At 46.0% G+C, this 121,896-nt stretch overlaps 1 protein-coding gene across 1 annotated transcript; it reads right to left on the bottom strand.

Moving 5' to 3' along the window:
• Positions 1-1,045: 1,045 nt before the first annotated feature.
• Positions 1,046-94,231, bottom strand: gda (guanine deaminase). Its single transcript, XM_070877054.1, has 14 exons — positions 94,100-94,231; positions 79,965-80,053; positions 78,426-78,600; positions 71,377-71,464; positions 67,999-68,104; positions 59,938-59,965; positions 50,186-50,293; positions 21,353-21,460; positions 19,340-19,437; positions 16,928-16,995; positions 4,211-4,357; positions 3,298-3,416; positions 3,166-3,193; positions 1,046-1,131 (listed from the first exon to the last, which is right to left on the bottom strand). The coding sequence occupies exons 1-14, from the start codon at positions 94,229-94,231 to the stop codon at positions 1,046-1,048; spliced, it is 1,380 nt and encodes a 459-aa protein (XP_070733155.1).
• Between the last annotated feature and the right edge of the window lie 27,665 nt (positions 94,232-121,896).

The raw sequence follows: 121,896 nt of genomic DNA, 5'->3' as shown, positions 1-121,896 counted from the left end.
TAAAAAAAAGACAGTCAGGTTGTGCATTCGAACGAGTACAAAGACCCTGCTAACAGCACACAGTCTGACAGACAGCGTTACTGATAACATCAGAATCGGTCAACCAGCAAAAGGAGTATGTTATCTCTGGCCAAACAGAAATTGGACACCAGGCTATCACGAGGAAGAAGCATGTTATGAGGTAAAAGAAGCAAGGACAAAGGAGTGCTCTTTCTCTGGAGCTGAAGAAGGAATCGAAGGAAGATGTTTTTGAGCCGGCCAGGCAAACATTCGGAGCCTACAATTAAGTCGAACTGATCACTCGAGGAAGATTGTTTTATGTACAATTAACTCAAGCGCTTATTTATTGCGAGGCTGGAGCATATTTATTGCGAGGAAAGGATTTTTTTAACTGAATGTATATCAGTTAGTTCACAGCATACTTATTGCAGGGGAAGGCCATTGTATTAGGAAAATTTAGTCTATTGTATTGGAAAAATCAAGTCCATTGTATTGGGGAAAAGTAAAATCTTTGTTGCATCTCAGTGTATTTATAAATCTTGGTGTCTGAAACCTGTAGGAAAAAGTCCTACACACCCCAAAGACCTAAAGATACGTTCTCCTCTTCTGCTCAGGGTAGGGGTTGGCAACTTTGGTTGGACCTGGAGGTTCCATCACATGACCTCCCATCTCCCATTGCTGTGGTCCTGCCATTGGTCCCCTGCAGATAAGGCATGGTCGGGGAAAGCCAACTGGAGTAGAAAAAGAGAAATAACTTGGGAGAAATATGAGGATAAACTTTACGAGTTAACGGACAGCAACACTTTCATGCTTGCTGTCCACCAAATCCAAACTGGGGATATGTACTATTGTTGCATTGAACTCCACACTGAAAGCATTAAGTTATAGGATTTACCATTTATAACCTTAGCCTTACTTCAAAAATAAATCAGTTGAAGAAGGAACAGGACCCGCGATAACAGAGAGCAGAAATGAGGCACCTTTTATAACAGATGTTTCCCATGATTGACAATATTATGCATTAACAGTGCCTTTATGCACAATATTAGGTGCAATTGTTATACTCGGATTTAGGGAAAGGAACCACTTGCTTCCCAGCCACATATACCTCCACCATGTTCCGGTCATCTCCTGAAACAACATCAGTGTAAAATGAATGAAATAAATTTGCATTTTGAAAAACTAAAAATAAATGCTCTTACTGTTTCACCCTGTTTGCAATCTACTGGCACCTCTCCAGTTTCCAATGGCCCCTCATATTGAGTGTCAAGTGCTTCAGAAATCTCTCATCTAGTTTCTTGAAGCACCGAAGATAAATACCAACTACCCCGAGGATTTATTTAGACTGCATTTCCACTTGAGCTCATCCAAACCTTTGCTGCCCGTATCCTAACTCACACCAAATCCCATTCACCCATCACCCCTGTGCTCGCTGACCAACATCAGCTCTTGGTCCGGCAACGCCTCAATTTTAACATTCCCATCCTTGTTTTCAAATCCCTCCATGGCCTCGTCCCTCCCTAGCTCTGTAATTGGATAAATGACTGTGACTAGCACCCCTGCAGCACTCAGCTGAGGCCATTAGAACCTCATTTACCACCGCCGCCCCCCTTCACTCCTGGGGTGAAAACGTCCAATTTCACGTAATTTGGCAAGGCATCTCGCTGAGTGCTAAATTTTCTAAAAGAGAAAAGTTACCGCCCCAAATGGGGCGCTATCGAATTTTGCCCCAATATGTTTTCGTGGTATTGAGGGATATTGACCCTGAACACCGGAGAGAACTCCCCTGCTCTTCTTCGTAATATTGCCATAGGATCTTTTACATCCACCTGAGAGAGCTGATGGGGCCTCAGTTTAATATCTTTTTAAAATACCAGAAAATTAGAGCTGCCTCCTAGTAACTGATCAAGTTGGTGTTGGAAGCTTCTAGCATTCTGCATTTACTGCTGTGCTAAACCCAAGTCCAAAATTGTGGGCTAACTTTAATGGGCTCAAATTTCCCCAACCCCTTTTTCTGGCGCCCTCACCCGAGGTGCGCTGCTTTTGTCTGCCTCCAAGCGCCGAAAATATTCCTCATGATTCTGGCCGCTTCCCTGCCTCTCCTTAGCGGTGGCGTAGTGTGCCCCAGTGGATCTAGGGCGGAGCCAGGTCCCAGCGCTGAAAACAGTGCTGGGACCTCTGCACATGCGCACTAGAGTCTGCGTGCATGTGCAGTAGCTTCTGGCAGGCCGAATCTGTGAGTATGGGCTACAGGCTGTGTGGGAGGGGCCCAAAGCATAATGTTCCTAGCACTGGCCGAATGGGCTCCCTCATCGGCTGCCCACTACGTTCCCTAAGGTAGGACTTCTATTTTTTATTTGTTATTTACTGATTGATTGATTGCTTATTACTTTGGTCTTAGTGCTTTAGGTGCAGGGTTCCTTCTATTTTTTATTTGTTAATTAATTGCTTATTACTTTTTGTGCTTGGTGCAAATGTACTGCTTTGTTTAGTGCTTGGTGCTTTAAATGTATTTATGCTTCTTTAATGTTGTTGTGAAGGTGTTTAGTGCTTTGCAAGGTCACCTTCCCCTCCCACACCCCCTCGATCTCTGGCTGCCTGCGCTGATTTCTTAAGTCACCGCAAGGTTTTTCTGAACGTACAAGAGTGCCCACTTACTCTGGCCTAAGTTAGTTTGGAGTAACTTTTAGCTGGCTAAACTTGCTTAAATGGCCAAAACTGGCATAAGTGGCTGGTAATGCCCCCTTTTGAAAAAAAAACGAAACTAAAAAAAAAACCTAACTCACTTGCACTGGCGCAAATTAAATGGGCAGAATTGCAGCTAAAAAGATACTCCAGAAAAATCAAGTTGCTCCAAAAAAAACGGAACAACTCCTGGGGTAATTTGGGCCCTAAAGTTATCCTTAGCAGTTGAAATCTTCTACTCATTAATAATTGGAAACTAAAATGACCAACAGGTCACATCTACAATCTCTGGAGGCATGCAATATCTGACAATTTCTATCTTAGAAGGTCATCTCTGACCAAACAACCAAGATTATGAACTCTCCATATAGGGATTGCTACAGAGTATTGCATATTAGAACACCAACATGTGGCCAATGTTGGAAATATTATGAGGTTGCTAAGGATTTTGCGAGAGTTGCAATAAAGTTTAGAACTCACCTAAGAACAGGAACTTCTGGAAAATATCCTGGAAAATTAGAAGAGAGAATTTCAGTGACTTTTAGAAACAATGATGATACTGAAAGCATACTTTCCGATCTTTGATTTGAAGTCGATGCACAGTATAATTACCAGCTGAGTGTCCTCAGGAAACACTTCAAAAGGATTACTTGGAACGCTGGTGTTGACCAAGACAGCATCAAAGTCCTTTCCCACCTCAAAGTTCCCAATCAGATTATCAAGGCCCAAAGCTGCAGAAGGCAAAATAATTCTTTATAAAGTATTCATATAATTCATATAAGGGATTACAGTTATGTGGATAGATTGGAGAAGTAAGCGTTGTTCTCATTAGAGCAGAGAAGACTAAGAGGGGATTTGATGGAGGGGCTGGATTTTGCCGGGTCCCATCTGAACGGTGCGGGGGTTCCTGGGAGAAAGCTTGCTGCCCTCACCCTGCACCACTGGAGATAATTCAATCCTGGAGATCAAAGGTCAAGGAATGAGCACATTGGTAGTAAAATCCACACAGTGACTAACCCCGATATCAAACTCTGCACTCAATCTTTTCATCATTCATTAGCTCTCGTGTGTAAACCAAAAAACATAAATGTTTCCTCTTTTCTCTAGAAAAAGGCAGAGAGGTGGCCTGATGGAGGTCTTTAAAATTAAGAAAGAGTTTGATAGGCAGACGTAGAGAAGCTGTTTCCACTTGTGCGGGAGACCAAAACTAGGAGTCATCAATTTAAATATAAATATAAATATAAGATAGTCACTAAAATATCCAATAGGGAATTCAGGAGGAACCCTTTATCCTGTGAGTGGTTAGAATAAGGAACTCGCTACCACAGGGAATGGTTTGGGCAAATAGCACAGATGTATTTAAGGGGAAGCTAGATAAACAGATGAGGGAGAAAGGAAAATGTTGATGGGGTGAGATGAAGTGGGAGGTTTGTGTGGAGTAGTAGGCCTGTGTCATTCTATTATAATTTTCATATTCTGTTAAATTACAGAACGAGCTTTATAAAATGTATTAACAGTTTCCTACCTTGACTGCCACCAAGGGTTGCAAGTCTAAATGCCTCCTTGTATGAAAGCTTTTCATAATCTGAAGATTTTAAGCTCAGAATTTTGGTTGTGTCCATTGCTCCTCGCACAGCATTAAGCATGGAAGGGGAGTAGCCACCAGAAACATCTAAAGTAGATTTTAACAGTTGGTTATCAAAAATAGCTGAAAACTGATGAACTATTTTGACTAAAAACAATACAGATTGAACTGGCACGACCCGGGTGGGTGAGGGAGCGAAACTGTGATCAGGAGTTGTTCAACCAGTTCCCTCCATCACCATCTCCATCCCCGTACGCCCCCGCGCCCCCCACCACCACCACCACCAGGTTACCAACTCTGATTGGTCATATTCCTGGAGGTGTCATCACATGACCTCCTACCTCCAACTGCCCCACCCCTGCACTCTCGTCATTGGTCACTGGACATTCCCATCAGTGCGGTACACTGCCGTGCTAGCCAATGGGAAAGCGAATAGACTTCATTGGTGCAGAAATTGCGGTCGGAGGCTTCCTGTGGGCAGATGCCTCCGACCTGAAAAAAATCTACGAACTTGCCTTGTTCCGGGAGGTTCGGCGACTTACATTCCTGGGCTTCCATGCGAAGGCCTGCGTAGAGGCCCACGTATCCCAGGGAAGTAGGCGTTTTGCACGCGCCCCTGGGATCGTGTGAGCCAGCCCAACCAATCCAAGTAGGGGAATCGCCATTCATACTTATGGTGAGTTCCATATATTCGGAATCACCATAAGTAGGAATGCGAAAACCCTCAAAAATAGACAAACATTTAAAATATTTAACGGTGTGTGGAGTTCTCAGAAACAAGAAAGAAGCAACATTTCCTGTCACTAGCTATATTCCAACCGTCACTACACTTCAAAAGTACTTCATTGGCTTTGGGATGTCCTGAAAGGTGCTATAAAAATGCAAGTCCTTCCTTCCTACCCCTTCTCTTTCTTTGCCCCCCTTTCTTTCCTCTCTTCTTCCACATTCCTCTGAGGCCACAAAGTGCATATGAAGTGAGGCTCAAAATGTTTTTTCCAACTTCAGGGCTTTTGATAAGATCCCAAATGGCAGACTCGTCACGACAGCAAACGCCCATGGGATCCAAGGCAAAGCGGCAAGTTGGATCCAAAATTGGCTCAGAGGCAGGAAGCGGTGGGTAATGATTGATGGATGTTTTTGTGAATGGAAGGCGGTTTCCAATGGGGTTCCGTAGAGCTCAGTACTAGGTACCTCTAGGTGCCTTGCTTTTTGTGGTATATATATCAATGATTTTGCTTGAATGTAAGGGGTATGATTAAAAAGTTTGCAGATGATACTAAATTGATAATGAAGAAAGCTGTAGACTGCAGGAAGATATCAAAGAACTGGTCAGGTGGGCAGAACAGTGGCAAATGGAATTCAATCCAGATAACTGATGTAATGCATTTGGGGAGGCCAAACAAGGCAAGGGAATACACATTAAATGGTACGACACTAAAAAATGTGAAGGAACAAAGGGACCTTGGAGTGCAGGTCCACAGATCCCTGAAGGTAGCAGGCCAGTAGATAAGGTGGTGAAGAAGGCATATGGAATACTTGCCTTTATTAGCCAAAGCATAGAATACAAGAGCAAGGAGGTTATGCTTGAACTGTATAGTTCGGCCACAGCTAAAATACTGCTTGCAGTTCTGGTCACCACATTACAGGAAAGATGTGATTTCACTAGAGAGGGTACAAAGGAGATTTCTGAGGATGTTGCCTGGACTGGAGATTTTTAGCCATGAGGAAAGACTGGATGGCTGGGTTTGTTTTCTTTGAGACAGAGGAGGCTGAAGGGAGACCTAATTGTATAAAATTATGAGGGGCCTAGATGAGTGGATAGGACAGACTTACTTCCCTTAGCAGAGGGGTCAAGAACCAGGGGGCATAGATTTAAAGTAATTGGTAGGAGGTTGAGAGAGGATTTGAGGGGAAATATCTTATAGGGGTCTGGAACGCAGTGCCTGAAAAGGTGGTAGAGGCGGAAACCCTCACCACATTTAAAAATTACCTGGACGTGCATTTGAAGTGCCGTAAACTACAAGGCTACAGAGCAAGAGCTGGAAAGTGAGATTAGGCTGGATAGCTCTTTGTTGGCTGGCATGGACACGATGGGCCGAAATGGCCTCCTTCCATGCTGTAAATTTCTACGATACTATGATTCAGGGGGACCAGCCTGGACTTCACCGGGTGGGGTCCACTTATGCTCTTTGCTAGCCCAGTACGCTTGGACTCAACAGTTGTGCCAATACCGATGAAACACTATGTGAAACTGCTGGGTCATGGCTTTAGGAGTCTCTGCCTCAGCCCGAGCTCCTCCCGGCCTTCCAAGAGATGGGCGGTGGGTTCTCCTCTCGCAGGGCCTCAGATATCTGCACTTTAGAGGCCCAAGTTTCGGGCCGCGCCTGGCCCGACCTGGACGCCCGTTTTTCGCGCCACTAAGTGCGCCTAAAAAAAACTTCCAGATTCTCCGGCTCCCTGCTGGTCCTCTTGAGCCTGGCGCAGCGCAGCACGAGCTGTAGGGGGCGGAGCTAGGTCCCTGCGCTGAAAACATTGCCGGGACCTCTGCACATGCGCGCTACAGTGGGCGCGCATGTGCAGTAGCTCCAGGCGCCCAAAACTGTGTGGGAGGGGCCCGAAGCACGCAGCCCCTAGCCCTGGCCGAATGGCCTCACTGGGGCTGCGTGGATAAGGCTCTTCCCACGCCCAGCTCCTGCTTCCTCCCGACCCGACCTCGACTCCCGCTTCCCCCGCCCCCGGACCGGACACGAACCGTGCTCCCCCCCCCCACCCTCCACCCAACCTGACCTCCCTCTCCCTCCCCCCGACCCGAACCGAACCGACCTCCCTCCCACCACGCCCCCGACCCAAACCGCGTTCCCGACCCGACCCAACCTGACCTCCCTCCCCCGACACGAACCGACCCGCGCCCCCGACCCGTGCTCCCGACTGCCACCCCCCACCCCAGACCCGACCGGCGCTCCCAACCCCGACCCGCGCTCCCAACCCAACGCCACCTACCTGTAAATCTGGTGCTGGGGACGGGCCCTGCCCGAAGTCTTGGGCCGGGCCCGTTCGGCACCCCCCCCTTCTCCTTCTCCTTTCCCCCCCTTTCCCTTCCCCCTTCTCCTCCACTCCCTTCCCCTTCCCCCTTCTCCTTCCCCTCTCCCTTCCCCCTTCCCCTCTCCCCCCCTCCCTTCCCCCTTCCCCTCTCCCCCCCTCCTTCTCCTCTCCCCCTTCCCCTTCCCCATTCTCCTTCTCCCCCTCCCCCCTCCTTCCTCCCCCCTCTCCCCCCTCTCCTTCCCCCCTCCCCCTCTCACTTCCCCCTTCTCCTCTCCCCCCCTCCTTCTCCTTCCCCTCTCCTCTCCCCCCTTCCCCTTCCCTTCACCATTCTCCTTCTCCCTCTCCCCTCCTTCCCCCTCTCCCCCCCTTCTCCTTCCTCCTCTCCCCCCCTTCTCCTTCCTCCTCTCCCCCACTTCTCCTTCCCCCACTCCCCGTCTCCTTCCCCCTCTCCCCCCTTCTCCTTCCCCCTCTCCCCTCCTTCCCCTCTCCCCCCTTCTCCTTCCCCCTCTTCCCCCCTTCTCCTTCCCCCTCTCCTCCTTCCCCCTCTCCCCCCCTCCCCCCTTCTCCTTCCCCCTCTCCCCCCTTCTCCTTCCCCCTCTCCCCCCTTCTCCTTCTCCTTCCCCCTCTCCCACCTCCCCCCTTCTCCTTCCCCTTCCCCCTCTCTCCCCCTTCTCCTTCCCCTTCCCCCTCTCCCCCCCTTCTCCTTCCCCCTCTCCCCCCTCCTCCTTCCCCCTCTCCCCCCTCCCCTCCTCCTTCCCCTCTCCTCTCCCCTTCTCCTTCCCCTCTCCTTCCCCTCTCCTCTCCCCTTCTCCTTCCCCCTCTCCCTTCTTTCACCCTCTCCCCTTCTTCTCCCTCTCCCCTCCTTCCCCCTCTCCCCCCTTCTCCTTCCCCCTCTCCCCCCCTCCCCCTTCCCCCTCTCCCCCCTCCCCCTTTCCCTTCTCCCCCTTCTCCTTCCCCCTCTCCCCCCCTTCTCCTTCCCCCTCTCCCCCCCTCTCCCCCCTTCTCCTTCCCCCTCTCCCCCCCTTCTCCTTTCCCCCTTCTCCTTCTCCTTCTCCTTTCCCCCACTTCTCCTCTCCCCCCTTCTCCTTCTCCTTTCCACCCTTCCCTTCCCTTCCCCCTTCTCCTTCTTCTCTCCCCCCCTTTCCCCTTCTCCTTCTCCTCCTTCCCCTCTCCCCCACCCCTTCTCCTCCCCCTTCCCCCCTCTCCTCCCCCCTTCTCCTTCCCCCTCTCCTCCCCCCCTGTTCCAAAGTGAAACTGTTCTAACTGACTAGAACTGGAGCAAACTAAATGCCGAGAATTTGAATTTCTAAGATACTCCGTTCTACACCAGTTGCTCCAAAAAATCAGGAGCAACTGAGGCCGAAACTTGGGCCCTAGGGTCCTGGTCTAATTTAAGGCCTTGCAGGTATTCTCCCGCTGGAGTCACACAAGGAATGGTTTGTAAGGGTTGAGGATTTTTGGTCCCATACTCTACGACATGATATCATCCTCTCCCCTTTGGAACTACGGTCCTGGGATGGACCCTGATGTGATTTATGGTTTTGAACAGTCCGTTACCTTGGTGAGAAAGTATTGAAACTGATGAGGAATATTTTTCAGTACAATTGCTGCCTTTCCAAATTCAATAAAACAGAAAATAAGCCAATGGGGGAATATTGTTGTCTATAATTTAAGAAAATAAACAAGAATTTTACACATCAAGAAATCCATAACTAAAAAGAGCTGATGGGAAAGATTCTCCTTTAAAGTTTATTACAAGGGAAAAACATTCAACACAACGTCTTAAAAGTCAGTCCTGTTTTATACATAATTCTTCGGGAAGCTGGTTATATACTATCGAGTCCTGTTTAATACAGCAAACTCTCCATTCTGTAACAATTGTAATACATATTGGCCCTGAAATTCCGATGTCCCAGGTCCGTACGAAGTTTCTACGGACCCAGGAAGGCATCGGAAAAGCCGGATTTCAGTGCGCACGTGCTGAAAACCAGCTTTTTCAATCCGTCAAGTTTCTGGCTTGACAGATCATCTGCAGATCTGGAGCGAGGACTCTTGCAGGGCAAGATTTCCGATATTTGCAAATATTTTGCCCTGCAAATGTCCTTTAAAATCTCTCGCATCTGAAAAAGCAGGCGTATAGCCTACTTTTACAGGCGCAAGTGTTTAAAAATACACAAACATTTAAAAATAAAGTTATAAAAACATATATTATTTTTAAAATCCCTCCCCACTACGGTAAGTTTATTTTAAGGCTTAATTAAAAAAACTTTAAAAAAATATTTTCCTGACTTTTTTTTAAAAAAAGAACTTTAATTTAAATTAATGTTAAATATGTAGTTTATTTTCTATTTTTTATTGTGTTTTGGGTGTTTGGGGGATGGGGGGGTGGAGTTTCTCATTCATAGTAATAGGAGTTCCAGACTTATGGAACTCCTATTACTATGAATGAGAATCTATACTTCACCTGATTGGTTGCTGTCTCCAGATCCCGGCCTGCACCCGTCCCCACGTGCACGCGCTGCGACGCACAGTCATGGGAGGCCTCTGGCTCGGAAGTTCCAACAGGCGTAGCAGTAACAGGTAAGTGCGCATCTTTTTTCTCTTTTTCTGTCGTTTGCCCGCAGGAAGAGCTCGAATGAAATTTCAGGGCCATAATGTAACTTCAACAATAGGCTATTAAAGGCACAGGCACCTCTGCATTATTTTGCAGAGTAAATTTGACAAGTTTCTTTTCTTGTCGGTAGCTGGATATTAAAAGATAATGATAACTGGGTCAAAAATCCACAGGAGTATTTATGCTGAATGACATCAGTGCTTCCACCAATGACCCCCGCTGGAGTTCATGGAGTGATCTCATTACCATGCTGATTAGTAGGCCCAGAGCGCAGCTTTTAAAATGGCAGCGTATTCCTGGAGGAGCAGCAGACTTGTAGTGTGTTTTCTTTTGACAGGAACGTCAAACTTTCTTGCCAATGGACTCTTCTCCAGCCCTACAACCCTCAGAGATCTCTGCACTCCTTCAATTCTGGCGTCTTGCGCATTCCCAACTTTTGGCGGCTGTGCCTTCAGCTGCCAAGGCCCTAAGCTCTGCAATTCCCTCATTAAACCTCTCTGCCTCCCTCTTCTCTTTAAGATGCTCCTGAAAACCTACCTCTTTGACCAACCTGTCCTAATATTGTAATAGAGCTCCATCTAGTGGACCCTCATTAAACCTCTCTGCCTCCCTCTCCTCTTTAAGATCTAGTGGACTACTGTGGTAATGCAACTGCTGATGTAAATACAATAAAAAGGTCATGTGTGACAAGTTCCTGTTGAGTCATCTTGTGTATGTGTGCTTAGTGATGTCATAAAAATATATCATATTGGCGATGAAGATAACATAATTGGATTCCCTAGCTCAAATTTTTGTTGGTGGATATTACCGCCAACCAACAGAGCGACTTTGAGAAGTTCTTGGATTTTTAGCTGCAAAACAAAGGTAAATTTCAAGCACACTGTTGACATTGCCAGAATCCAGATGGCCGCGCCCATGGGAATAATAGGGTGAGTTCCATCGCAACAGAGAGACTTTCGGAGTGAATGTGGAGCGGCTAGAAATGTTCTTTGCCGCAAATAGTATCGTCGAAGTCCCTGATGATGAAAACCAGAACTAAGTGATTTTAGAAAGAAAACAGCCTATTATCTTGACTGAAGCAGGCCCCGAGCTGTATGAAACCCTGAAGTATTTGCTTGATCCCGTCAAGCCGAAGAACATGCCACTGATGGAAATTCAGCACTACAGTCCTGAGCCCCTGGAAATTGCTGAAAGTTATCGTTTTGGAACACAAAATCAATTAACTGACGAGAGTATCAATGAATACATTGTAGCTTTAAAGAAGCTATCCATTCACTGTCATTTCGGAAACTTTCAGGGCAGAGCATTGCGTGACCGCTTTGTTTGTGGGATGAAAAATGAAGCAATCAGAAGGAAGTTGTTGACAACCCCAAACTTGACTTTTGATTTAGCTTGTCAGACAGCTATGTCGATGGAAATGGCCGATCAATACTCCCGAGAATTTTGTGCCATTTCCAGTCATCAGATAACTGAGGTGAATCGCCTGCAGGTTAAAAGTAAAAAGCAGTTTGACCCCAAGGTCTGAGCAACTGGTCAAGGTAACAGCGCATTGAAGTTGTGCTATCGGTGCTTGGGATAACACAATGCTCGAAGCTGCCCATATGTAAAGGCAGTGTTTCTACTGCAGGAAAACTGGGCATCTTGCACAGGCATGCCAACTGAAGAGTAAACCGATGTTCAATGCTACAAGTAGAAATCGCCAGGCACTACATACCGTTGAAGAAAAGCAACAGGATGAGGAGGTTCTGGAGCACAAGAGTACCCAACAACAATTCACGATGTATCGTCATCCAAGTAGACATTGCAGGAACAAGGATACCCATGGAAATCGACACTGGTGCATCTGTGAGCCTAGTACCGGAATCGCTATATCTCAACAAGTTGAGTGATTTTCCGATGGACCATTTTCAGCATCAGTACCATTATAGCCATGGAAATGGCCTCCCAGCGTGTGGCAAAGGTTACATGTAAATTTTGCTGAGCTAGAAGGACAACACTTGTTCATTGTGACCCATTTGAAGTGGGTAGAGCTGTTTCCGATGCGGAAAACAACAACAGGTAAAACACTAGATAACTTGCGAAGATTGTTTTCTTCATATGGCCTCCCAGAAGAAAGTGTGTCTGATAATGGGCCGCAATTTTGTTCAGAAGAATTTGCACAGTTCATGAGCAGAAATGGTGTGAAACATACCAAAGTTCCACCATACTACCCTGCTTCAAATGGTGCAGCAGAGCGCACAGTACAAATTGTAAAACGTGCCCTCATCAAGCAAATGTTGGATCCAAATTCAAAGAAATGGCAGTTGTCGTTGGACCACAAATTGGCAAATTTTCCAATTACTTATCGTAATACTCCTCAGAAAACTACTGGTAGAACACCAGCAGAGTTGTTTCTCAAATGACAGCCATGAACCAGGTTCTCTTTGTTAAAACCAAACTTGGCACAGCCAGTAGAAGAGAAACAATTAAGACAGAAAGAGAGTCACGATAGAGATAGAGTAAGAGAGAGAGAGGGAAGTGTGAAATTGAATCAGAAGGTTAGAGTGAAGAACCATCACCATAAATAGTTAAGGAGTGGTTATCAGGAAGAGTAATGAAGTTATGTGGCCTTGCACATATTTGGTCAAGATGTTTGATCATGGAAAGGTTAAGTTTGTTCACATTGATCATATTTTACCTACAGATGTGGAAGGAGTTGAAAGTTAGAATGATTTGATTATTTTTGATGAGTCAGATAGTCTTGTTACAAGTAGATTACAAGTAGCAAATCCTACATCAGATGTACGAGAAACAAGTCTAAGAGAAAGTCAGAATTTAAGTCTGAGTCCGAGTCAGGCAGACAAACAGTCTGAATTTGTAGAGAGTCCAAATGGAGATCAAGGGTTGCCCTTGGAGAAAAACTTTCCTCAGGCTCAGCCTAGAATGAGTCTAGGTTCGACACCAAGTTTGGAAAGTTCTGTTCAAGGTATCCTCTTCGAAACAGAAAACCAGTGGTTAAGTTTGATTTGTAAATATGGGAAAATAAGTCCGTATCTTTTGTGTGTACCATGCACGTTATTTATGATTATTTTGTTATGATTACTTCATTAATGACGGAAAGGTGTAATAGAGCTCCACCTAATGGACTACTGCTCCACCTAGTGGACTACTGTGGTAATGCAACTGCTGATGTAAATAAAATAAAAGGGTCACGCATGATAACAATGTAGAACTATCTTCTGTATGTGTGCTTAGAGATGTCAAAAAGAATATATCACAAATATCTCATGTGGCCCGGTTTCAAATTTTGTTTCATAATCACTCCTCTGGAGCACCTTGGGCCATTTTACTATGTTAAAGGTGCTATAAAAATGCAATTTGTTGTTGTTACATCAGCTGTTAGCTCACACCTGGGAGATATCCTTCAGATGCTTGTCTCCACCACTCTGCCCATGAACATTTGTGCTCCAGCCAGGAGGGCGCTAAGCACCTCGAGTCTCATCGCCAAGAGCATGCAGAAAACAAGGGCAGGCAGCGGAAGGAGCATGCGGCAAACCAGACTCCCCAACTACCCTTTCCTTCAACGACTGTCTGTCCCACCTGCGACGGAGACTGTAATTCCCATATTGGACTGTTCAATCACCTGAGAACTCACTTTTGGAGTGGAAGCAAGTTTTCCTCAATTTCAAGGAACTGTCTATGATGATGATGACCACCAGCGGCCCTTCCCCCTAGCTCTCAATGTCATCCCTTACCACCCGCCTCCTCCATCCCGTGCACCAGCCCAGAGACTGTCTTCCACGGGATCAGGATTGTGGTGCTGTGGCACAATGTCCCAATTCAAATCGGGTCCTCTTTCTCATCAAAAACATGGACTACTGCGCAGGAGATCCTGGGGTACGGACTTGAGCACGCTCTGCGTTCTAGCTTTCAGACCCTTGGGGCTCCTTTGCAAGGAGAGTAGGGGGCACTTACAATTACAATAGAGTGAGGAGCTCCAAGGAAATTCTGGACCCATGTGTGGTAAATGCATGGAACCCTAACATAGAAACATAGAAAATAGGTGCAGGAGTAGGCCATTCGGCTCTTCTAGCCTGCACCGCCATTCAATGAGTTCATGGCTGAACATGCAACTTCAGTACCCGATTCCTGCTTTCTCGCCATACCCCTTGATCCCCCTAGTAATAAGGACTTCATCTAACTCCTTTTTGAATATATTTAGTGAATTGGCCACAGGTTCACCACTCTCTGGGTGAAGAAGTTTCTCCTCATCTCGGTCCTAAATGGCTTACCCCTTATCCTTAGACTGTGACCCCTGGTTCTGGACTTCCCCAACATTGGGAATATTCTTCCTGCATCTAACCTGTCTAAACCCGTCAGAATTTTAAACGTTTCTATGAGGTCCCCTCTCATTCTTCTGAACTCCAGTGAATACAAGCCAGTTGATCCAGTCTTTCTTGAAAGGTCAGTCCCGCCATTCCGGGAATCAGTCTGGTGAACCTTCGCTGCATTCCCTCAATAGCAAGAATGTCCTTCCTCAAGTTAGGAGACCAAAACTGTACACAATACTCCAGGTGTGGCCTCACCAAGGCCCTGTACAACTGTAGTAACACCTCCCTGCCCCTGTACTCAAATCCCCTCGCTATGAAGGCCAACATGCCATTTGCTTTCTTAACCGCCTGCTGTACCTGCATGCCAACCTTCAATGACTGATGTACCATGACACCCAGGTCTCGTTGCACCTCCCCTTTTCCTAATCTGTCACCATTCAGATAATAGTCTGTCTCCCTGTTTTTACCACCAAAATGGATAACCTCACATTTATCCACATTATACTTCATCTGCCATGCATTTGCCCACTCACCTAACCTATCCAAGTCATTCTGCAGCCTCATAGCATCTCCTCACAGCTCACACTGCCACCCAACTTAGTGTCATCCGCAAATTTGGAGATACTACATTTAATCCCCTCGTCTAAATCATTAATGTACAATGTAAACAGCTGGGGCCCAGCACAGAACCTTGCGGTACCCCACTATTCACTGCCTGCCATTCTGAAAAGTACCCATTTACTCCTACTCTTTGCTTCCTGTCTGACAACCAGTTCTCAATCCATGTCAGCACATTACCTCCAATCCCATGTGCTTTAACTTTGCACATTAATCTCTTGTGTGGGACTTTGTCGAAAGCCTTCTGAAAGTCCAAATATACCACATCACCTGGTTTTCCCTTGTCCACTCTACTGGAAACATCCTCAAAAAATTCCAGAAGATTTGTCAAGCATGGTTTCCCTTTCACAAATCCATGCTGACTTGGACCTATCATGTCACCTCTTTCCAAATGCGCTGCTATGACATCCTTAATAATTGATTCCATCATTTTACCCACTACTGAGGTCAGGCTGACCGGTCTATAATTCCCTGTTTTCTCTCTCCCTCCTTTTTTAAAAAGTGGGGTTACATTGGCTACCCTCCACTCCATAGGAACTGATCCAGAGTCAATGGAATGCTGGAAAATGTTCCCCGTTATGACTTCCCCTGATTCTGACTGCAGGGGACCTACGTTTGTCTTTACTAACCTCTTTCTCTTTACATATCTATAGAAACTTTTGCAATTCGTCTTAATGTTCCCTGCAAGCTTCTTCTCGTACTCCATTTTCCCTGCCCTAATCAAACCCTTTGTCCTCCTTTGCTGAGTTCTAAATTTCTCCCAGTCCCCGGGTTCGCTGCTATTTCTGGCCAATTTTTATGCCACTTCCTTGGCTTTAATACTATCCCTGATTTCCCTTGATAGCCACGGTTGAGCCACCTTCCCTTTTTTATTTTTACACCAGACAGGAATGTACAATTGTTGTAGTTCATCCATGCAGTCTCTAAATGTCTGCCATTGCCCATCCACAGTCAAACCCTTAAGTATCATTCGCCAATCTATCCTAGCCAATTCATGCCTCATACCTTCAAAGTTACCCTTCTTTAAGTTCTGGACTATGGTCTCTGAATTAACTGTTTCATTCTCCATCCTAATGCAGAATTCCACCATATTATGGTCACTCTTCCCCAAGGGACCTCGCACAATAAGATTGCTAATTAATCCTCTCTCATTACACAACACCCAGTCTAAGATGGCCTCCCCCCTAGTTGGTTCCTCGACATATTGGTCCAGAAAACCATCCCTTATGCACTCCAGGAAATCCTCCTCCACCGTATTGCTTCCAGTTTGGTTAGCCCAATCTATGTGCATATTAAAGTCACCCATTATAACTGCTGCACCTTTATTGCATGCACCCCTAATTTCCTGTTTGATGCCCTCCCCAACATCACTACTACTGTTTGGAGGTCTGTACACAACTCCCACTAACGTTTTTTGCCCTTTGGTGTTCTGCAGCTCTACCCATATAGATTCCACATCATCCAAGCTAATGTCCTTCTTAACTATTGCATCAATCTCCTCCTTAACCAGCAATGCTACCCCACCTCCTTTTCCTTTTATTCTATCCTTCCTGAATGTTGAATACCTCTGGATGTTGAGTTCCCAGCCCTGATCATCCTGGAGCCACATCTCTGTAATCCCAATCACATCATATTTGTTAACATCTATTTGCACAGTTAATTTATCCATCTTATTACGGATACTCCTTGCATTAAGACACAAAGCCTTCAGGCTTGTTTTTTTAACACCCTTTGTCCTTTTAGAATTTTGCTGTACAGTGGCCCTTTTTGTTCTTTGCCTTGGGTTTCTCTGCCCTCCACTTTTCCTCATCTCCTTTTTGTCTTTTGCTTTTGTCTCCTTTTTGTTTCCCTCTGTCTCCCTGCATTGGTTCCCATCCCCCTGCCATATTAGTTTAACTCCTCCCCAACAGCACGAGCAAACACTCCCCCTCGGACATTGGTTCCGGTCCTGCCCAAGGCTGATATGGGCAGGAGCGGGCAAGAAAAATAGAATGTGGATAATAAAATAACTCAGTATCTCAGCCCACTTTATTAAGAAGCAACATTCTCACAAAAACATGAGTTTTTACTTACCAGTTCCCAGTCCTACGTTTACTTTATGATTCAGAGCATTGCGAACATCAAATAAGCCACTGCATAATCTAAAAAGATTTAAAAAAAAGAGATTATATATCAATGTTCCTGATGGACCAATATTAGCCGAGGCATAGAATATAAAAGCAGGAAAGTTATGCTAGAATGGTATACAACACTTGTTAGACCACAGCTAGAATACTGTGTGCAGTTCTGGTCATCAAATTACAGGAAAGATGTGATTGCATTAGAGAGGGTGCAGGGGAGATTTACAAGGATGTTGCCAGGACTGGAAAATGTTAGCTATGAGGAAAGATTGGATAGGCTGGAGTTGTTTTCTTTGGAACAGAGGAGGCTGAGGGGAGATTTAATTGAGGTGTATAAAATTATGAGGGGCCTAGATCATCATCATCATCATCAGAGACAGTCCCTCGAACGAGGATGACTTGCTTCCACATGGGTTCACAGATGTTTCAATGAAGGACCCGATATTCCAATTGAGGGGATGGAAGATGCCTGTGTGTGGATTTTTTTATTAACGTGTGGTGACTGTTGCAAGGATTAACCAGGACGACTGGAGACCTGCTCTGCTGCACGTATCTAGATGAGGGGCTTAGATAGAGTGGATAGGAAATACCTGTTTCTCTTAGCAGAGGGGTCAATAACCAGGGGGCATGGATTTAAAATAGTTGGTAGAAGGGGAGATGAGGAAAAAAAAAAAAAAATTCATCCAGAGAGTGGTGGGGATCTGGATCTCACTGCCTGCAAGGATGGTAGAGGCAGATACCCTCATCTCATTTGACGAATACTTGGGTGTGCACTTAAAGAGCTATGATCTACAGGGCTACGGACCCAGTGCTGGAAGGTAGGATTAGGCTGGGTAACTTTTTCAACTGACATGGAAATGATGGGCTGAATGGCCTTCTTCTGGGTTGTAATTTTCTATGATTCTAAGTTCGACTTGCACACAAATTTGACTGCAAGCTTCCAATGGGCTTCTGCTAGTCAGCACTAAAGTTGGAGCCATAATTTTACGGTGCATGCATTTTCATATGCCCTTTACACCTGCACTTCTCACCAATCCCCCATTATCCCAGGTCTTTACTACATCTTCTTTTGACACTCAGTTTGGGCAAATGCCCCTATTCAGCAGCTGTACCAAATGCCTCATTCTTACCCTGGATCAAGGATTCAACCTGTGAAAACGGGCAACGGTATGATATGTCAGAAGGTTAAAGGAAGTATAATTGTAATATAAGAAAGTCACCAATAAATGCAATAGGGAATTCGAGAAATTTCTTTATCCAGAGAATGGTGAGAATGTGGAACTCACTACCACAGGGAGAGTTCAGGCAAATAGCATAGATGCATTTAAGGGGAAGCTAGATAATCACATGAGGGAGAAGGGAATAGAAGAAGGATATGCTGATAGGGTGAGATGAAGTAGAGTGGGAGGAGGCTCGTGTGGAGCATATACACCGGCACGGAACGGTTGGGCCAAATGGCCTGTTTCTGTGCTGTGAATTTCTGTCATTCTATATAAAAAGATGCAGTAAGTATCCTTTATAAGGGAGCCAAAAATGTTCCTAATAGTTTTAAAATCTTTGCGGATGCAGGCCTGGGTCCCTAGTTGGGTTGCCTAGCCATCGAGGGTCCGGGGGTGTGTGGGGGGGTTGGGGAGGGAGGCTGGTATATCTACTGGTGGTGGGGTCCCAAAGAGGGAACGATGGGAATTCCTGGTCTGAGAATCCCCTGCACCAGCAAAGCACCCCTGACACTAGGAACCATGTAGAGGCTCCACCTAAAAGGCCCCACGGAAACGTGCCGGGAAAGCTGGAACCTGACCTATCCGAGTCTAATTTTCAGCATGTCTGCCACTGAAAAAAGGAAAAATCTTGCATTTCTATAGCATGTTTCACAACCTCAGGATGTTCCAAAGCAATTTGCAGCCAATTAAGTACTTTTGAAGTGTTATCACTATTGTAATGTATGCAAACATGGCAGCTAATTCGCTAATTTGCGCACACAAGGCCCCACAAACAGCAATGTGATCATCTGTTTTTTTTTTAAAGTGATGTTGGTTGAGAGATAAATATTGGCCAGAACACCGGGGATAACTCCTCTGCTCTTCTTTGAATAGTGCCGTGGGATCTTTTACATCCACCTGAGAGGGCAGTCGGGCCTCAGTTTAATGTCTCACCCGAAAGACAGCACATCCGACAGTGCAGCGCTCGCTCAGCACTGCACTGGGAGTGTAGGCCTGGAGTTTGTGCTCAAGTCTCTGGAATGGGACTTGAACTCACAACTTTCTGAGTCAGAGGAGAGAATGCTACCCATTAAGCCAAAACTTACAGTGAGGTGCAGTGCAGGTTTATGACCGTGGTGTATTTATTTCAGTCATTGCATACTTACGAGATGTTTGAATTGGGACAGTGTGAGATGGCTGCTCCTTTTTTGTGGAAGAGTTTCAGCTCTTCGTCAGAGAGGTACACTCCATGTGCCATGATTGTCTGTGTAAAAACATTGTTCACGGGAACCAGTTAATGTCGAAATGCTCATTTAAAATACGTACAGATATGGCAGGAGATATCCAGACAAAAGGGTAAGTAAAGGATCAGAGAGACTCGGAGTGGTAAAAAGGATTTGCAGATAATTGGAGAGAAGGAGCGTGCAAGAAGGATAGGGAGAGAGGGAAGCGAGCTTAAAGTGGCATCTATCTTTCTACAATGTTGTAACATAAATTACAGGGCCATGGGGAAAGAGCAGGGGAGTGGGACTAATTGGATAGCTTTTTCAAAGAGCTGGCATCGGCACAATGGGCCAAATGGCCTCCTTCTGAGCTGTATCATTCTATGATTCCATGATACTAACAATGGCAGACAGGAAAATACCTTCTTCTCCATCCAGTCTGTCCCACACAATCGTGATGCTTTGTCTATCACAATATATACACTCCTCATCCCATCCAAAAACCATGTGATCTCCCGGGAGAGGCAAAATAAGCTAAAAACTCAGGCTAATTTGAGGAAATTTCCTCTCTGATCCGCCTAGATGATCAAAACTAGTCCAGAAGATCACTTTGGCCGTGAATTCATTGAAGTATCTAACCTTTTGTACGAGGTCATCTCTGCCCCAGCAAGAAATAGGTGCAGCTCTTGATTCAATAGTAAACATAGTAAAACAAGACAAACAGAAGAATGGAGAGAAAGACAGAGAATCATGAAGAGCACAAAAAGCAGAGACTGGAAAGACGGAGGCGCAACTTAAAATCAAATTGCCCATGAGCAATGCCACAGGAAATCAACTAGTGTCATTGGAAATATTGTTCATCTCGTTGGTTATGAATAGTGTAAACAACGTGAAACCCAACACAGGTCCTTATTAGAACTTGATTACTTACAGATGCGCTGTTTTACCGAATGGAAATTGGCTCCAAATTTTCTCTCTTGTTCCAACACTCTATTCCGGAGTGAACAAGGCATAATCTGGGGCCTAGGCCTCACGACCTTTTGCTCCTCATCAACATTTGCACCAGATTGGGGTGGGGGTGGGGGCGCGGGGCAGCTGCATAATACACCCGCCCACACAGGAGCTTATTTACTCTACGGCAGTGCCCCACAGCGAGTTTCTTCTTCCCCACTCGAGGCCGGTGCCCCAGTGAAAGACAAAATTAAAAAAGACTTGCATTTATAGAACGCCTTTCACAACCCCAGGATGTCCCAAAATGTTTTACAGTCAATTAAGCACTTTTAAAATGTAGTCACTGCTGTAAATGTAAGAAACACAGCAGCCAATTTTGCGTACAGTGAGATTCCACAAATAGCAATGCGATAATGACCAGATAATCTGTGTTTTTAGTGATGTTGATTGAGGACACTGGGGTGAACGCCCCTTCCCTTCTTCAAAATGTTGTGATGGGATCTTTTACGTTCACCCGAGAGGGTTGACGGGACCTAGCTTTAATGTCTCATCCAAAAGACGGCACCTCCAACAGTGCAGGATGCCCTCAGTGTCACTGGGAGTGTCAGCCGAGATTTTGTGCTCAAGTCTCTGGAGTCGGGCTTGAATCCACAACCTTCTGAGTCAGAGGCACGAGTGATACCCACCAATGTTCACTGTAAATTTTTGGGGGCCACACTGCCCCTTTAACGGGCTGCACAGCCCATTCAAAATAGCGCACATGCGTGGTTTTTCTATTTAAAGGACTCTGGAGCGTTGCACGTCCGCACAGCTTAAAAGGGAACATTGCTGGTCACGGAGCCACGGCTGACATCTAACTAGCAGCAATGGCTGGGAATGGCCACGTCTGGCTTCTGGCTGAATTGGCATTCAGGCTGAGAGCGCACACGCAGGAAGGATCACGGATTCTCGGGGGGTCGCTTTTTTAAAATAATATTTCAAAAAAATTGTGCATTGAGTACTGACCTTATCAGTCAGAAGACCATGGGTGTCGTAAACTTCAGAATAATCCTTGCATTTCGGAAACATTTTTTTCACAGCGTCCACCTCGGGACGTGACTCACTTATGTGACTCTGTTAATGAAAGAACAACAAGCCTATTTGTGTCTTGACAATATCTATTTGCCCTGCAATGCAAGTTTTCAGCCTCTGAAGTGGTACAGGTGTCTGTTGCAAAGTTGGTGCGTGTTTTAAAACCTCACTTTAAAAAGTGATACAATATTTGCAAAACTTTTTTGGGGTGTTTGATTATAATTGACGCAGTGACGTGAATCGTGCTGGAACTGATCATTGTATCACCTGCCAGAAGACACAAACTCGTAACAGGCAAATGTAGGATCAATATCAGGAAGTTAGTCACACAATGAATATCAATGTGTGGAATAGACTCCTGGGTTGAGGAGCTATTTAAACAAATCAATTGAATTTTGCAACATGGGGATCTTTAAGGATCTTTCTGAATGGGTGAACTAAGAAAGACTAGCATTTATATAACGCCTTTCACGACCTCAGGACATCCCAAAGTGCTTCACAGCCAATGATGTCCTTTGTGGAGTGTAGTCACTGTTGTAATGTAGGAAACACGGCAGCTAATTTGTGCACAGCAAGCCCCCACAAACAGCAATGTGATAATGACCAGATAATCTGTTTTTAATGATGTTGGTTATAGAATCATAGAAATTTACAGCACGGAAGGGGCCCCTTTTGGCCCAGCGTGTCCACATCGGCTAACAAAGTGCTATCCAGCCTAATCCCACTTTCCAGCTCTTGGTCCGTAGCCCTGTAGGTTACTTCAAGTGCACATCCAAGTACTTTTTAAATATGGTGAAGGTTTCTGCCTCTACCATCCTTTCAGGTAGTGAGTTCCAGACCCCTATAACCCTCTGGGTGAAGGAATTTCCCTTCAAAACTTCTTACCAATTACTTTAAATCTATGTCCCTTGGTTCTTGACCACTCTGCTAAAGGAAATAGGAAATATGCATGCAGTACTCTAGCTGTGGCCTAACTAGTGTTTTATACAGTTCAAACATAACCTCGTTGCTCTTGTATTCTATGCCTTGGCTAATAAAGGCAAGTATTCCGTGTGCCTTTTTAACCACCTTATTTACCTGGCCTGCTACCTTCAGGGATCTGTGGATATGTACTCCAAGGTCCCTTTGTTCCTCTACATTTCTCAGTGTCCTATCATTTAATGTGTATTCCCTTGTGTTGAGTTCCTAACACTGATGAGCCTGCACACAGGGAGGTTAAAGTAACAGTGACCTCAGTCTTTATTAAGACACTCCAGAGTGAGGAACAGGCCTTAAGGGCTGGCTTATATACAGTGCTCCCAAGGGATGCTGGGATCCCTTGGGACTTCAGGGGATGCATTCCCTGGTGGCGGAACATGGGAGTGCATGCTTTACAGATACACAACATCACTCCCCCCCCAAAGTCACAGTGAAAACTATTTACAAGGTGAGGCGGTCGGGAGCCTTTCTTTCCCTGATGGACCGCCTCGGTACAAATATCTGTTCTGATGTGTTGGCTGTGCCCTTGCTGGACTGGCGTATTGTTGACCCTGCAGGGCTGCTGGGTGAGCCTGACCTTGCTGTGCTGTTGGGCGTGATGGGTTCAATTTCCTGGTCGTTGATTCTTTGGGTGTGTGTTGTGGGCTCGAAAAAGGTGGTGTCTGCTGTGGGTTGTTCAGGGCAGTCTCTGAACCGCAGCCTCGTTTGGTCCAGGTGCTTTCTGCAAATTTGTCTATTGTCTAATTTGACTACAAACACCCTACTCCTTTCTTTAGCTATCAACGTGCCCGCGATCCACTTGGGACCATGTCCATTGTTTAGCACATACACAGGGTCATTCAGATCAATTTCCCGTGACACAGTGGCACGACCATTGTTTACATTTTGTTGCTGCCGCTTGCTCTCTACCTGATCATGCAGGTTGCGGTGAACCTGCGAGAGTTTGGTTTTAAGTGTCCTTGTCTTGAGTAGCTCAGCCGGGGGCATCCCTGTGAGCGAGTGGGGTCTCATGCGGTAGCTGAGCAGTACTCGGGACAGGCTGGTTTGGAGCGAGCCTTCTGTGACTCATTTAAGGCTCTGTTTGATTGTTTGTACTGCCCGCTCTGCCTGCCCATTGGAGGCTGGTTTAAACGGGGCCAAGGTGACAAGTTTGATTCCATTGCGGGCCATGAATTCTTTAAATTCGGCACTGGTGAAACATGGCCCGTTGTCACTGACCAGTATGTCAGGCAGGCCGTGGATGGCAAACATGGCCCTCAGGCTTTTAATGGCGGCGGTGGCGGTGCTTCCCGACATTATTTCACATTCAATCCATTTTGAAAAAGCATCCACCACCATCAGGAACATTTTACCGAGAAAAGGGCCTGCATAGTCGACATGGATCCTCGACCATGGTCTGGAGGGCTAGGACCACAAACTTAGTGGTGCCTATCTGGGCACGTTGCTCAACTGAGCACACATGCTGCATTGCCGTACACAGGACTCTAAGTCAGAGTTGATACCAGGCCACCACACGTGGGATCTGGCTATCGCTTTCATCATTACTATGCCCGGGTGTGTGCTGTGGAGATCCGAGATGAAAGTCTCCCTGCCCTTTTTGGGTAGCACTATGCGGTTACCCCACAACAGGCCGTCTACCTGAATGGACAGCTCGTCCTTTCGCCGCTGAAATGGCTTGATTAGCTCTTTGCATTTCAAAGGGGATGCTGGCCTAGCTCCCATGCAGTGCACAGTTTTTTTTACTCGGGACAGCAGAGGATCTTGGCTGGTCCAAGTCCTAATCTGGCGGGCCGTGACAGGTGATTTATCATTTTCAAATGCTTCCATGACCATCAAGAAGTCTGCAGGCTGCACCATTTCCACCCCCGTGGTGGGCAATGGTAGCCGACAGAGCATCCGCACAATTCTTGGTGCCTAGCCTGTGGCGGATGGTATAGTTATACGCTGATAGCACGACTGCCCACCTTTGTATGCGGGCTGAAGCATTAGTATTTATCCCCTTGTTTTCAGCGAACAGGGATATGAGGGGCTTGTGATTGGTTTCCAGCTCAAATTTGAGGCCAAACAGGTACTGATGCATTTTCTTTCCCCGAACACACACGCTAATGCCTCTTTCTCAATCATGCTGTAGGCCTTCTCGGCCTTAGACAAGCTCCTGGAGGCATAGGCGACAGGTTGCAACTTCCCCGCAATGTTAGCTTGTTGGAATACACACCCGACTCCGTATGACGACACATCACATGCTAGCACAAGTCTTTTACATGGGTTATACAATACAAGCAGCTTGTTGGAGCATAAAATGTTTCTGGCTTTCTCAAAAGCAATTATTTGTTTTTTTCCCCATACCCAGTTCTCATCTTTACGCAATAACATATATAAGGGCTCTAAGAGGGTGCTTAACCACGGTAGGAAGTTACCAAAATAGTTGAGGAGTCCCAGGAACGACCGCAGCTCCGTGACATTCTGTGGCCTGGGCGCATTCCTGATAGCCTCTATCTTGGCGTCTGTGGGCCGAATGCCGTCCGCCGCGATCTTTCTCCACAAAAAACTCCACTTCTGTTACCATGAATATGCATTTCGACTTCTTTAGCCACAGCCCTATGTGATCCAGTTGCTGGAGGACCTCCTCCAGGTTTTGTAGGTGCTCGACGGTGTCCCGACCCGTGACCAATATGTCGTCCTGAAAAACCACCGTGCATGGTATCGACTTGAGTAGGCTCTCCATGTTTCTCTGAAAGATCGCTGCAGCCGACCGAATTCCAAACGGGCATCTGTTGTAGATGAACAGTCCCTTGAGAGTGTTGATGCAGGTGAGGCCCTTCGAAGACTCCTCCAGCTTCTGCGTCATGTAGGCCGAAGTCAGGACTAGCTTGGTGAACGACTTCCCTCCTCCAACGTCGCAAATAGGTCATCTGCCTGATGTAGCACGTATTGGTCGTGTAGCGAGAAACAATTAATAGTTACTTTATAATCGCCGCAAATCCTGACCGTGCCATCACTTTTGAGTACTGGAACAATCGGGCTGGCCCACTCGCTGAATTCCACTGGGGAGATGATGCCCTCGCATTGCAGCCTGTCCAGCTTGATTTCCACTCTCTCCTCATCATGTGAGGTACCGCTCGTTCCTTGTGGTGAATGGGTCGTGCCTCTGGGACCAAGTGGATCCGTACTTTCGCCCCGGAAAAGTTTCCAATGCCTGGCTCAAAAAGGGAAGGAAATTTGTTCAAAACCTGGGTACATGAGGCCTCATCGACATGTGATAGCGCTCGATGTCATCCCAGTTCCAGCGGATTTTGTCCAGCCAGCTCCTTCCAAGCAGTGTGGGGCCATCGCCCGGGACAATCCAGAGTGGCACTTTGTGCATCGTGCCCTCATAGGTTACCTTGACCATGGTGCTGCCCAGGACAGTGATAAGCTCTTTGGTATAAGTTCTCAGTTTCGTGTGGATAGGGCTCAGGGCTGGTCTGAGTGCCTTGTTGCACCACAGTCTCTCAAACATCTTTTTACTCATGATGGATTGGCTAGCGCCAGTGTCCAGTTCCATGGCTACGGGTAGGCCATTCAATTTTACATTTAGCATTATAGGTGGACATTTCGTTGAAAATGTGTGCACCCCGTATACTTCAGCATCTGCCTCCTCTCTGAGGCTCGAAATTGTTTGATCCACCATGGACCGATCTTCCTCTGTCATGTGGTGGTTAGCAGGTTTTGCAGAGCTTGCAGCTCGTCTGCAAGCTCGTAGGAGGTGCCCCATTGTTCCACAGCTCTTGCAAACACACCCTTTGAAGCGGCATGAATAGGCTGAATGGAAGCCTCCACAACGCCAACAAGGTGTTAATTGCCTTGCATTCATCCTTTGTTGTGGACTCAGTCATCTGGGTCACCTGAGGCCTGCTGGCAGTTGCAGACTTGTGGTTTCTGCCCTGTACATTTCTGCTCGCAAACACAATTCCAGTTAATTTATGAACATTGCTAGCACTTGTGTGCTGAGAGATTTGTTTGGTGTTATCACTGGTGGACATAACCGCCAGTGCTATCGCAATGGCCTTATTGAGGGTCAGTGTCTCTACAGTCAAAAGTTTTCGTCGGATGGTCTCGTGGCCAATGCCCAGTAAAAAAAGTCTCTGAACATCTGCTCCAGGTAGCCATCAAACTCACATTGTCCTGCAAGTCGCCTTAGCTCGGCGATGTAGCTTGCTATTTCCTGACCTTCCGATCGCTGGCACGTGTAGAACCGATACCTCACCATCAGCACACTCTCCCTCGGGTTAAGATGCTCCCGAACCAGTGTACACAGCTCCTCATACGACTTATCTGTGGGATTCACCAGAGCCAGAAGATTCTTCATGAGGCTGTAGGTCGGTGCCCCACAGACCGTGAGGAGGACCGCTCTTCTTTTTGCAGCGCTTTCTTCTCCATCCAACTCATTGGCTAAAATACTGGTCTAGCCGTTCGACATAGGCTTCCCAGTCCTCACCCTCCGAGAACTTCTCCAGGATGCCCACAGTTTGCTGCATCTTTGCGTTGGATTCGTATATTCGTCATCAGTTGTTGTGTTCCTAACACCGATGAGCCTGCACACAGGGAGGTTAAAGTAACAGTGACCTCAGTTTTTAATAAGACACTTCAGAGTGAGGAACAGGCCTTAGGGGCCAGTTTATATACAGTGCTCCCAAGGGATGCTGGGATCCCTTGGGACTTCAGGGGATGCGCTCCCTGGTGGCGGAACATGGGAGTGCATTTTTTACAGATACACAACACCTTGCCTTGTTAGCCCTCCCCAAATGCATTACCTTACACTTCTCCGGATTGAATTCCATTTGCCACTGTTCTGCCCACCAGACCAGTTCATTGATATCCTCTTGCAATCCTGCATTATCAACCACACAGCCTATTTTTAGTATCATCTGCAAACTTCTTAATCATATCCTCTACATTTAAGTCCAAATTATTGATATATACCACAAAAAGCAAGGGACCTAGTACCGAGCCCTGCGGAACCCCACTGGAAATAGCCTTCCAGTCACAAAAACACCCATCAACCATTACCCTCTGCTTCCTGCTGCTGAGCCAATTTTGGATCCAGCTTGCCACTTTGCCCTGAATCCCATAGGCTTTTACTTTCGTGACCAGTCTGATCTGTGGGACCTTATCAAAAGCCTTGCTAAAATCCATAAACACTACATCATACGTGCTATCCTCATCGACCTTCCTTGTTACCTCCTCAAAAAATGCAATCAAGTTAGTCAGACACGACCTTCCCTTAACAAATCCATGCTGACTGACCTTGATTAATCAGTGTCTTTCTAAATGAAGATTTATCCTGTCCCTCAGAATTTTGGCCAATAATTTTCCCACCGAGGTTAGGCTGACTCTCCTATAATTACTCGGTCTATCCCTTTCTCCCTTTTTAAACAAAGGTACCATGTTAGCAGTCCTCCAGTCCTCCGGCACCACACCTTTAGCCAGGTTGAGGGATAAATATTGGCCAGGACACACCAGAGAGAGCAGACAGGACCTCGGTTTAAACCTACCTCATCCATAATTATCTTGTGATCCTGATAAAAGGATACCTTGCTCTGCCAAACATTTTTGATGCCAAGTTAGTTACAGCTTTAATTTGTCAGGTTTTGTCAGCACAATACCATTTATCGCGGGCATGTTCGTACCAGCGCAATTTGTCAGTTATACGCAATGGCCGGTACATCGTATATGATATATGGGCACCAGCGGAGTGGCCCCCGGTCTGTGAGCACCATCGGAGTAGGCCAGGGAGCGGAAGGAGCAGCATGGTGGCATAACACTCCAGGGAGCAGCACGTGCTGGAGCAGGAGAGCAACGGCAGTGAAGAGGGACGTGACCAAGATCCAGGTCGGTGATTGGAGAGTGACCAGGTACTGCAGGAGCGGCAAGGCTGGGGCAAAGGAGCAGTGAGAGATTGTACAGGGAGGTGATCGGGACCCAGGAAACATAGAAAAATAGAAAATACCTGCAGGAGTAGGCCATTTGAGCCTGCACCACCATTCAATAAGATCATGGCTGATCATCACCTCAGTACCCCTTCGCTGCTTTCTCTCCATACCCCTTGATTCCTTTAGCTGTAAGAGTCATATCTAACTCCCACTTGAATATATACAATGAACTGGCATCAACAACTCTCTGCGGCAGAGAATTTCACAGGTTAACAACTCTGAGTGAAGAAGTTTCTCCTCATCTCAGTCCTAAATGGCTTACCCCTTATCCTTAGACTGTGTCCCCTGGTTGTGGACTTCCCCAACATCGAGAACATTCTTCCTGCATCTAACCTGTCCAGTCCAGTCAGTATTTTATATGTTTCTATGAGATCCCCTCTCATTCTTCTAAACTCCAGTGAATTCAGGCCCAGTTGATCCAGCCTCTTCTCATATGTCTGTCCTGCCATCCCTAGAATCAGTCTGGTGAACCTTCGCTGCACTCCCTCAATAGCAAGAACATCATTCCTCAGATTGGGAGACCAAAACTGAACACAATATTCCAGGTGAGGACTCACCAAGGCCCTGTACAACTGCAGTAAGACCTCCCTCTTATACTCAAATCCCCTAGCTATGAAGGCCAACATGCCATTTGCCTTCTTCACTGCCTGCTGTACCTGCATGCCCACTTTCAATGACTGATGTGCCATGACACCCCGGTCTCATTGAACCTCCACTTTTCCTAATCTGCCGCCATTCAGATAATGTTCTGCCTTCGTGTTTTTGCCACCAAAGTGGATAACCTCACATTTATCCACATTATACTGCATCTGCCATGCATTTGCCCACTCACCTAACCTGTCCTAGTTACCGTGCAGCCTCTTAGCATCCTCCTCACAGCTCACACCGGCACCCAGCTTAGTGTCATTGGCAAACTTGGAGATATTACACTTAATTCCTTCATCTAAATCATTGATGCATATTGTAAATAGCTGGGATCCCAGCACTGAGCCCTGAAGCACCCCACTAGTCACTGCCTGCCATTCTGAAAAGGACCCGTTTATCCTGACTCTCTGCTTCCTGTCTGCCAACCAGTTCTCTATCCACGTCAATACCTTACTCCCAATACCACGTGCTTTAATTTTGCACACCAATCTCTTGTGTGGGAGCTTGTCAAAGTCTTTTGAAAGTCCAAATACACCATATCCACTGGTTCTCCCCTGTCCACTCCACTAGTTACATCCTCAAAAAATTCAAGAAGATTTTTCAAGCATGATTTCCCTTTCATAAATCCATGCTGACTTGGACCGATCCTGTCACTGCTTTCCAAATGCGTTGTTGTTTCATCTTTAATAATTGATTCCAACATTTTCCCAGTACTGATGTCAGGCTAACCAGTCTATAATTCTCCATTTTCTCTCTCCCTCCTTTCTTAAAAAGTGGTGTTACATTAGTTACCCTCCAGTCCATAGGAACTGATCCAGAGTCGATAGACTGCTGGAAAATAATCACCAATGCATCCACTATTTCTAGGGCCACTTCCTTAAGTACTCTGGGATGCAGACCATCAGGCCCTGGGGATTTATCGGCCTTCAATCCCATCAATTGCCCTAACACAATTTCCTGACTATTAAGGATTTCCTTCAGTTCCTCCTTCTCCCTAGACCCTCTGTCCCCTAATATTTCCGGATTATTTGTGTCTTCCTTCATGAAGACAGAACCAAAGTGTTTATTCAATTGGTCTGCTATTTCTTTGTTCCTCATGATAAATTCACCTGATTCTGACTGCAAGGGATCTACGTTTGTCTTCACTAATCTTTTTCTCTTCACATATCTATAGAAGCTTTTACAGTTTTTATGTTCCCAGCAAGCTTCCTCTCATACTCTATTTTCCCCCTTCTAATTAAACCTTTTGTCCACCTCTGCTGGATTCTAAATTTCTCTCAGTCCTCAGGTTTGCTGCTTTTTCTGGCCAATTTATATGCCTCTTCCTTGGATTTAACACTATCCTTAATTTCCCTTGTTAGCCATGGTTGAGCCACCTTCCCAGTTTTACTTTTACTCCAGACCGGGATGTACAATTGTTGAAGTTCATCCATGTGATCCTTAAATGTTTGCCATTGCCTATCCACCGTCAACCCTTTAAGTATCATTCGGCAAACCATTCTAGCCAATTCACATCTCATACCATCGAGGTTACCTTTCCCTATGTTCAGGACCCTAGTCTCTGAATTAAATGTGTAACTCTCCATCTGAATAAAGAATGGAGAGGCGTGAGTTCGGGGACCAGAAGAGGAGAGGGCCCAGGGCAGCACGGGCCATCCCACACTGCGATGTGTGCGCGCACTAGGTCCGTGCAGCAGAGCTAGTCTCCAGCTGTCTTGATTAATCCTTGCCACTGGACCAAGACCTAGCTCTGTCAAGCCCACCTGGTGGCTGGTATGCAACAGCCACCACACGTTAAAAAAATCCACACACAGGCATCTTCCACCCTTCAAGATTTAGTTTGGGACCTGGAATATTAGGTCCTTCATTGAAACACCTGTGAACTTTTTGACGTGGAAGCAAGTCATCCTCAATTCAAGGGATTGCCTTTGATGATGGGCACCAGCAAAAGTTAGGATTTGCTGTTCTCTGGTCAACTGAGTAAGAGGTGCTCTTAACCAGGAGATCTTAATGTTCATCGTCATGTCTAGCATCAGATGCAGGCTCTGCTAGTTTTTCTCAAATGTTTTCAGTAAATTATCTAGCTGTCTTCTGGAAGTACAACAACAACAGCTTGCATTTATATAGCACCTTTAATGTCGTAAAATATCCCAAGGTGCTTCATAGGAGCAATTATCAAACAAACCTTGACATCAAACCACATAACAAGATACTAGGAAAGGTGACAAAAGTTTGTTCAAAGAGGTAGGTTTTAAGAAGCATCTTAGAAGAGAGAGAGAGAGATGGAAAGATGGAGAGGTTTAGGGAGGGAATTCCAGAGCTTAGAGCCTAGGCAGCTGAAGGCACAGCCACCAATGGTGGGGCAAAGGAAATCCGGAATGCGCAAGAGGCCAGAATTGGAGGAGCGCAGAGATCTTGGGCGGGGGAGGCGTGGGGGGCTGGTCATGTATTTGCTTCATGGGTTCTTTGCTTAAGAATTCATAGCAACACATTGCTCTTAAGAACTGGTTGGTTTATTAGCAAAAGGTTTAACAATTACACTACACATTACCAGTTCATCCACTAGGCTCACAATTATTATGTATGCATGCTTGTATTGTTATATGATGTCTGCAACACTGCTTACACCTGTACACACCTTACCTGTACACCAGAGGGTGCTGCTGCTGGAGCTCTAAGGGTTACCTGCATACTGCAGGTAACCCAGTATAAAAGGAAGCTCACAGCTTGGTGTGCTCACCCGAGGAGCTGCAAATAAAGGACTACATTCTACACAGTTTAAGTACCATACCCTGCCTCGTGGAGTCATTACCAAAGGTGCCTGCATACACAATAACTGGTGACGAGGTCACAAACTACACGCTCAGCATGTCGAATCTCAGCAACTTTCAGCAATTCACCAGTGGGGAAGATTGGGATGCTTTTGTAGAAAGATTGGAACATTTCTTCATAGCCAACGACCTGGATGGGAACATACCGGCTACACGACCGAAAAAGCGCAAGACCATCCTGCTTAGCAGTTGTGGGCCTACCATCCATGGTCTCGTCAGTGACTTGCTAGCCCTGGAGAAGACAACCACCAAGAGCTATGAGGAACTTGTAACATTAATACAGGAACAACTAAAACCAAAAGAAAGCATCCTCACAGCCAGGCGCCAGTTCTACATGTAATGGCGACCCGAAGGCCAAGAAATTACTAAGTATGCTGCACATTTAAGAAGACTAGCTGCACTGTGTGATTTTGGCGACCACCTTAATGAAGTACTAAGGGACATATTTGTCATTGGAATCGGCCACGAAGACCTCCTACACAAATTGCTCTCTGCGGACATCACAGTCACCCTGCAGAAAGCAATTCAAGTGAGCCAGGGCCTACATGGTTTCGGCCGGCGACTCCAGGCGAATATTGACCCAGGACTCTAACTAATGAATGCATGGTTACTTCTAAAGGCAGAAATGCTGCCCCAAGTCCCGCAACCCTGAGTCCGCCACATGGGGAAAACCGGATGGCTCCGTGCTGGCGCTGTGGAGGAAACCACAGGGCCCACCAGTGCTGCTACAAAGACTATACATGCAAAGGCTGCAAAGAAAAAGGGCACCTTCAGAGAATGTGCAGAAAAAGCTTTACTCACCGCATCAACGAAGAGTTGACTGATCACCGGGGCTCCAACACCTGGAAGAGTATGGAATTTATACCTGCTCCACCGAAAGTTCTTCATGGACGATGGAAGTAGACATCGATGGGATCCCAGTTTCCATGGAGATCGACACAGGGACGAGCCAGTCTGTGATGAGCCAAACGATCTTTGAAAAAATTTGGATAAATCCCGCCACTCGACCAAAACTGTCTCCTGTCCAAGCGAAGCTGCTCACCTACACCAAAGGTAAAATCCAAATTGTTGGCAGCGTGGACGTCCAGGTCTCCCAGGGCGGCGTGTTGAACAGACTCCCCCTGTGGATTGCTGCCGACGATGGTCCCACGCTGCTGGGAAGGAATTGGATGAACCGGTCCAAGTCGGTCTAGTGGTGATGGCCTCCGGGCTCCAGCAATTGACATCGAACATGGATACACCGCTGCATCTAGAGATCCCACTGTCCAGCTCGACTGCGCGGCGACGACTCCACAACACCGCAGTCAAATCTCCAGGACCGAAAACTCAAACTTTCCCTTCCGGGCCAGGGCAGGACTCCAAGAGACGAAAATGAGAGAGAAGTAGATTATCGACATCCAGGGCCAAACCAGAGGAAGAAGACTACCACAGCCTACCTGGAGGAGAGCCAGAAGATGGCTGCCACACCGTGAGGAGAAGAACCTACAATCAAAATGGCCGCGACCAGACCACGAGGGACAGCGTTGGAGGAGCAACACGTGGCATTGAGCGGCCAATTGAATTGGAAGGCTCCTTTAAAAGGAGACCGGTAACCAAAAATATTTAAAGGGACAGTTTCAACTTAAAGATGACAGGGACTTTAAAGCTAAAAATGCAGTAAAAGAGTGCATGTTAATGTAACCATGAATTGTGATGCTGGTGTGACTAATGTGAAAAATTAAATGAAATGAATGCTTGTGTAAGTAAGGTTAAGAGCAAGCTTGTTATGTGTGATGATTATGACAGAGTTTGAAATGCCTAATGTAACCATGTCTGGTGAGACCATGATACAAAAAAGTGATGCAAATGCTGTTATTAACAATGTAAAGGCAGTCAATAATGTAGACTCGACTATGTATGATCAGAGCCATGGTGTCATGTATACAGGTAGGACACTGTTAAAGGGTTCTACAAGGACCATGCAAATGCTAGAGGAATTCCCCCATGGGAGACCCCCAGGTCCAGCTGGCTACCAGACCATGTAGCCTGGACCTTTGGAACTAGTGTGATGCCCCAGGAAGGGCACACACAGCCAGTGGGAGCAGACCCACTACAGGGACAATAGTCAATGGGCAGCACAGCCACCACCACTGGCAACCTGCCTCAGACTGGCCCTACAACCCCTGGCCACCAGGGCCAACACCAGGAGCGAGAGGCCAATACCCTCCAGCTTTCCTGGCAAACCCTGGGATGACCAGACTCTCATCCCAATTGGAGGACAAGGAGCCCACACAGTCCTGTGGCCCTGCCCACCACCAGACAATTACCCACATCATAGAGTATGCACCCTAACCACTGCTGCAATGGCTACCCCATTGAGGGATCCCACAACAGTGGCACCCACATGGTCTGTGTGCGAGGGGTGGTGGGTAAATGTATGAAGCCAGCCTCAAGTACAGGGATCACACCTGGCACCCACACAACCCTCACCACAACCTCCCATAGCTCATTACTGATCACCTCCCCAGATCATGGCAATAAGGACTTGAAAAATGCTTAGGGGGACGGGGGGGGGGAGTATTGTTATGTATGCATGCTTGTATTGTTATATGATGTCTGTAACATTGAATGTACCTTACACTGTACACATCTTACCTGTACACCAGAGGGTGCTGCTGCTGGAGACCTAAGGGTTACCTGCACACTGCAGGTAATCCAGTATAAAGGGGAGCTCACAGCTTGGTGTCCTCACTCGAGGAACTGCAAATAAAGGACTACATTCTACAAAGTTTAAGTACCATACCCTGCCTCGTGGAGTCATTATCAAAGGTGCCTACATACAAAATAACAACCACTACCTCATCGTGGATTTATCTGAACCCAACTGGCTGGGGTTTTATTAATTTTTGCGAACATCACGTGACTGACTAAGCCACTCACAATTCAACAGTTCTTCAACTGCAGCCCCCCCCCCCCCCCCCACACGATATAAAGTCTCTGCAAGATTGTCCCATACCCACAGAGAAACCTTCAGTCGGCTGCATCTGAGTTGGTGGGGATATGGATGTTGTGACCATTGAAGTACTTGGACCTGCCAATTCATGCTGATCATCGTCCAAGTCAGGCTCTTAATTATCTACTCATGGTACTGAAGGTGCACCACTCGCTAGCAACATTTGATCCACATGAACCTTCCTGATATATTCACCAATTTTGACCAAGTACTGCTTGATGCCACATACCCAAATAATTGTACCAATGTCCCATTTGCTTGGACTTGCCCTTTTTGACGGACTGAGAACTTTGACCTGCTCATCCTCCTGAAAGTACCACTCTTTAGTACCGGAAAGATTATGATGTTTCTGCACCAATTGTGCCTTCTCTGCCATATCAGCCCAGTTCGGTTGCAATAAACCGAGACACGTCCTCAGTCTACACTTAATAATTCAGCAGGTGTGTACCCTGTTGTAGAATGGGGCGTAGTTCTGTATTTGAAAAGAAAATTTGCTAACCTGTGCTTCATGCTCATTGATGATCCAGTCTGTAGAACTTGTTTCTGCAAAGCCCCCTTGACAATCCTGACCGACCTTTCATCTGCACCAGGTGCTATCCTTACTTGGCACCAGTAGCATCTTGGCTACTTGAAAAGACACTGTTGTGCGGTATGGTTGCCATTACACCTATGACATCTATTCTTCTTGGTTTCATAACTCTCCCTATGACTAGAGCTCACCCTCTTCTGTGTTTCTACAGCCCAGTGACTGTGAACTGCTACTACTGCCGGTAATGAGTGAAATTCCTTCATACTTTTCTCTGCCATCTCCATGGAGGTGACTATCTTGCAAGCTCTCTCAAAAGAGAGATCATCCATAACTAACAATTTTGATTGGACGCATTCATCCATTAATCCACATATAAATTTATCTCGAAGAGCCCTATCTAGGAATCCTCCAAAATTGCAGTGTAGTGATAATTTCCTTATGGCAACAATGTATTCACTGATGGTTTCATTAAGTCTTTGAATTCTCATTGTGAACTCATATCTCTCTGCTATTTCTCAAAGCTGTGGATCAAAATTCTTATGTACTTAACCCCTTACAACCTGTATTACACTACCACCAGAGGGCCTACCTGTTGGAGTCCCAAGGGATCCCAGCAGGCAGTATATAAGCAGGCCACCCACGAGGTACCGAACTCTGGAATCTTATTAAAGGAGTCAAGGTCACACTTGCTCATTGTACACAGTACTCAGTTTCATCCTTTATTGTGAACGCATCAATTGGTGACGAGGTAACGAACAACCATGGGTGGCTCTGTTGCACAGGAGGGCAGGAAAAAGAGTGGGAGAGCTATAGTGGTAGGGGATTCAATTGTAAGGGGAATAGATAGACGTTTCTGCGGCCGCAATTGAGACTCTAGGATGGTATGTTGCCTCCCTGGTGCAAGGGTCAAGGATGTCTCGGAGCAGCTGCAGGACATTTTGAAGGGGGAGGGTGAACAGCCAGTTGTCGTGGTGCATATAGGTACCAATGATATAGGTAAAAAAACGGGATGCGGTCCTACGAGACGAATTTAGGGAGCTAGGAACTAAATTAAAAAGTAGGACCTCAAAAGTAGTAATCTCAGGATTACTACCAGTGCTACGTACTAGTCAGAGTAGGAATCGCAGGATAGCTCAGATGAATACGTGGCTTGAGCAGTGGTGCAGAAGGGAGGGATTCAAATTCCTGGGACATTGGAACTGGTTCTGGGAAAGGTGGGACCAGTACAAATCGAACGGTTTGCAGCTGGGCAAGACCGGAACCAATGTCCTAGGGGGAAGTGTTTGCTAGTGCTGTTGGGGAGGGGGTAAACTAATATGGCGGGGGGATAGGAACCTATGCAGGGAGACAGAGGGAAGTAGAAGGGGGGCAGAAGCAAAAGATAGAAAGAAGAGTAAAGGTGGAGGGCACAGAAACCCAAGGCAAAAAGCAAAAAGGGCCACATTACAGCAAAATTCTAAAGGGGTGAAGTGTGTTAAAAAGACAAGCCTGAAGGCTCTGTGCCTCAATGCGAGGAGTATTCGTAATAAGGTGGACAAATTAACTGCGCAGATAGCTGTTAACAGAGATGATGTAATTGGCATCACGGAGACATGGCTCCAGGGTGACCCTGGCTTGGAACTCAACATCTAGGGGTATTCAACATTCAGGAAGGATAGACAGAAAGGAAAAGGAGGTCGGGTGGCGTTGCTGGTTGAAGAGGAAATTAACGCAATAGTAAGGAAAGACATTAGCTTGGATGATATGGAAGTGGTATGGGTGGAGCTACGGAATACCAAAGGGCAGAAAACGCTAGAGGGAGTTGTGTACAGACCACCAAACAACAGTAGTGAGGTTGAGGACAGCATCAAACAAGAAATTAGGGGTGCGTGCAATAAAGGTACAGCAGTTATCATGGACGACTTTAATCTACATATTGATTGAGCTAACCAAACTGGTAGCAATGCGGTGGAGGAGGATTTCCTGGAGTGTATTAGGGATGGTTTTCTAGACCAATATGTCGAGGAACCAACTAGAGGGCTGGCCATCCTAGACTGAGTGATGTGTAATGAGAAAGAACTAATTAGCAATCTTGTGCAAAACCCATTGGGGAAGAGTGCCAAAATATGGTAGAATTCTTTATTAAGATGGAGAGGGACAGTTAATTCAGAGACTAGGGTTCTGAACTTAAGGAAAGGTAACTTCGATGGTATGAGACTTGAATCGGCTAGAATAGACTGGCAAATGATACTTAAAGGATTGATGGTGTTTAGGCAATGGCAAACATTTAAAGATCACATGGATGAACTTCAACAATTGTACATCCCTGTCTGGAGTAAAAATAAAAACGGGGAAGGTGGCCCAACCATGGCTAACAAGGGAAATTAAGGATAGTGAAAATCCAAGGAAGAGGCATATAAATTGGCCAGAAAAAGCAGCAAACCTGAAGACTGGGAGAAATTTAGAATGCAGCAGAAGAGGACAAAGGGTTTAATTAGGAGGAGGAAAATAGAGTATGAAAGGAAGCTTGCTGGGAACATAAAAACTGACTGCAAAAGCTTCTATAGATATGTGAAGAGAAAAAGATTAGTGAAGACAAACATAGGTCTCTTGCAGTCAGATTCAGGTGAATTTATAATGGGGAACAAAGAAATAGCGGACCAGTTAAACAAACACTTTGGTTCTGTCTTCACGAAGGAAGACACAAATAACCTTCCAGAAATACTAGGGGACCAAGGGTCTAGTGAGAAGGAGGAACTGAAGGAAATCCTTATTAGGCGGGAAATTGTATTAGGGAAATTGATGGGATTAAAGGCTGATAAATCCCCAGGGCCTGATAGTCTGCATCCCAGAGTACTTAAGGAAGTGGCCCTAGAAATAGTGGATACATTGGTGATCATTTTCCAACAGTCTATCGACTCTGGATCAGTTCCTATGGACTGGAGGGTAGCTACTGTAACACCACTTTTTAAGAAAGGAGGGAGAGAGAAAACGGGGAATTATAGATCGGTTAGCCTGACATCAATACTGGGGAAAATGTTGGAATCAATTATTAAAGATGAAATAGCAGCGCATTTGGAAAGCAGTGACAGGATCGGTCCAAGCCAGCATAGATCTATGAAAGGGAAATCATGCTTGACAAATCTTCGAATTTTTTGAGGATGTAACTGGTAGAGTGGACAAGGGAGAACCAATGGATATGGTGTATTTGGACTTTCAAAAGGTTTTTGACAAGTTCCCACACAAGAGATTAAAGCACATGGTATTGGGGGTAATGTACTGACGTGGATAGAGAACTGGTTGGCAGACAGGAAGCAGAGTCGGGATAAACGGGTTCTTTTCAGAATGGCAGACAGTGACTAGTGGGGTGTCGGAGGGCTCAGTGCTGGGACTCCAGCTATTTATAATATACATTAATGATTTAGATGAAGGAATTGAGTGTAATATCTACAAGTTTGCAGATGACACTAAGCTGGGTGGCAGTGTGAGCTGTGAGGAGGATGCTAAGAGGCTGCAGGTTGACTTGGACAGGTTAGGTGAGTAGGCAAACGCATAGCAGATGCAGTATAATGTGGATAAATGAGAGGTTATCCACTTTGGTGGCAAAAACACGAAGGCAGAATATTATCTGAATGGCGACAGATTAGGAAAACGGGAGGTGCAACGAGACCTGGGTGTCCTGGTACATCAGTCATTGAAAGCTGGCATGCAGGTACAGCAGGCGATGAAGAAGGCAAATGATATGTTGGCCTTCATTGCTAAGGGATTTAAGTATAGGAGCCGGGAGATCTTACAGCAGTTGTACAGGGCCTTAGTGAGGCCTCACCTGGAATATTGTGTTCAGTTTTGGTCTCCTAATCTGAGGAAGGATATTCTTGCTATTGAGGGAGTGCAGCGAAGGTTCATCAGACTATTCCTGGGATGGCAGGACTGACATATAAAGGAGAGACTAGATCGACTGGGCTTGTATTCACTGGAGTTTAGAAGGATGAGAGGGGATCTCATAGAAACATAAAATTCTGATGGGACTGGACAGGTTTGATGCAGGAAGAATGTTCCTGATGTTGAGTAAGTCCAGAACCAGGGGGCATAGTCTAAGAATAAGGGTTAAGCCATTTAGGACTGAGAAGAAGAGAGAGACTTCTTCACTCAGAGTTGTTGACCTGTGGAATTCCTTATCGCAGAGGGTTGTTGATGTCAGTTCATTGGATATATTCAAGAGGGAGTTAGATATGGCACTTACGGCTCAAGGGATCAAGGGGTATGGAGCAAAAGCAGGAAAGGGGTACTGAGGTGAATGATCAGCCATGATCTTATCAAATGGTGGTGCAGGCTCGAAGGGCCGAATGGTCTACTCCTGCACCTATTTTCTATGTTTCTATGTAACCGCGCGATAATGCAAAGAACAGTTGGTATCCTGGAGTGCTCTCAGAAGGGGACTATTGGGAGGCCTTCGTGGAGAAACTCGACCGATACTTTGTGGCCAACGAGCTGGAAGGGGACGAGAACACTGCCAAAATGAAGGGCGATCCTCCTAACTGTCTGTGGGGCAACAACCTATGGCCTCATGAAGAATCTCCTAACTCTGGCAAAACCAACAGCTAAGTCCTGTGAAGAATTGTGTACACTGGTCCGGGAGCACCTAAATCCTAAGGAAAGCGTCTTGATGGCCGAGATATCGGTTCTACACGTGTCAAAGGCCAGAGGGCCAGGAAGTGGCGAGTTATGTTGCCGAACTAAGGCGCATCGCAGGACATTGCGAATTTGAGGGATTCCTCGAACAAATGCTTAGAGACTTTTTTGTACTGGGCATTGCCCATGAGGTAATCCTTCGCAAACTGTTGACTGTTGAAACTCCGAATCCAAGTAAAGCCATAACGATAGCTCAGGCATTTATGTCCGCCAGCGACAACACCAAACAGATTTCGCAAAGTAATGCAGTTTCGGCCAGTACTGTGCACAAAGTAACGTCGTTTTCGAGCAGGAATATACTTGGCAGAACGTACACACCGGCTGCTGCACGACCTCAGATGACCCAGAGTCCGCCATCAATCGTTAATGTGAGGCAGTTAACACCTTGTTGGCGTTGTGGAGGTGATCATCGGCCTCATCAATGCCGCTTCAAGCACTATGCGTGCAACAGTTGCAGAACAATGGGACACCTCCAGCGAATGTGCAGGCGAGCTGCAAACCCTGCAAACCACCACATTGCAGAGGAAGATTGATCCACTGTGGATCAGGCTGAATTGGAGTCTTGTACCAAGGAGGCAGAAGTATACAGGGTACACACATTCACCACGAAATGTCCACCAATAATGCTGAAAGTGGAACTGAACGGAATTCCAGTATCTATGGAACTGGACACTTGTGCGAGTCAGTCCATAATGAGTAAAAAGGCCTTCGACAGGCTGTGGGGCAACAAGGCACACAGGCCCAAGCTCAGCCCCATTCACACCAAACTAAGGACTTACACCAAGGAACTGATCTCTGTAATTGGCAGTGCAGAAGTCAAAGTCTCCTATACTGAAGCAGTACACAAACTCCCGCTGTGGATTGTGCCAGGGGATGGCCCTACATTGTTAGGCAGAAGCTGGCTGGGAAAAATCCGCTGGAACTGGGATGACATCCGAATGCTTTTGTCTGTCGACGACACCTCGTGCCCAGGTTCTGAGCAGGTTTCCATCGTTGTTCGAGCCAGGCATTGGAAGCTTCTCGGGGGCAAAAGTGCAGATCCATTTGGTTCCTAGTACGCGACCCATCCACCACAAGGCACGGGCGGTATTGTATATGATGCGTGAGAAAGTGGAAATTGAGCTGGACAGACTGCAGCGAGTACGCATCATCGCACTGGTGGAATTCAATGAGTGGACCAGTCCAATTGTCCCGGTACCTAAAGAGGACGACACGGTCAGAATTTGTGGGGATAAAGTAAAGATTAATCGTTTTTCGCTACAGGACCAGTACCCGCTACCCAAGGCAGATGACCTATTTGCGATCCTGGCTGGAGGAAAGACGTTCACCAAGCTGGACCTGACCTTGGCCTACATGACGCAAGAGCTGGAGTCGTCTTCGAAAGGCCTCACCTGCATCAGCATGCACAAAGGTCTGTTCATCTATAACAGATGCCCATTCGGGATTCGGTTGGCCGCGGCAATCTTCCAACGGAACATGGAGAGCCTGCTAAAGTCGGTTCCTCCCACCGTGGTTTTCCAGGACGACATACTGGTTTACAGGTCGAGACACCATTGAGCACTTGAAGAATCTGGAAGAGGTTCTTAGTCGGTTGGATCGCGTGGGACTCAGGTTGAAATGCTCAAAGTGTGTTTTCCTGGCGCAGGAGGTCGAATTCTTGGGAAGAAGAATCGCGGCAGACGGCGCCAGACCCACTGACACCAAGACGGAGGCCATCAAGAACGCGTTAAGACCACAGAACGTGACGGAGCTGCGGTCATTCCTGGGACGCCTTAACTATTTCGGTAATTTCCCACCTGGGTTAAGCACCCTGCTAGAACTCCTACATGCACTACTGTGCAAGGGAGACGACTGGGTATGGGGGAATTCACAAGAGGCTGCCTTTAAGAAAGCCAGGAATCTGTTGTTTTCAAACAAACTGCTTGTCTTGTATAACCCTTGTAAATGACTAGTGTTAGCTTGCGATGTGTCCTCATACGGGGTCGGGTGTGTGTTACAACAGGCTAATGAATCGGGGATTTTGCAACCGGTCGCTTATGCATCCAGGAGTTTGTCGAAGACTGAAAGGGCTTACAGCATGATTGAAAAAGAGGCTCTGGTGTGCGTTTATGGGGTAAAGAAAATGCATCAGTGCTTATTTGGCCTCAAGTTTGAGCTTGAAACTGCCCACAAGCCACTCATATCGCTGTTTTCTGAAAGCAAAGGGATTAACACCAATACCTTTACCCGCATCCAAACTTGGGTGCTCACGGTATCAGCATACAACTATGTAATCCGCCACAGAAAACTGCACTGTTGCTCTCAGTCGGCTGCCACTGTCCACCACTGGAGTGGAAATGGCACAGCCTGCAGACTTACTCATGGTAATGGATGCATTCAAAAACGAAAAGTCCCCCGTTACGGCCCGCCAGATCAGGACCTGGACCAGCCAGGATCCTTTACTGTCCTTGGTTAAAAAACTGTGTCCTCCATGGGAGCTGGTCTGTTGTGGGGCAATCGCGTGGTCTTGCCCAAGAAAAGCAGAGATACGTTCATTTGTGAACTGCACAGCACCCACCCAGGCATTGTAATGATGAAAGCCATAGTTAGATCCCATGTGTGGTGGCCCGGCATCGACTCAGATTTAGAGTCATGCGTGCGCCAGTGCAACACTTGCTCTCAGCTGAGCAATGCACCCAGAGAGGCACCGCTAAGTTTGTGGTTGTGGCCCTCCAAACCGTGTCAAGGATCCACGTGGACTATGCGGGCCCATTTCTAGGCAAAATGTTCTTTTGGATTGAATGTGCAATAATGTCTGTAGCACTCCACGGCCACTATTGAAAGCCTATGAGCCATGTTTGCCACGCACGGCCTGCCTGATGTCCTAGTCAGCGACAATGAGCCATGTTTCACCAGTGCTGAATTCAAGGAATTTAGGACCCGCAATGGGATCAAGCACGTCACATCTGCCCCGTTCAAACCCGCATCCAACGGAAGGCTCCCTGCAGACCCGACTGTCCCAAGTGCTGCTCAGCTACCGCACCAGACTCCACTCACTCACCGGGGTTCGCCCAGCCGAGCTGCTCATGAAAAGGGTGCTCAAAACTAGGCTCCCTTTTATCCACCATGATCTCCATGATTACGTGAAGGGCAGGCGGCATCAACAAAGTATGTACCATGACCGTGCAAATTTGTCACGTGATATTGAGGTCAAGGACCCTGTGTTTGTACTCAATTATGGACATGGTCCCAAATGGTTCGCTTGCACAATCATAGCCAAAGAGGGGAGTAGGATGTTTCAGGTCAAATTGGCCAAGGACTAACGTGCAGAAAACATTTGGACCAAATCAAATTGCGGTTCACCAACAACTCTGAACAACCCGAAGAAGACACCACCAACATTGACCCTCCAACACACACATACGTAGCAACTGACCACGAAGCCGAACTCACCATCCCCAGCAGCCCAGCAAGGCCGGCTGCCCAGCAGCCCAGTGAAGAACCAACCAACTCACCCACAACATTTGAATTACCCACATTTATACCGAGACGATCGACAAGGGAGCGAAAAACCCCCCGATTATCTCACTTTGTAAATAAGTGTACTATTGACTTTATGGGGGAGTGATGTTATGTATTTAACCCCTTGCAATCTGTATTACACCACCACCAGAGGGCCTACCTGTTGGTATCCGAAGGGATCTCAGCATCCCTTGGGAGAGCGGTATATAAGCAGGCCACCCACGAGGTACCTGTACTCTGGAATCTTATTAAAGGAGCTAAGGTCACACTTGCTCATTGTACACAGTACTCAGTTTCATCCTTTAATGTGAACGCATCAAAAATGATTCTCCAATATCTGTAGTATGTCTGAGAATGAAGCATCTATAACCTCTCTCAGGGTTAAAAAATTTACTGAGATACCATAATTCTCTGCACCAATCATGGCAGAATAGCTTTCATCTTCTCATGCACTGCTTGATTGCTTAATTGCAAATCTGCCATACCTGCTGAGAATTCACTGATGTCATTAGCTCGAAAAAAAACATTTGCAATCTTTGACTGTAGGATCTAAATGATTACTTATTACTGTCAAAGGCTCCCAAATTACTGACATAACTCGTTGTTAAATCCATATTGCCTTCTTAGCCTAATAGCCATTAATCACTCAATAATCTTGAATTGCTTTTCAATGACTCTAAATAGCTTTCCACAGATTCTATTTGTCAGTTCAACACTGTTCAGTACTCACAAAAATAAATAGTACTACCAGATTCTCATTCTGGAATCATGTTGCCGGTATATCACCTTACTGTGCTCCACTTGCATTTGCCTTCTCATGAATGGAAATTCCACCAAAAATTTCTTCATGAAGAAATCCCATCTTCGTTGCCATTTTGTAATGTATTTGCTTCATGGGTTCTTTGCTTAAGAATTCATAGCAACACATTGCTATTAAGAACTAGTTGGTTTATTAGCAAAAGGTTTTAACAATCACACATTACCAGTTCATCCACTAGGCTCACAACCACCTGCCTCATTGTGGATCCTCCGAACCCAACTGGCTGGGGTTTTATTGAGTCTTGTGAACATCAGGCTAAGCCACTCCCAACTCAACAATTCTACAACTATTTTAAATTAAACGATAAAGCCGAATGCCTCCATATTAAAAGGAACACTAGAACCCACAAATTAAGAAATGAACTGTAAACTTTGCCAAATCAAATTAAAATTCTGTTCCCGGGGTCCGGTGCCCACCTCTCGCGGAAGACCTCAAGCGTACCAGTGGATACCCTGTGCTCCATCTCTAGGGACACCCTGGCATGAACGTAGCCGTGGAAGAGAGCAGGCAGTTAGGCTGAATGACCTCCTCGACCATCCGCTTCCTGGACCGTGGCGAGGCCCAGGTGCAGTTCTACGAGGAGGCCCTCCGACCAGCCCGCTACCCTCCGCACCGGGTGTCCAAAGATCAGGAATATGGGACTGAAGTGCAGCCAGAAATTGAGGAGCAGCCCCTTCAAGTAATGGAATAGTGGCTGCAACCTCACACATAGCACATAAACATGGAACATGGACTCTTCCAGACCGCAGAAAATGCAGGCGACCTGGGAGTCCGTGAACCAACTTAAAAACTTATTGCATGGGACTGCCCCACGCAAAACCCTCCAGGCCAAGTCCCCAATAGATAAAGGGACACTAGAACCCACAAATTAAGAAATGACTCCCGCTTGGAGAGCCCTCCATTGTGTCGCCCGCCTCCACCGGACGGCAAGATTCAACAGCTCTACAACTATTTTTGTAGAAACAATAATTAAAGAAACTATTATAGCGGTGAGGCGGGATGATATGTTAGAGGGATCATTAACTGAGGTCATCGGGGTCGAATTGAAAAATAAAAAAAAGGGGCAATCACACTGCTGGAAGTGTATTATAAACTCCGAAACAGTGGGAGGGAGATACAGGAGCAAATATGTAGGCAAATTGCTGAGAAGTCTAAAAACTATAGGGTAGTAATAGTAGGGGATTTTAACTATCCAAATATTGATTGGGACAAATTTAGTGTGAAGGGTATAGAGGGTACGGAATTCTTGAATGCATTTCAAGAGAACTTTTTTAGTCAGTATGTAGCAAGCCCATCACGAGAGGAGGCGGTCTTGGATTTAGTTTTGGGGAATGAAGCTGGGCAGGTTGAAGGGGTATTAGTGGGGGAGCATTTAGGTGTCAGTGATCACAATTCAGTCAGATTCAAGTTTGTTATGGATAAGGACAAGAATAGGCCTGGAATAAAAGTTCCAAATTGGGGAAAAGCTAATTTTGCTAAGTTAAGGAGTGATTTGGCCTTGGTGGACTGGAAACAGCTACTTGTGGGTAAATCAGTGTCGGAACAGTGGGAGGCATTCAAGGAGGAGATCCGAAAGGTTCAGGCCCTTAAAGAAAAAAGCTGGCAAAAATAATTCTAGAGTCCCCTGGATGTTGAATTACAGGGGAGGATTAAGAAAAAAAGGGATGCTTATGTCACATAACGGCTAAATACTTTAGAATCTTTAGAGGAATATAGAAAGATAAGAGGTAAAATTAAAAAGGATATTAGGAATGCTAAGAGAGAGCACGAGAAATTCTTGGCCAGTAAAATTAAGGAAAACCCAAAGATGTTCTATAAATATATTAAGAGTAAGAGGGTAACTAAGGAAAGAGCGACCATCAGGGTAATCTTTGTGAGGAGGTGGAAGATGTTGGTCGGGTTCTTAACAAATACTTTGCATCTGCTTTCACAAAGGAAAAAAGTAATGCAGATACTGCTATTGAGGAGGAGTGTGATATTCTGGATGAAATAAATATAGTGAGAGAGGAAGTATTAAGGGTTTAGCAGCTTTGAAAGTAGATAAGTCCCCAGGCCCAGATGAAATGCATCCCAAGTTGTTGAGCGAAGTAAAAAAGAGGAAATAGCAGGGGCCTTGACCATTATTTTTCAGTCCTCTTTGGATATGGGCATGGTGCCGGAGGATTGGAGGACTGCTAATGTAGTACCCTTGTTTAAGAAGGGAAAAAGGGATAGGCTGAGTAATTACAGGCCTGTCAGCCTAACATCAGTGGTGGGAAAATTATTGGAAAAAATCCTGAAAGACAGAACAAATCTGCATTTGGATAGGCAAGGATTAATTAGGGACAATCAGCATGGATTTGTTAAGGGAAGATCATGTTTGACTAACCTGATTTAATTTTTTGAGGAGGTAACCAAGAGAGTCGATGAGGGTAGTGCATATGATGTATTAGATATGGACTTTAGCAAGGCTTTTGATAAGGTCCCACATGGTAGACTGGTCAAGAAGGTTAAAGCCCATGGGATCCAGGGCAAAGTAGCTAGTTGGATCTAAAATTATCTTGGAGGTAGGAAGTAAATGGTAATGATTGATGGATGTTGTTGTGACTGGAAGGATGTTTCCTGTGGGGTTCTGCAGGGCTCAGTACTGGGTCCCTTGCTTTTTGTGCTATATATCATGATTTAAATTTGAATATAGGGAGTATGATTAAGAAGTTTGCAGATGATACTAAAATTGGCTGTGTGGTTGATAATGAAGAGGAAAATGCAGGAGGATATCAATCTACTGGTCAGGTGGGCAGAGCAGAGGCAAATGGAATTTAATTCAGAGAAGTGTGAGGTGATGCACTTTGGGAAGGTTAAGGAAAGGGTATACACATTAAGCGGTAGGCCATTTAATAGTATAGATGAACAAAGGGACCTTGGAGTGCTTGTCCACAGATCCCTGAAAGTTGCAGGCCAGGTGGATAAGGTGGTTAAGAAGGCATATGGAATGCTTGCCTTTATTGGCCAAGGCATAGAATATAAGATCAGGGAGGTTATGCTTAAATTGTATAATACTTTGGTTAGGCCACAGCTGGAGTACTGCATGCAGTTCTGGTCTTCGTATTATAGGAAGGACGTGATTGCACTAGAGAGGGTGCAGAGGAGATTTACTAGGATGCTGCCTGGAATGGAGAACCTTAGTTTTGAGGATAGGCTGGATTTGTTCTCATTGGAACAGGAGGTTGAGAGGAGACCTCATTGGAGGTGTACAAAATATTGAGGGGCCTGGACATAGTGGATAGTAAGGGTCTATTTCCAAGGGGCTATTACGAGGGAGCATAGTGTTAAGGTGGTAGGTGGAAGGTTTAGAGAGGATTTGAGGGAGGGCTTCTTTACACAGAGGGTTGTGAGGATCTGGAACTCGCTGCCTGGAAGAGTGGTGGATGCAGAAACCCTCATCACTTTTAAGAGATGGGCACTTGAAGTGCCGTAACCTGCAGGGTTACGGATCTAGAGCTGGTAATTTGGATTAGACTAGATGATCTTTTGTTGGTCGGCGCAGATATAATGGCAAGTACTACAGGGAATAGAATACGGCCAGGGTGATCTCCTGGACTAGTTTTGATCACCTGGATGGATTGGAATTTTCCCAGATTTTTTCTCCCTAAATTGGCTTGGGTTTTTATTTGGTTTTTGCCTCTCCCAGGAGATCACATGGCTCCAGTTGGGGTGGAGTGTAGATGTTTTTAGTATAAGGGGTGTTGCAGTGGTGTGAGGCCGACTGGTTGGGCTGGGTGCTCTTTGCCTTTCCGTTATTGTTCATGAGTTTGTATGTAACCTTTAGGGCTGCTGACCAAGGGCCGTGCGGCCCTGTAAATTTCTATGTTTCTAAGTGCCCCCTGGTTAAAGGGGGGGGGGGGGGGTCAAACTCCAGAAACTTTCAATCAAGTGCCACCTTGTTTTTTTTTTGAGGGCACCAAGAACACAATTCATAAAAGTGCCCCCTAATTAAAGGGGGTCATTAAAACCGACACAATAAACAAATTAACTTTTGGCAGTATACTTAATTCAAATCAAAATGTTGTTGCCGAGGGTGATGATGCACTCCAGTCCCTCCGGTGCCCACCTCTCGTGGAAGGCCGTGAGCGTACCGGTGGACACTGCGTGCTCCATCTCCAGGGACACCCTGGCTCGGATGTAACCGCGGGAGAGAGGCAGGCAGTCGGGCTGAACGACCCCCTCGACCGCCCGCTGCATAGACCGGCTGATGGCCTCCTTGGCCATGCCCAGGAGCAGTCCTACGAGGAGGCCTTCCGACCTGCCCGCTCCCCTCCGCACAGGGTGCCCAAAGATCAGGAGTGTGGGACTGAAGTGCAACCAGAAATTGAGGAGTAGCCCCTTTAAATAGTGGAACAGGGGCTGCAACCTCGCACATTAAGTAAAAACATGGAACACTGACTCCTCCAGACCACAGAAATTGCAGGCGGCCTGGGAACCCATGAACTGACATAAAAACTTATTGCATGGGACTGCTCCATGCAACACCCTCCAGGCCAAGTCCCCAATAAATAGAGCGAGGACTCCCAAATAGAATGCACTCCAGTGGCAACCCCCCACCTCCTTCGGACGGCAATATGCAACAGCTCTACAAATGTTTTAAGTTGTAATCAGTAATCAAGTGCCCCCTGATTAAAGCGGGGGGGCGGGGGAACACACCAAAAACTTTCAAACAAGTGCCCCCTTGTCTTTTTTTTTTTGGAGAGGTTTTTTTTTTGAGGGCACTGAAACACAAATTATACAAGTGCCCCTTGGCTAAAAGGGGGGGGGGCGGCACTAAAACCGACAAATTAAACAAATTAAACTTTAAACATGAAATCAAATTAAAATTTGGTTGCCGGGGGTGATGATGCACTCCAGTCCCTCCGGCGCCCACCTCTCGCGGAAGGCCGCGAGCGTACCGGTGGACACCGCGTGCTCCATCTCCAAGGACACCCTGGCTCGGATGTAACCGCGAAAGAGAGGCAGGCAGTCGAGCTGAACGACTCCCTCGACCACCCGCTGCCTGGACCGGCTGATGGCCCCCTTGGCCATTCCCAGGAGCAGTCCTACGAGGAGGCCTTCCGACCTGCCCGCTCCCCTCCGCACAGGGTGCCCAAAGATCAGGAGTGTGGGACTGAAGTGCAACCAGAATTTGAGGAGCAGCCCCTTTAAATAGTGGAACAGGGACTGCAACCTCGTACATTCAATAAAAACATGGAACACGGACTCCTCCAGACCACAGAAATTGCAGGCGGCCTGGGAGCCCGTGAACCGACTTAAAAGTTTATTGCACGGGACTGCTCCATGCACCACCCTCCAGGCCAAGTCCCCGATAAATAGTGCACTCCATCGGGGACCCCCGCCTCCTCCGGACGGCAAGATGGTACGCCTCTACAAACCTGTGAGCAAACTCACAGGTGCATACAATACAGGGCTGGAGTAGGTTACACAGATAGGGAGGGGCGAGGCCATGGAGGGATTTAAAAACAAGGATGAGAATTTTTAGAAGAGGCATTGCGAAACCGGGAGCGATGGGTGAACGTTACTTGGAGAGAGTTAGGATACGGACAACAGGAGTTTTGGATAAGCTCAAGTTTACAGAGGGTGGAAATTGGGAGGCCGGCCAGGAGTGCGTTGGAATAGTCAGGTCTGGAGGAGGGTTTCATCCTTCATGAAAATCAGGATCATTTATTTTAATCCCGCAGATAGTGCAGCGAGACTGGCATTGATTGCAAAAAGCATGAATAATTTTGACAAAGTAGAACATTAAACCAACAACATTTCAGAGGACTTCAATTTCTCCCTGAAATTAGCGCCTGCAGTACCTGAATGTGCAAGTTGTTAAGGTTTGCAAATGATCCCAGGTGCTGCAATAATTCAGAGGTGCAGGAAGGCACAAAACGAGGAGTCACTATGGGTTTTACCAGAGGGTACTGAAAACAAAAAACAAAATGAACACAACAAATCAGCAAATGTAACCAGTTATCATCATCATAGGCAGCCCCTCGGAATCGAGGAAGACTTGCTTCCACTCCTGAAGTGAGTTCTTAGGTGGTTGAACAGTCCAATACGAGAGCCACAGACTCTGTCACAGGTGGGACAGATAGTCATTGAGGGAAAGGGAGGGTGGAACAGGTTTGCCACATGCTCTTTCCGCTACCTGTGCTTGATTTCTGCATGCTCTCAGCAATGAGACTCGAGGTGCTCAGCGCCCTCTCGGATGCACTTCCTCCACTTAGGGCGGTCTTTAGCCAGGGATTCCCAGGTGTCAGTGGGGATGTCGCACTTTATCAGGGAGGCTTAGAGGGTGTTCTTGTAACATTTCCGCTGCCCACTTTTGGCTCGTTTGCCGTGAAGGAGCTCTGCATAGAGCACTTGCTTTGGGAGTCTCGTGCCTGGCATGCGGACGATGTGGCCTGCCCAGTGGAGCTGATAGAGTGTGGTCAGTGCTTCAATGCTGGGGACGTTAGCCTGGACGAGGACACTGATGTTGGTGCGCCTGTTCTCCCAGGGGATTTGTAGAATCTTGCGGAGACATCATTAGTGATATATCTCCTACGACTTGAGGTGCCTTCTGTACATTGTCCATGCCTCTGAGCCACACAGGAGGGCAGGTATTACTACAGCCCTGTAGACCACGAGTTTGGTGGTAGATTTGAGGGCCTGATCTTCAAACACTCTTTTCCTCAGGCGGCCAAAGGCTGCACTGGCGCACTGGAGGCAATGTTGAAGCTCCTCATCAATGTCTGCTTTTGTTGACAAGAGGCTCCCGAGGTATGGGAAGTGGTCCACGTGGTCGATGGCCGCGCCGTGGATCTTGATGACTGGGGGGGCAGTGCTGTGCAGTGAGGACAGGCTGGTGGAGAACCTTTGTCGTACGGATGTCTAGCGTAAGGCTCATGCTTTCGTATGCCTCAGTAAGTTCAGTCTCAGAATGTGCGCAGACGCAGGCGTCGTCCGTGTACTGTAGCTCAACGACAGAGGTTGGGGTGACCTTCGACCTGGCCTGGAGGCAGTGTCTGTTAACCAGCTTCCCACTGGTTCAGTAGTTTAGTTCCACTCCAGCGGGGAGCTTGTTGACTGAGGTGGAGCATGGCAGCGAGGAAGATTAAGAGGGTTGGAGCGATGACGCAGCCCTGTTTGACCCCGGTCCGGACGTGGATTGGGTCTGTAATGGATCCATTAGTAAGGATCACGGCCTGCATGTCGTCGTGGAGCTGGCAAAGGATGTTGACAAACTTTTGGGGGCATCTGAAATGGAGGAGGACGCTCCATAGATCCTCGCGGTTGACAGTGTCAAAGGCCTTTGTAAGGTCGCAAAAGGCCATATATAAAGAGATGGCGGTGCTCCCTGCATTTTTCCTGCAGCTGTTGTGCTGCAAAGATCATGTCCGTTGTGCCCCGTAGGGGACGAAATCCGCACTGTGACTCCAGGAGGAGCTCCTCGGCCACAGGGAGAAGACGGTTTAGGAGAACTCTTGCGACACCTTTCCCAGTGGCTGATAGCAGGGAGATTCCCCTGTAATTGCCGCAGTTGGACTTGTCCCCTTTTTTAAAGATGGTCACGATCACTGCATCTCTCCTCCCTCCAGATGAGAGAGTTGAGGTCATGTATCCGCGCCAACAGTGCCTCTCCGCCATACTTTAGCGCCTCAGCAGGGATTCCATCCGCTCCCGTAGCCTTGTTATTCTTGAGCTGTTTTATGGCTTTTCCTACCTTGTGCAGTGTTGGGGTTTCACTGAGGTGGTGGAAGGTAGCATGCTGCGGGATGGAGTTGAGAACACTCAAGTCAAAGGCAGAGTCTCGATTGAAGAGATATTCGAAGTGCTCCTTCCAACGGGTCCTGACAGCCTCGGTGTCCTTGATGAGTGTTTCCCTGTTCTTGGCCAGCAGTGGGGTGGGGCCTTGGGAGTTTGAACCATAGGTGGCCTTAACTGCGATGAAGAATCCTCGCATATCGTGGCCGTCGGCCAGTTGTTGTATCTCCTGTGCTATCTCCATCCACCGCCTGTTCTTTAGGTCCCGGGTTTTTTGTTGGACTTCAGCTTGAGCCATCTGTAATATTGCTTTGCTGTTCCCGAGTTGGGTTGTTGCTTGAGGCTCAGAAATGCTCTGCGCTTGCGATCTATTAGTTCTTGGATCTCCTGATTATTCTCATCAAACCAGTCCTGGTGTTTTCTGGTTGAGTGACCAAGTGAATCTTCACAGGCACTGGTTATGGAGGCCTGGAGGGTAGACCAAGCGCTGTGGACATTCAGCATCTCCTGGTCATCAAGGCACACCAGGTTAGCTGTGAGGCGCTGGCTGTATAGGGTTCTCTTAGCTGGGTCTTCAAGTGCCCCAGCATTGACTTTTTTGTGACACTGCTTCTGCTGTCCCCTCTGCTTTGGGGCTATGTTAATGTCGATGATGGATCGGATTAGGCGGTGTTCGTCAGCTCTTGTCATGGCGCGGATGATGTGCACATCCTTGCGATCCCTGGCTCAGACGATGATATAATCGAGTAGGTGCCAGTGTTTGGAGCGTGAGTGTTGCCACGATGCCTTGTATTTGTCCCGCTGGTGGAACAGGGTGTTGGTGATGAGAAGTTCATGTTCTAGACATTTTGTCAGGAGTAGGGTACCACTGGAGTTCGCTTTCCGGGCCCCCTCTCTGCCAATCACGCTTCCCCAGAGGGTTGTGTCTTTGCTGACCCTGGCGTTGAAGTCACCTAGGAGGATCAATTTGTCGGATGCGGGACAGGGATGTTGCGAGGTTGGAATAAAAACCCTCTTTGGTCTCATCCGTTGCATTGAGTGTTGGGGCGTGCGCACTGATGATTGTAGCACATTGGCTCCGGAATAGGGTGAGTTGAAGAGTCATGAGGCGTTCGTTAACCCCACAGGGACTCCGGGACTGGCCCAGGACAACACAGGAAACTACCCAAAACTATTGCTCAACACACCCAGCTTGCACTTGGGCCCCTGGCGGCATCCAGGCCTCTCCCCGGCGGCATTCAGTCCGTGCTGATCTCAGCCAACGCAGCACTTGGAGAGCTAGAATCTGACTCAGTACCTGTACTCACCAGTACTGTACCCCAGTTATACATTACTACCAACATTGAAATGGTGAGGAAATTCATCCCCTATACATTTAAAATACACTTTTCAATTATAATTAAAAAAACAGAAAATACTGGAAGCGCTCAGCAGGTCAGGCAGCATCTGTGGAGAGAGAAACAGAGAGTTAATGTTTTAGGTCAATGACCCTTTGTCAGAAATGGAAGAAGTTAGAAATATAACAGATTTTAAGCAAGTACAGAGGCAGGGAAAGGTGGAGGGGAGGGAAGAACAAAAGGGGTAGGTCTGTGATTGGGTGGAAGGCATAAAAAAGTAAATGGCAAAAGGGGGTGGTAATGGGACAAGTAAAGAAACAAAAAAGATGGGAACAGAGGAGCTGTAAATGGCGACAGTAGAACCATTACTATTATGCTCATAACAAAGGATGCCCTCGACGTGATCATGGAGATCAGGGTGGACAAGAGAGAGCCTAGTTTTGAGTGCCCTTTTCATGAGCAGCTCAGCTGGGGGAACCCTGGTGAGCAAGTGGGGTCTGGTGCGGTAACTGAGCAGTACTCGGGACAGTTGGGTCTGCAGAGAGCCTTCCGACATGCATTTCAAGCTTTGCATGGTTTGAACTGCCCGTTCTGCCTGGCCGTTGGATGCAGGCTTGAACGGGGCAGATGTGACGTGCTTGATCCCAGTGCGGGTCATGAATTCCTTGAATTCAGCACTGGTGAAACATGGCCCATTGTCGCTGACAAGGACATCAGGCAGACCAAGTGTGGCAAACATGGCTCATAGGCTTTCGATGGTGGTAGTGGACGTGCTTACAGACATTACACATTATTACACATTCAAGCAATTTTGAATAAGCATTCATAACAACCAAGAACATTTTGCCTGGAAATGGGCCCACAAAGTCAAAATGGATCTTAGATCACGGTTTGGAGGGCCACGACCACAAACTTAGCAGTGCCTCTCTGGGTGCATTGCTCAGTTGAGAACAAGTGTTGCACTGGCGCATGCATGACTCTAAATCTGAGTCGATGCCGGTCCACCACACATGGGATCTGGCTATGGATTTCATCATTATCATTACTATGCCTGGGTAGGTGCTGCGTAGGTCGCGTATGAACGTTTCTCTGCCTTTCTTGGGCAAGACCACGTGATTACCCCACAAAAGACAGTCCGCATGTAAGGACATTTCGTCTTTGCGCCTGTGGAACGGCTTAATCTCTTCCTGCATTTCCGCTGGGACGCTGGACCAGCTCCCATGGAGGACACAGATTTTTTCAAGGGACAGTAAAGGATCCTGGCTGGTCCAGGTCCTGATCTGGCAGGCCGTAACGGCTGACTTTTCATTTTCGAATGCATCCAGCACCATGAGCAAGTCTGCAGGCTGTGCCATTTCTACCCCGGTGGTGGGCAATGGTAGCCGACTGAGAGCATCAGTGCAGTTGTGTGTGCCCGGTCAGTGGCGGATTACATAGTTGTATGCCGATAGCGTGAGCGCCCATCTTTGGATCCGGGCAGAGGCATTGGTGTTAATCCCTTTGTTCTGAGAATAGCGATATGAGCGGCTTATGGTCAGTTTCTAGCTCAAACTTGTGACCAAACAAATACTGGTGCATTTTTTTCACCCCGTAAACGCACACCAGAGCTTCTTTTTCAATCATGCTGTAGGCCCTTTCAGCCTTGGACAGACTCCTGGATGCATAGGCGACTGGTTGCAAAATCCCCGATTTGTTAGTCTGTTGTAACACACACCCAACCCCGTATGACGTTGCATCGCAAGCTAGCACTAATCGTTTACATGGGTTATGCAGAACAAGCAGTTTGTTTGAATGTAACAGATTTTTGGCTTTCTCAAAGGCAGCCTCTTGTGAATTCCTCCATACCCAGTTGTCTCCCTTGCGTAGTAGCACATGTAAGGGGTCTAGCAAGGTGCTTAACCCGGGTAGGAAATTACCGAAAAAATTGAGGAGTCCCAGGAACGACCGCAGCTCCATCACATTCTGTGGTCTCGGCGCGTTCTTGATGGCCTCCGTCTTGGCGTCGGTGGGTCTGATGCCGTCTGCTGCGATTCTTCTTCCTAAGAACTTGACCTCTAGCGCCAGGAAAACACACTTCGAGCGTTTCAACCCGAGTCCCACGCAATCTAGCCAACTTAGAACCTCTTCCAGATTCTTCAAGTGTTCGATGATGTCCCGACCTGTGACCAGTATGACGTCCTGGAAAATCACGGTGCATGGAGCTGACTTTAGCAGGCTCTCCATGTTCCGTTGGAAAATTGCCCCGGCTGAACAAATCCCAAATGGACATCTGTTATAGATGAACAGACCTTTGTGCCTGTTGATGCAGGTGAAGCCTTTCGAAGATTCCTCCAGCTCCTGTGTCATGTCGGCCGAGGTCCGGTCCAACTTGGTGAACGTCTTTCTTCCAGTCAGGGTCGCAAATAGGTCGTCTGCCTTGGGTAGTGGGTACTGGTCCTGTAGCGAAAAACAGTTAATCGTTACTTTATAGTCCCCACAAATTCTGACCGTGCCATCACCTTTAAGTACCGGGACAATCAGATTAGCCCACTCATTGAATTCCACTGGCGCGATGATGCCTTCTTGCTGCAGCCTGTCCAGCTTAATTTCCACTTTCTCTCGCATCATGTACCTTACCGCCCGTGCCTTGTGGTGGATGGGTCATGTACCGGGAACCAAGTGGATCTGCACGTTCGCCCCAGAGAAACTCCCAATGCCTGGCTCGAACAACGATGGGAATCTGCTCAGAACCTGGGCACATGAGGCGTCGTCAACGGACAAAGAGCTCGGATGTCGTCCCAGTTCCAGCGGATTTTTCCCAGCCAGCTTATGCCGAACAGTGTGGGGCCATCCCCTGCCGCGATCTATAGTGGGAGTTCGTGCACTGCTTCAGCATAGGAGACTTTTACTTCTGCGCTGCCAATTACAGGGATCAGCTCTTTGGTGTAAGTTCTTAGCTTGGTGTGATTGGGGCTGAGCTTGGGCCTGTGTGCCTTGTTGCACCACAGCCTGTTGAAGGCCTTTTTGCTCATTATAAACTGACTCGCACAAGTGTCCAGTTCCATGGATATTGGAATTCCGTTCAGTTCAACTTTTAACATAAATCGGTGGACATTTCGTGGTGAAGGTGTGTGCCCCATACATGTTTGCTGCCTTGGTTTGAGTCTCTAGTTCAGCCTGATCCACCATGGATCAATCTTCCTCTGCAACATGGTGGTTTGCAGGGTTTGCAGCTCACCTGCACATTCGCTGGAGGTGTCCCATTGTTCTGCAGCCATTGCACGTATAGTGTTCAAAGCGGCATTGATGGGGCCCGATGATCACCTCCACAACGCCAACAAGGCAAGAAATGCTTGAAGCTATCATTAAGGAAGAAATAGCAGGACATCTAGATAGGAATAGTGCAATCAAGCAGACGCAACATGGATTCATGAAGGGGAAATCATGTTTAACTAATTTACTGGAATTCTTTGAGGATATAACGAGCATGGTGGATAGAAGTGTACCGATGGATGTGGTGTATTTAGATTTCCAAAAGACATTCGATAAGGTGCCACACAAAAGGTTACTGCAGAAGATAAAGGTACGCGGAGTCAGAGGAAGTGTATTAGCATAGATAGAGAATTGGCTGGCTAACAGAAAGCAGAGAGTCGGGATAAATGGGTCCTTTTCGGGTTGGAAATCGGTGGTTAGTGGTGTGCCACAGGGATCGCAACTGTTTACAATATACATAGATGACCTGGAAGAGGGGACAGAGTGTGGTGTGACAACATTTGCAGATGACACAAAGATTAGTGGGAAAGCGGGTTGTGTAGAGGACACAGAGAGGCTGCAAAGAGATTTAGATAGGTTCAGCGAATGGGCTAAGGTTTGGCAGATGGAATACAATGTCGGAAAATGTGAGGTCATCCACCTTGGGGAAAAAAAAAACAGTAAAAGGGAATATTATTTGAATGGGGAGAAATTACAACATGCTGCGGTGCAGAGGGACCTGGGGGTCCTTGTGCATGAATCCCAAAAAGTTAGTTTGCAGATGCAGCAGGTAATCAGGAAGGCAAATGGAATGTTGGCCTTCATTGCGAGAGGGATGGAGTACAAAAGCAGGGAGGTCCTGCTGCAACTGTATAGGGTATTGGTGAGGCCGCACCTGGAGTACTGCGTGCAGTTTTGGTCACCTTATTCAAGAAGGATATACTGGCTTTGGAGGGGGTACAGAGACGATTCACTAGGCTGATTCCGGAGATGAGGGGGTTACCTTATGATGATAGATTGAGTAGACTGGGTCTTTACTCGTTGGAGTTCAGAAGGATGAGGGGTGATCTTATAGAAACATTTAAAATAATGAAAGGGATAGACAAGATAGAGGCAGAAAGGTTGTTTCCACTGGTTGAGGAGGCTAGAACTAGGGGGCACAGCCTCAAAATACGGGGGAGCCAATTTAAAACAGAGTTGAGAAGGAATTTCTTCTCCCAGAGTGTTGTGAATCTGTGGAATTCTCTGCCCAAGGAAACAGTTGAGGCTAGCTCATTGAATGTATTCAAAATCACAGATAGATAGATTTTTAACCAATAAGGGAATTAAGGGTTATGGAGAGCGGGCGGGTAAGTGGAGCTGAGTCCACGGCCAGATCAGCCATGATCTTGTTGAGTGGCGGAGCAGGCTCGAGGTGCTAGATGGCCTACTCCTGTTCCTAATTCTTATGTTCTTATTAACTGCCTCACATTAACGATTGATGGCGGACTCTGGGTCATCTGAGGTCGTGCAGCAGCCGGCGTGTATGTTCTGCCATGTATATTCCTGCTTGAAAACGAAGTTACTTTGTGTACAGTACTAGCCGAAATCTCTTTATGCTGCAAAATTTGTTGGGTGTTATCACTGGTGGACTTAAATGCCTGGGCTATCGTTATGGCTTTGCTCAGATTCGGTGTTTCAACAGTCAATAGTTTGTGAAGGATAACCTCATGGCCAATGCCAAGCACAAAAAAGTCTCTTAGCATATGTTCAAGGAATCCATCGAATTCGCAATGTCCTACAAGGCGCCTTAGTTCGGCGATGAAACTCGCCACTTCCTGGTCCTCTGACACTTGTAGAACCGATACCTCGCCATCAAAATGCTTTCCTTCGGATCTAGGTACTCCCGGACCAGCGTACACAATTCTTCATAGGATTTGGTTGTTGGTTTCACCAGAGCTAGAAGAATCTTCATCAGGCCATTGGTTGTTGCCCCACAGATGGTAAGGAGAATCGCCTTTCATTTGGCAGCGTTCTCGTCCTCTTCCAGCTCATTGGCCACGAAGTATTGGTCGAGTCTCTCCACGAAGGCCTCCCAATCTTCCCCTTCTGAGAATTTCTCCAGGATACCAGCAGTTCTTTGCATTTTGGTGCTGTTGTTCGTTACCTCGTCACCAATTATTTTGCTCATAATAAAAGGATGGAACTGAGTACTGTATGCAATGAGTAAGTGTGACCTTAGCTCCTTTAATTGAACTCCAGAGTGCTGGTACAGCATAGGAGGCCTGCTTATATACAGTGCTCCCAAGGGATGCTGGGATCCCTTGGGACTCCAACAGGTAGGCCCTTTGGTGGTGGTGTGATACAGGTTTCCAGGGGTTACATATGTAACAATTACCAACACCTGCTGACCAAAAAAAATGGGAGCAGTGGTTATGATCTGAAATTGTTGAACTCAATGTTGAGTCCGGAAGGCTGTAAAGTGCCTAATTGAAAGAGGAGGTGTTGTTCCTTGAGCTTCCATTGAGCTTCACTGGAACAGTGTAGGAGGATGAGGATAGAGAGGTCAGAGTGGGAGTGGGATGGAGAATTAAAATGGCAAGCGACCGGAAGCTCAGTGTCATGCTTGCGGACTGAACGGAGGTGTTCAACAAAGCAATCACCCAATCTGCGTTTGGTTTCCCCAAGTAGAGGTGATCGCATCGTGAGCAGCAAATACAGTATACTAAATTTCTATTTGTACTTTGTATTTGCATTAGTGTTTATTAATGAACACCTAAGAGGACCACAACAGGGAGATTAAGTTCAACAATTTGAGATTATAACCATGGCTTCCATTTTCTCAGACATGATTCCGCTATTGGCATTTTTACCTCCTCTGTTCCCACCTTTTGTTTCTTTACTTGTCCCATTACCAGCTCTTTTTGCCTTGCACCATCATCCTTTTTGTTATTTAATCTCTCCTGCCTTCCAGCCTATCACAGATCTTCCCTTTTGTTCTTTCCTACCTCCCTTTTTCTCTGCCTCAGTACTTGCTTAAATTCTTCCATGTTCTGATGAAAAGTTGTCCTGAAACGTTAACATTGTTTCTCTCTCCACAGATGCTGCCTGACCTGCTGAATATTTCCAGCATTTTCTGTTTTTACTTCAAGATTTCCATCATCTGCAATATTTTGCTTTTACTCTTAGGTATAGATTACATTAAAATGTTCACCAACAGTTCTTATGACCCAGATATTTTAAACAGCTTAGTCTAAGTGTGTCTGTCTCACCTTTCGCTTGGTCAGTTCAGCAACAAATCTGTGTAGAACAATAAATATTCAATATCAGCATATGTGTATTATCATATACGTTCAACATCCTGCACCAATTACATGTGAAACAATTCTTAAGACACAAGAGGATGTGCGATTGGTGAGCCATTAAATATTTAATTTATCACACAAGTAATGGTCAGCAATGGTCAGACCCCTCCCCCATTCAAGTAAGCATGTTGTGAATGGGATATTTACTAGCTTACCCATGAGCATAGTGCTTATGCTACCAGTGAATGTGTCACCAATACACCATTGTGAATGGTTGATCTATGATCTGCCAAGGCCATAAACTTCGGAATTCCCTCCCTACCTCTCTACTCCTTTAAAACCCTCCTTAAAACCTACCTCTTTGACCAAGCTTTTGGTAACCTGTCCTAATATTCCCTTACGTGGCTTGGTGTCAAAATTGTTTGACAACGCTCCTGTGAAACACCTTTGGACATTTTACTATGTTAAAGGCGCTATATAAATGCAATTTATTGTCAGATTGGGAGTTTTTTTTATATTAACAATTGCCAACTCCACCGTGTTGCTCGGTAATCTGGAACAATGATCTGGATGTTTTGGATTCACGTAGGTTTGTCCTCTGATATCCAGTGTATTACAGAAGATAAAAATGAATAATGTAATGGTAATTCTTGTGGGAACAAGGGTTCATACTACCTGGGTACCTCACTATTTTTCTGGGCTGTCTGTGAAATCAGCATACGATGAGTTAAAAGTTAAAAGAGCTTTCTGCTGAGCATAGGTTCTACATTGTTTAAGGGGATTTTAAAGCAAGGGTATCTTCACAGGTAAGTAAAATAGTAGAATGTGTAAGGGTCAGTCAGCCTTATCTATAATGGTCTGGAATGTGTCAGCTTGGTTACTTGTGTTTAGGGGAATGGCAAGTTTATGACATCAGTTCACTTGTGTTTATGGACATTTATGGAATTCTAATAATCCTGAATTGGCTTAGATGATTGTGGTTTGCAGACAACATAACTTTAAACAGCGCCTCTACAAATCTCGTTGTTAGATTGAAGGGTCCTATTATCCAATTGTCAGATCAATTTCTTTGTCTGTCTCCCAATGGTTTCTTCTTCACAGCCCAACAATTGAAAGGGGACAATGATTGCATAAGCCCTGCTATAGATGATAACTTCCAAGAATCCAACCACTAATAAAATGACAATGCATAATGGAGAAAAAGTGTTTGCTGTCATATTTTATCAGAAATCTGGATCTGTTAATGCTTGACATTGTTAATATAGTTTAAATATAATCTGCATTGGCTGACCTTAGTCTTGAAGCTGCGAGACTAATTGGATAGCTCTTTCAAAAAGCCAGCACAGGCTGCAGTTAGCTCATCTTAGCTGAGGTGGCATTGGTAGGCCTGCTACAATGGGCCTCAGAGTCTTTGGGCTCAAAATTCCATGTGGACTTTTTTTTGGCACAGTTGTAGTGGTACATCCGATTTTTAGTGGCCAAAAAAAAGTTCAGTTTCGCCGACATACCCTTTCATTTAGGAGTGGCGCAGATATCCTTAAGCTCTGTGGGTGGAGCTTAAGATCTGCACCGAAAAACTGACATTGCCAGGGTAACAAGGGACACTCTGAAGGGTTGAGGTACAAATAAAGCATTTCCCCTCTGTAAAATTGATCTCTAAGTGAGATTTGGGACAATAGACTGAAATCTTAATATATGAAACAATGTGAAATTCCTTTTTAGTATGTATGGATTATTTTCACTTCTACAGTGCCAGTGCCGCTACAATCCGGGCCGAAAGCACCACCCCCACCCCGGGCCGAAGGGACTCCGCACCTATCCCGGGCCGAAAGCACCAACCCCTCCCTCCCCACCCCGGGCCGAAGGGACCCCGCACCGATCCCGGGCCGAAAGCACCAACCCTGCCGCCCGCCGGGCCAAAAGGACTCCGCACCGGCCCACTGCCATCCTGGGCCGAAAAGCCCCACCACCGTGCTGTATCTTCAGCTCCACTGAAACAATGGCGGCTTCTCTCCGCCGATTTTCTCTTCTCTGTGCCGATTTCCTTATGTGTAGGTAAGGTTTTTCAGAAGGGTACAGTGTGTCGTTTTAGAAAAAAAAAATTGTACTTGGCCAAACTTGCTTAAATGGCCAGAAATGGCGCACCCAGCAGGTTCCGCCCCCAGTGATATAAAAATATCGGGAGCTAAAAACAAAATCGGACGTATCTAGTTTAGAATGGTGCAGCAACTTTGGCGAAACTTGCAGATTTTAGTCTGCTCCAAAAAAGACAGCATAGGCCAAAAAATGGTGCAGAGTGGTGGCGAGGCCCTGATATGGAGAGATGAAAAGGTGAGTGCGGTAGCGATGGGAAAAACCCGGTCTACAATGGTTACATTTAAATTAGGCACCCCAATTGCACTGTGGGAGCCTGACTTATTTTTAAACCCCCATCTCCCTGCCGTCATTATTTTTCAATAATTCCTGGGATGTGGGCATCGCTGGCAAGGCCAGCTTCATTGCCCATCATTAATTGCCGAGAAGATGGTGGTGAGCCACCTTCTTGAGCCGTTGCAGTCCATGTGGTGAAGGTACTCCCAGAGTGCTGTTAGGGAGGGAGTGCCAGGATTTTCACCCAGTGACGATATATTTGCAAGTCAGAATGGTGTGCGACTTGAAAGGGAGCTTACAGGTGGTGATGTTTCCACGCGCCTGCTGCCTTTGTCCTTCTTGGTGGTAAAGCTGGCAGGTTTGGGAGGTGATATCGAAGAAGCCATGGTGAGTTCCTGCAGTGCATCTTGTAGATGGTACACACTGCAGCCACAATGCGCTGGTGGTGGAGGGAGTGAATGTTTAAGGTGGTGGATGGGGTGCCAATCAAATGGGCTGCTTTGTCGTGGTGGGGGTAGGGGGAGGGGTTAATATTGACCCCTTTGATTAGGCAGTGAATGCCGGCTATGGTTCCCACATTTGATCGCTCTGTTAGAAATGCCGGTGATGGGGCTCTGGTTGAAGACAAGATCTGTTGTGATGCCTCTCCCTCCCTGTGGCCGAGAAGCTCGCCAAAACTTACAAGGAAAATGTAGAGTTGGGTGAAGCTTTGAGGCACAATCCCTTCAATTCCAAGAATGAGTCAGTGCTGTCAAGGCAGGTGGGGAAAGGGAGAAAATTGGCAAAATAAAGAAAAATCCATGTTACAACCATGCCACCATTCCAGTTTATCTTCATTGATAAGGCCAATAAGGCAGCCCAAGAATGGAGGTGATACAACAAGAAGTTACATTTATATAGAGGATGCGATTGGGTATCGTTCCATTTGGTGCATTAACTTTTAAAAATTTGAAAAATTAGTGCCAGGAACATAAAAACCGACTGCAAAAGTTTCTACAAGTATATAAAAAGAAAAACATTAGTGAAGACAAATGTAGGTCCTTTACAGACAAACAGGAGAATTTGTAACGGGGAACAAGGAAATGACAGAAAAATTAAATAAATACTTCGGTTCTGTCTTCACGGAAGAGGACACAAATAACGTCCCAGATGCTAGGGAACCAAGATCTAGTGAGCTAGAGGAATTAAAGGAAATGATTATTAGTAAGAAAATAGTGCTGGAGAAACTAATGGGACTGAAGGCCGATAAATGCCCAGGGCCTGATGATCTGCATTCCAGAGTACTAAAAAGGAGGTAGCCATGGAAATAGTAGATGCATTGGTTGTCATCTTTCAAAATTCTATAGATTATGGAACAGTTCCTGCAGATTGGAGGATGGCAAATGTAACCTCACTATTTAAAAAAGGGAGGGAGAGAGAAACTGGGGAACTACAGACCGGTTAGCCTGACATCAGTAGTAGGGAAAATGCTGGAGTCAATTATAAAGGATGTGATAACGGCACACTTAGATAATATCAACAGGATTAAACAAAATCAACATGGATTTATGAAAGGAAAATCATGTTTTACAAACCTACTGGAGTTTTTTTGAGGATGTAACTGAAATAGATAAGGGAGAACCAGTGAATGTAGTGTATTTGGATTTTCAGAAGGCCTTTGATAAAGTCCCACATAAGGGGTTAGTGTGTAAAATTAAAGCACATAGGATTAGGGGTAATGTATTGGCATGGATTGAAAATTGGTTAACTGACAGGAAACAGTGAGTCAGAATAAACGGGTCTTTTTCAGGCTGGCAGGCAGAGATCAGTGCTTGGGCCCCAGCTAGTCATATATATATACACATATATATTATATATATTTTGAGATGAGGGAACCAAATGTAATATTTGCAGGTTTGCTGACAACACAAAATTAGGTGGAATTGTGAGTTATGAGGAGGATGCAAAGACGCTGCAAGGCGATTTAGATAGGTTGAGTGAGTGGGCAAACACATGGCAGATGCAGTATAATGTGGATAAATGTGAAGCTATCAACTTTGATAGGAAAAATATAAGGACAAAGTATTATTTAAATGTTGATGGCTTAGGAAGTGTCGATGTACAGAGGGACCTGGGTGTCCTTGTACACCAGTCATTGAAAGCAAACATGCAGGTGCAGCAAGCAGTTAAGGCGGCAAATGGAATGTTGGCCTTCATTGCAAGAGGATTTGAGTACAGGAGCAAGGATGTCTTACTACAGTTATACAGGGCCTTGGTGAGACCGCACCTGGAGTATTGTATGCAAGTTTGGTCTCCTTAACCAAGAAAGGATATACGTGCCATGGAGGGAGTGCAGCGAAGGTTCACCAGACTGATTCCTGGGATGGCAGGACTGTCGTATGAGGAGAGATTGGGTCGACTAGGCCTGTATTCACTAGAGTTAAGAATGAGAGGGGATCTCATTGAAATGTATAAAATTCTGACTGGGTTGGATAGATTGGATGCAGGGAGGATGTTTCCCCTGGCTGGGAAGTCTAGAACAAGGGGTCAAAGTCTCAGGATACAGGGTAGGAAATGTAGAACCAAAATGAGGAGAAATGTTTTCACTCAGAGGGGGTGAACCTGTGGAATTCTCTACCACAGAAGGCTGTGGAGGCCAAGTCACCGAATATATTTAAGAGGGAGGTAGATAGATTTCGAGAAACAAAAAGGCATCAAGGGGTATGGGGAAAAGGCGGGAATATGGTGTTGAGATAGAGGATCAGCCATGATCATATTGAATGGTGGTGCAGACTCGAAGCGCCGAATGGCCTACTACTGCTCCTATTTTCTATGTTTCTATGTTTCAAAAAATTTGGCACTTGCACTCCAAGAAGGAAGTGGAGCGCTAAATCAAGTGCTCCACATCCTTCCTGGAGCATAATCGGCAGCAGGCGGGACGGTGGGTGGAGGAGCGCTGCATGTGGAGGCAGAACATGTGCAGCGCTGCCAAGTTGAAAGGCTCCTTCCCTCCCTTAAAGGGAAGGGTCATCGCTGCAAGCTCTTCGAAGAAAAGAAAATTTACCTTCACGACGGCAGATGCGATCCTGCGTGATAAGCCCCAAGCAGAGTGCCGGACTGATCAATCGCGGGCAGCAACTCACAGAAAAAAGCTGCGAGAGAGAAGGGACCATGTTTTTTTTTTACTTACCTTGTCCTCCTCGCTTTGAAGCGGCTGGCTGCCCAATGCATGCCTCCTGCAGTCGTTGGTGTTTTCGCCAGAGATGGGGGAACAGCATACTGCCACCGCAAAGCTCCCGCCGAATATGACGGGACTCGCTGATCTCGCCACGCCCAGTCACCAAACCATTTGCTCCCCGTTATCGTCCCCTGGAGGCACTAACTGGAGGCGCAAAGGAACCCAATTTCGCTCCCAGAGTGCCTTTAATAACAACAACAACTTGTATTTATATAGCACCATTAATGTAGTAAAACATCCCAAGGTGCTTCACAGGCATGTTATCAGACAAAATTTGAAACCGAGCCACATAGAGATATTAGGAGAGGTGACCAAAAGCTTGTTCAAAGAGATAGGTTTTTAAAGAACTCCTTAAAAGGAGAAAAAATGAGTAGCGAGGTGGCGAGGTTTAGGGAGGGAATTCCTGAGCTTAGTGATCAGGCAGCTGAAGGCACAGCCGCCAATGGTGGAGCGATTAAAATTGCGGATACGCAAGAGGCCAGAGTTGGAGGAATATATATGCCCAAATAGAATTAGGTTGACTTCATTGGATAATGCAAGGTTAGTCCACTTACATAATTGGTTGTTGCCCTGGCACATCTCTCAGGACATGGTGGGAAGATCAGAGCCGCAGTATTGGCCAACAGCAGCATCTTATTTAAGTTTATCTCAGGAGCCTAATGAGCCTATCGTACGGATTGCCAGTCATTTTGTGCTTGGATCACATTACCATGAACCAAATGCCTCAGGTACATTATTGGCCTCGGCTTCTGATTTTCCAGGAAGCTGGCACTCGATACCTGGAGTGCATTTGGTTGGTGGTTCCAATCCCGGAGAAAAAAAAAGAATGAACTTGCATTTCTATAGCGTCATTCACGACCTTTGGACGTCCCAAAGCAATTTACAGCCAATGAAGTACTTTTTGAAGAGTAGTCACTGTTGCAATGTAAGAACACACCAGCCAATTTGTGCATAGCAAGATCCAACAAACTGCAATGAAATAAATGACTAGATCATCTGTTTCAAGTGTTGGTTGTTGGGATACTTAAAAAAAAGTGCCGCTAATCTTTGCAGAATGCCTTGCCTCGCCACCTTGACCCCTGCACAATTTCTGATCCCAAGGTGTCCCAGGTAGAAGACCCACTGACAGCTTCTTCAGACACTCATGCAAATGGGTGCCTTTTGGACAAAGTTGCAGGAGAGTGAGGTGGGAGGGCTGGGAACACCTTCTTCCCACTTCCTTTCCATGGCAACCAGCCACCATCTGGGCTGAATGGCCTACTCCTGTTCCTAAGTTACTATGTTCCCATTGCAGGTACAGACTTAGTTCTGATCCTGTGGGGAAGCACCGGAAATGCAGCGGCAACATAATGGGAGTGGAGACCTGGCATCGGGCATCTCTGCCCCTTCTTTTGTTGACATTTTCTGTGGAAATGGTTCATTCATTCGGTCTTGACTCAAGAAAAATTGACCCCTTGCATCCTTATCAGTTAGTAACAATTGAAAAGTTAATGAATTGCTGACAGTCACAACTGAGGTAAAATCTTTAAGACCTAACTGAGCTTCTATTTTATATTTCATTGAGTAATGACTACAACACTAAGCTGGATCGTGCTGGAACAATAATGGTGTGTTAACAACATACGCCATTATTAATGTGCAAATCAGCTCGCGAGTTCAGGGGATGAAAAGTTGCGAATCTCCAGAACTAGCTGGTCAATTTATGCTGCTCTACTGATTGCTTCACACAAATAACATCTTGCCCTGAACCTCCATTATTTGTACATGAATGATCCATTAAATTTGCCACAGAAAGCTAGGGCTGGTAATTAATAGCAGAAGTACCTTTTTTAACAACGTGATAATTGTTAATGCAATGCCAATCAACCTTTCTGGCCCAGAATGGGAACAATTTAAACTGTGCAGTCTCATTCCTGCATGTAGTAAATTGTTAGAGATTTAAAAAATATCAGATTTGAAATGTTTAAAATTATTTTTTTAATTTTCTTTTCTGTCTCTTATTTTCTCCCTCTCTCTTAATCCACTCTTTCCCCCTCCTTATTTCTCTTTGTGCCTGATTTGACTCTAACCCACTGATTTCCTTCTCCGTCGTTCCTCTGTTTCTTTCTCATTCCTTAAATCTCATTGGTTAAGGAGATAGACTGTTGGTCCCATCGTTCACGGAGGTCCCAGATGTCCCGTTATCAGCTCACACTTTCAGCAAGTTATAGCACAAACAATTTGAGCTGAAGTGTGCGGGAAGAAGTCTAACTAACAGGGCTCGTTGCGAAATGCCCCACTCCAGCAAGATTTGGCCCATTACGATGAAGCCAAGCAAATCCAGTTGGGAACAGTCTCCAGAGTGGTTACCATGGTAATGCAATTTAGTCAAAGGAAGCAAAATCAAATGACTACCTGTTTAAAACTCAACAACACAGTATGATTCGTAGGAAGAGCATTACCTTTCTGTTTCACTCACAGCTTCCCTTGATGTCTCTTTATATGTAAGAAACAGGTCATTAATGTCCATACAAACTTTACCCACAAAAGCACGTTGGCCAAATTTATCTGTACAAAAGAGAAATAAAAAGCACTATTCATTCACAGCTTTGTATCCAACAGAAATGTCTCTCATTCTGCAATGTAATGCTATAATATCTGTTATACCCTGGTTATCAGTAAAAGCATTCTACTGAATAGACCACTGTGGGCTTTTGTGCATGAAGGCAGTTCATTTTTCAACTGGTAAATATATATCAATTAATTTATCAGCAAAACTTCATTATATATATATATATATTATACATCTGATTACTGTCAGCTACCAATCTCGCCAATGAGTCAGAAATTGTGGGTTCAAGTCCCATTCCAGACACTTGAGCACAAAACTCTAGGCTGACACTCCCAGTGCAGTATTGAGGGAGTGCTGCACTGTCGGAGGTGCCGTCTTTCGACAGAGATGTTAGAGCAGATGGGGCTGCGGTTTCTCAGGTGGACATAAAAGATCCCAAGTTGCTATTTCGAAGAAAAATAGGGGAGTTCTCCCCAGTGTTCTGGTCAATGTTTATCCCTCAACCAGCATCACCAAAAACAGATTATCTGGTTATCATCGCTTTGTGGGACCTTGCTATGTGCAAATTGGCTGCCGCATTTCCTACATTACTACGCTTCATTGACTGCAAAGCGCTTTGGGATGTTGTGAAAGGTGCTATATAAATGCAAGTCTTTCTTTCTTATTACTTCTGATATTGGCAACACTAAATCTATATATATTTGTAGAGATTATTGATAAAGGCATATCTCCAATAGTAGAGCAGGAATTCAACCACCAAAGGGGGATGGAATTGCAGTGGAGTGGTAGTTCAGGGTTTGCAATTTGTTGCATTTGTGCTATGATGAAAATCCTGATCCACGAGGGGGATGAGACAACTTCTTCCACATTTCCATTTTCCACCTGGTAACCCCGGGAAATCTGCCTCGCTCACCCCCGTTAGCCCGACTTAATCTCACGCTTCTTGAAGTGGGGGGAGGGGATGAGAGAAGAAGCACTTCATCACTCCCTCCTACAAACTGGCTTCTTGTTAGTTGATGGGATGTCTTTGACTTAACAATAATAACAACTTACATTCATATAGCGCATTTAAGACCATTAGAAATAGGAACAGGAGTAGGTCATACGGCCCCTCGAGCCTGCTCTGCTGTTCAATAAGATCATGGCTGATCTGATCATGGACTCAGCTCCATTTCCCCGCCCGCTCCCCGTAACCCTTGTTTGCTGTTTGCTGAGTAAATTGACTCTGTTTGCTGTATTCCTGCCCCACTTCCAACTCATTGGCTGACAGTGGTGTCAATAGTTGCTTCAATTAAATCAACAATAAGAAGCTCAGGTCTACCTCCAGATCTCTAGGAAGTGAAAGAAAAGAATGCAGAGAATAAATGAAAATACGTTGAGAGAGAATTATCCGATACAGAGTGGGAGACATATAGAAGGGGGGGGAGCACCCAGTGACCCACATAGAAAGAGAAACTGTGAGGAATATATAGAGGCCAAAGGAGAATGAGAAAAAAAGACTTGGATTTATAAAGCGCCTTTCATGACCACCGGACAGCTCAAAGCGCTTTACAGCCAATGATGTACTTTTGGAATGTAGTCACTGTTATAATGTAGGAAACGCAGCAGCCAATTTGTGCACAAGCAAGCTCCCACAGTAGCAATGTGATAATGACCAGATAATCTGTTTTTCTGCTTTGTTGATTGAAGGATAAATATTGGCCAGGAGACCGGGGATAACTCCCTTGCTCTTTCCTCGAAATAGTGTTATGGGATTTTTTAAGTCCACCTGAGAGCAGACGGGGCCTCGGTTTAATGTCTCATCTGAAAGACGGCACCTCCGACAGTGCAGTGCTCCCTCAGAATGCACTGGGAGTGTCGGCCTGGATTTTTTGTGTTCAAGTCCCTGGAGTGGGATTGGAACCCACAACCTTCTGACTCAGAGGTGAGAATGCTTCCGACTGAGTACAGCTGAGGGAAGGAGGGATAGGGAATTAGAGAGACAGAGTTGCAAGCACAACAACAAACTGTTTAGGAGCCAGAGAGAAAGAGATGAAAGAATAGAATAGGAGAGAGAGAAAATGGGGCAGTATGAGACATGTAGTTAGTTACATACGGGAAAAGTGAAGTACAATTTTAATTTTAATTCTTGTTCATGAATAATACCATGGAGAGATCAATTAGTCTTCATAAACCTGTTTATGGGATTTTTAAAAACAGAGGCCTGGAGTTTCCACTAGGGGCGCAATCAGTAAAATGTGCCCAAAGAGTGCTGGACACTGCGTTGGCTCTGCCGAGGAGGAGTTACAACCAAGGTGCAAGTTTGCGCCTGATGCATTAATCAGGATGGGTGGTAAATCGCTGTGGTTGTGCTTCCCGCCGGACCACCACAACGAGAGGTCCCGAAAACATCTTTAAGGTTGTGTCTTGTTAGCGTGTAGTCAGCAAACTGCGAGCTCAGAGGCAGCTTGCTGGACAGGTAAGGTGGAAAATCAGTCGGTTTCTATGCCAACCAACAGTCGGGGGGAGGGTCAGTGGGCCCACGTATCTTTGTGCAGACGGGAGGATCACTCCTGTTCCTTCTGTTCCAAAAAATCTAATGAAAACATTTCTGGCCCACTTTTGGGGAAGCCTGCTGTGATCCCTCGGCCATTGGTCCACGAAAATCATTTTGGGACCTATAATGAGTGTAGGGCCTCAATTTAAATACGGTTCCTGCCTCTTTCAGCTGGGAGTACTGGCCACCCATCTTGAGACCCATTCAAAAATCAGAGTGAGTATTGACACCACTGTGCCAGCCAATGACTTGGAAGTGGGGTAAGACTTATGGCGGGACTCACAGCAAACAGAGTCTATTTAAACAGCAAACAGAGTCTGTTTTAAAGAGTCTCTTCGCACTACGGCAAACAGAGTCTTCTGATAAAAGCAGGATTATTTCTCCAGCAAGAGGCAGAGTGGAGGAGAGTTACATAATACTAATTACTTGCAGAGAATCAATCCCAGTCACTTACAGCAGTGTGGTCTCCAGGCGTGATTGGATGGGGGAATTACCAATCATCTCCATTCTGGCCGACACTGTACACAGCCTTTGAACATTGAGTGGAACAGATGTCGGGCAGCCAATGGGCAGGACTTTCCATTTGGTTTGCCTACCAGTATAAACGGGGTGCTGGGCAAATGGTGATCACTCCCCACTTCCCTCCCTACCGTTCACTTGCACAGAGACCCACTGTGTTGGGATGGTTTCTTCCTCTGACATTATCAAATAAGTTTGGGCTAAACCTCTTACCTATGATGTCGCAAAGCTTTAAAGATGATTCTGTGTGAATGGTTGCAAAATAACACGCAGTGGTGGTGCCATTTCTCAGTGTTCGTTTCTGTCAAATAATGAAGCTGCCATTAGGGAGAAGCTCACGTTCAGTTCTTTTTTTTTAAAAAAAAGCATTTATTCCTTTTTCCCTTTCGAAGATTACCCTGCTCCGTATAACAAAGGGCCAGTGAAAGGCAGAGAACTTGTTTTTGTATAGAATTTACAGCACAAACAGGTTATTCGGCCCAACTGCACTATGCCAGTGTTTATGTTCCACACAAGCCTCCTCCCACCCTATCGACATATCCTTCTATTCCTTAATACAAAAGCAAAATGCTGTGAATGCTGGAAATCTGAAATAAAAGGGTCATCGACCTGAAACGTTAACTCCGTTTCTCTCTCCACAGATACTGCCTGACCTGCTGAGTATTTCCAGCATTTTCTGTTTTTATTACTTCTATTTCTTTTCCCTCACATGCTTATCTAGCTTTTCCCTTAAATCCAGCCATGCTATTCACCTCAACCACCCCCTGTGATAGCAAGTTCCACATTCTCTGAGTAAAGAAGTTTCTCTTGAATTTCCTGTTGGAATTATTAGCATCATAGGCCCCAATTTTCCCCTTTTTTTGGCGCACTTACCCTAAATGCGGCAACTTTGCGCTCTAGAAACAGCGCCGAAAAAAAATGGCCCCATCCTGCCCGCTCTGCCGAGTCTCCAGTGTCCTAGTGTGGTGTACATAGTGCAGTGGGGGGTGCGGAGTAACAGCCCAGCGCAGAAAACATTGCCAGCAGCTGCGCACATGCGCAGTGGAGTCATAGAAACATAGAAACTAGGTGCAGGAGTAGGCCATTCGGCCCTTCGAGCCTGCACCACCATTCAATAATATCATGACTGATCATTCACCTCAGTTCCCCTATCCTGCTTCCTCTCCATACCCCTTGATCCCTTTAGCCATCAGGGCCATATCCAACTCCCTCCTGAATATATCCAACGAGCTGGTCTGCGTGCATGCCCCTCACCCTTCCAGCATGTCCTGCAGGCTGTGAGCAGGACCCGATGCTCGCAGCCCCTATCCCCAGCCGAGTGGCCTCCTGCACTGGCCGGCTGGTCTGCTGACTTCCCGGGCCGAGGTAGGACTTGAGTTTTATTTTTTATTTATTGATGGTTGTGCTTTGTTTAGTGAGGAGAGTTTTGATTTGGGGGGGGGGGGTGGGGGGAGTGGAGAAGGAGGACATTTTTTGATTTGGGGGGGGGGGGGAGTGGAGAAGGAGGAGAGTTTTGATTGGGAGGGGGAGTGGAGAAGGAGGAGAGTTTTGATTGTGGGGGGGAGTGGAGAAGGAGGAGAGTTTTGATTGTGGGGGGGAGTGGAGAAGGAGGAGAGTTTTGATTTGGGGGGGGAGTGGAGAAGGAGGAGAGTTTTGATTGGGAGGGGGAGTGGAGAAGGAGGAGAGTTTTGATTGTGGGGGGGAGTGGAGAAGGAGGAGAGTTTTGATTGTGGGGGGGAGTGGAGAAGGAGGAGAGTTTTGATTTGGGGGGGGAGTGGAGAAGGAGGAGAGTTTTGATTGGGGGGGGGAGTGGAGAAGGAGGAGAGTTTTGATTGGGGGGGGCGGGGAGTGGAGAAGGAGGAGAGTTTTGATTGGGGGGGGCGGGGTCGAGGGAGGACTTAAAAAAACTTGTTTCTGGCATAAATGTAGGAGTTCTATTTTTTATTTATTTGTTATTGATTGATTGCTTATTACTTTTTGGCCTTTTAGTGCTTTGTAACTCTTGGTGCAGGTTCTTTCAGCTTCTTTGTATTTTTTATTTGTTCTTGAATGCTTATTTTTGGCTTTGTAAGTCTTGGTGTTTTAAATGTATTAACCTGCGCCGAATTCTTAACTGCCCGCAATGTTTTTCAGAGCTGACCCAAGTCGATTTGGAGTAAGTTTTAGCTGGCCAAAATGGCATAAATGGCCAAAACTGGCATAAGTGGCTGGGAATGCCCTCTTTTGGAAAAAAAAACTCAACTAAAAAAAATCGTACCTAACTGAGCTACTCTGGAGCAAGTTTATTGGGGAAAATGGCGTTTAACTTATGCCAGAAAAACCAACTTACTCCAAAAAAATTGGAGCAAGTCATGGCCAAAATGGGGCCTTTAGAAAGTTACAGCAAAGAAGGAGGCCATTCGGCCCGTCGTGCCTGTGTTGGATCTTTGAAAGAACAGTCATGCTCAGTCTCACATCCCCGCTCTTGTCCGTAACCCTGTACGTTCCTCAAGTACCTGTCCAACTCGCTTTTAAAATTATTTCTGGAATCAGCTTCCACCACCTTTTCAGGTAGAGTGTTCCAGATCCCGACAACACTCTGAATGAAAACAATTCTGCTCATCTCTCCTCTAGATATTTTTCTAACGATTTTGAATCTATAACCTCTGGTTATTGACCCACTTGCCAGAGGGAATACTTTTTCCCTATTTACTCCATCAAAACTTATCTTGACAACCTCTATTAGGTTACCTCTTAATCTTCTCTGTTCTAAGGAGAACAGTCCTAACATTTACAACCGTCCCTCATCCCTGGTAACATCCTGGTAAACCTCCTCTGTAACCTTTCTAATGCCTTTATATCTTTCCTGAAGTGTGGTGCCTAACCAGTGATTTATAAAGTTCTAGCACGATTGCTTTGCTTTGATATTCCATTCCACTATTTATAAACTCAAGTAACCCATATGTGTTTTTAAACCATCTTATCAACTTGCCCTGCCACCTTTAAGGGTTTGTGTATATGGACACCAAGGTCTCTCTGCTCATCTACACTTTTCATAATCGTGCCATTTATAGCATACTGTCTTTCCATATTAGTCCTCCCAAAGTCCATCGATTCATGTTTCTCTGCCTTGCCTTCTCTGCCTTCACTCCATCTGCCATGCTTCTGCCATTTTTGCCATCCTGAAGCCTATAACTATCCTAATCATGATCTACTACTTTGCCAAGTTTTGTATCATCTTCAAACTGTATAATGCTGCTCCCTACACCTGAGTCTAGGTCATTTATAAAAATTGCGATGAGTAATGGACCCAAAACTCACCCATGGGGCACAACACTGCAAACCACCTCCTAGTCTGCAAAACTCCCATCCACCACCACCATTTGTTTCCTGTCACTAAACCAATTTAGTATCTACTTTCCCCTTAATTCCATGGGCTTCCATCTTCCTAATAAGTCTTCTGTGTGGCACTTTGTTGAATGCCCTCCAAAAGTCCATATATACACACACCACATCTACTGCACTATCTTGATCAACCTTCTGTTACCTCGTCAAACAATTTAATTAAGTTAATCAGACACATTTTACTGTTAACAAATCCATGCTGGTTTTCCTTAATTAACCTATGCCTTTCCAAATCAGTATTTCCTTTTTCCCTGATAATGATTTCCAATAACTTCCCCACCACCAATATTAGGCTGACTGGCCTGTAATTTCCTGGTTTATCTCCCTCTCCTTTTGAATACAGATGTAATATTAGTCACTACTCCTGTATCCAATGAGGATTGAAAGATTGTGACTAATGCCTCTGCTGTTTCTACCTTTGCTTCTTTCAGCAACCTAGGATGCATTCCATCTGGACCAGGTGAGTTACTGCCTTTCAGTAATAGAAACTGAGAAAATAGGTGCAGGAGTAGGCCATTCGGCCCTTCGAGCCTGCACCGTCATTCAATAAGATCATGGCTGATCATTCCCTCAGTACCCCTTTCCCACTTTCTCTCCATATCCTTTGATCCCCTTAGCCGTAAGGGCCATATCTAATATATCCAATGAACTGGCATCAACAACTCTCTGCAGCAGGGAATTCCACAGGCCAACAACTCTGAGCGAATAAGTTTCTCCCCATCTCAGTCTCAAATGGTCCACCCTCCATCCCAAGACTATGCCCCTGGTTCCAGACCTGCCCAACATTGGGAACATTCCTCTTCTAATGCAACATTCACCTCATCTGCTTCTTTTGTGAAGACAGATGTAAAGTACTCGTTAAAAACTTTTGCCATCCTCTGCCTCTATATGAAGATTTCCCTTTGGGTCATTAATAGGCCCAACTTTTTCCCCAGCAAACTGCTTACACTATATGTTTATAAAATGTTTTAGGGTTCAATTTAATGTTACCTGCTAATCTTTTCTCATAATCTCTCTTTACTCCTGTATTAACCTTTTCAATTCCCTCCTGTACTTTCCATAATCTTCCTGGTTATTAAGTGACTTTCTCCTGACATTTGTCACAAGTCTCCTTTTTCTGTTTTATTTTAGGACGTGTTTATTTGTACTGTAAAAATGGCCACCCCTTGTCTGATTGGTCCCCTTGGAGGATAAGTCAAACCCTGAAGTTTCTCTGGAATGTGTAACTGGAACCACCCATTCAAAGTTCTCACTGATATTGCAAATTGTAACTTAATCCACTTTAACTTCCAGAAGCCACAGAGGATAGATCTCCCCAGAAGCCACCAAGTGCCAGCCAAAGTCCCGCCCCCCCAGCCGAAGTCCCTTGCCCCCTAGCACAAGTGCGATCTCCCCAGCTGAAGTCCCTTACACCAGCGCAATTGCATGACCCCCCCTCCCGCCACCATAAATGTGGTGTTGTGTTTGGATTGTTAACAGGTTTACTAGGTATGAAGTGAATAGATCTCGATCTCTCCCTCCTGATCACTTGCTGTACCTGCATACTATCCTTTTGTGTTTCATGCACAAGTACCCCCAGGTCCTGCTGTACTGCAGCACTTTGCAATCTTTCTCCATTTAAACAATAATTTGCTCTTTGATTTTTTTTTCTGCCAAAGTGCATGACCTCACACTTTGCAACATTATACTCCAGCAGCCAAATTTTTGCCCACTCACTTAGCCTGTCTATGTCCTTTTGTGTGTCCTCCTCACACATTGATTTTCCTCCCATCTTTGTATCGTCGGCAAACTTGGCTACATTACACTCAGTCCCTTCTTTCAAGTCATTAATATAGATTGTAAATAATTGGGGTCCCAGCATTGATCTCTGCAGCACCCCACTAGTTACTGGTTGCCAACCAGAGAATGATCCATTTATCCCAGCTCTCTGTTAGTTAGCCAATTCTCTATCCATGCTAATATATTACCACCAACCCAGTGAACTTTTATCTTGTGCAGTAACCTTTTATGTGGCACCTTGTCAAATGCCTTCTGGAAGTCCAAATACACCATATCCACTGGTTCCCCTTTATCCATCCTGTTTGTTACATCCTCAAAGAACTCCAGCAAATTTGTCAAACATGACTTCCCCTTCATAAATTCATGCTGACTCTGCCTGACTGAATTTTGCTTTTCCAAATGTCCTGCTACTGTTTCTTTAATAATGGACTCCAACATTTTCCCAACCACAGATGTTAGACTAATTGGTCTTTAGTTTCCTGCTTTTTGTCTGCTTCCTTTTTTTAAAAACGGGCATTACATTTGCAGTTTTCCAATCTGTGGGACCTCCCCAGAATCCAGAGAATTTTGGTAAATTACAACCAATGCATCCACTATCCCTGCCGCTACTTCTCTTAAGACCCTAGGATGCAAGCCATCAGGTCCAGGGGATTTATCTGCCTTTTTTTTTTATTCGTAGCCAATCTTTCCAATTCTTTGTCAAATCACAAACGCCAGAGATCACTTTGCACACATCAAGGATCACTCTGCGCCAATGCTCTTAGCCAAAAGGCCGAGAGCCACTGCACCGTTCCTGGAAGTACTGCAATACCAGATTCGTGCCATGGAGGTGGATGGGTCAGCAACCCCACACATCTCCGTGCCTTTAGTCCCATTATCTTACTGAGTACCACCTCATTAGTGATTGTGATTGGGTTAAGTTCCTCCCCTCATAGCCTCTTGACTATCCACTGTTGGAATATTGTTAATATCCTCTACTGCAAGGACTGATACAAAATATTTGTCAGAGTTTCTGCCATCTCCATGTTTTTCATTACTAATTCCCCGGTCTCATCCCCCAAGGGACCAACATTTACATTATCTCTCTCTCTCTCATGCACTAAAGGCTCAAACGGAGTACTATATTCACACACACACACACTCAACCAATCGGTGGCTGTGCCTTCAGCTGTTTGGGCCCTAAGCTCTGGAACTCCCTCCCTAAACCTCTCCGCCCTCCTTTAAGACGCTCCTTAAAACCTACCTCTAACAAGCTTTGGTCATCTGCCTTAATTTCTTCTTTTGTGGCTCAGTATCAAATGTATCTGTTTGTCTGTAACACTGTTGTGAAGCGCCTTGGGATGTTTTACTACGTTAAAGGTGCTACATAAATAAAAGTTATTATTCGATATTTTCTGTTCTCTTTTCATAATGACTTTAAACCGAATTATAGCGGGTCAGGCAGTATCAGTGGAGAGTTAACATTTCGGGTCGATGACCCTTCGTCAGATGCTGCCTGACCCCGTTGAAATTTCCAGCATTTTCTCCTTTTATTCCAGATTCCAGCATCTGCAGTATTTTCTTTTTTATGTTTAACCGAATTGTGTTGTGCTCACTGTTGCCAGATGATCTCCGACTGTAACACACTCCACTTGCCCCACTTTATTTCCCAGACCAGATCCAACACTGCTTCCTTCCTTGTTGCACTGGAGACATATCAATCGAGAAAGTTCTCATGTGCACATATCAGAAATTCTTCTCCTTCAATATCCTTAGCACTGTTTTTCCCAATCTATATTAGGGTAATTAAAGTCTCCTAATATTATTACTCTCTAATATAGCTTATATTTATGGCATCTAGGTTTTAGACTCTCCCACAAATGGAAACATCTTCTCTACGTCTATGCCATCAAACCATTTCATTATTTTAAAGACCTCGATCATTTCACCTCAGCCTTCACTTTTCTAGAGAAAAAAGCCCTAGCTTGTTCAGTCTTTCTTGATAGTTATAACCTCTAAGATCTGGTGTCATCCTTGCAAATCTCCTACCATATCTGTGGAAGAAATAGGGTAATGCTGTAATTGGGGTACTTTATCAGGTGTTTCACTGTTGTGCATACCACTACTTTGGTGTAGATATCCTCTGCAAACTTCAGGTCTTTGAATTTGGCTTCAACAGGGAATGTATATTTGATTAACCATTGAAGAAGTGGTAGATCCAGGGAAGACCCCATGTTGGTATATTGGGATGCATGGATATGCGTGTCAACCAATCCCGGAATAAAGAATTCCTCCCTGAACAGAAGAGAATGCAGTTAATGCTGTGATGCTATCCTTTATCATAAAATTCAATTCAATGCGATCCCTCAGGAATATATGTTTCACATACTCAGGAAGCCTTCTTCTACATTCCCCTTGGAAAGCATTATGTTTCAACATAATAACCACAAAATCATATAAAGTGGCTCTTTCCATGGACACTTGGACATCTCTCATATTCCTCCTTCCAACATTGCCTTTTCTATCTACTCAGTCATGTGTGAGGGAAGCATTATACTGAATTGAAAAGCAAAACAGGACATTTCTGCAGAGTAGATGGGCACAGGTTCAGCAATGAATAAGAAAATTGGCACGATAATAGGAAGCTGAGCTACAAATCAGAAACCCTATTGAACAACAAGCGGAACCCTTAGGGACCAATGTAACCAATGCAAAACTACACCACCGGGTGCATTTAATGGCAAATCTCAAGTGTGCTGCCTTGCTCCTCATGACTTCATAAGAACAGGAGTAGGCCATACGGCCCCTCGAGCCTGATCTGCCATTCAATAAGATCATGGCTGATCTGATCATGGACTCAGCTCCACTTCCCTGCCCGCTCCCCATATTGTTTAAGGAACTGTCTATTTCTGTCTTAAATTTATTCAATGTTCCAGCTGCCACAGATTTACATCCTCAGAGAAAAAATTTCTCCTCATCTGTTTTAAATGGAGGGACCCTTATTCGAAGATCATGCCCTGTAGTTCTAGTCTCCCCCATCAGTGGAAACATCCTCTCTGCATCCACCTTGTCAAGCCCCCTCAATCTTTTACGTTTCGATAAGATCACCTCTCATTCTTCTGAATTTCAATGAGTAGAGGCCCAACCTTCTCAACCTATCCTCATAAGTCAACCCCCTCATCTCCGGAAACAACCTAATGAACCTTCTCTGAACTGCTTCCAAAGCAAGTATATCCTTTCGTAAATAGGGAAGCCAAAACTGCACGCAGTATTCCAGGTGTGGCCTCACCAATACCCTGTATAACTGCAGCAAGACTGCCCTGCTTTTATACTCCATCCCCTTTGCAATAAAGGCCAAGATTCCATTGGCCTTCCTGATCACTTGCTGTACCTGCATACTAACCTTTTGTATTTCATGCACCAGGACTCCGAGGTCCCGCTGTACTGCAGCACTTTGCAATCTCTGTTTAAATAATAAATTGTTCATTGATTTTTTTCTGCCAAAGTGCATGACCTCACACTTTCCAACATTATACTCCATCTGCCAAATTTTTGCCCACTCAATTAGCCTGTCTATGTCCTTTTGCAGAGTTTTTGTGTCCTGCTATGTGTGGCCAACGGGTGAGGATATTGTCCGATAATATACAGTGCTCGCTAACCTTGGTCGAAGGACTCTGATGTTCTCTTTCTTGAAATGCCATGTTTGGGACAACTCCTCTTTTTTATCAACAGTCTCAATGAAAACAATCTACAAGAAAATAAGATATGTGGTTTAATTCAGTTGGATTAAAAATATATGTTTTTCCCCCTTGGAATACTGAGTTTCCACCAGCTTGAGAGGCAAGAAGTGCACCATGAGATAAATGCCTATATTTTCTGAGTACATTTATGTATGATCAGAAGCTGGGGAGTGCAGGAAGATCCATCCACTCAACCTAGTGCCCTGACCCTGCATGCATTTCAATGGTCTACCTCATTATCATCATGTGGACCAGCTCCCAGTGTGAAAAACATCGGTCATTGGCAGCAAAACAAGTGCAGTCCGAAGAAGCTTCTTTAGAAAATCAGTAGAAAGAATTTGCATTTATATAGCACCTTTCAGGAGCTTAGGTCGTCCCAAAGTGCTTTACAGGCAGTTAAGTACTTTTGAAGTGCAGTCACTGGTGTAATGTAGGGAAAGAAGAATGCTGAAACAAGAATGCTAAAGCAATTTAGTTTCATGTTGTCCCTTACCTCTAGTCATCCATGGTTTTTGTTGGCAAGTAGAACTCTTGCCCCTGAAAGGTATAATCCGGTTCTTTATCGCATTAAATTGTGTGTGTGATACTCCCTCCACCCCTGACGCCAAACCTGTACCGCAGCTGTTGGGTTGAATTCAAACTGTTGTGTATGGAGAAAGAGTTGTGTATGAACACTGAGCTCAAAGTAAAGTGTGACCTTAGTCTTTTATTGTAGGTCTCCAGAGTGCCACTCCAACCTGTAAAGTCTCCTTAAATACCTGTGCTCCCAAGGGATTATGGGATCCCTTGGGACTCCAGGGGATAAGCCCTCTGGTGGCTGTACAGAGTAAATACAAGTCCACATGTATAACAACACCCCCCCCGCCGGTCCAAAGTCGATAGTGTAACTATTTATAATGAGTCGATCTGCGGCACTTGCTGGTTGATTGTCTCGGTGTGAAAGCTGGTGTTGTTGAATCATTTGTTGGGCCCTCGCTGGGCTGCTGTGCAGCTGGCCTTGCTGGGCTGCCTGGTGTGTTAGGCCCTGCTGGGCTGCTGTGGATGATGGGTTCTGCTTCGTGGTCAACCATGGTGCTGGTTGCCACTGGTGTGTATGTTGGGGGATCAAAAAAGGTAGGGTCCAAGGTGGGTTGCTCAGGGTAGACCGTGAATCTGAGTTTGATTTGGCCCAACTGTTTCCAGTGAATGAATCCATTTGAAAGTTTGACCTAAACACCCTGCACCCCTCTTTCGCCACGACAGTGCCGGGAAGCCACTTGGGACCTTGTCCATAATTTCATACAAATACAGGATCATTGATTCAATTTCACGTGACAAGTTTGTGCTATCATGGTATGCAATTTGTTGAAGCCGCCTGCTCTCTACCTGTTCATGTAAATCAGGGTGAACTAATGAGAGCCTTGTCTTAAGTGCTCTTTTCATGAGCAGTTCAGCAGGTGGGATCCCAGTGAGTGAGTGGGGTCTCGTGCGGTAGCGAAGCATTTTCACTGGGACACTGACCAGCTCCCGTGAAGCACACAGCTTTTGACAAGAGATAATAAGGGGTCCTGACTTGTCCAGGTTTTGATCTGCCGGGCAGTGACGGGTGATTGCTCACTCAAATGCTTCCACAACCATGGCTAGATCTGGGGGCTGTGCCATTTTCACCCCCGTGGTGAGCAATGGCAGCCAACTGAGAGCTTCGGCGCAGTTTTCTGTGCCTGGCCTGTGGTGGATGGCATAGTTGTATGCGGACAACGTGAGCGCCCATCTCTGGATGCGGGCCGATGCGTTGGTATTTATCCCTTTACTCTCGGAAAACAGGGATATAAGTGGCTTATGGTCAGTTTCCAATTCGTATTTTAGCCCCAACAGGTATTGATGCATTTTCTTTACCCCATAGACACAGGCTAACGCTTCTTTCTCAATCATGCTGTAGGCTCTCAGCCTTAGACAGATTCCTGGATGCTTAAGCAACTGGTTGCAGTTTCCCAAAAATCATTAGCTTGTTGCAATACACACCTGACGCCATAGGACGATGCATAGTACCAAATGCCTACATGGATCATACAACACAAGCAATTTTTATGAGCATAACAATTTTCTCGCTTTTACAAAGGCATTTTCTTGGCTTTTGCCCCAAACCCATTCGCCCCCTTTTCGTAGTAAGACATGCAGTGGTTCTAGCAGTGTGCTGAGACCCGGTAAGAAGTTACCAAAGTAATTCAAAAGTCCCAGAAACGACCGCAGCTCCGTCATGTTCTGTGGCCTCGGTGTGTTCTCGATTACCTCCTTCTTCGCGTTGGTGGGCCTGATGCCGTCCACCGCAATCCTCCTTCCCAGGAACTCCACTTCAAACGCCAGGAAAACGCACTCCTCCAGGTTCTACAGCTGTTTGACTGTGTTCCGACCTGTGACCAAGACATCGTGCCACGTGCTAGTCAGAGTAGGAATCTCAGGATAGCGCAGATGAATACGTGGCTTGAGCAGTGGTGTAGCAGGGAGGGATTCAAATTCCTGGGGCATTGGAACCGGTTCTGGGGGAGGTGGGACCAGTACAAACTGGACAGTCTGCACCTGGACAGGACTGGAGCCAATGTCCTGGGGGAGTGTTTGCTACTGCTGTTGGGGAGGAGTTAAACTAATATGGCAGGGGGATGGGAACCAATGCAGGGAGACAGAGGGAAACAAAATGGAGACAAAAGCAAAAGACAGAAAGGAGATGAGTAAAAGTGGAGGCCAGAGAAACCCAAGGCAAAAAACAAAAAGGGCCACTGTACAGCAAAATTCTAAAGGGTCAAAGTGTAATAAAAAGGCAAGCTTGAAAGCTCGGTGCCTCAATGCAAGGAGTATTCGGAACCCAGGAGAAGGCTCTGAGCTAGTTAGAGTGGGTGAGAGCTCAGATGAATAGGATCCCAAGAAAGAATGCAAAAGGCAGGAGGCAACAGAGCAGAGTAGCACTGGGGTAAGTGTAAACCGCAATGTGATAGGAAGGGACAATATGTATGAATATAAAGGAGCTGCAGGAGGGGTCAAAACTAAAAATCATGTTTTAAAAACTAGTATTAAAACACTCTACCTAAACGCACACAGCATTCAAAATAAAGTAAATGAGTTGACGGCACAAATCATTACAAATGGGTATGATTTGGTGGCCATTACAGAAACGTGGTTGCAGGGTGGCCAAGACTGGGAATTAAACATACAGGGGTATCTGACAATTCGGAAAGATAGACAAGAAGGCAAAGGAGTTGGGGTAGCTCTGTTAATAAAGGATGATATCAGGGCAGTTGAGAGAGATGATATTGGCTCTAATGAGCAAAATGTTGAATCATTGTGGGTGGAGATTAGAGATAGCAAGGGGAAAAAGTCACTGGTGGGCATAGTTTATAGGCCCCCCAATAACAACTTCACGGTGGGGCGGGCAATAATCAAGGGAATAATGGAGGCATGTGAAAAAAGAACGGCAGTAATCATGGGGGATTTTAAGCTACATATCGATTGGTCAAATCAAATCGCACGGGGTAGCCTTGAGGAGGAATTCATAGAATGCATACGGGATTGTTTCTTAGAACAGTATGTTACAGAACCTACAAGGAAGCAAGCTATCTTAGATCTGGTCCTGTGTAATGAGACAGGAATAATAACCGATCTCCTAGTAAAAGATCGTCTCGGAATGAGTGATCACAGTATGGTTGAATTTGTAATACAGACTGAGGGTGAGGAAGTAGTATCTTAAACGAGCGTACTATGCTTAAATAAAGGGGACTACAGTGGGATGAGGGCAGAGTTGGCTAAAGTAGACTGGAAACACAGACTAAACGGTGGCACAATTGAGGAACAGTGGAGGACTTTTAAGGAGCTCTTTCATAGTGCTCAACAAAAATATATTCCAGTGAAAAAGAAGGGCGGTAAGAGAAGGGATAACCAGCATTGGATAACCAAGGAAATAAAAGGAAAGTATCAAATTAAAAACCAATGCATATAAAGGTGGCCAAGGTTAGTGGGAAACTAGAAGATTGGGAAAATTTTAAATGACAGCAAAGAATGACTAAGAAAGCAATAAAGAAAGATAACAAAAGTAAACTTGCGCAAAACATAAGAACAGATAGTAAAAGCTTTTACCGATATATAAAATGGAAAAGAGAGACTAAAGTAAATGTTGGTCCCTTAGAAGATGAGAAGGGGGATTTAATAATGGGAAATGTGGAAATGGCAGAGACCTTAAACAATTATTTTGCTTCGGTCTTCATAGTGGAAGACACAAAAACCATGCCAAAAATTTTGCTGGTCACGGGAATGTGGGAAGGGAGCACCTGGAGAGATAATCACTAGGTGGGGTCTTGATGAAATGCATCCCAGGGTATTAAAAAAGAGATGGCGGAAGTTATAGCAGATGCATTTGTTATAATCTACCAAAATTCTCTGGACTCTGGGGAGGTACCATCGGATTGGAAAGCAGCTAATGTAACGCCTCTGTTTAAAAAAAAAAAGAGGGGGGGGCAGACAAAAAGCAGGTAATTATAGGCCGGTTAGTTTAACATCTGTAGTGGGGAAAATGCTTGAAGCCATCATTAAGGAAGAAATAGCAGGACATCTAGATAGGAATAGTGCAATCAAGCAGACGCAACATGGATTCATGAAGGGGAAATCATGTTTAACTAATTTACTGGAATTCTTTGAGGATATAACAAGCATGGTGGATAGAGGTGGTGTATTTAGATTTCCAAAAGGCATTCGATAAGATGCCACACAAAAGGTTACTGCAGAAGATAAAGGTACGCAGAGTTAGAGGAAATGAATTAGCATGGATCGAGAATTGGCTAGCTAACAGAAAGTCAGGATAAATGGGTCCTTTTCGGGTTGGAAATCGGTGGTTAGTGGTGTGCCACAGGGATCGGTGCCGAGACCACAACTGTTTACAATATACATAGATGACCTGGAAGAGGGGACAGAGTGTAGTGTAACAAAATTTGCAGATGACAAAGATTAGTGGGAAAGCGGGTAGTGCAGAGGACAGAGAGGCTGCAAAGAGATTTAGATAGGTTAAGCGAATGGGCTAAGGTTTGGCAGATGGAATACAATGTCGGAAAATGTGAGGTCATCCACCTTGGGGAAAAAAAAAAAAACAGTAAAAAAGGGAATATTATTTGAATGGGGAGAAATTACAACATGCTGCAGTGCAGAGGGACCTGGGGGTCCTTGTGCATGAATCCCAAAAAGTTAGTTTGCAGGTGCAGCAGGTAATCAGGAAGGCGAATGGAATGTTGGCTTTCATTGCGAGAGGGATGGAGTACAAAAGCAGGGAGGTCCTGCTGCAACTGTACAGGGTATTGGTGAGGCCACACCTGGAGTACTGCGTGCAGTTTTGGTCACCTTACTTAAGGAAGGATATACTAGCTTTGGAGGGGGTACAGAGACGATTCACTAGGCTGATTCCGGAGATGAGGGGGGTTACCTTATGATGATAGATTGAGTAGACTGGGTCTTTACTCGTTGGAGTTCTGAAGGATGAGGGTGATCTTATAGAAACATTTAAAATAATGAAAGGGATGGACAAGATAGAGGCAGAGAGGTTGTTTCCACTGGTCAGGGAGACGAGAACTAGGGGGCACAGCCTTAAAATACGGGGGAGCCAATTTAAAACCGAGTTGAGAAGGAATTTCTTCTCCCAGAGGGTTGTGAATCTGTGGAATTCACTGCCCTAGGAAGCAGTTGAGGCTAGCTCATTGAATGTATTCAAATCACAGATAGATAGATTTTTAACCAATAAGGGAATTAAGGGTTACAGGGAGCGGGCGGGTAAGTGGAGCTGAGTCCACGGCAGATCAGCCATGATCTTGTTGAATGGCGGAGCAGGCTCGAGGGGCTAGATGGCCTACTCCTGTTCCTAATTCTTTTGTTCTTATGTTCTTATGTAAGACCACGGTGTGCGGGACCGACTTCAGTAAGCTTTCCAGGTTTCTCTGGAATATCACCGCCGCTGATCGGATTCCAAACGGGCATCTGTTATAAACAAAAAGACCCTTGTGCGTGTTGATGCAGGAGAGAGCCTTTGAAGATACCTCCAGTTCCTGCGTCATGTAGGTTGAAGTCAGATCCAGCTTCGTGAACGTCTTTCCTCCCGCCAGCGTTGCAAAGAGGTCGTCAGCCTTTGGTAGTGGGTATTGGTCCTGTAGGGAGAAACAATCGATAGTTACTTTGTAATCGCCACAGATTCTGCTGGTGCCATCTCCCTTGAGGACTGGCCCACTTGATCGGTGAAATTATGCCCTCTCTTTGCAGCCGGTCTAACTCGATCTCTACCCTTTCTCATCATGTACGGTACTGCTCTTGCCTTGTGTTGGATGGGTCACGCCCCCGGAATTAGGTGCATCTGCACTTTTGCTCCTTGGAATTTCCCACTGCCTGGTTCAAACATCGAAGGAAATTTGTTTAAGACCTGGGCGCACAAAAGGTCGTCAGCGGGCGATAGCGCTCAGACATCATCCCAGTTCCAGCGTATCGTTCCCAGCCAGCTCCTGCCGAGCAGCGTGGGAACATCGCCCGGTACCACCCAGAGTGGTAGCTTGTGCATCGCTCCATCGTAGGAGACCTTTACAGTAGCACTGCCGATTACAGGAATCAGTTCTTTCGTGTAAATTCTTCGTTTCGTGTGAACTGGAGTGAAGAATGGCCTTGAGGCCTTGTTGCACCACAACCTTTCTAAAGTCTTTTTGCCCAGTGTCCAGCTCCATTGACACCGGGAATCCATTTAGTTCAACATTCAGCATTAATCGGGGGACAATTCATGGTGAATGTGTGCACCCCATTTAACTCTGCCTCCTCTGAGGCTCTGGTTCATCGTGATCCTCCGTGGATCTGTCCTCCTCTGCAACATGGTGGTTTGCAGGTTTAACACATTGGAGGTGTCCCATTGTTCCACAGCCCTTGGAAACGTACTCTTTGAATCGGCCTGAATGGAAACGATGATCACTCCCGCAGCACCAACAAGGCGTTAATGGCCTTGCATTCATCACCCTTGATGGTGGACTCAGTCATCTGCGGACGTGCAGCTGCAGGTATGTGTGACCCGCCATGTAAGCTTCTATAAATGTGAAGAGAAAAAGATTAGTGAAAACAAACGTAGGTCCCTTGCAGTCAGATTCAGGTGAATTTATAATGGGGAACAAAGAGATGGCAGACCAATTGAACAAATACTTTGGTCTGTCTTCACAAAGGAAGACACAAATAACCTTCCGAATGTACTGGGGGCAGTAGGTCTAGTGAGAAGGAGAAACTGAAGAATATCCTTATCAGGCGGGAAATTGATGGGATTGAAGGCCGATAAATCCCCGGGGCCTGATAGTCTGCATCCCAAAGTACTTAAGGAAGTGGCCATAGAAATAGTGGATGCATTGGTGATCATTTTCCAACAGTCTATTGACTCGGGATCAGTTCCTATGGACTGGAGGATAGCTAATGTAACACCACTTTTTTAAAAAAAGAAGGAGGGAGAGAGAAAACAGGTAACTATAGACCAGTTAGCCTGACATCAGTAGTGGGGAAAATGTTGGAATCAATCATTAAGGATGAAATAGCAGTGCATTTGGAAAGCAGTGACAGGATTGGACCAAGTCAGCATGGATTTATGAAAGGGAAATCATGCTTGACAAATCTTCTGGAATTTTTCAAGGATGTAACTTGCAGAGTGGCCAAGGAAGAACCAGTGGATGTGGTGTATTTGGACTTTCAAAAGGCTTTTGACAAGGTCCCACACAAGAGATTAGTGTGCAAAATCAAAGCACATGGTATTGGGGGTAATGTACTGACATGGATAGAGAACTGGTTGGCAGACAAGAAGCAGAGAGTCGGGATAAACGGGTCCTTTTCAGAATGGCAGGCAGTGACTAGTGGAGTGCCGCAGGGCTCAGTGCTGGGACCTCAGCTCTTTACAATATACATTAACGATTTAGATGAAGGAATGGAGTGTAATATCTCCAAGTTTGGGATGACACTAAACTAGGTGGTGGTGTGAGCTGTGAGGAGGATGCCAAGAGGCTGCAGGATGACTTGAGTGAGTGGGCAAATGCATGGCAGATGCAGTATAATGTGGATAAATGTGAGGTTATCCATTTTGGGGGCAAAAACACGAAGGCAGAATATTATCTGGATGGCGGCAGATTAGGAAAAGGGGAGGTGCAACGAGACCTGGGTGTCATGGTTCATCAGTCACTGAAAGTGGGCATGCAGGTACAGCAGGAGGTGAAGACGACAAATGGTATGTTGGCCTTCATAGCTAGGGGATTTGAGTATAGGAGCAGGGAGGTCTTATTGCAGTTGTACAGGGCCTTAGTGAGGCCTCACCTGGAATATTGAGTTCTGTTTTGGTCTCCTAATCTGAGGAAGGACGTTCTTGCTATTGAGGGAGTGCAGCGAAGGCTCACCAGACTGATTCCAGGAATGGCTGGGCTGTCATATGAGGAGAGACTGGATCAATTGGCCTTTATTCACTGCAGTTTAGAAGGATGAGAGGGGATCTCATAGAAACATAAGATTCTGACAGGACTGGACAGGTTAGATGCGGGAAGAATTTTCCCGATGTTGGGGAGTTCAGAACCAGGGGACATAGTCTTAGTATAAGGGGTATGCCATTTAGGACTGAGATGAGGAGAAACTTCACTGAGTTGTTAACCTATGGAATTCCCTGCCACAGAGAGTTGTTGATGCCAGTTCATTGGATATATTCAAGAGGGAGTTAGATGTGGCCCTTACGGCTAAAGGGATCAAGGGGTATGGAGAGAAAGCAGGAAAGGGGTACTGAGGGAATGATCAGCCATGATCTTATTGAATGGTGGTGCAGGCTCAAAGGGCCGAATGGCCTACTCCTGCACCTATTTTCTATGTTTCTATGATTCTACTTGGAGCAGAGAAGCGCAAAGGGAGATTTAATAGAGGTGTTGAAAATCATGAAGGGTTTTGATAGAGTAAATAAGGAGAAACAGTTTCCAGTGGCACAAGTGTCGGTAACCAATGGAAACAGATTTTAAGGCAATTGGCAAAAGAACCATTGGTGACAACAAAATTTATATGGCAAGTTGTTACAATCTGGAATGTGCTGCCTGAAAGGTTGGTGGAAGCAGATTCAATAGTAACTTTCAAAAGGGAATTGGATAAATAATTGAAGTGGCCATGTTTGCAGGGCTCTGGGGAAAGTGGGTTAATTAGATAGCTCTTTCAAGGAGCCGGTACAGGCTAGATGGGCAGAATGGCTCACTTAGAAGAGAATGGTTACAGCACAGAAGGAGGTAATTCGGCCAGTTGAGCCTGTGCCGGCTCTCTGCAAGAGCACTTCAGCTAGTCCCACTCCCCCGCAGCCCTGCAATTTGTTTGCCTTCAGGTACTTATCCCAATTCCTTTTGAAAGCCACGATTGAATCTGCCTCCACCACCCTTTTAGACAGTCATTCCAGATCCTAACCACTCGCTGCATAAAATACATAGCTGGGGTTCAGTAATTTTTTATTTCTAATGCTTTAACAAATGCTTGCACACGTCCCAAAGTACTCCACAGCCAATTAAGTACTTTTTAAATTGCAGTCACTGTTGTAATATAGGCAAATCTCAAAACTGCAACGGGATAATGATCAGATAATCTGTCGTTCGTGATGTTGCTTGAGGGATAAATATTGGCCAGGACACCAGGGATAACTCCCCTGCTCTTCTTCGAAATAGCACCACAGGATCCACCCGAGAGAGGAAAGGGGGCCTTGGTTTAACGTCTCATCTGAAGGGTGGCACCTCCGACAGTGCAGTGCACCCTCAATACTGCACTGGGAGTGTCGGCCTGGGTTATGTGCTAGAGTGGGACTTGAACCCACAACTTTCTGACTCTCGAGGCCCACCGAGGCAAGACCGATATTTCAATGGCGGCGCTAACCCACTTAAGGTAAACTGGTTAATGCTGGAGTTAAAATAGCAGACCGGGCAATCGATAGGGACCTGTGTCAAGCAATTCACTTAATGTTATCACATTCCTGTTCTGTTTCTATGTTTAGTGACAATAACCTGACAGAATATATTGCCACCTACTGGTGTGCATAGAAACTGCAGCACTTAACAGCTCCCACATTAATCACAGCTCTGTCTTGTGCTAATCACAATTTTTTTTCCTCTTCATTCAGTTAATCGGTTGTTTGACCTTATTGCTCTGCACACGCGTGTGGACCAAGAATAATATAATGTTCGAACTTTCTCAAGTGTTTATTAATGGCTTGACTTCTGTGTTACGGGGTTGGGAGGAGGTTGCAGAATTGGGTGGGGGGCTGGTACATGACCTGGGGAGGGCGGGGGTGAACTCCAAACGAGGATTAAGGCAGATTGAAAACTTACAAAACCAATTTAAATCATAGAAAGGTGGTGATTTTTTAAATTTTAGTCCTCACCCCCACTGCTCAGTTGGTACGTTCCTCTCCCAGTGAAGAAGGTTGGAGGGTTGTAGGAACAAAGAGTATTGTGGGGGGGGGGGGGGGTTATTAAGGGTAACTCCAGAGTCAGGGAAAGGCCACTAGGCCCATCGAAGGCCTACAACAGCTCTCCCTTTAGTCCCGTCAAACGCCTCAAGTGGTTTTGTACTCTACCGCTGGATTATTCCAAGGAATTGTGAACCTGTGGAATTCTCTACCACAAAGTTGTTGAGGCCAGTTCGTTAGATATATTCAAAAGGGAGTTAGATGTGGCCCGTACGGCTAAAGGGATCAAGGGGGTGTGGAGTGAAAGCAGGAATGGGGTACTGAAGTTGCATGATCAGCCATGATCATATTGAATGGTGGTGTAGGCTCGAAGGGCCGAATGACCTGCTCCTGCACCTATTTTCTACGTTTCTATGTTTCTATGACAAACTCCATTAGAATGTCCAACTTCTGTGCTGTATGATTCTATGATCAAAGACAAGTTCTGCCCATTTACCAGAGAAGACCGCTACCATCCTGACGGTAGTTTGGGCAGAATTTGGGTCAAAAAAGGAGGAAAAAAAGCATTCGATGACAAAAATAGGCGTTACGCCAGTTCTGGGTGGTTGAGAGCAGTAGGGGGGAGGGGGGGGATTCTGGGCGGCAAATGGAATCCTGGAGAAAGTTACATTGAGGCTGGAGTCGGGCCTGGGGTGGGGGGTGGAGGGGGTGGAATGCACACAAAAAAGAAAAATCACAAAACCTTCAGGAGGACCCTTTAACACAAAATCGCTACAAGAGAAGTAAAAAAAAAAATCTCATTTACCCTTTCTTGCAGGTCTTCATACCGACCGTCCTGGTCAGACTTGCTCGCACGCAGCGGTCTTTTCTCCTGCAGGGGTGGGTGACCGCTCGGATGAATCTTGGGCGGGAGGATTTTTTGGGGCGTTGCATGCCGGCGCACGCTCCCCAGCGGTCCTTCCAAACCACCAGTGTGAGGGCCTCACCAATCTCCCACAGAGGGGAGTGTGCCGAAAAAAATGGGGAAACCGCCGAGTCCAGCAGTAAGACCATCAATTTCAGCCCCTATGATTCTCTGCTAGCTGTTCCTTAGTGAGAGTTGCGATGAGAAGTTTGAAAATTCATCTGGTTCCTTGGCATATATTTTTACAAGGGTTATTACATAGGCCATCAAATGCAATTATAAAAAACACACCTTTGAAACAGAATGGGATGTTGGGGGGGCAGGGGGGGGGGGGGGGAAATAGAATCTGAAAGAAGAGAAAATAGAAGGTTGTTTGAACCACTAAAATTATGAAGTCGGATCTTGAAAGACAATTGCAGCCAACTGTGGTCAAATGCTGATGGAGCCATCCAGTTCACAACTTAACTGAAGAGACCCCGCGTCTCCCCTTTACTCTCCCCTAACCCCCCCCCTCCTCCTTTACCCTTCCCTTCTATCCCCATAAATCCTATCCTATAAATGCAAGTATTTCCTTTATCCCTCTCCCTTCCACCAGCTCCATCTTCCCTTCTACTGCTCAATCGTTTTCTCCCAGCCGCTTCCCCTCTCCCCTGCACACTCTCTCTCTCTCTACACCTCCACTCCTCCCTTCAACTCTTGCTAACACACTCCTCTCCTCATCCTTGCACTCTCCCCTTCCCCTCATCTCAGCTCTCCTACCCACATCTGCTCTCCCTAATCATCTCCACCTTCTCTCCTTTTCTCTTTCCCCTCACGCCTGTCCTTTTCTCATCCCTCCTCCGCTTTTCTCTCCCCTCTGCCATGCTTCCACCGCTCCGATTCCTTTCTTCACTTCCCATCTTTTCTCCCTCTTTCCCTCTACTACCCCCCCCCCCCCTCATCTTTCTCCTCTCCCCCTGTGCTCTACATCCCCTCCCTTCCCATTTCCTTCTCTCTTAATACAAGAACATAAGAATTAGAAGCAGGACTAGGCCATATGACCCCTCAAGCTTGCTCCACCATTCAATAGGATCCAGAAGTCTATTGATCTCAGCCTTAAATATATTCAACAACTGAGCATCCACAGCCCTCTGGAATAGTGAAGAAATGTCTCCTTATCTCAGTCCCAAATGGCCAACCCCTTATCCAGAACTGTGATTCTCTCCTGTCATCTTCACCGCTCAGTCTCTTCTTGCCTCCTCTCTATCCCAGATTACCACGACTTTTCACATCTTTAGAGTTTAACTCATCATCATCATCATCATCATCATCATCATCATCATAGGCACTCCCTCAGGGTCAAGGATGACTTGCTTTCACACTAAAAAGAGCACTCAGATGACTGATGAACTAATTTTAAACAGTGGAAGATGCCAGTGCATGAAATCTTTTAACATGGGGTGGCTGTTGCACACCAGCCAGCACACAGGCTTGACAGATCCAAGACGACTGGACACCAGGCTCCGCCACATGTGCCAATACATACACACAAAAACTCAAACATACTCCTACTGTCTTTCCTTCTTCCTTCCCACAGGACCTCAACATGGAATTCATAATACACAATGGGAGCCTCACGACCAGCCATGCTGTGCCTTCCCTTGGTCTTGTCCATACTGCTCCACCTCTGGGCTCCGACCTCTCCCCTCCTCGCAGATTGCAACCTCTGCTTCTCCCACTCTTGTGTCCCAACCCCTCCACTAGGCCGCACACACTCCAAGAGATGCCACTAATCATCTATCTACATTCTGATGACGTCTATTTTGTCGTCACTCTGGTTTTGTCACCCTCTTGAGACCGCTGTTGATTCTGCTGCTGCAGTGGCTAGCATTTTTTGATTTGCCCACAGCTCCAGCCTCGCGCTCCAAACTCCAAACTCCAAACTGCTCCTCTGACTGTCCCATAAAGTTGGGCTTTTTTTGATTTGCCCACAGCTCCAGCCTCGCGCTCCAAACTCCAAACTCCAAACTGCTCCTCTGACTGTCCCATAAAGTTGGGCTTTTTTTGATTTGCCCACAGCTCCAGCCTCACACTCCAAACTACCCGAGTGTCCCACGAAGTTTAACTAATAGTCACTCACGTGCAACACTGCCAAAATGCCTTTGGAAGCACAAGACCAAAATATGACAACAACTTGCATTTATATAGCACCTTTAATATAGGATCCAACATTTGGTAGGATATCCACAGTCTACCTGGGTTATCAAGTTGTTAGTGTCCTAAACTATGGATCTTGGATTCTCAATAAAAAAAAGTTAATTGGAGATAACCCCAAATCTAAACCGAAATTGCGTCTCAGAATAACTGGAAATTGCCTCACAGAACATGCAATTTGTGCACAGGTTGAGGCTGGTTTATATAACTCAAGTTAAAAATCGGTCCTACACATTGTTTTGATCATTGATAATATGATATAGATAAGCATACAACACTCGATAAAGTTGGTGTTCAATCCTCACAAACCCCAGGTTACTTATTTACTGACCATCTGGCGTTGACATTTGGACCTGTGACAGGAAATGTCCTACTCGTACAAATGTCCCGCCATTGTTTTTAAATAACAAATATTTAACAGTTACACCATTCGACAACTCCTTAAAATTTACATTCAACAACCGATGGTCGCCCCACTCTTTCTACAAAAAAACCTTAAATATAAATTTGAATCAGAGTTCGCTCTACCTTTCCCATCTGGTTTACTCCCAGCACACAAGGGTCCAGAGTCTCCAATGGGGACGTGTTAGTGGAGTGAATAAAAGTCCCTCTGAAAACCTGGAGACGCTCGGCTTGCGAACAAGGAGCGTTGGTGGTCATGGTTTCAACTGAGAGGCGTCCTCCTGAGCACTGAGCAGCGAATTGGTGCAAGAATCCAAGAGAGGGAGCGTCAAGATACGATACCGAACCGCACCACGCTCTCTCTCGCTTGCACACCCTGGGACATATAGGCGTTAGTTGGGGCGTATTTATCCAGTCGAGGCGTATTCCTTGCCTAAAACAAACCAATAAGGAAACACTGGGTTTGCCCTAGAGTCATCAAACAAAACATGCCTCCTTTTTCTTAAGAGGAGCACATCTAATAAAGAACTAAACCATTAAAAATAGACAAAGGAAATTTAGAAACTTAAATAATATTATTGCTGCACACTTCGGTCCCTGATTGATGACTGTCCAAAAATGGTTTAATTTCGGTTGTAACTCGTGTGGTATACTATCGTGAGATATTCACGTATGGTAGTAAATGTTACACTTTCTCCTAAGGTAGACTTTCAGCTTTGCCTGCTTATTAAGGCTTTGGAATCATAAAACTACTTGCCATTTAAAGAAAGAAAAACTTGGATTTATATAGTGGTTTTCACGACCACCAGACGTCTCAAGCCAATAAAGTACATTTGGAGTGCAGTCACTGTTGTAATGTAGGAAATGTGCCAGCCAATTTGCACACAAGCAAGCTCCCACAGTGTTATTATGTATGTATGTAAACCTTACCAAAATGTAGGACATGCCACTAGGGGGCACACCTGTGGGAGACCTAAGGGTCATCTGGGCACCCTGGGGCAAGCAGATATAAAAGGTGATTCACCATGCTGCTTCCCCACTCTGGAGTCTGAATAAAGAGACTAAGTTCACAACAGTTTGAGCTTGCAATATAGTCCTGTGGATTTATTCTGAACATAACAAATTGGCGACGAGTAACGGATCACAAACTTTCACGTGGTAATGGCTGCTGTTGGCATTCTTGAGAGATTTGTTGAGGGTGATGATTGGGAAGCCTTCGTTGAGCGCCTCGACCAGTACTTTGTGGCCAAAGAATTGGACACAGCTGAAACAACGATCAAGCGCAGGGCGATTCTCCTCACCGTATGTGGGTCATCGGTATATGGTCTCCTGAAAAATTTGCTGGTCAAACCGGTCAAACTAATGGACAAATCTTATGCAGAGCTGTGTACGCTGGCTAGGGAACACCTCAAGCCAAAGGAAAGCATCCTGATGGCCATGTACCGTTTTTACACGCACCGTCGCTCCGAGGGCCAGAACGTGGCGAGTTTTGTCACCGACCTAAGACGCCTTGCGGGGCAGTGTGAATTTGCAGGATCCTTGGGGGAAATATTGTGGGACATTTTTGTGTTTGGAATTGGCCACAAGGTCACTCTTCGCAAACTGCTGTCTGCCGAATCCCTAGATCTGAGCAAGGCCATCACGATAGCCCAAACCTTCATATCCACGAGTGATAACACAAACCAGATATCTTCACAGAATCGAAGCTCACCGGCAAGCACCGTGCACAAAATAATGTTTTCAGCAGGCAGAACGGCACAGTGCAGGGCCCACATGATTGCAGAGATCAGGCCTAGAGTGACTCAGAGTCCACCTTGGGGTGTGAATGCGTATCTATTAGCACCATGTTGGCACTGCAGGGGCAGCCATAGAACTCATCAATGTCGATTCAAGCCCTATGTGTGCAAGGGCTGTGGAACAATGGGGCACCTCCAGCGAATGTGCAAATGATCTCTGACTCATCACATGGCAGAGTCAGGAGAGGACGACCCATCCAGCGAGGATCACAATGAACGAGCAGGAGAGGCAACTGAACCTGAGGATGAAGAGGAAGTATATGGGATACACACCTTCACCACCAAAAGCCCTCCAATAATGTTAAAAGTTGAACTTAACGGGACTCCAGTCTCCATGAACTAGACACGGGAGTGAGTCAATCAGTTATGAGCCAGAAGGCATTCGAGAGGCTGTGGAGCGACGAAGCACAGCGACCCAAGCTGATCCCGATTCAGGCAAAGCTGTGCACCTACACCAAGGAACTGATACCAGTTATTGGTAGTGCGGACATAAGAGTATTCCATGAGGGAGCAGTGCATGATTTATCACTGTGGATTATTTCAGGTGATGGGCCAACGCTGCTTGTCAGGAGGTGGATGGGGAAGATTCGATGGAACTGGGAAGACCTCTGTGTACCTTCTCCGGCGAACGAAGTCTCCCCTTCTCAAAGGCGGAGCAAACCCCCACCTTCAACTGAACCAGGCATCGAAGTGCAGATCTAGCTGCAGAACCCCGAGGCACAGGCCGCTCATCACAACCACGAGGAGGTAAAGTTCAACCGAGCAGTGGTACAGGCGCTGTTAGATCTCTTAATTTCCAATGAAATACGAACTCCGGTTGTAGTTTTAATGTCACTTTATTTTGGCAGCAGTAACAAGCTCTTGGCTTTAAGCCAGGTCTTTGTCCTTCTGAGACCACATGGTCAAAATGGCTGTATTTATACCTGGTGCAATTTACAGAAAAGAACTCACCTTCTTTGACCTTATTGACTCATTTGATAGTCTTTTAACCTTTAATTGGCTCGCTACCCAAAGGTCCTAAAATGTCAAGTTGATTGATGATTTAATGCAATGTGCTCAGTCGCACGTAGACATGGGCGACTGTGTTTTCTCAACCTGTCTAAATGCAGCCTGTTGAATTCTCTATCAATCCCCCCTTTGATTCTTTCACAAACTGAATCATAAAACATCAGGTATCACTGGTTAAACATTCTACAAAATAATTTCATACATGTTAATAGAGTTTCCTTCTAAAATTTGTTGATATGTTTCGCCAGATGTCTGGACTAGAAGCTTCCACATAAATTTACACCAACCCGAGTTCCATCGTGGCCACAATGGAAGTCTGGTTTTAGTAGGTTAATTAACCTTATTCCAATTTAATCCAAATCAATATCTTAATTCAACTAGTAAACAACCTTCCCTTAAGCATAACATACCCCTGTGCCACGTACAGACAGCCCGCTGGGACCTGCAAGGTGTCTCACATGCGGGACAGCAGCTACAGCCGCCTGGTTGCAAGAACATTTAATTAACATAAACAAACAATATAAAAGTAAAATAATTACAACAAATAGAATTAAATTTTCCACCAATGAAGTTCTCATTGAACCTAGCCATTCAGTGGCTCCGCTCCACAAAGTCAATGATGGGGGTTGCTTAAGTTTTTCTACCTCCTTTTGGATATGCTCTGCTAAGTGGATAATTTCTTCGGAGCTATCTGGGATATACGTGCAACACTCAGTTCCGAGTAGGGCGCAAGTACCTCCCTTTTCAGCCAGGATGTAATCAAGGGCCAGTCTATTCTGTAGGGCTACTGTGCGGATTGCTACCATTTCTGCATTGATTTTAACGAGGGCCTCTGAGGTATCATTGGCTACCCATTCCACAACAGATGCCATGTTAATGGATTCCCTTGCCAGTCTGGCGGTCCCATACCTGGGGATCTCCGTTTCTGTGATAGCTCTCTTAGGACAGTGTAAATGTTCCGACAGTGACTTTATATGATACATATAAGGCACAATGTAGGCTAAATAGAAGGATCCCGTCCAATTCTGGGGCAGCCAGGGATAGGCCTTGTGGCCACACACCCAATAGGTGCCATTATAGGCAATGAAGGTTAGCTGTTTCTTTGTCAGCAACACTCCGGGGCCTGTCCAGGCTTTTCCATCTGTTTTATTCAGAATCCCCGATATGTTAAAAATTCCCACATCGGCCCAGTTTGGACGGTTCCGTGGCTTGATTATATTATAATTCTGGGAGCAGTTACTATACCCCACATTTTGGCCTCCTTTGATGTTTCTAATCAGACAGACCGATTCCCCCGGTCTTCCTATTCCCGTTGTATTAGTGATAACAAAAAATGGGGCAGTTTGGAATTATTGTAGCACGGTTGGTATCCCCCTTCAAAGGTAGTCAGATTGTAACCTGCTGACTTTCATTTACGTGCCCAGTTTTCCGTATCCTGAAATGCATTGCCTGTTTTGTTTTGATTAATTATCCACTCAGCCATTTCCGAGATATTCAAGGGAACTGGCCTCACGGGAATCCCTCCCTTTGAGTGAATAGGAATATGCGCACACACCCAACAACTAGAAATGTTACCTTGTTTGGCATAAATGTATGACATATATAAAAAGGTATTTACATGTAATTCCCTTGGTACTCTACTATTTCCCTTTGGTGCAGAGGGTCAGCTAGTAAGAAGTAGGCCTATGCCTAGAATACCTACAATCAGTAATACAGTAAATTTATACATTTTGGCAAAAAGTAATTGTCCTTATTAGATTTCAGCTTCAGTTACAGGTGCTCGTTTAATGTGTGAAGCGTGGATCCAGGCTTTCTTTCCTTGGACTTTAACAGCTGTCTGGGTGGCCAATAACACTTGATAAGGTCCCTCCCACTTGGCACCCAAAAGTTCTTTATGCAACTTTTTCACATACATCCAGACTCCCGGGATGATGTTGTGTCCTCCTTCGGGTGGATTACCCCAAGCTGCCGATACCTGTCGGGAAACAGAACTAATAGCATTGGTTAGATTCTGACAGTATGATAACAGAGTGTCACTCATTAAGTGAACATCAGCTTTCCGTAAATCGATAGTTCCTGGCAGTGACATGGGTCTTCCTGTTATAATTTCAAATGGGCTTAGACCTGTAGTTCTGTTCGGGGTTGCCCTAATGCTACATAGCACGATTGGTAGTGCCTGGGGCCATGGTGTTCCTTCTTGATGATATTTGGCAAGCCGTTGTTTCAGAGTTCGATTCATTCGTTCTACTTGTCCTGATGATTGTGGATGATAAGGACAGTGTAAATCCCATGTAATGTTAAGTAACCTACAGACTTCTTGGCAGACGGCAACTGTGACGTGTGTTTAACCTACAGACTTCTTGGCAGATAGCACCTGTGAAGTGTGTTCCCTGATCTGAGTCAATGCTACTCGGGACTCCCCATCGGGGAATGTAATCCTTACACAAGACCTTTGCAGTGTGATTGGCTGTGGCTCTTTTAGTTGGGACAGCTTCTACCCATCTAGAGAATCTGTCGACCATGACAAGAATGTTCGTGTATCCTTGGCATGAAGGGAGAGATATATAATCGACCTGCAGATGCTGGAATGGTCCGACAGGGACAGGGGGCCTCAGTTGGGGCATTACCGTGATGGGTCCAGAATTATTTTTCTGGCAGACCACACATCGGTCTGCTACCAGCTGGGCATGTTTTTTAAATCCCCGACCCCACCAGCTTTTCTGGAACCGTGCCGTCATCTGTTGTGAGGCCAAGTGTCCCCACGAGTGGATCTGTTGGGCTAAAAAAGGCATAAGCGCTTGTGGCGCGACTGGCTTGTCGGTAACTCTTTGTCTCCAGACACCATCTTCACATAGCTTAATTCCTGCCTCAATCCATGTCCATTTTTCCTCTCGGGAGCACTCGCATTGCATTGTTTGAAGGTCTCGTGTCAGAGTCCTGAGTGCTTTCAATCTGCACATCTGTGTTGGTTCTTCTGGGGGAACGCCCTGTGAAGCAGCATCTTTAGCTGCCTGGTTGGCTCGGGCATTTCCCTGTGCTTCTGTGGTATTTTCCTTGGTATAGGCCTTACACTTCAGGATGGACACTTCCTGAGGTAATTGTATGGCCTCTAGTAAGTATCGGACTTCTTTTCCATTTCGGATAGGTGCACCAGCAGCAGTGAGGAATCCTCTTTTCCGCCATAACAGACCAAAGTCGTGAGCGACTCCAAAAGCATAACGCGAATCTGTGTAGACATTAGCTGTCTGTCCTTCTGCTATTCGACATGCTTCTGACAGGGCCCGTAAATCGGTAAACATCCCGAGGGTAAACATCCTTTTGCCACTACCTCATATAAGGTTGTAACTGCCCATCCTGCTTTTCTGGTACCATTGTCAACAAAGGAGGAACCATCTGTAAACAGGATGAGGTCTGGGTTGTGCAGAGGCTCCTCTGCTGCTAAGGCTGCTTCTCCTGTTTCTTTTAAAATCTCCACGCAGTCATGCTCTTCACATTCTCCCCCCTCTTGCTCCCTCGATTCTGAGATCGGGAGCATAATTGCGGGATTAACCAGGCTGGCCCGGACGATATGGAGATTAGGAGCTTCCAAAACTGCTGTCCAGCGGGTCCATCTTGCTGCCGTCACCTGAGACATTCTATTCATAGACAGCAAAGCATGTACGGTGTGGGGACACTTGACAATCAGCTTTTGGTCGAGGACTAGACCCGCAGTGATCATTACCGCTCGACATGTAGCTTCCATGGCCCTTAGGCAACTTCCCCATCCAAGGGCTACCGCATCCAGTTTTGCCGAGTAATAGCCAATTGGTCTTTGCCGATCCCCATATTCTTGTGTCAGTATAGCTGTCATGTATCCTTCTTTCTCATGGACAAACAGGGTAAATGGCTCACCACTGTCGGGCATTCCCAGAGCCGGTGCTGAACACAAAGTCTTTTTCAAATTCAGGAAGGCCTCTTGCTGTTCCTTAGTGAGGGTGATGGCTCCTTTAAAATATCATTCAGTGGCTGAGCAAGCTGTGTGAAGGAGTCAATCCAATTTCTGTTAAAATTACACAATCTCAAAAAAGACCTTAGTTCCTGAATAGTGGTGGGTTTTTTAGCAGCCCGAATGGCTGCAGTTCTATCCTGGGTAAGTTCTCTCTTTCCTTGTGAAATCTTTTGTCCCAGGTATACACCTCTTCTTGGGATATTTGTGCTTTGTTGATGCTGGCTTTATGTCCTTTCAGCCAAAGGTGGTCCAGCAAAGCTCGTAAATCTTGTTCATGCTGTTCTTCCGTGTTTGAAGCTAGCAGGATATCGTCTACATATTGGATGACTGTGGATGACAGGGGAAGTAATTCTCGCAAATGGCTTTGTAAAGCCATGTGGAATACCGTAGGGCTGTTGTGGAAACCCTGCGGTAACCGGGTCCAAGTATACTGTTGTCCTTGGACCATGAAAGCAAACCACTGTTGAACCTCCGGTGCCAGAGGCACCGACCAAAATCCGTTGGCCATATCTATAACCGAGAAATATTTATGTTCCGGTTTGAGGGCATTAAAAATGGTGGAGGGATCTGCGACCAAAGGAGCTTTTTGATCAATACACTGGTTAGCTTTCCTATAATCGACAGTCAAACGCCAAGTCTCATTAGATTTCTGTACCGGCCACACGGGGCTATTGGAGGAGCTATGCATTTTAATAAGCACCCCTTGTTTCTCCAATTGCTGAATAACCGGTAAGATTCCCGCGATGGCAGTTGGACTGATGGAATACTGTTTAGTGCATGGAGGCTTGGTCCCGGTAAATGACGCAGGCTCCATCTGGAGTAGGCCACAATCGTTCTTATCTTTAGCCCATATCGGGTGTTCCTTCAATTCTTCTTTCTTCAAAGTTCTAATTGACCATATCACCTGACCATCCTCGAAATGCAACGATGAATCTATTTGGATTAGAACGTCCATTCCCAAAAGGGGTTGATCTACTGGGCCTATCCAGACCGGCGTGGTTAGTTCATGTGGACCCAGCCCTATAAGTACCGGTGTTGTCCTTTTAATTTCCATTTTATGGCCCCCAACTCCATAGGCTGTACATGCCCTACCATCCAACGGTAAAAAGTCTCCATACTATTGGGGTAAGCATGTTAATTCCGCCCCTGTGTCTAAAAGACAGTCCACATCCTTATCGCCCACCCTCAGAGTTATATATAGCCCATCTCCCCTTTGTTGTATTAGTGCGAGGAGGGGGGCCAGGGTGGGCTCTAATCGTTTTTTGCTATCCCAAGTAACTCCTTCTGTTGTTGTATTGTCAGTCGCTTAAATGCTTCTATGAGGTCGTTATCTTGTGACAAGCCTGGTTTGTTGGCTAAATTAAATCCCTGTCTGCGTCCTCTTCCCCGGCCACGACCTTGCTGTTTTGCCCTGCACGTCTTGGCCCAGTGGCCTTCTTTCCCACAATAATGACATTTTCCGGATAATTTTCCTAATAACTGTTTATCGGAATCCTGGGATTTCCATCCCACAGCCTGTACAGCTCAGACTTTAGCTCCCATATCCCGATCTAATTGGCTACATGGATCCACCAATGCTGCAAAGGTAGTTCCTCTACCTTCCCAGTCCGGTAACACTACCTTAAGCATTTTGGACAGTTCTGGCTTTAGACCTGCCACGAAAGCTGCTTTCAGGGGTCCAAACACTTGTTCATCCATTTCCTCATCCATATTATTCATACCCGAATGTTCTAGCCACGTGCATCTAAACTGCTCGTTGTACTCCAGAACCTCCTCTGTTCCTTTCTGTTGGCAGGCTGCAATTTTTCCCCAGTCTGTCTTAGCTGGACTGAAGGCTTGCAACCAGTGTTTAATCGCCTCCCATCCTGCATCTAATTCTTGCTCATCCTGCCCCAAAGCTTCTTCTACCTTGTCGTGCAATTTTCTTCCCTGTGTTTTTGGCACTATTATGATCAAAATTTGCACTCCGTCCCAGGGATGAAGTTGATATATATTTCTTAAGCGGTCCAATTGGTCCCATGTTTTCACTCCCCCTTTCTTTGGATTGGGCAATTCCTTGGACCATTTATCAATTTTCTCTGGGTCTGCCGGATCATGAATTAAGTATTTTTCATACAGCCTTTTCTTCATTTTTTTTGGATCCGCCCTCATCCGCAGTCTCTTCTGATTTGACTACAACTCGTCTTTTTTTAAACGGGGCAAAGCGCACCCCTAATTCTTCATCCTCCGACCCTGTATCGTCGGAGGATTCAGAATCCGTATCTATTCCTTGGTCGTGTCTTCGGGTTTGCGCTTTTAATTTATCCAAACATGGGTACCCTGGGAATTGACCGATACATTTTCCTTTTCCTATTACTGTCTCTTGACCTAATGATTTTTTCCATTCTTTAATTTCACCTTTAAGATCTTTAACTTCCACTTCCAGCTTTTCAAGTTCAAGCTTTTTCTGTCGCAGCTGCGCACAAACAGCTTGCAATTGATCCTTTGTACTGGTCAGTTCTCAATCATGTTGGGAACGCATTATAATTTCTTTCCGCTTTCTGATCTTTCCCATAATGGCTAGGGACCATCTAGTACGCTCTTTATTTTTCTTACGGATCGTTTTTCCCCAGACCCTTTTAATCTCGTCCAAGGACCATTGTCCTTTGGAGGTTCCGTACTTTTGTTCGATCTTAATACAGGTTTTAGATAAATTGAATTGTTGCTCTATGTATTCTTTCAACTGTTCGAGGACTTCATCTGTCGAAACCGCAGATGGTGCCTGATCATCTTTAACAGTTGTAGGCAATTCTTTGCTCTTATCTCCTGCTGCCATAATACTGATTTCTTTACTGGGGTCTCGAGTCGTAGGCTTTCTAGCCGATCAGTAGGTCGGTGATTAACTAACACACCGCCGAAGTTAGACGTCTATGGGATCTCGAGCCGACTACCAACTGGAGGGTTCGCAAACCAGAGGCTTTCGGAATTGCGTAGAAGGAGAGGCGAATTTAGACTTTTGACCGAGGACTTTTATAAAGAGGAGTCCTTACCTCAGTATGTAGGTCCGATGTCCAAAATTCAGTTTCTTCCCTCAGCGATCCTGTTCGTGACGCCAAAATTGTTAGATCTCTTAATTTCCAATGAAATACGAACTCCGGTTGTAGTTTTAATGTTACTTTATTTTGACAGCAGTAACAAGCTCTTGGCTTTAAGCCAGGTCTTTGTCCTTCTGAGACCACATGGTCAAAATGGCTGTACTTATACCTGGTGCAATTTACAGAAAAGAACTCGCCTTCTTTGACCTTATTGGCTCATTTGATAGTCTTTTAACCTTTAATTGGCTCGCTACCCAAGGTCCTAAAATGTCAAGTTGATTGATGACTTAATGCAATGTGCTCAGTCGCACGTAGACATGGGCGTCTGTGTTTTCTCAACCTGTCTAAATGCAGCCTGTTTGAATTCTCTATCAAGCGCGGTACCCACCACCTGAAGCCGACGACCTCTTCGCGACGATGGAAGAGGCTCCAGATCGACCATGCGGAGTGGGACTCCGGCCGAAATGATCCAAATGCATCTTCCCGATGCCAGAGGAGGAAGATCACAACAGTCGGCATCACGGACATGGATGAGAGGGCATCCAGACCATGGGACGAGGAGGCATCCAGACCACGGGACAAAGGTATGTCCAGACCACGGGCGAGAGTGCATCCAGACCAAGGGACAAAAGTGCGTTCAGACCACGGAACGAGAGAGCATTCAGACCATGAGATGAGAGAATGTCCAGACCACCGGACGAGAGAGTGTCCAGACCACGGGAGGTCGCCGCAATAGAACGGAGGAATGTGTCGCCCAGCAAGGAAGATGACTGGATTTGGGCTAAAGGGGCAGCCGCTGTGAAGGACCGGAACCCATTACGCTCCAATAATTGTATGCACTAGGTAACCTTTGTGAGCGGTCTTTCGCGGTCAATGATGTATCATTATATGGGGTTGGGGTGACCTTACAACAAGCCAAATTATCGGGCGAACACCAACCGGTCGTTTATGTATATGACAAAGTACTTGTAACAAGTATTGTGTTATCACACGGGGTCGGGTGTGCTGTACAGCAAGCCAAAGTAGCGGGCGAACCCCAACCAGTTGTATCTATATCTAACAAAGTATTCGTAGCAAGTGAGATGTTACCGCACGGGGTCGGGAGTGTTGTGCAGCAAGCAAAAATAGCGGGCGAGCCCCAAACGATTGAACATGTATCCAATAAGTTAAACAAAGCAGCAGCCTGTGTTCACGGAACTAAACAGACGTACCAAAGAGTGTCCCAATATGTGCTCAAGTCAGACAAGCTGCTCATCCCACGAGTTTGATGCGTTGTTTCGAGAATGTCTAACACTGTCTGTCACTGTAACATGATCCGCCACAGGCCAGGCACTGAGAGCGGCACTAATACCCTCAGTTGGCTACCGTTGCCCAACACCGGGATGGAAATGGTGCAGCCTGCAGACCCACTCGTGGTCATGGAAGTGCTAGAAAGCGAAGGGTCAACCATAATGGCCCCCAGCTTAAGACCTGGACCAGCCAGGATCCCACATTACCGCCTGCCAAAGGTGAACTGCTAGACGGGATGTGGCAACCTATCTGTCACAGAGACGAAAGACCCATCCCAATGTTGCAAAGTAAGGCAGGGCGGCTACACACAGTCGGTGGTCCGGGGCCCCAATATTACAGCCCAAGGTCCACGGGGACCACTAGGCCTCCCGCCACTACCGAAAGTCTCAAGGCCATTGTGGCCATCCTGGGCTTGCCAGACCTCAGGGTCAGCGACAATAGCCCGGAGCAGGCAGCCCAAATCATTAAACCTAGCACCACACGTGTCACGGTAGACTCCCTACGGACCAGGCTATCCTGGGTGCTATGCAGTCACCAGACAGAATCACTCAGAACCAAGCCTTCCGTATGCCATCAGCAGAGAATGCACCATAATTGCACGGCCCCTCCGTGCAACATCAGAATAAGTGATGTAGATCATGTTCAGGGCCCCAGTTGTGCCGCGAGCAGCACATTAGCCAAGGGGGGGAATGGAGTGTGTGTGATGAAAACGGGGCGTTGGATTGTGAAACCATGTACCGGGCTAACGAGTAAAGCATTTGGACAAGACCAAACTGCAAACTACAGATAACCAGGAACCACTGTGAAAGGACCTGGCCCCCAGCGACCCACTAACACGATCAACTTCGCCGTCAACCACGAGGATGAACCCACCACGTCAGGACATCAACCCAGGCGATCGACCCGGGGACACAGGGTGCCAGATCACCTCAACTTGCAAATAACTTGCACATAAGACTTTGGGGGGGAGTGATGTTATTTATGCATGTAAACCTTACCAAAATATAAGACTTGCTACTAGGGGGCGCACCTGTGGGAGACCTAAGGGTCACCTGTGCACCCTGGAGCAAGCAGGTATAAAAGGTGATTCACCATGCTGCTTCCTCACTCTGGAGTCTGAATAAAGAGACCAAGGTCACAACAGTTTGAGCTTGCGATATAGTCCTGTGGATTTATTCTGAGCATAACAAATAGCAATGTGATAATGAGCAGATAATCTGCTTTTTGTGATGTTGATTGATGCCTGTGCAGCTTCCACCCTTCAGGATGTAGCTCAGGACCTGCAATATTAGGTCCTTCATTGAAACACCTATGAACTTATCCTTTTTTTGGCATGGAAGCAAGTCATCCTCATTTCGAGGGACTGTTTATGATGATGATGATAATGATGATGAGGGTTAAATATTGTCCAGGACACCGGGGATAACTCCCCTGCTCTTCTTTGAAATAGTGCCATGGGATCTTTTACGACTGTGTCTCAGTTTAACGTCTCATCCGAAAGATGGCACTTCCGACAATGCAGCACTGCCTCAGCACTGCACTGGAATGTCAGCCTAGATTTTTATAGCACAGGAACAAATCATTCTGCTTAACCCATCTGTGCCAGTGTTTATGCTTCACACGAATCTCCTCCTACTATATTCTATAGAATACTTTACTATTTCTTTTTATATTTTTAGATAATTTCACGTCATCATTCCCCTTTGCTTTTTTTAAACTTCTTTCTTACCTCTTCATCTGCCTGTTATAAGATTCACTTTGCCCTTATCTCTTTGTTCATCCACAGTGTCTCATTACAGAATAGTTTGTTCTTGTTTTTTAATGGAATATATTTCTCCTGAACTCAATTGATCACTTTTTAAAATATTTCTCTGCTGTTTTATCTCTATGTTTGTCAATAATTTTTCCAGTTGACCTATTTAGTTCCATCTCATCCCCTCATAATTAGCTTTTTTCCAACATATTACTTTGATCTTTGTCTTATGTCTCTTTCAATTATTATCATAAACCGTATTATGTTGTGATCATTTAATTCATTTAATAGATTCTGTTATATTCCTCTACTTCCCTTCCACTATTTGGTGGCCTGCAGTATATCCTTATGATCGATCCCTTCTTATTCTTTATCTTAAACCACATGGATTTGGTTGCTATTTTAATGCTAGTTATGCCCTTTTTATCTACTGCCATTATGTTATCTCTAATTAATAAAATTACCCCCCCTCCCCTGCTTCATCTTCCTTCCCTATATTTTCTAAATATGTTATATTCTGCCAGCCCTGATCTTTATGCAGCCCATGTTTCAGTTACCCCATATCTGGCTCCTTACTACAAATTATTACCTCCAGTTCTCTCGTTATGTTGCAGATGCTGTGCACATTGCTGTACAGGCAATTTAATTTGTTTATTAATCATTCCTCTTGGTTTATTTTTAACAGCTTTATTAGAATTAGACTCTATGGAGCCGAAATTGCCCCTTTTTTGCGCCTCGTTATTGATGGGGCGGAATGGCCTTTTCACCCGGGGTGAGGGCGGGCGGTAGCGCCACAGACAAAATTGTCCGGGAGGTTTTGGAGACGATGTGCCAATAGTGGTGCACTCTGCGATTTACGCCCTAGGCTGGCGCGCAACAGGCGATGGCGTTATCACTGTGCGTGTCGACCTCTTTGTGCCCAGCAGGGGAAATAGCCCCGCGGGGTGTGAAGCTGCCAGATATCCACCGCCAGGGCACCCCTTAAAGGGGAGGCCGCATGCGCCCCAGACCGCCATTTTATTTTGTCAGCCGACTCTTCAGTCAGTCCGACAATGGACTCAGCGACGCGCTGCTGCCTCGGGAGCAGCCCTCCAGCGAGGTGGAGCACTGAGACAGCACTCCGCCTCGTTTCAGGGGTGCAAAGCCCAATTCCATGCCTGGCCCCGTTTGATTACCGCCCACAATCAGTGCACGGGGCAATTTTAGCTCCTATAATTTTATCTGTTCCCTGACTATTTACGCTACCCTTACCTGTAAGATGTTTGCTACTAGGCTGGCAGTCCCGTAAGGACCACTGGAGTCCTTCACTTCTATCCATGGGAATCTCCAGCCATCCTTTGCTCTTTCTCTCCCAAATCTCCTGGCTCCCACTGTTCAAGTTCCCCTGGCTCCATCAGTTGGTGCATTTTTATCCCAAATACAAGCTAACTACAAGTTCTAAACCACCATTACCCATCCTCCACCCCTGCTCTCTGCTTCTCAAATTTGGTTTCTGAATTCCTGGACTTCTCTGGACATCAAGGCTGTTTCTGCATTGGACAGTGCTGGATTACACCACTACGCTTCTGCACTGGACTACATGGATTACACCGTAAGACTCATTTGCGACACATTTGCTGTGTCAAAAATTTGCAGCATAACAAATTATCTTCCCCACTGTGGCTGATTCTGTTCTGAGCTGGATGACTCGTTCTACTGTTTTTCAGCTTTGTTGGTTACTGGCTTGTGTGGTTTTACATTTTATCCGCTGCTTCTGATCTACGGTGATCTCCAACACCGCGTCAACTTCGCCACCATCCTTCTACACCGCCCGATTCTCATTACCATGGCAATAACCTCCATCCTTTAATTCTCTACCCTTCAAAAAGCTTCTGGACTTCACTCGCCTGCTACACATGTCTCCGAGCTTGGACAACTGTTCGTTCATGCTCCACGCCGACTCCATCCTACCAGGTCAACTTTTTCCCTCCACGGGACCTCCAACTTTAACTCTGGACTCCCTACCATTGTCACCAACCTATTCCCTGCTACTACCAGGAAATATGCATCCCTATAATTGCTACATAACCAGGCCTATGTAACTTGGCTTTTTCCCTGTGTCCATTTGCGTGCGTATTTTGGCTGCCGCTCCGGAACCGAGCCATTTACTTCTATTTCCATTTCTTTCTCCCCTTTTTTCTTTTCTCTCTATCCCTCTCCTGCTGTCATGTTGCCTCTCATCTCTACTGTCTTGGATACTCTACCCTCTCAAATCCCTACCCCAACCCTTTATTACTCGTCAACCTTCCTACTCTCCTGCCGCCATCCCAGGCTTGACTCCCTTAGATAAGCCTACAGCTTCCCTCTGTGCCTCTCTTGGCATCCTCTCTGTCGCTGTCTCCTCACGCATAGTAACCCCAACTGTCCTAGTTTAGTCTCTCACTGATCTTGCTGCCCATCTCACCTGCGGGGGGCTAATCTTGACAATCTCCTCCCTGTCCAACTCACCCCTACAAGCGCTGATCCTGTGGATGCTGGCAGTGGATCAGCCAATATCAATTCTGTCCCCATCTCCCTGTAAAATGTCCGTTCACTTGTGAACAAGGGCCTTGCCATCCATCAGCTTATCGTGGATGAGTGCTTCCACATCATGGCCCTGACAGAAATCTGGCTGAGGGGTAATGACACCTTACCTTTAAATGAAGCCTCCCCGCCTGGCTATAGCTTCCACCACTTGCCCTGCTTAGACCACTGTGGTGGTGGTATGGCTCTCATCCCCAAATCATACCTTGGTCTGCCCCCTACTCCTCTGGCACTTTCTCCTCCTTTGAGCATCTCACCTTGTTCCATCCCTCTCACCTCTCATTTAAAATTCTCATTCCCTACTGCTCACCCAAGAACCATAAATATGTTATCACCGAGATATTTTCACTGCTTTCCTTCCTCAGCCTCTGCACTGAACGACTTCTCATCCTCGGGGATTTCAACCTCCATCTCTATTCATCATGCACACTCTCCTCTGAGTTCACTATTCTCCTATCTTCCCTTAATCTCTCCCTCCATATGAACTCTCCAATCCATATTCCCGGCCATTTGCTTGACCTTGCCATCTCTCGTGGTCTCGCTATTCCCACCATGTCAATTGCAGATAAGGCCATCTCTGACCACTTTCTTTTTTCGCTCTCCATCCACATCACCCTTCCCCCACCCAACCCTACTTCCTTCTGTGTCCGCCCTGGAAAATTCTCTTTCCAAACTCTCTTACAACTGCACTTACGAAATTCCCACTGTCAAGTCTTCGGCCCTCCATTCACAACATTTCTGCAGCCACCGATCTGCTCAGCCACACCCTCACCACCACCCTTGATGCCCTAGTCCTTATTAAAACCATTACTCTCTCTCACCCTGGCCGTTCCCCTGGTATGGCCCTCATCTTTGCTCCCTCAAGTCCAAGGGACGTAGACTTGAACAGATATGGTGGACAACTGGTTTAGCCATTCACCGCCAGATCTGGCTCAACCACATAAAGCATTATTGGGTCCTACTCTTGATTGACACAATTGCTCACTATACCAGGATCATTCTGGAATGCAACGGTAACCCCAGCTATTATTCTTTACTGCTAACTGTCTTCTTAAACCCCTTTCCCCTGTCTCCAACCTCACCTCCGACAACAAGTGTGAGGAGCTCATGGACTTCTTTGTCTCTAACGTTTAGACCATCCATTCAGCGGCCTCTGCCACTTCCCTTCCTTCCCCTTGCCCATTGGGCCAAACTCCCTCTGAGGTTCTCCCCTGCCCTGACCTCACTTCTTTCTCCAGTTTCTCGCCAATCTTCCCTCTTAACCACTCTGTGCTCATCTTGTCCATGAGACGCACTTCCTGCTCCCTCGACCCTATTCCAACGAAACCTCGGACTACCCAACTTCCTTTTCTGGCTCTCATGTTAGCTGACAATGTTAATGGTTTGCTCTCTTCAGGTACTGTCTCCCTCGCGTTCAAATCATCCTTCATCATCTCGCTCCTCCAAAAACCACCCCTTGACCCCACTGTCCTTGCAAACTACTATCTCATCTCCAACCTCCCTTTCCTCTCCAAAGTCCTTGAACGTGTTGTTGCCTCCCAAATCGATGCCCATCTTTACCAGAACTCCATGTCGGAATCCTCTCAATCCGGTTTCTGCCCCTGCCACAATACTGAAACGGCTCTCATCAAAATCACAAATGACATTCTTTGTGACTATGACAAAGATAAGCTATCCCTCCTTGTCCTGCTTAACCTGTCTGCAGCCTTTGACACGGTTGACCACTCCATCCTCTTCCAACGCCTCTCCACCATCGTCCAGCTGGCTGGGATTGCACTCGCCTGGTTCCATTATTATCTATATAATCGTAGCCAGAAATGGTTTATCTTCCCACTCCCGCATCGTTAGCTCTGGTATTCCCCAAGGATCTATCTTTGGCCCCCTCCTATTTCTCATCTATATGCTGCCCCTTGGCGACATCATCGAAAAACATGGCATCAGTTTCCACATGTATGCTGACAACAGCTAGCTCTACCTCACCACCACTTCTCTCGACCCCTCCAAGGTCTCTCAATTGTCAGGTTGCTTGTCCAACACCCAGTACTGGATGAGCAGAAATTTTCTCCAATTAAATATTGTGAAGACCAAAGCCATTGTCTTTCGACCTCGCCCCAAACTCCATTCCCTATCCACCAACTCCATCCCTTTCCCTAGCATCTGTTTGAGGCTGAACAGACTGTTCACAACCTTGGTGTCATATTTGACCCTGAAATGAGCTTCCGACCACATATCCACAGCATAACCAAGACCGCCTATTTCCACCTCCGAATAATCGCCTGTCTCCAGGATTGCCTAAGCTCATCCATGCCCTTGTTAGCTCTAGACTTAACTATTCCAATGCACTCCTGGCTGGCCTTTCACATTCTACCCTATGTGAACTAGAGGTGATCCAAAACTTGGCTGCCAGTGTCCTAACTCGCACCAAGTCCCGCTCATCCATCACCCCTGTGCTCGCTGACCTACATTGGCTCCCTGTTAAGCAAAGCCTCAATATCAACATTCTCATCCTTGTTTACAATTCCCTCCATGACCTCGCCCCTCCCTATCTTTGTAATCTCCTCCAGCCCCACACCACCCCCTCCCCATCCCCGAGATATCTGCGCTCCTCAAATTCTGCCCTCTTGAGCATCCCTGATTATAATTGGCAGCCTTCAGCTGCCTCGGCTCTAAGCTCGGGAATGCCCTCCCTAAACTTCTTCGCCTCCTTTCCTCCTTTAAGACGCTCCTTAAAACTTGCCACTTTGACCAAGCTTTTGGTCACCTGCCGTAATGTGTGGTTCGGTGTCAGGCTTATAACACACCTGTGAAGCGCCTTGGGACATTTTACTACTTTAAAGGTGCTGTATAAATACAAGTTGTTGAACTTCTCAGTGGTGATAATGCTCAAATTAAGACAGCCACATTGCTGAAAATTTGGAAGAGTTCATTAGCTCTGGAACCCATTTGTTCACTTTTGGAGCTGAATGGCCTATTCGTTAATGGCCGTTAATGGCCTCTTTCAAAACTGTAGGATGTAGGCCATCAGGTCCAGGGGATTTATCAGCTATCAGTCCCATTAATTTCTCCTGTAACAAAAACAGATTTCTGGTCATTATCACATTGCTGTTTGTTGAAGCTTGCTGTGTGCAAGTTGGCTGACGCATTTCCCACATTACAATGACTACACTCCAAAAGTACTTAATTGGCTGTCAAGCACTTTGAGACGTCCTGAGATAATGAAAGACGCTATATAAATGCAAGTTTTTCTTTTTCTTTCTTCCAGTACTTTTTTTTACTAATACTAATTTCTTTCAGTTCCTCATTCTCGCTAGACTCTTGGTCCTCCATTATTAACTATATAGGGTACATACTTGGTTAACGCTAAACCAATTAATTAAATTAAATAATGGGAAAACAGTAGATGTATTGCTGCTGCAATATGTGGGAGCTTCTGGACGTTTTGGTCCAGGGCGACTACATCTGCAGTAAGTGTCTGTGACTCGACGAACTTCGGCTCCAAGTTGAGGAGCTGGAGTCCGAGCTACAGACATTGCGAGACATCAGGGAGGGAGAAAGTTACCTTGACCTTTTGCTCCAAGAGGCAGCCACACCCTCTACATTAAATACTTTAGAATTGACAGGGACAGGAGGGTGTGACTGCGAGTGAAGCAGGTAAGGGGATCCACGAGGTAGTACTGCAAGAGCCGCAGTCCCTGCACTTGTCCAATTGATTTGAGGTTCTTGCAATCCTTCAAGACAAGTGTGCAGGCTGTGGGGTGGATGAGCAGACTGACCAAGGCACCGTGTTGCAGAAATCCATTCAAGTGAGGGGAGTAAAGAGGCAGGTGGTAGTAGTAGGGGACAGTATAGTTAAGGGGATAGATAGGGTTCTCTGCAGCCAAGAGCGTGCGTCCTGAAGGCTGTGTTGCCTACCCAGGGTAAAGGACATCTCCTCCAGGCTGGAGAAGAACTTGGAGTGGGAGGGGGAGGATCCAGTTGTCATGCTACACGTTGGTACCAATGGCATAGGTAAGACTAAGAAAGAGGTTCTGCTGAGAGAGTTTGAACAGCTAGGGACTAAATTGAAAAGCAGAACCACAAAGGTAATAATTTCTGCATTATTACCTGAGCCACAAGCAAATTGGCATCGGGTCAATAGAATCAGGGAGATGAATGCGTGGCTCAGAGGTTGGTGTGGGAGAAGTGCGTTTCGATTCATGGGACACTGGCACCAATACTCGGGAGAGAGAGAGCTGTTCCATGGAGACGTACTACACCTGAACAGTGCTGGGACCAGAGTTCTAGCGAAACGAATAACTAGGGAGGTAGACAGGGCTTTAAACTAAATAAGGGTGGGAGGCTGGTCACAGTAGAGAGCAATCTAGAATGCTAAAGAGAAAAGAAAAGGAAGCAATGCAGGAAAGTGATTGTGGTAAGGATAACCAGATTATGTCAGGAAGGGACAGAGCATAAAAACGAAAGAGTGCACTAACAAATAGGGTCCAGGTAAGAAAAAATAGCGATAAGACAAATAGGGCTATAGTACAAAATAATGTTAAGATGTTAAATAATGTTAAAAAGACAAATTTAAAAGCATTGTATCTGAATGCACGAAGCACCTGTAATAAGGTAGACGAATTAACAGCACAAATAGATGTAAACAGATACAATATAGTTACAATTACGGAGACATGGTTGCAGGGTGACCAGGGTTGGGAACTGAATATCCAAGGATATTCGATATTTAGGAAGGACAGGCAAAAAGGAAGAGGGAGTGGTGTGGTGTTAGTAAAGGATGAAATCAGAGCAATAGTGAGAAAGGATATTGGCTCAGAAAATCAAGATGTGAATCAGTCTGGGTGGAGCTAAGGAGCACCAAGGGGCAGAAAACATTGGTGGGAGTTGTCTATAAGCCTCCAAACAGTAGTGGTGGTGTAGGGGATGGCATCAAACAGGTAATTAGAGATGCATGCAGCAAGGGTACTACAGTAATCGTAGGTGACTTTAATCTACATATAAACTGGCCAAACCAAATTAGTAATAATACTGTGGCAAATGAATTCCTGGAGTGTGTACGAGATGGCTTCTTAGACCAGTATGTTGAGGAGCCTACTAGGGAACAGGCTAGTCTAGATTGGGTATTGTGTAATCAGAAAGGGTTAATTAACAGTCTTGTTGTGTGGGATCCTTTAGGGAAGAGGGACCATAACATGATTGAATTCTTTATTAAGATGGAAAATGAAGTAGTCCAATCCGAAACTAGGGTCCTAAATCTAAACAAAGGGAAACTACGAAGGTATGAGGAATGAATTGGCTATGATAGATTGGGAAGATTCATTAAAAGGCATGACGGTGGATAGGCAATGGCTAATATTTAAGGAACGAATGCATGAATTGCAACAGTTATACATTCCCTTCTGGCGTGAAAACACAAAAGGAAAAGTGGCCCAACCATGGCTAACAAAAGAAATTAAGGATAGTATTAGATCCAACGAGGAGTTATACAAAGTTGCCAGAAAAAGTAGCAAGCCTGAGGATTGGAAGCAGTTTAGAATTCAGCAAAAAAGGACCAAGCGATTGATTAAGAGGGGAAAAACAGAGTATGAGAGTAAACTTGCAAGGAACATAAAAACTGACTGCAAAAGTTTCTACAAGTATGTAAAAAGAAAAAGATTAGTGAAGACAAATGTAGATCCTTTACAGACAGAAATGGGAGGATTTGTAATGGGGACTTTGGTTCTGTCTTCATGGAAGAGGACACAAATAATGTCCCAGAGATGCTAGGGAACCAAGGGTCTAGTGAGCAAGAGGTATTAAAGGAATGATTATTCTTAAGAAAATAGTGCTGGAGAAACTAATGGGACTGAAGGCTGATAAATGCCCAGGGCCTGATGATCTGCATCCCAGAGTACTAAAAAAGGTAGCCATGGAAATAGTAGATGCATTGATTGTCATCTTCCAAAATTCTATAGATATGGAACAGTTCCTGAAGATTGGAAGGTGGCAAATGTAACCCCTATTTAAAAAAGGAGGGAGAGAGAAAATGGCAAACTACAGACCAGTTAGCCTGACATCAATGGTGGGGAAAATGCTGGAGTCTATTATAAAGGATGTGATAATGGCACACTTAGATAATACCAACAGAATTAAATAAAGTCAACATGGATTTATGAAAGGAAAATCATTTTTGGCAAACCTACTGGAGTTTTTTGAGGCTGTAACTGATAGAATAGATAAGGGAGAACCAGTGGATGTAGTGTATTTGGATTTTCAGAAGGCCTTTGATAAAGTCCCACATAAGAGGTTAGTGTGCAAAATTAAAGCACATAGGATTGGGGGTAATGTATTGGCATGGATTGAAAATTGGTTAACTGACAGGAAACAGAGAGTAGGAATAAACGGGTCTTTTTCGAGGTGGCGGGCAGTGACTAGTGGGATACCACAGGGATCAGTGCTTGGGCCCCAGCTATTCACAATATATATATATATAAATGATTTGGATGAGGGAACCAAATGTAATATTTCCAAGTTTGCTGATGACACAAAATTAGGTGGGATTGTGAGTTATGAGGAGGATGCAAAGACACTGCAAGGTGATTTAGATAGGTTGAGTGAGTGGGCAAACACATGGCAGATGCAGTATAATGTGGATAAATGTGAAGTTATCCACTTTGGTAGGAAAACATAAGGACGAAGCATTACTTAAATGGTGATGGCTTGGGAAGTGTCGATGTACAGAGGGACCTGGGTGTCCTTGTACACCAGTCATTGAAAGCAAACATGCATGTGCGGCAAACAGTTAGGAAGGAAAATGGTAATTTGGCCTTCATTGCAAGAGGATTTGCGTACAGGAGCAAGGATGTCTAACTACAGTTATACAGGGCCTTGGTGAGACCGCACCTGCAGTATTATGTGCAGTTTTGGTCTCCTTATCTAAGAAAGGAGAGATTGGGTCGACTAGGCTTGTATTCACTAGAGTTTATAAGAATGAGAGGGGATCTCATTGAAACGTATAAAATTCTGACTGGGTTGGATAGACTGGATGCGGAGAGGATGTTTCCCCTGGCTGGGAATCTAGAACAAGGAGTCACAGTCTCAGGATACAGGGTAGGAAATTTAGGACCGAAATGAGGAGAAATTTTTTCACTCAGAGGGTGGTGAACCTGTGGAATTCTCTACCACAGAAGGCTGTGGAGGCCAAGTCACTGAATATATTTAAGAGGGCGATAGATAGATTTCTAGAAACAAAAGGCATCAAGGGGTATGGGGAAAAAGCAGAAATATGGTGTTGAGATAGAGGATCAGCCATGATCATATTGAATTGCGGTGCAGACTCGAAGGGCCGAATGGCCTACTACTGCTCCTATTTTCTATGTTTCTATGTTTCCAGAAAATTTTTTGCGTCTTCTTCCGTGACGACAGATACAAGGTATTTGTTTAATTTCTCTACCATTTCCTTATTTCCCGTTATAATTTCTCCAATCTTCTAATAGGTTTGATGGGACAGAGGTCATAAGAACATAAGAAATAGGAGGAGGAGTAGCCCATTTGGCCCCTCGAGCCTGCTCCGCCATTCAATAAGATCATGGCTGATCTGATCCTGGGCTCAGCTCCACTTCCCTGCCCGCTCCCCATAACCCTTTACTCCTTTATCGTTCAAAAATCTGGGAGAAATTCAAAACTAATCTGGGGAAACAATATTTCGGTCTATGGAACAGACTCCCAAGGGAGATGGTGGAAGCAGTTAGTATTGATTCATTCAGGTGCAAATTAGATACCTTTCAGAAAATAACATTTTGGGATCCAGTATATGAGTAATTTGAGACATGAAGTGTGGGGAGTGCAGTGAGCTCACAAGGAACAGGTGACTTTGCAAAGCTCTCCCCCACTGGGATAGAGTGAGAGAAAGTGAGATGGAGTGAGAGAGATGGAGTGAGTGAGAGAGATGGAGTGAGTGAGAGAGATGGAGTGAGTGAGAGATGGAGAAAGAATGAGAGATGGAGAGAGAGAGAGAGAGACAGATGGAGTGAGAGAGTGAGAGAGATGGAGCGAGAAAGAGAGAGAGAGATGGAGTGAAAGAGAGATGGAGTGAACGAGAGAGAGAGATGGAGAGAGAGATGCAATGTGTGAGAGAGATGGAGAGGTCAGCAATTTAGTTTCAATATTCTCACTAAAGGGGGTTGTAGCCCACAGGTGTGTAGCAGATTGTTCCATTCCGAGTTCTGGAAAATAAGTATTAAATTTGTTGCTTAGTCCAGAAAGATGCACTATCAGCTGTGGTTTGATTACATCAAAATCAATGTTTATTGAATGAAAGAATGCAATAGCTCAAACATGTCCGTCGTCACGCTCACAGACAAGAGCTTTCCAGACTTGCAGTTTCCTTTGGAAGGCACGAGTTCCTTTTCGCTGGCCAAAGGAATGAGTGCTTCCTCCTTGCATAGTTTTATTCAGTTTATTAATTTCACTGAATGCGTCTGTGAGGTAAACCAGTTTAGCTGGCCACACGTCATCTTTCAGCATCTCAGGTTTCTCATCAGCTAAGAAAGTACGTACCTCTTCCCTCAGATGAAATATCCTGTAAGCATTCTGCCTCCAGATAGCTATCTCACCTCTGTATGCATGAGCAAGGAATTGTGCTCTGCACTTACTTCCTCACAAAGTGCAGAAAAACATCTGGGGAGAGAAATTGCGTAGTGCCCTGTTTGGGGCATTTACTATTGTGGTAGTGACTCCAATGCTGCGAACTTCTGGTTTTGGGCACCAGGAAGGAAGTGGAACGGTAAATCTACCATTCCCTTGGAGCAATAAAACTGGCAGGAGGGGCAGTAGCGGTGCAGCGCTGGCTAATGTTGAGGGCAGCGCTGCCTGGAACATAGGCTCCTTCCCTCCCTTTGCTCCCTCATTGCTGCAGGTTCTGTATGAAGTCAATGGGTTAGAACCTCCACTTTTGTGCTTAATATGTCCTTACTATACAGTATAAATGCACACGAGGCCCATACGAGAGAGAAGTCTCTCTGTGACCTGTAACCTTTATTAGCCAGCACTGAAGTGATGAAGGTGGGTGGAGCTTCCCCTTTTATACCTGAAAGTCCAGGTTAGGCGTGTCTCCCACAAGTTCACCACCTAGTGGTCAATGTTCTCACGGTGTACAACTTAGGTCAGTTTATACATGGGTTACAATGACAGTTAAATACATGACTGTGCTTATCGCCCAAAAATGGGAGTTATTTCCGGCGTGGGCATTACAAAAGGGTTTTCAGATCGCCGGCTTCTCGCCCATTCTCAAAACACCTAGTTTCTATTTTTGAAAATTGACGTTACCGCGAGCGATATAAAATGGGCGGCAGCGTTAACATTTGTTGACCTTCTGCTGTAAAATGTGGCCGTCCTTAGCAACGGCATGGCAATGCTCGATTCGCGCGATTCTGGAGGTCAAGGGTCATCATGACATGCGCAGAAGAGGAGACAAGAGAGAGAGGGAGCTCAGAGGGACAGAAGGTGTGACTGGGTGTGGTGTGGCTGCTTTGGGAGGAAGGAGGGAGACTTTAGAGCTTCACAGCAAGTAGGCAAACAAAAAGTAGCTGTTACCAGCCACATATTTGCCTGAATTTGGCCTATAATGGAGAGAGAGTAGGAGGCATCACAGCACGCTGTGGAGACTGACGCTGGAGAGAGCAGTGAGGTGGCAGAGGAGCACATTGGAGGGCGCAAAAGAGCCAGGAGGTTCTCGGATGAGGCAAATACCTCCCTCCTGCAGGAGGTCAAATTACGCTGGGGTGATTTGACACAGGGAGGGCGTGGAAAGCCCACCCCAAAGGCCTACCAGAGGATATGGATCGAGATAGCAGAGGTAGTCTCGTCGGCAACCAACGAGGTTCGTGAGGGCAACCAATGCTGCAAACGATGGAACGACCTTGTGGTATCCGCAAGAGTGTTACATTGATTTACATGTACTTATGTATTTATATAATTTGATTTGTAACAGTCATGAGTGACTATCATCAGATGTGAGGTCTTTCACTTTTACCGGGAATGTTTTGCTCAAAGCCTGCCGTCATGGTGTATGTCTTTAGGTAAAGAATGATAATTATCATAATCATGATTACATCTGTCAGTTATGTGTTGTATCAGTCTCTGTGACAGTACCTAGCAAAGTTATCACGCAATGATCTCATGCCATGTCGTCCTGTCACTTTTTACAGAAGAAGCTCTCGACGATGAGGTCTGTGCAGAGACGAACGGGTGGGGTCCACCAATTCTCAGCGACATCACTGACATGGAGGAGCGGGTGCTCACACCATGGGGCAGCACACCTGGATGGCCACGGGCACATCTGTAGACCCTGAAGTGATGCCATGTGAGTAAAGCTTACACCATTGCGTGATGTAAAGTCAATAGATGCCACACCCACTCATATCCGAACAATCATATATGAAAGATGATTTCTAAAATTGTCATATAAATAATGATGGCCCAATGAAAATCATTGGAATACAAATGTGTTTACGGTCATGAAATGTGATGTCTGTGATGATTTTGATAGCGGTGGTGCTTTTGTCGTGCATATGCTGTGTGTAGTGCTGGACTCACCTTGTGACCCTAGCATCCCCTTCTCTTCTAATAACCTAATTTGTGTTTTTCAGCTCAGCCAGCAGCACGTCCCAAGACAAGACCACAGAGGTCAGAAGGTGGGGGCGTGGGGCAGAAGTTGGCGGATGATCCTCCTACATCTGGTGCTGAGGAGCTCCGATTCTCGCCCGTCAATCCGCTGGGTCTGTTCTCCACGGATGAGAGTGCAGACTTCGAGGAACCTGCATCGCCACGCTCCAGAAGCCATTCCACCCCAATGCCATCTAGTGCTCCTCTGGTCATTCCCACCTCCACTCTGAGGTACCGGCCCCAAGCACCTCACCACAGGGCACTCCATTTGTCCTCAGGACAGTGCCGACCCCGCGGAGGTTTCGTGGACGCAGGTCTGTTCAACGAAGAGATGGTACAGTTGTCCAGGAGGACTGTCGACATTGGTGACCAGCTCGCTGAAGCATTGGGGGACTTATCCCGACACCTGGCCACCATCTCCGGCACCATGACTGAGTACTTGCCGTGGATGGTAGAGGTCCTGGAGGCGATAGCCAGGAACACTGCTGGCACAGGCCTCTCAGTGGTCCCCGAGGGCGTCACTCCACTCCTAGGTTCCGCACCACCGCTGCAAACAAAAGATGAGAGCAAGGACAAAGATCCTGCTTCTGCATCAGAGAATGTTGCCCCCTTGGCACCCCCTGCACCCGTACCCGTGCAATGATCCCCCCTTCATCCCTCCCAAATGAGGCACCACCCCAGGAGCTCCTCGGCCAGGCGCCGAGGAGCGAGGAGGGGAAGGGGTAGAGGTGTGGAGAAGAAGGGGAGGGGGGAAGGAAAGTGAGGTGCATGTCCGCAGGTGATGGCTGTGTTATATCTCCATCTGGGTGTATGCAATTTGTTGCAATGTATTGGGGCTGGGGACCAAGCTCCTGCTTTGCCTTTTTATTCTGTGTTGTTCGACATGTTGAACATGTGATTTATGTCAATGGTGGAAAAAGTGGGGTGTGGGTGGGGGTTGGGTGTTATTGACTGTGATACTTATGATTTCAGACCAATGTTGGTATAAAATTTTTCTTATTGAACATAACCTTGTTCCGCATTGTCTCAGATAGCTGCACCGTTACACACTGGTGATTCCTTAACATGAAAGGGTTAAATACAACTTAACATCAATCAACGTAAACTTTAACTGGTACCGAGGTGATGGACACCATTGATGTCTGAGCTGCACATACACAGCAGTGTGTCAGCGTTGTCACTCACATCAACGCTCATTCAGGCAAATCGTTCAGATAGCAGCTCCTCACGTAAGAGTGGGATTTTACAAATGCCAGCCACACTGCTGCCGTTCGTTCAGAACAGTTCCACTTTTTGTGGGCGTTTTTATGGGCGAGTGATATTGTGGGCGATATGTGTGCGAGGTGGTGAAATTGACGATGGGCGATATCATGGCCGCTAATTTCGGTAAATATGCTCTTTACGACAAAAAAAAGTCGGCGGGTGTTAATATTGAATCTCGGCGTTAAATCAGTGCGGAAATTAACGCTGGGCGATATTATGGGCGTTGATTTTGCCCATTCTGATGATTGCGCCCCAAAAAAGTGGCCAGGTGGTAATATTTTTTCCCGGCATTAAGCACATGGGGAAAGTAACGCTCGGTGATATGTTTCCTAAAAATGGGCGTCAGTTTCCATTTTGTGCCAAAATGGGCGATATATGGGCGTTATACGTCATTTCAGCAGTAAAATGGGCATTAAGTGGGCGTTAAGCATGCAAAAAAAGTGGAGATTCTAGCCCAATGTCCCTCGTTGCCAACGACAGTCATGACACGCCACGTTCAGCCCCAAGCACACTAACAGAGTGCAGGGCTGATCAATCATAGCCAAAGA

This window comes from Pristiophorus japonicus, chromosome 1, assembly GCF_044704955.1.
Source record: "Pristiophorus japonicus isolate sPriJap1 chromosome 1, sPriJap1.hap1, whole genome shotgun sequence".
Taxonomy (NCBI): domain Eukaryota; kingdom Metazoa; phylum Chordata; class Chondrichthyes; family Pristiophoridae; genus Pristiophorus; species Pristiophorus japonicus.
This window is presented reverse-complemented; position numbering and strand designations above follow the sequence as displayed.

What these genes read in the sequence shown, in the direction of transcription:
- gda (XM_070877054.1), bottom strand. Translation starts at nt 94,231, where the DNA reads ATGACCACCAACGCTCCTTGTTCGCAAGCCGAGCGTCTCCAGGTTTTC. An exon ending in GCTGTGAGTGAAACAGAAAG is followed by an intron (nt 59,966 to 67,998) that starts GTAATGCTCTTC and finishes TGTTCTACACAG; the next exon opens with ATTTGTTGCTGAACTGACCA. An exon ending in CCAGAAGTTCCTGTTCTTAG is followed by an intron (nt 1,132 to 3,165) that starts GTGAGTTCTAAA and finishes ATGTTGTTTCAG; the next exon opens with GAGATGACCGGAACATGGTG.